At 36.8% G+C, this 144,179-nt stretch overlaps 5 protein-coding genes across 8 annotated transcripts in view; 2 read left to right on the forward strand and 3 right to left on the reverse strand.

Annotated features, from left to right (window-relative positions):
- Positions 1-478: 478 nt before the first annotated feature.
- On the reverse strand, positions 479-35,819 carry LOC136038101 (BLOC-1-related complex subunit 8 homolog). 2 transcript variants are annotated; one of them, XM_065721114.1, is made up of 5 exons: positions 35,732-35,819; positions 27,069-27,177; positions 22,664-22,841; positions 14,598-14,705; positions 479-699 (listed from the first exon to the last, which is right to left on the reverse strand). In XM_065721114.1, the coding sequence occupies exons 2-5, from the start codon at positions 27,127-27,129 to the stop codon at positions 570-572; spliced, it is 477 nt and encodes a 158-aa protein (XP_065577186.1). In that variant the 5' UTR covers positions 27,130-27,177; positions 35,732-35,819; the 3' UTR covers positions 479-569. The 2 variants fall into 2 exon arrangements, with proteins under 2 accessions (XP_065577186.1, XP_065577187.1); XM_065721115.1 differs by having other exon boundaries at positions 27,069-27,174; positions 35,732-35,784.
- Positions 30,149-31,492, reverse strand: LOC136037526 (piggyBac transposable element-derived protein 3-like). The gene has a single exon (XM_065720248.1). The coding sequence runs from the start codon at positions 31,490-31,492 to the stop codon at positions 30,149-30,151; it is 1,344 nt and encodes a 447-aa protein (XP_065576320.1).
- A 5,560-nt stretch (positions 35,820-41,379) lies between the features above and the next one.
- On the reverse strand, positions 41,380-70,120 carry LOC136038102 (caveolin-1-like). 2 transcript variants are annotated; one of them, XM_065721116.1, is made up of 5 exons: positions 69,964-70,120; positions 65,219-65,380; positions 60,935-61,093; positions 45,185-45,427; positions 41,380-41,654 (listed from the first exon to the last, which is right to left on the reverse strand). In XM_065721116.1, the coding sequence occupies exons 2-5, from the start codon at positions 65,378-65,380 to the stop codon at positions 41,544-41,546; spliced, it is 675 nt and encodes a 224-aa protein (XP_065577188.1). In that variant the 5' UTR covers positions 69,964-70,120; the 3' UTR covers positions 41,380-41,543. The 2 variants fall into 2 exon arrangements, with proteins under 2 accessions (XP_065577188.1, XP_065577189.1); XM_065721117.1 differs by lacking the exon at positions 69,964-70,120 and adding an exon at positions 65,757-65,775.
- Positions 70,121-70,261: 141 nt separating this feature from the next.
- Positions 70,262-81,599, forward strand: LOC136038103 (uncharacterized). 2 transcript variants are annotated; one of them, XM_065721119.1, is made up of 2 exons: positions 70,262-70,509; positions 80,880-81,599. In XM_065721119.1, the coding sequence occupies exons 1-2, from the start codon at positions 70,497-70,499 to the stop codon at positions 81,368-81,370; spliced, it is 504 nt and encodes a 167-aa protein (XP_065577191.1). In that variant the 5' UTR covers positions 70,262-70,496; the 3' UTR covers positions 81,371-81,599. The 2 variants fall into 2 exon arrangements, with proteins under 2 accessions (XP_065577191.1, XP_065577190.1); XM_065721118.1 differs by lacking the exon at positions 70,262-70,509 and adding an exon at positions 73,812-74,039 and having other exon boundaries at positions 80,880-81,596.
- Positions 81,600-92,002: 10,403 nt separating this feature from the next.
- LOC136038105 (acid ceramidase-like) overlaps positions 92,003-144,179 on the forward strand; it is a 54,553-nt gene continuing 2,376 nt past the window's right edge. The window contains exons 1-6 of the mRNA XM_065721120.1: positions 92,003-92,200; positions 99,039-99,123; positions 100,651-100,934; positions 118,730-118,874; positions 125,964-126,185; positions 133,973-134,209. Coding sequence (XP_065577192.1) covers positions 92,079-92,200; positions 99,039-99,123; positions 100,651-100,934; positions 118,730-118,874; positions 125,964-126,185; positions 133,973-134,209 — 1,095 coding nt within the window. The 5' untranslated portion in view covers positions 92,003-92,078. The remainder of the gene's footprint in view (positions 92,201-99,038; positions 99,124-100,650; positions 100,935-118,729; positions 118,875-125,963; positions 126,186-133,972; positions 134,210-144,179) is intronic.

The raw sequence follows: 144,179 nt of genomic DNA on the forward strand, positions 1-144,179 counted from the left end.
TTTATTAGGAAAAATTCATATAATTCGCAGAATCAGTGTAGTATAAGGTAATATAAGTTAATAAGGTAATAAGATATATAAGGTAATAATAAGTTATGAAGCTTGAAAATAACCAACGCTAGATGGCGTTGATATTTTTGTCAATACTAGCGCCAGTTTTCCCTCTTGTAAGTTGGTCATATTCTTTTATCTGAGCATCAAAGCAATCGATTGAATCTTATTTCGCTCGTAAAATTACTCCAAAACTTCACAGTGTTTTTACTAAAAAAAAACGAAACGTTGAGCGTGGATTTTGTTTCCTTTTCTTATTCAATAAAGTTACTTTCACTATCTTCGAACTTGTTGTCAAAACCCCTCAAAAATATTTCTGGACTCGTAGTTTTTGGTCTACTCCCCTGAAAAAATCCTTCACCCCCCCCCCCCCGAACAGAATGGCCCTGCTTCTTGTGAAGGATTGACGGATTTGTCTTCTGAATGGTTGATTGAACAAACGTGTTGGATTTAATGAAAACACCAAAAGACATAAATAAGCAGGAACTGAGTAGCGTATTGTAACTAGCGAGGAATCACTATTGTTTGAGCGTTCCTGGGGGCATACTGACAGGTCTTCCTGTTCCTTCTCTATTGACCTCGTTTCCTGAGCTTGAAATTTGCGAGGAAAACCTTTTGTAGACAGAAGTTGACTTTTTGCTCCTTAGTCTGTAAAAGAGAAACCATTAACAACTCAGTTTCCATTTATAAAAAGACATAGATGTCAATTAAGGAAAATGATATTAACTTAAGGCAAAGTGAAACAGAAAGCACGAAGCTCAGTAGATCTGAAGACGTTAGCCATGGAATGCTTAGATTAAAGCGAAGTTTTTTTCTAAGGATACTAACTTCTGACAAGCGAAAATGACCACCCGACGTTGCTATGTGAGTGCCAGCTGGTACGTCTGATTGTAAGGAAAAATTCTTAAAAAATCTTCTTAGAAAATTTCTTGAAAAGAGACTCATTTATAATAAAACAACATTTATAAATCTTACTTTACACTGATATTTTGAACTGAAGCTTTTATTGATTTTAGGTAAATCAACAGTGACTGAAAAAGAACCTTTCCAACCCTGATTCAAAACAAAAGTGAACCAACTATTTGTTAATATGAATGCATTTTTAATTTATTACCAACTCATCCCAGTCTATCGATGAGCTCTCTAGCTAGCGTCTATATCCCCCTCGATCGTCAAGATTAAAATACATTTTGTACAAATCATGGTCTACACAATAGCGTCGACGAGTAAGAAGCGAACTGTGCCTCATTATTATTATAATACTTTTAAGGGGTAAAGCCAATAGCCATGAAAATTTGGGAGAGGGTGATCTATTCAGCCAGAAAATAAAAGCTTGTTGAAAGCAGAGTCATATAAGGGTTTTCGGTCTCCGTAAATGGAGGGTCGCCCGCGTAAAACTCGGTCGCCCGCTTAAGACTCTAGGCGGACGTGCCTCTCCAAAAGCAAATGCACAAGCATTTTCAAATCAACCGAGTCCGTTGATTTTTGAATTAAAATCAACTAGGTGGAAGTGATAAAAAAAAAAAAAAAAACTCGAGAGCCATGGCTAATTAGAGTAAAGCCAAGAGATCTAGTCTCTGCGAGATGCAAAGCTGGCATAACTTCAGAACTGTATAAAAATGATTTATTTCGCTTGTTGATAGATAGTCTAGCATCCATCCTAGGGCAGAACTTAAGTAGACAAGCATAGAATAAGGGTAATTCAAACAGTCTATCAGTTCTGTGATCCATTTGAAGGCAATTGAAGACATTTAAAAATGAGCTAGCATGGAGAACCCACACTAGCTAAGTTTTGACTTGAAGCAAAAACTAGTTGTTTTTTTTTAGTTGTGTCAATCTTCAAAAACCAAGAGTTCTTACACATAGGTTTTTGATAGCTTTAAACCCCTAAGCTTCTCCATAGCTTTTTGTCCTTACTGGGGCCTACAATTTACAGCACAAAAATGGCCGAGAACGACGCCCCTGTTTTTACCTCACTTGTCACAAAACAAAAGACTTCTTAGAATGAATACACAGTTTTATTATTTTAAAAGGACATTTATATCCTCGCTATTTCTTCTTTTAATTCTATTTGGTTCAAGATTTTAGAAGGTTGATGCCTAAAATAAACATTTTCAATTTCAATCGGTAACTTTGGAAACAGTCTGTTAACTTTTTAGTAAAGTGAGAATTATAAAGGAAGAAGATAATTCATTCGAGGCTATTGTCGACGTTTCCGTTGCCGGATCCGTTTTAAAGGGACAGGTAAAAAGCCTGTCGCCAAGCCCTGCTCCTTCTTCCTGGCTTGGGATGTAACGATCACAAAATGAGGCCGTTAACACGGAAATAGAAACGAGAATGGGCCTGCCTATCATCATTGCTGTTCAAAGGAAGAAGAGGTGGACATATGTAGGACATGTACTCCGGATGAAAGAAGGCCCCCTTCCTCGGAAAGTCTTCAATTGCAAATCAGACGGCGGCAGAAGACGAGGTCGTCCAAAGAACACCTTGTGGCATACTTTCGACCGAGATATAATAATAATAATAATTTATTTCTTACCCACAACAACACTATAAAAGTATTAAAATGTGGAGTACAAACAATTAAATACACACAAAAAAGCAAAACATACAAAAAATGAAAAGTAATGACAATAGAAATGTTTTACGTTAATACGAAAAAATTAAATAATACACACAAAAAATGAAATTAAAAAAAAACACAGAGAAAAACAAATGCACACACAAAGTCAACGAAAAAAACGGATAAGACGGTGGTGAGGGGATAGGCGCGCAGAAGCTGTACTGGAGAGTTGTCTGTGAAGAATCTCCAACTTTAAAAGTTATATCAGGAACTGAAATTTTTTTAACAAGAGTCCGGTTTTTTGTCCAAGGTGGAAGAAATTTGCAAAATTTGAAATAATTTATCCGAATCGTTTTTAAATTACCATTATTAAGAAGGGGGAAAAGACCTGAAGCATAAAGGACAGAATGATCACAGAAAGTAGAATAAAGTTTAGCCAGCGCACGTCTATTATACTTCCCTCTATTTGCAACAATTTTTGCTTAACCAATCTGAATCTTTTTACTTATATCACAAACAGTACGTTGACGTAAGCTCGAAAGATTGTTAGTAATAGAGATACCAAGCCAACGAATACAATCAACAAGATGACGTAAGCTCGAAAGATTGTTAGTAATAGAGATACCAAGCCAACGAATACAATCAACAAGAGGAATAGTGAAGTTATTACAGTGAAGGGGAGTAGCAGTAGTACAGTTATAGGGAAACTCACATTTATCTATATTAATTGAAAGGCCAATATCAGAGAAAGCATCAGAAACTATAGAGACCATTTTGGAAAGACCCTTTTTGGAACGGCTAATCAGAAGCAAGTCGTCAGCATATGCAAGATAAGAAACATCCGCAAGACCAGAAAGGTATGTACCTGAAATCTTAGCCAGCACACTAGAAATACAAATCTTAAAAAGCGTAGGGGACAGAACACCACCCTGCCTAACTCCTCTTCGCATTCTTATAATAGTGTCTGGTGCAGATCTTAATTGAAGAAACGAATTTGAATACCAAAACCTAAGAAGCATTATAACAGAGAGATTGACCCCAGAATTATACAGGGAAAAAATGAGCTGACTATGGACCACACTATCAAACGCTTTCGAAAGATCCAAAGCACAAATATAAAGACCATTTCCCTTGGAAGAATTATCAGCCAATAGAGAAGACAGAATCTTATGTGCATGCTGACAACCCACCCCGCTTCGAAAACCAAATTGGTGCTCATCCTCAATAATAGTACTAGTCAAAAATGGTAGAGGGATATACTCAAAAACCTTACTAATATTACAAGATACAGTAATAGGTCGATAGCAAGAACAATCAGTCGGTGACTTTCCCCTTTTTAAAATTGACGAAACAGTGCCACACAGAAAACTCTCAGGTACCTATGAAGTACATAGACACATTTGAAAAAGAAGCTGAAAGTGAGATATAAGGGGGGTGCATTCAATCGGCATATGCATCTTAGAAATACCATCCTTATCTATTGAATTAGATTTTAAACTTTTAACAGCATTAATTACGGAAGAAAAAGATATGGGCACTATATGGCGTTGCGAAAACGTTGTACTAAAGAGGGGGGTAAGAAGGCGAGTATATACAGAATGCACTGAATAATTAATCACTGAAAAAATCGAAGAATAATGTTTATACCAAGCTGAAGGTGGAAGGCAATTACTTGTCATAGTTTCATCATTTATCTTGTCAGAATTGACTACTTACAGGGAAATCCATACCGCGGTAACGTGCCGACCTCAGATAACGCTTATAATTGGTTTTAGTTTTACGTTTGATATCAGCGACACACCCAGAACTTGGCCGACCACATTCATTCCATATCTGGAGCCATAATTTTGCTTTATTTTTTATCGACTTTAAACAAGGGTCCATTGGCGAGATAGGTTTTTGTGTTCTTTTACGAATACACTGTCGAGGTACGGCAGCTTCTTCTGCCCTTTTCATACACATCACAAGTTGGTTATAACAACAGTCAATATCGGCTTTACCATTCGTAGGTACCTGGCTCTGAAGAAGACGATATGGAACAGGCATGGTAGAAAGAAGGGTTGTCAAGGTAGAGATGTAGTGCGGTATATTGGCTTTGCTCCAATTACTTTTTTCAAACCACTTCGATTTTTCTCGCGAGCAATTGGTTTCCGATAGATCAATATCCATTGTAAATGTTGCTGAAATTGGCATGTAGTCAGTGTCTTGCTCGTTAACATGAACAGAAGCAGAAGAAGAGATAATACCAGGCGAGCAAATAATATGGTCAATATCACTTGTGCTTCCAGAATGATGAACATATGAAAAATTGTGGGATTTGGGCACAACGTGGTACGAAGGAAGACACTCAAAAAGCAATTCACTTCTCACAGAAGATAGATTAATGTCAGTATTTAGGTACCCAATTATTATATACTGTAGAGAGTTTAACAGTACCTGATTCACAAGATTCTTAAGCAGACCACACGCCTTTCCGAATTTAGTTAAGGATCTGAGCGAGTATCCTTCATATGGGAGATAAGAGTTTATAAATACAATACTGCCGACACGCACAGCCAAAAAAAATTCGTCGGAGTAGAAGAGTACTGGGGAGGGTAGATGAATGTCCCGTTTAAAGACACAGGCTAGTCCGCCGGAAGGGCGACCACCAGTAGCTTTTTCTGGACTCAGGAACGCAGTATGATGCTGACTTCGACGCAAAAAATTCAAACTTGAAGCAGTGAGATGATGCTCCTGGAGACATACCAAATCGTAGGAACCGTACAACTCATCAATAACAAAATCCTTATGAGGACGGCTCTGACCTTGTTAGCACCTGAATGGGAAGACGTTATTGCTGCAGCACTGCTTCAGAACGAGTGGAGAGCAGCACCAAGCCACTTGAGGCCAACACAGCTACGGACGCTCCATCTCCATCGTAATCGATTTAAAGCCTCCCTCTTTACATCCTCCCAGGAAGTTCCTATTTGTCCTAAATCTTTCTTCATGACATTCTTCAACCCTAACCGCGGACAACCTGCTTTCCATTTAGCCCTAGACGGTTGACCGAAAAGGACAATCTTCGGCAATCTATCATCCTTTGACCGCAGAACGTGCCCTAACCATCTCGACGTTTTTCTCATTGTAGCCCTAGAAAGCTGGATTGAAACAATCCGTAGGCAATTTCTCTGGAAAACATCCATCTAGCAAATTATCGTCCGTTTTAGGAGGGCCAATGTTTAAGAACCATATCTGACCACTGTTATCACTTTAGCTTCCAATATTCTAATCTTGGTTCGCAGACTTATCTTCCTATTATTCTAAACTTTCTTCTATTGTGAAAAAACACCCCGAGCCTTTACTATTCTACTTTTAACATCTTCACTGCTCCCACCGTCTTTACTAATAATGCTGCCAAGGTAAGTGAAGCATTCCAATTGATCAATCTTTTCGTTCCCCAACGTCACCTTTTCATCTTCACTTATTCCTATCTTTAGCGACTTAGTCTTCTTAACATTAATCTTCAAACCTAATCTAGCAGCCTGAACTCGCAAAACCTCTAATAGTTCCTTGATATTGGTCACACTTTCATCTAGGATGCTTAAATGATCAGCATAATCTGAGTCCAGGGATTTTTTTCTTTTCCATTTGATTCTGTGTTTTCCCATTGGCTTTCCTGTGCTCTTTAAGTCAAAAGTCCACCAAAATGATCCATATAAAGGGGGATAGAATATACAACCCTGCTTAATTTTTTATTACATTTTTATCTTTATTTTTGCTGGATACGAAATTAAGGTAATAATAGATGGCCTTCTTTTCAAGTTCAGCTCCCTTTTGACTTTATTCAATTATTTGTGTTTGTTTATATTGTGTGAAATAAAAATCTTGAATACGAAACCAGCTGCTAACCTCATTCCCTAGCTTAACCGCAGCAGTGTTATTCTCATACATAGCACTAATCAATGTATATGTCTGGTATACCATACAAGGATAAGACCTTTGCTAAAGCTCTTGTATCAACAGAATCTGACGCTTGCTCATAATCTATAAAACTAAGGACTAAATGTATTTGATAACTCAGGCACTTCTCAATTATTAATCCAAGGGTGAAATTTTGGTTGACATATCCTCTACCCTTCCTAAAACCGCACTATTCTTCTCCTAAAACTTTTACATCTCCCAGTCTAAAAAGTATCCTATTACTAAGTAATTTGCTGCCTATAGAGACAAGGCTAACGCCTCAATAATTACCACACTCACTCTTATCACCTTTCTTGTATAGTCGTTTGATTAGGTTTTTCCTAAAATCGCTAGATACTTCTTCCTTTTCAAAAATCTTATTGACAATCTTCAGTAACTTATCTCTAACCTCAAAACCACCATATTTAAGAAACTCATTTACCACATTATCAGAACTTAAGGCCTTATTATTTTTTAATACTGTCGCTACTTCTTCCTCACAAAACAAATCTTCCTTCACATAAGAGCATTAAATACTTCTTCATTTTCTTCGCAATCTTTTCCTACAACTCTATCTCGGTTTCGCACAGGTTCCTATTATTAACTGGGGCAAGTCCGGTTTGACTGCTCCCTCTCAATTCATTAAAATGCCAGCACAATATTTTACTATTACGCCGTCTAGCTGCGTCTTCGAGATCCTCGGTAATTTTATCCACAGTCTCTACTTCACACCTCCTTAGTTCATATTTTAGTGCTTTCTCCACTTTCTTTACATTCTTCTTATTTTTATTTGTTCTATCACTCCGATAATTCTTGTACAAGCCCCTTCTCCCCTCTATTAAACATAAAGCTTTTTCATAAATATTCCTAGCTGCGTTCCTAACTTTGTTCTCTATGACACCATCAGCAACTTCACAAATAATTCTCCTATAATTGTTCCATCAACTTCTCCATTTTCAAATTTTAAACTCTCCAGTTTGGTATTTAACTGTTCCCGGAAAATTTCTCTCAAATTCTAATCCTGGAGTCTACCAACGTCAGAACTTTCAAGAAGTTATTCAGCCTTCCAAAATTTCAGCTTTAAATTAACCCTAGACCCTACTAGATGGTGATTTTTACTTTTAACATCAACAACAGCACTCGTATATACCTTAGTATCTTGTATTGATCCTGCCAGTCTTCGGTTTACAATAACATTTGCAGTCTTACCGTCACGTAAATACTATGTTATGGCTCGAAAATTTTAAATAAAATAATTAACGGTTATAATCATTTTGTAATTTTTGAAATTTCATTTTTATTAAAATAAAGTAGAGAGCACATTTACCAGTAAGTATAAGCAAATTGAATCTAAAATTTGCATTTCCGCATATCTGCATCACCGTTCCTTGAAAATAAAAAGTAAGTAGAGCAAATTTAATTAACTACAATTTTTTGTATATACATCTTATATTCAAACCTGTTCGTATTTTACAGGATGTTGAAATAATTAATAATTTTACAGAGGGTATAGCAAAAAAAGTCAAGTTAAATTAATGAAAAATTTTGTTAATAAATGATCGTTTTGTTAAAATTTGACTGGAAAATTCTTGAGAAACAGGGGGGGGGGGCTAATCAAGGTTTCACCCCAGGTGCAAGAGAGGCCAGAATTGCCACTGCAGCACCTTGAATTCTTTGTGGTCAGGTTCCCGGCTAGCTACCACTGAAGGTGCCAATATCGGGCGATCAATCTAATATTATGTCACAGCTCTTGTCTACCATCCTATATAAAATGGTTTGAACTTGATGTTTAATTTAGGACAATTAGAAAAGAGAATCACTTTTTCCTCGAAAGAAATTTTTTAAAGAAAAAAAGTGAGAAGTTTTTTAAAAAACAGTGAAAAAAATGAGGAGAAATATAGTTAAATAATTTTACAAGCGTAAAACTACCATAAATCACCATCAATAAATAAATGAAACCCAAAATGAACGAAAATTGCAATAAATAGCCAAGTCAAGCACAAAGCAACCGGAAACTAAGAGGAGTAGAGCTTAGTCCTCCTGTGCCTTCTAAAGACCAGAACATTGCACTTGTTCCTGAGAAATAGCTCATAAATCTTTTTGGTAACTTAAACGCACACAGTATGTTTTGATTTAACTCCACACCCGCTAAATATTCCCTTAAAGTTTCAGCTTAATATCCTTAACCTCAATAGAAGTAGGAGTGGTAGCAGTCGTAATAGTACGAATACTATAGTGGTAGCATACATATAGTGAATGAATGAATAGTACTTTATAAACAAGCAAACTCTCACAACATAAAACATTGCCAAACTTGTTGTTTTCTGTCAGCTAGTCTAAATTGTAGTATAAAAAAAATATAAGTACAATATAAAAACAGAGCCTACACCGATGAATATAACTGGCCTGTCAAATAAAAATAAGTACAATAAATAAAATGAATAAAAAAGAGTACATAAGTAAAATGTAAGTAACATAAGTAAAATTAATAAGAATGAGTACATAAGGACAAACTTAAGTACATTATAAAAACATACATCGATGAATCCGACTGGTCTTTCAAAAAAGAATGAAACAAACAAACTAACACATTAACAATACACATGACACATTAACATGATACATTCCAATTTTCGCTTATTTATGATTTCAACGGACGCTAGCACAAAGTTTTTTCTGTAACGCTTAGTTCTTGCATTAATAGGATTTAGAATCGGGATTTATTGTACTTTTGATAGGGGTAAAAGGGGCTTTGGTGGCCAATGAGGGGCTGGGAGTATACAGTGAAAGCGTGGGTTACGATGCAGATTATTTCCAAAATTATTACAAAGAGTAACACGTCGGGCTGCCGAGGTAGGGAGGCGGAATTCCTTGAAGAGGAGAATGTAGAGTACTTGGCCCTGACCGTAAATAATTCTCAGGGCTTTTGATTGATTCAATATCCCCTCAACATGCTCTTGGTCAATTGATCGCCCCCTCATCATTCTCCAAAAGTTCCAACTTAATACCCTCAGTCATTCCTGAGTTTTCCCCTTTTGACAACATGTATGCACATAACATGTTTTGATTTAGTTCAACGCTCCCCTCAGCATTCTCTGAAAGCTTCACTTGAAGCCCCGTGGCTTTTTTGAACACTAACAATCAAACACGCCCTCTTTCCCAGTAACAAATACTATATATGAACAATGGACAGAGTGCACTGAGGGCTGTGGGGAGTTGATATCCCCAATATCCCAAGGGACAAAGTTACTATACCTTCAAACTATGCTGAAAAAATGGCTATCTCGTAATTTTGACTGGATGTGGTAGGAAACTTAATGGGCTTGGGAGGGGGTTGCTTGCCCTCAAACAGCTTCTGAATCTTAAAAGGGGCAATAGAACTTTCAGTCAAATGAGATTCTTCAGAGGTTTCTACGATAATTCCTTCTATACGAAGTGCCGTTGTGAAAAATAAGGAAAAAATAATGAATTGTGTCCACATGGCTCTTTAGTCAGACAGCGCAATCTAAACATTCCCTAAAGCTTCACCTTAATGCCATTAGCACCACTAGCTATAGCAATCGTAGTAGTAGCATTAGTAGCATACACAAAGTACCTTTTGTTAGTTCAGAATCTGCCACAACATACCCTGAAAGTTCCAACTTAATAATATAAGCCGTTTATAAGATATTGCTGTTACACCCTTTTGATAATCTACATGTTCATAGTTAGGTTTGATTCAACATCCACCTTAACATTCTTGAAAGCTTCACATTAATACCCTTAGCTTCATTAGTAGGAATAATTTTGGTAGTCATAGCATTAGTCGCAGTAAGCCCATAACCCCGTTTGTTTTTTTTCAACATCCAACTCAACATACCCTGAATGTTTCAATAACCTAAACCGATCCCGGGGCATTGATGATACGTCCTTTTAACACCTTGTATGCCAACAGCGTGTTTTAATTTAGTTCAACACCGTTTCAACATTCTCAAACATTTCTGGCTTAATACCCTTAGCTTTAGTAGCAGCAGTAGAAGTAGCAGTAGTGGAAGAAATAGTAGTTGAAAATATTCCCCTTTTGTCAGTTCAACACCCCCCCTAACAAGCGCAGAAAGTTTCATCTTCACTCGCCAAAATATTGCTGATATACCCATTTGAAAACCTGCATGCAGACACCATGTTGTTGTCTTAGTTCAACTTTCCCCCTAAATATTTCCTGAAAATGCCGCAAACATACCATTAGAATTAGTTGTAGTAGTAGTCACGGTAGTAGTAGCAGGAGGACTAGTGGTACTAGTTGTAGGACTAGTAGTAGTACTAACAGTAGTACCATTAATAATGGGCATATATTGTATTTTGGTCATTTGAATATCCCCTCATCAAGCCCTGGAAGTTTCAACTTAATACAATAAGCCGTCGCCATGATAATGCCAATATGCCTTTCCAATAAGCTATATGTTCATAATCTGTTTTAATATAGTTCAACAACCCATCAACAGGTCTAGTAGTAGTTGTAATACAAGTAGTAGTTGCAGCAGCAGTAGTAGCAATATTAGTAGCAGCGTGCACATATTACGTTTTGGTCAATTGATGAGTTTAAATCATTTTATATTAGACCGATTTACAAGATAGTGAGACTTCCTTTTACCTTCGTCTTCATTGACTGATCGCACTCTGAAGTGTAAGTGGCGTGATTTTGGGTGACAAGGACACCTGAATAGGGATGAAAAAGCATGCACCGATAAGTTACGCAATATAATTCTCGTAGATGACAAACCTTGTAGACGGTTGAGAGCACCTTATATATATTAATAATTTCAATTCCTCATATCAGTCCTCTAAAGCCCCGTCGTCTTATTTGTGTAGTGGATTATTTGGCACATAATGGTAGAAAGGATACTTTGCTTTTGGGTAACAATACGAACAAGTAATTTAATAGCGGCAATAACGATAATACACTAGTTTTGTTTTGTTATTCGTCTCAGTATTGAAGCAATACCTGGTTATAGGTTCAGAGAGGCAATTGGTCTGAGGAGATGATGGCGTGATGTTTTGCAATCTTCTTATATCTACTAGTCAAACAGTTCGTGGTAACGAACTGTAGTAAGGAGCGACCCGGCTCAATAGTAACCAAAACTCTAAAAAATTGAATTTTGATATCAATAGCTACATCAAAAGAATCGCATTTTAATGCTGATTTTAAATATATAAGTTTCATCAAGTTTAGTCTTGCCCATCAAAAGTTACGAGCCTGAGAAAATTTGCCTTATTTAAGAAAATAAAGGGGAAATTAGGGGAAACACCCCCTAAAAGTCGTAGAATCTTAACGAAAATGACACCATCAGATTCAGCGTATCAGAGAACCCTACTGTAGAAGTTTCAAGCTCCTATCTACAAAAATGTGAAATTTTGTATTTTTTGCCAGAAGACAAATCACGGGTGCGTGTTTATTTGTTTGTTTTTTTGTTGTTTTTTTTTTTTCTTTTTCCCAGGGGTCATCTTATCGACCAAATGGTCCTAGAATGTCGCAAGAGGGCTCATTCTAACGGAAATGAAAAGTCCTAGTGCCCTTTTTAAGTGACCAAAAAAATTAGAGGGCATCTAGGCCCCCTCCCACGCTCATTTTTTCCCAAAGTCAACGAATCAAAATTTTGAGATAGCCATTTTGTTCAGCATAGTCGAAAACCATAATAACTATGTCTTTGGGGATGACTTACTCCCCACAATCCCTGGGGAAGGGGCTGCAAGTTACAAACTTTGACCAGTGTTTACATATAGTAATGGTTATTGGGAAGTGTACAGACGTTTTCAGGGGTATTTTATTTTGTTTGGGGGTGGGGCTGAGGCGAGGGGGCTATGTTGGAGGATCTTTCCTTGGAGGAATCTGTCATGGGGCAAGAAAAATTCAATGAAAAGGGCGCAGGATTTTCTAGCATTACAATAAGAAAACAATGAAAAATAAACATGAAAACGTCTTTTTCAAATGAAAGGAAGGAGTAGCATGGAAACTTAAAACGAACAGAGATTATTACGCATATGAGGGGTTCTAAAAATACTTTAGCATAAAGAGCGAGGTATTTAGGAGGAGATAAATACCTCGCTCTTTATGCTAAAGTATTTTTAGTAATTTCAACTATTTATTCTACGGCCTTTCTGATTCAGGGGTCATTCTTAAAGAATTGGGACAAAACTTACGATTTAGTGTAAAGAGCGAGGTATTAACGAGGGTACAAACCCCCTCGTATACATAATAAAAATATAAGATTATGAAAGTTTGTTACGTAAGTTAATTCTTAAGTTACGTATATTTTTTACTAATAAAAACATTCGTTAAAAATTAAAAGTTCTAGTTGCATTTTTAAGTAACCGAAAAATTGGAGGGCAACTAGACCTCCTTCTCCACCCCTTATTTCTCAAAATCGTCTGATCAAAACTAAGAGAAAGCCATTTAGCCAAAAAAAAGAATTAATATACAAATTTCATTTTAATAATTTATGTGCGGAGAGCCAAAACCAAACATGCATTAATTCAAAAAAGTTCAGAAATTAAATAAAAAAAAACTAATTTTTTTAGCTGAAAGTAAGGAGCGACATTAAAACTTAAAACGAACAGAAATTACTCCGTATATGAAATGGATTGTCCCCTCCGCAATCCCTCGCTCTTTACGCTAAAATTTGACTCTTTGCCACAATTCTATTTTTTAAAACAATTAAAAGCTTTAGCGTAAAGAGCGAGGGATTGCGGAGGGGACAACCCATTTCATATACGGAGTAATTTCTGTTCGTTTTAAGTTTTAAGGTCGCTCCTTACTTTCAGCTAAAAAAATTAGTTTTTTTTTATTTAATAAAAACAAGGAACGCGCGGTCCCTTCACAATTTACGTATAAGCCTCTTAAGGTCTAGAAACCTTATGACTGTAATTACACCGATTAAATCGTGTCTTAAAAAGGTCACAAATGACGGGGAAAGGTCTTGCCATTAAGGGGTTCCTTCGTCTGTGGAGAGGATCAAACACAATTAAGAGAGTTTTTAAGAACGCCTTCCCAACAAAATTACTTGTAAGGGTATAAAACAGGAATTTATGACGTTATGTATACTTAGATACTTGTATCTTCGTCTTCTTCCAGCTCATGAACAAGGATTAGTCTGATAGAGAAGATTTGAACCCTTCGAAGCTGAATGGCCCTAGATATTGCTCCTCCTTGATTTCCTACCTTAAATTGACTCCTATCATAAGTCAAATGAACGAAGTTCTACCAAGGTTAGTAGAATACCCTCATAACGAAAAGAACATTCTATCAGTAATTAAGATTACATCAATTTCAGTGTTCGGTATAAGCAATAGTGAATTTTGTAGCGCAACGACGCATCCAAACTTTAATTTTTTGAAGCCTCAATTATTCTTTTCTAGTTCTGGAGTAAGGAAGATGAAAGGGTCTCGTAAACCTAATTACCTACGATTGAATTTTTTTTTATGCCCGCTTCACAAGCTTTAGCTTTACCGCGATTGCGCTCTTAGTCAATATATTAATAGCTAACAAAGAAGTGAGTTTATACTGGTCAAACGTTAGTTTCCATAAAAGAGCAGCAAATTTGCCAACCACAACGGATGTCTGAGCTCCAAGCTAAACCACTATTGTGATCACACAAGTTAGGGATTACAATTGACCATATTCCAGTTCAGTGTCATAATATAGATAAGCTACAAATATTCCCTTTTTGCATCATGATCAATCTTGGCTACATCACTTTCATTGCTAATTTTAATCAGTTTTATTACAAGCAGAGATGAATGTAATGAATAAAACGTAAAAAGTGGTCATGCTTCAACCAAAAATGAGGTTTCTAACGATGATTTACTGCAAACTGTAAAATATTATTCTGAACATTTTGCAATTATTTGTAATACTATGGAGATAGAGGAGAGACTTCCAAATTAACCCGTAAGTGGCACTTTTTCTATGTTTTATGTTTAGCCCCTAATATTTTTGCCACCTATGTATGTTTCGCTACTGAAACTTTGATGCTTTCAAATAGTAGACAAAAGAGTAAATTCCACTTACCTTTTCTTTTCTTCAAACAGGAGTTGCTGACGGAAAAAAATGGCATTCTTCAGATGTTCTTTTATGTTGGAAACCGTTTCTTCAGATTTTAATATTCCTTGAATTGCCCTGCAATTTTAAATAAACAATATCTGAATGAATTCAATTGTTAAAGAAATGGCAGTTCTAAAAACTCAGGTGGAGAACAGGGTGCCTGAGTCTCAGTCCATAACTTATCAAACAGTCCGTGGTAACGAACTGTAGTAAGGAGCGACCCGGCTCAATAGTAACCAAAACTCTAAAAAATGGAATTTTGATACCAATAGCTACATCAAAAGAATTGCATTTTAATTCTGATTTTAAATATATAAGTTTCATCAAATTTAATCTTACCCATCAAAAGTTACGAGCCTGAGAAAATTTGCCTTATTTTAGAAAATAGGGAGAAACAATCCCTAAAAGTCATAGAATCTTAACGAAAATCACACCATCTGATTCAGCGTATCAGAGAACCCTATTGTAGAAGTTTCAAGCTCCTGTCTACAAAAATGTGGAATTTTGTATTTTTTGCCAGAAGGCAGATCACGGATGCGTGTTTATTTGTTTTTTTTTGTTGTTTTTTTCCCCAGGGGTGATCGTATCGACCCAGTGGTCCGAGAATCTTGCGAGAGGGCTCATTCTAACGGAAATTAAAAGTTCTAGTGCCCTTTTTAAGTGACCAAAAAAATGGGAGGGCACCTAGGCCCCCTCCCACGCTAATTATTTTCCCAAAGTCACTGGATCAAAATTCTGAGATGGTCATTTTATTCAGCGTAGTCAAAAAACCTTATAACTATGTCTTTGGGGACGACTTACTCCCCCACAGTCCCCGTGGGAGGGGTCACAAGTTACAAACTTTGACCAGTGCTTACATATAGTAATGGTTATTTGGAAGAGTACAGACATTTTCTGGGGGGTTTTTAGGTTGAGGGGGGGGGGTGAGAAGAGGGGGACGTGTTGGGGGAACTTTCCTTGAAGGAATTTTTCATGAGGGAAGAAAAGTTTCATGAAGGGAGAGCAGGATTTTCTAGCATTATTTAAAAAAAAAAACAATGAAAAAATAAATATGAAAAAGTTTTTCAACTGAAAGTAAAGAGAAGCATTAAAACTTAAAACGAACAGGAATTATTACGTCTATGATGGGCTTACCTCCCCCTAATACCTCGCTCTTTATGCTAAAGCATTTTTAGTAATTTCAACTATTTATTCTACGGCTTTTGTGATTCAGGGGTCATTCTTAAGAAATTGGGACAAGATTTAAGCTTTAGTGTAAAGAGCGAGGGTACAGACGATGGGGTGAATCCCTTCATATACGTAATAAAACCATGAGAATACAGAAGTTCGTTACGTAAGCTAATTTGTAAGTTACGTATATCTTTTACTAATAAACATTCGTAAAAAATTTAAAGTTTCAGTTGCCTTTTTAAGTAACCAAAAAATCGGAGGGCAACTAGGCCTCCTTTCCCGCTCCTTTTTTTCTCAAAATCACTCGATCAAAACTACGAGAAAGCCAATTATTCAAAAAAACAAATATGCAAATTTCGTTTTAATTATTCATCTGCGGAGAGCCAAAATCAAAACGTGCATTGATTCAAAAACGTTCAGAAATTAAATAAAAAAAAAGTTTTTTTAACGGGAAGTAAGGAGCGACATTAAAACTTAAAACGAACAGAAATTATTTCGTACATGAAAGGGCTGCTTCTTCATCAACGCCCCGCTCTTTACGCTAAAGTTTTTTACTGTTTTAAAAAGTAGAATTAAGAGAATGAGTCAAACTCTAGCGCAAAGAGCGGGGTGTTGATGAGGAAGCAGCCCTTTCATATACAAAGTAATTTCTGTTCGTCTTAAGTTTTAATGTCGCTCCTTACTTCCCGTTAAAAAAAAACTGTTTTTTTTTTTATTTAATCTAAGTAATGTATACGTTGCAATTCCTGGGATTTACTAGAATTTATGCAGTGTATGATTTTAATGGCATATTTGTGAAAAACAAAATGCTATATTCATTTTCTTTTGTTTTGTTTCAGCCTTTTTTCTCTCCTTTTGGTGGTGAAAGAATCTTACTTCTACTATTGGCAATCGTGTTGTATGTAAGTAATGTTTAAAGTGAAATGAATAATTCGTTTATTTCTTATTTTTAATGACCCTCGCATAATTTGAAAACCATATCGACAAAAAAGAAAATTTGATCTAAACTGATGTCAAGAGTAAAGCGTCCGAATCGCCTCTATCAACCGTATGTCGATGTCAAGCAACTTATATTACTAGGGTAACTTACAAATAGAAAGCCAAGACTATTTAAATTTCCAGTGGACAGAACGCACATGCTTGGCTATATTGATATTTTACAGTCCTTGTCTCTTCCAAACTCTAGATATAATGTTGGTTCTGCCCAAAAAGAGAAAATACTTAGAGATGGCTTAAATTAACATTTTTGGTGTCTATGGCATACTTAGGTCTTTGATCTACATTTATAATTTCGAAGCTTTTTTTTGTGCTAGACTTTGAAAATCAGTGTATTATAAATATTTGTAAAATACGTGTTCACACAGGATTTTTATGTCATCTATGTCAACATTTGTTTCTCTGTGGTTGTTGCTGTTGTTTGGAAAAATTTGCAAGCTGCCCAATAAAAGTCGAATTGTTTCAACCACTATAAAAAGCGATCAAGTTGTTTTAATTGCCATACTAAACCATCCCAGAAGATTCGGTTTTGTGAACAACCTAATAAGAAAATTATCACCACCACTACTGTAGAAAATTATTTTAGAAGTTCCAAATTCTTGTAAGATCTCCAAATGGAATTTTTAGCCATCCTCCCCCAAAAAAATTTGAAGTATCCATGCTCCCTCCTCCCAACACAAAATTTGAAATCCCCTTGCCCTCTCTCCTCTGACAACAATACCTGAAAGTTTCAGCTGCATTTTCCAAACTGTTCATGAGATACTACAGATATGTTACAGATATGACAGCTGGTATACGCATAGTGACTTTAAAATTTACCTCTTCCCCCACCTAAGTTAAAATCAATTTAGGCGCACTTTACCTTCCAAAACCCCTGAAAGTTTCAACTCGATCTACCAAGCTGTTCTTGAAATGTCGCAAATAACTCATTGGTTTTTCACTTGGATAAGTATTGTATCTTCCAATTTACAATGCTGCTTCATCTTGAATATATATTCTAGTCCCACAGGGGCTTAAAGTGTAAAAACTTCTAGGTAAATCTGATACGAAATATTATGATTATCCTTTCTCTGCCCCCTCCAGGTTGAGATTTAAGGCCACATGGCTTCAAACCTAAACGATTAAACCTAGATGTTTCAACTTGGTTTTCCGAGTTGTTCCAAAGAAATTGCAGATGAGCTATATGGATAACATAGAAAACGCATATAGTCGTTTGATTTACCTCATTACTTAACTCTGAATAGACTCTATGCCCCATTTGACTTATACTGTAAAAATCATAAGGCTGGTCAGAGACAAAACCTATTTAGCCCCTACTCCTAACATAAAATTCGAAGTATCCTTACCCCTCCTTTCCCTCTTTCTTCTCTTACACTACATGAAAGTTCCATCTCTTAAGCCGTTCCCAAGATAGCAGACATTGTATTTTGATAATCTGGATGGACACAGTTTCTTTTGATTGGCTCAAATCACTTTCCCCAAGCCATGGTTAAACCAGGAGTGGCTCAAAGTACCCAGGCAAAGGGGGGAGGAGGTAATATTTCTTCATTTAAACGACTCCTAGGTCATATTATACGACTTATTAAAATTTATTATGCATTAATTCTTTATCGTTTATGATTCCAAACCAAACAAACTACTAACCTCACTTCCTACCTTGCCCGCAGAAATATTTTTCTTGTACATAACGCTAATCACTTTAGTGCACTCGTGAGGAATACCATACAAGAAAAGAGCATATACTAGCCTGCTAGAGTCTGCTAATCTACATGCTGAAAAACCATTCTGGTCTGCAATGAATAAATGAATGGATTCATTACCCATCAATGAAAAACCAGATAGAGCCCAAAAGAGACAAACAGAACCGCAAAAAGCTAACTTTCCTTAAAACAACAAAATACTGAACACAGTAACCAACAGCATATATCAGCTACTAGTGAAGAATCAAAGCTCAGAGGTGGGACAAAACGAACAAGTTATAACAAGCAGTCTGCGCTACAATTGTTTCTTCCAGATTCAAAATGCCGTATTGACGTGAGACATATTTGTTTGCTGTTCGTATTTTTTTTCCATGATGATAAGCACAACAGGACCTTTAAACATTTATTGTAGACCGGCCGTAATTTCAGCCCGTTTATAGCCGAAAATATACGCCAAAATCGCCTAAAGAACAGATAATTGGGCACAACCATGGCATTAAATGCCATCGAGGACAAAATGGCACCTTGCCTTACCCTCTTTTTCACCGGGAGAAGGATACTCCCACGTGGAGAAATGGTGAATCATACAACGAATTATGAACTCATTACCTGGCTAAGTTTCAATTCGCACTATTAGGATGCAGGGGTTGGCACTCGCAAACCCATGTCCAGTATAATCTCATCATGGAGAACTGAATCAAATATGCAACTTACATAATGAGTGGCTGATGTGATACTTTCATGGTCTTCTACGGAATCCATAAGAGTTGATATTGAGTCAGAAAGTGCATTACCGCACCCAAGCCGAGACCAAAAAACGATCTGTGCACTAGTTCGAAGCTCTACAAGCTTCCAATTCTCAAATATATTTTACAGAAGACAATTGCAACTGTATTGGGGCTAAAAGAAGAACACCCAAAAGGAGGTTTGTTTTAACTAGGAAGAGGAGTCAAACATCCAATGATGAAGAATAAGGCACTATTCCCAAATTGAATATAATTTTGTTAAAGGCCGACCAAACAGTCAGTAAACAATCACCCACACAACGACGGATGAGGTATAGAAATCCCATATAACCTTCAAACTTTTTTTCTTCGATTTTTTTATTGCAGACATAATCAGACTCTTTGCAATAATGAATCAGTTTTGGAATAGATGCATGCAGAGATTGTCATAGTTTTGTTTTATAGCTATCTTGAAGATATGATTTCAATTTTGGACTTTATTTGCCTGATGGGCACTGCCGACTTTTCTACAAGATATAGGGCAGGAATAAGCTCAATACAATAATCGTTCAGCCGGGTTGAGATTCTCGCAGAGTCTTAATTGAACTCCGCATTAATTAACCAAAGTGTATTACAGTTTATTCTGTGAAGAACTTTTTTGTTGGAACACCATTCAAAACATTCTTGGTCCATAAATTATCGGTGCATTAGTTTGAGAAGAAGGCAAGTTTTGTAACAGAGCCCTTTTCAGAGCTTGGTAATGATGATACCTGTAAACTTTGCCTTCTTCACAGTTCTTTACATCTCTAAGGAGGTTTACCAGAGCCTCTGAACCTCCCCTCTCAACCTAGGTATTTTTAAAGGTAAAAAAAAAAATCAGAAAAAAAATGGAATTGAAGGAAAATGCCAATTTTTGACGCCTAATTCAAACAATTTTGCTGCCTTATTACATACTCTTACTTTTTCTCACTAGAACAGACTTTCTTTTTCGCAAATATATACAAATCTGTATCTGAGTCTCTATGTCTATCTGAAGTTGACCCGTCATGCTTTAATTGATTCAGCTAAGATTCTGCTTTTAAGTGGAAAGCTAAATTCAAACTGATAAGCCAGTAGGCACAATTTTAAATAAAATAGGTTAAAACCTAGACGTGCTTAGGATTTGCAACAGTCCCTTGGCCCAATCGACAAAATAAATAATGCTGAAAGGGTGATTATCAAGCACTGTAAACCAACGGTAGTTATTAAAAACCCCCCACCCTCCTGAAATTTTTCTGAATCAACGCCAGTTCTTCTCAGCACAGTTGAGGGTTGATTTTGACTATGATACTGTTAACTTTCTGTAACCATATCTACCATTTACATACTACATATTAACCCAATTCTACATTATAACCGTCTTTTTTTCTTTTCTTTTTTAGTGGAATTTTGTGATAGAAGTCTCTTATTTTGTCTTGGTTTGAATCGACAACTGAATCAAAACATGCTTTTGTAGTTTAGGAACATATATGAGAACATATTATGTTTTTTCTGCAAGTAGTAACGCTACTTATACTCTGTCCTCACCTAGGTTATTAAAACAGTTTTTTTTCTTTCTCCAGTCCACACACAGATTTTTGTACTGTGAGCCTCAATGGGTTCTATAATCTCTTCGCCGTTAGGTAGCAATGTAAATCCTATGACACCACGGGTGGTCCTGCGACTAAAAATACACATGTACAGCATCGTGAGAATGGCTTTGGGGCTCGAGTTGAAATTTTCTGGAATTATTGGAGGAGAGATGGGCAAGTGATCTTCAAATCTTGCCTCGGGGAGGCATAGGGAAAGGATTTAAAGATTGGATCTTCATTCTGTTGAAAATTTTTGGTACTATCAGCCCTGCTGGACAATAATCTATTCCTAGTGAAGTAACAGTGCACTCCGAAGATACCACGCGTATCAATGGTTTCAAAACCGCGCCACCATTACCTCAGGAACAGTTTGGTGGATTAAGTTGAAACTTTGAGGGAGCAATGGAGGGCCAAGTGGATCTCAAATTTTGACTTGGGGAAAGGATTATGGTAAATTGGAAGAAACTATTCATCCAGGTTAGTCGGATTAAAACTCTCAGGGAGTATTTGGGAAGGGTAGGTGAAAAGACAAAGGGTAAGTTTTTTCCTGACAAAAAGACTAAGCACACAAATCTGGTTGCATTAATTCATGACACCCTCCCTTTTTTCCGACAAAAAAAAGCAAGAAAAAAAGAATTTTTTTTTAATATAGCACAAGGCGATTCTTTCAATAAAATGCTAGATCAAGATAATACGTGAATATTAAAGGATGTCTCCAGGATAGCATCAACTCTACAGAAAACCAAAAATTTCCACACTTTCAGTTCATATGAATAAAAATCCCCTACCCACTCTCCCCCCACTCAAATTCCTATAGTGAACTATCATTAAAAAAAATTGCACATAGTTACCGTTGATCGAAAATTTTGAGAGAATTTTCATATTTTTGTTCCAAATCTAAATTACAATCTATCATCTTAATTCTTAAGCAGGAAAAAAACTTTGCATATATTAATATGACTAACCTACAATAAAACTATGTGAATTAAAAAACGAACAGAAGCTAAGTAAAAAAAAATATATCCCAAAAAAGATGCATTTCAAAGAAAAGTAAACAAATGAAACCCAAGACGAACAGATATTAAAACGAGCAATCAAACAAAAGTGAAGACATCAGATGCTGCTTTACATAAATAAATGAATCCTCAAACAAAAAGAATTAAACTAATAATCAAGCCAAACTTAAAATGGACATAAATTACTAAAAATAAGGATAACCCCCCAAACATTCTAAAGATCAGAGCGTCATTTGCGCTATATAAAAAACAAAACACATTTTAAGTACTTCCTGTTTAATAATTACAGCTTTGAAAAATCAAAAATCGCTTAGACTTAGAGGAACTAGAACAATTATGTGAACAATCAGTCTAATTTTTCCAACAAAACACAAGTGAACCAAAAGGTGTTTAGAAGATTTGACGGGGAGGGGGAGAGATGTAGCACCAATTTTATTTTTAAGCCTTGATTAGCCTTGCGATATTATCTTGTTGTTATGTTTAGTAATATTATGACAAGTAAAAAAACACACTGTTCAAAATGCAAATCGTTTTAGTAAAGAACGAATGACACTTTGGCCCTTAGGCCAGGAAGGTTTGGTTGGGGATGATAGCCCTACTCTTATTTGCTGTCTTTTCTGTTCCTTTTAGGTTTGATTAAATCATATATTTGAATCTCAGCTCACTTTGAGCTTCATACCTTCATAGATAAAAATTTCTGACCGTTTCAAGTTTAAATTATACGACTTCAGTTCTGCTCATTTTAATATGGCTCTTTACTTTTCTATGAAGAAGTAATTTTTTTTTTATTTAATACCATAATACAGTAAAACTTGCCCATGAGCTAAATCAGTGTCATAGCAGCCACCTTGAAGCACTGAATTCAACTGTATGCAATCTTGTCTGGTTTCAATCATAACTGGCAAAGATCTTCTAACATGTTCTTGAAGACGGTACATTGCCAATGATGGCTCATTGGCCAACAAATGTGTGTTCTCAGATAGCTTCTCAGCAGCTAGAATAGCAAAGGGTTTATTAGTGTCTATAGTCTTTACCTTTAAATGCGCCACTGCTTCCTTCAACCGTCATCAATTAACACACTAGTGTACAACTTTGCGGATTTACACAATTTAGTTTTCTGTTTGACGGCCAGTGAAAGCAGAAAGCCTCGTGAAAATTTTACAAAAAAAACAGAAAAATCTTGTGTACTGATGATCTTTCATTATCATTTCTAGATCATGGTCCAATACGGAATAAATCACATGGGTTGAAGCCGCGTATGTTACGTGACCGGAACTTTTTCTTCGAAATTTCCTTATGAGGGCAGAAATATTGCAAGTTATGTATGGATTAACCGCAGGCTAAATTTGCATATGTTAAGATACTTCCTCGTATTCTATGATTCTTCTGATTTTTCCTCCTAAAATATAGTTTTCAAACACGATGGCTTTCAAGAAATTGACTCCAAAAAATGACTTCATCGACACCAAATTGTACATACTTACATACTTGCATACTTACTTGCTTGTTTCATGGAAGTTTGTCTGAGATTTAGATTTCCCCTTCAGCTGGCATCTGAAATTTAGATGCTTCGTGGGAGTTTGTTAAATCGCTCCTCTGACTCATTTAACACAGATATCAATTAGAAAGAACTGAGAATGTGCACTGACCTTTTCATTTTCTTCCTATGCTTGCACATATTTTTAAGTAAAAAAAAAATAATAAGTTCTATAGCATAAACAGGAATATAGCGATCTTTCTTTACTGAGAAAAAAAGTCTAATTTAACCAAAGCTATGTCCATGATATTTAAATCCAAGTTTTGATGTCAATAGCCACAGTAGACTGCCAAAGAACCTTAAATATATCTTATTAGATTTATATTTTGATTACTTAATTAAAATCCTTTCTTTCTGTCACATCTCCTGTCCTCCTTCCAATTAGAAAGGATTGGTGCACACGCTCTATAGCTTAATGGGGATCCAACGATTTTGCCAAGATATGTTAATCCCTTCGAGAAGAAACATGTTTTAGGTCCAAATGTGTTGTAGATCCTTTTTATGGAAGAATATTCTTTTTTTATGCATCGCTTTCTTTGTTTTAAATCTCCAGAGGAGTGGAGGCACTTGGGATATTTTAGGATGCAAGTCCCATTTGGCTTCAACCACTCCTTGTGTAGTTTAGGTACTTAAATATGAAGACAGACAAGCATATTAATTGATAGTTTTTGCATACTACACATAAATAGCACTTGGCCCTTTTAAAACAATATTTTGAAACATTATTATTTTTTTAAAGCTAGACTGTTCAGTACCTAGATTGGACGGCTCATGATATAGTTGTTTTAGTTATTAGATTCCCATATTATACTCTTCTTAAAAAGCTTTTGACTAAAAAAGGTTTTGATCTAGAAAGAACTTGAAAGTCCTTGAGTAGATATGATCCCAGTGCCTTTAAGCCCATTGGTATCAATTGGGGATGGAGGATCAGGGAAGCCACAACCCTCTAGATCTTGAACGACACCTGGCTATTTCTATTCCATAGCTATTGGCTATACCAAACCCTAGACTGAGTGAGTGGTCCTTTGCACTAGTTACCCATGCACTTCGTATTTTTACAACTATTTAATATCCTATGTCAAAGTTAACCCATGTTTTTAGGTGTATTAGTTCAATGTTGTTCAATTTTTTAAGGACCTACATTTTTAAAAATTAATTTTAAAAAAATTCTACAAAATTAGTTTTTCAAAAGAAAGTAAATAACTCCGTTAAACCAAAAGTGAGCAAAAATACATTCAAACAATCTACCAAACGTAAAATTACCACAAATCTGCATCGATAAATAAATGAAACCAAAATGAACAGAAATTACAATAAATAACCAAGCCAAACTCAAAACGAGCAGAAATTAATATGAGTAGGGCTCAAAACCCCTATGCCTTCTCAAGGCCAGAACATAATTTGCACTTTACTGATGAAAAAAAATTCAAATGGATATGAACAGAAGTAGTAGTTTTAGCGATAGTAGTAATAGCACTTGAGGTAGCAGTAGAAGCAGCAGTAGTTGCAGTAGTACTAGCGTGCAAATATTGCATTTTTGGTCAATTCATCATCTCCCTTATCATTTCCTGAAAATTCCAAATTAATATACTCAGTCACAACCTTTTGGCAGCCCATATACACATAACATATTATGATTTAATTCAACACTCCCTCAAGATTCCCTGAAACACTCATCTTAATGCCCTTCGTATTTTAGGAAAGAAGTGAAACATGTATAATTTCTATCAATAACAGATACTAAATGTAAACAGTGAACAAATTGCATAACTTGCATCCCTTGTTCTGAGGCCTCGGGGGGAGGGGGGTTGAAATCTCCAAACGCATAATTACTGAACCTTTCAACAATGCTGAAAAAAAATTGATGTCTTTGTTTTAGGAAATGATGGGCGTGGTGGAGGGGGGGGGATGGTTTCTCTCAGATCAATTTAACTCTTAAAAAGGGCACTATAACTTCTAATTTAAAACCAAACGAGATCCATATGAATTATATAATTCCATAAAAACCTTATATGCCCCCAGGGCATAACTTAAAGCCCTTGCCCCAGGGCTCTGGGGGGCTATGCCAGCCCTGCAGGCATTGTTATATTTTCTTTGGACTATTTTAAATAAAATGGCCTTCGCACAATTTCAATCAGATGCGTTTGGTGAAGAGGGGCAGTTGGGGGGGGGGGGGCTAGTTGACCTTCAACACTATTGACTCTTAGAAGGGAACTAGAAACTCCTATTTCAACCAAATGAGCCACCTCTAGAATTTATAGTAATCAAAATTCTGAAAAATGAAGCTTTTTTAACAACATATACATCAAACGAATGGGTTTTTATAGCGATCCTGATAAGGCTATGTCAAAGTCATTAAAGTTAATGATCCAATACCAAAATTTACGATCCTGGGCAAATTTGTCTTACTTTCGAAAAGAAAAAGATAAAAAAAAGTTGACTGAGATAAACTACAATCAGTTATACCACCAGATTCAGCATATGAGAGAGCCGTCAAATCCAGCATATCAGTCAAAGTCCCCAGCCTTTTTACATTTGCATGAATACGTTTATATTAAGCCTGTCAGGGTGACAGCTCCCTTCTTGTTGAAAACAAAAAAATCTACAACATAAGAAGCAGGAGAACAGCATCTTCAGCACCACCAGGAAATCTTTGAGGAAAGGGGGGATGGTAAGCACCACTAGGAGCGTTTTATATTGAAATTTAAATGGAAATATCTCTCGTTTTCTTAAATGTTCATTTTTAATGTCTTCTTGTTGTCAGAAGGGCATTGACCCCCTAGGTTTCCCTGCCAGCACCCTTGGGAGACATCCCTACGAAAAAAAAATGTATTTATTAATAGAACTCACCTTGAAAAACATGTAAATGATGACTATATAATTCATTTCTGATTTTCAGACACCCCCCCCCAACCACCCTCCAAAATAATTATATGAAGGGGCATATCTTTTTCAGGTATTATTATCACTTTTAAAGCATTATTATATGAATATCAAACACAAACAGGGAAATGGTATTTGAAAGAAAGTGTAGTAGCCTTTACCACATTTAAGAGAGCCTTGGATCAAATAGTTTATAGTAATAAACAACAAGTAAAAAAAAGGCTATTAAATTGTATAATAAATGGACTCGTTTCTTGAAGCATTTCCTGTTAAAGTATAACTTTGATCAAAAGAGTCAGGTTTGAGGGAACAGTAGCTCTCCTGACATTTACATAAACCCTGGGTAGGGTATTAAAAATGAACAGAAATTAAATACATATAAAAATATACTTTTTTAAATTAAAGTAAAGCAATATTAAAACTGAAAACGAACAGAAATTATTCCATTATTAAGGAGAGGGGGACTACTTCCTCCTCAAACGTACACTCTCTACACTAAAGCCTGACTTCTTGGCCCCAATGTTTTAAGAAAGACTCCCCAAGTACAGGGTCACTAATAAATGATTTGGGCATAGCACTATAGAACTTTAGCATAAAAAGTGGGGGAGGGGGGAAGTAGCCTCCTTTATATAAGAAAATAGTTTCTACTTATTTTGAGTCTTATTGTTACTCTTTACTTTCATTTGAAAAAATACTACCATCTGAAGAAGCTGTTACTTATGTTAACATCATGTCACAGCTTTCAGATTTGCCATTGGCATTTATCAACACTATCAATTATATACAGTAGATTAAACTTACTTTTTCTTGCTCTATATTCAGTTTCTGGGTTCCTCAAGTGTTCAAACTCCAAGCTCGCCATTGCTTCAGTCCTTTGAAGCTATCTTGGACTGATGTTACTGTTTTGCTGCTGAAAAAGGAGGTGTGTATATTACTACCTCTTTGATTTACTTCGTATGTACACAGAGTATGGGGGGGGGTAATTTTCAAAGAGGACAACTGAAAGCACCAATAATATGTTTACACAAATCCCATATTCAAACTTCCCGTATTTCCAGAGTGCAGGGATCCTTTTGATAATATCATGGCAAACGTGTAGTGCATGACCACTCCTAATGGAAACATGTTATTTTATGCTCTTTTCAAATATCATGGCCACTTTCATAACAATGTGACCCACCTTTCTTAATGGTCCCAGATATGGCCCTAAATAATTCATCTTCTTGTTGTTTTCATTCCATGAAGCATCATGTCTTCTTTGTTATGTTTCTTGCATTCTTGATCTGTGAAAAACGTTTGGCCTATGTGATTGGAACAGAATTGTTAGATAAAAAAAAACATTTTAAAATGTAAAAGACAATGGAAGGAAGCATGATAATAAGATTAATAGAAACATGCTACTTAGCCTATTATAAAGTAAGTATTTAATTTTGTCCTCATTTTCTTTTAGTTTTGCATATATCCTATGGCTACATCTGGGACAATAAGGGTGGGGGGTTGGTTGTTTGTGGGTATTGTTCAAAAAAGTATCCATAATATTTGGAAAAAACACAACACAAGGAATTTAATGGTACCACTTTTATTTCATTAACATGTTTCTATTAAAAGTAGTTATACACTACTACTTTATAAATAACATAGCTAGAGATTTCCCTATTCCTCCCACATGCAATGGTCAGCTCTACTCACACCTTATTATGAACAACCTTAGTTCATACTAATCCAACCTCAATCCAACATCAAACATCTGATCAAGAAAAAATATTTTGATAAATAAAAGTACAATAAAGTTCCAGTTGAGGGACTTCTTGCTATCTCGGAATGTAGCTGAGTTAGGTGAATGAAACTTTCAGGAATTAATCAAGGACCTAAAATGCACTCAGCAAACTATTGTTGAGCCACTATCTCTATCCTTTCCCTATTTTTAGGGGTTAGAGGATTGCATAGATGACAAGTCTCTCCCTATCTAGACTTTGACAACAAAATGTAACCTTAACTTTGAAATTTTCAGTCTCTTTTTCATTAGCTCTACTGTTTAAAAATTAAACTCTCTGTTATATCAGTAGGCATTTAAGTCATGTAAGAGCTTTTATCCTAAACTTAGGAAACAGACGTTTAAACCTCTAAAAGCTTATAAAGCAAGATTGAGCAAAAGTATGAGCCTCAAAGCACTTTCCTTGCATCACATTGGAACTCTAAATCTATGTCTCAGGGTTTCACTTTTATAACACAAACATTGTAAAAGGTCAGTACCCTTTGGTGTGGGGGGAGGGGGGGGAAGTTGGTATTTCAAAATACTTCCCCAAGGAATTATAAAGGCTCTAAATTCATTCCTGAGTATAAATCACCTTCCTCCATTACTTTCCAAGATAGACAAAAGTCCCTCATCTAGAATTTATCCATTCCAAGATAGGATACTCCATAGAAGTGTTTAGAGGTGCTATAAGACAAGTCTGACAAAACTGGAAACCATTCACAACATTGCAATAAAGTTGGCTCTGGGTTTCCAAGTCATACCCCAACTTATAAAGTCAGAGTTATTTTGGGAAGGCTCAAAGAACAATACAAGAGGAACAAGTTGATTATGAAATATTTCACAAAGATCCAACCAATTGGCTCAGATCACCTAGCTTTTCAACTAGCTTTTGCATCTAGTCTTTTGGAAAAATAAGAAGCCCAAATTAAGTCTTGGGCATTTTTAATGATTTAAATCTAATACAGAAAGATGAGGTCATATGGTTCCACTAGTTTCAAGAGCCTCCCAAATGGGAATTTGAATGAATAGAAACCTCCTTGGAGCTTATGTCAGGCAAAAAGTCTAGTTACCTCCCTTGACTATCTTCAAGGGCCTTCAGGAAAAAGAATATTCTTAAATATTCTTGAAATTCTTCAAGGAAAAATAAATATTTATGGTTGGCTCCCTGAAAGGAGGTAAGACACTTGTAGCTTTAGTTATTCCCAGCTATTCTCCACATTTATCCACTAGGCTCCCAAATGGCATATCTCTCCTTGCAGTTCAGCTGAAAGCAATAACTGAAAGCTTAAGAGGGCATCATGCTCATAGACTCTTAGTCTGTCTTACAGCTAAAGGGTTTTTGTCTATATTGTGAAGTAGTTGAGTTAGGTGAATAAAACTCCCAGAAACAAATCCAAAGCATCAGTGATCCCCTGAAAGGACACTAACTTGGTACAATCTTTGTGTTATAAAAATGTGTCCTTGAAAAAATAAATATATGAGGCACAAGGAAAGTGCTATGGGCTTTATAGTTCTGCTCAATGCTGATTTACAAGGTTTTAACGATTTGAAATCTTGCTTTGCAATTTAGCCCTTTGATGCCTGAATTATGAAAAAAGAATGGGAAAAATATTTCGGCCGTTTCCAGGCTTCATTATGACCTATTCCACGACAGAAATGGCAAGAAAAAAAATGTATTGATAAAGATGATGAAATAAAAAAATGGTTCCCACAGGAACCATCCGGCAATCATGGCACAAAAAACACTCTGATCGGCTACATAGTGTGGTAAGTCAGAAAACAATTCCTGTTGGGTGTGAAACACAAGGACACTTCACATTTTACGCATTTCGCTTTGGAATGAGCTTGTACACATACTCTGCATCTCTATTTGCTCTCTATCCAAGCCGGGAAGTGCCCCTGTCCATCGAGTCTTGTCGAATCTGGGGGGCGACAAGTATAATTTCTTTTTTTCTGAGAGTTGGTATCTGCGTCACTGAGAGGTCTACCTCTCTTTGGTGTTGCCAAAGATGCACCCGATAGAAGTGCACGTGCCACATCTGTCTTGAACTGTAGCAGGTTCATTGGTTTCCGCCCAGCAGCAAGACACCTGCGGTATAAGAGCCAGCCATTCACAACAGAGAGGTCAAACAAGAAGAAGAAGATCCTCATGTACCATTTGCTCCGTGACTTGAAGTCGATCCTGTAAAGCTCCAGCAACATGTCGGCAAGATCTACACCACCCATAAAGCGGTTGTACTCCTTCACACAATATGTTTGTGAAGTGGACTGGCTTATTGTCATACCACTTCACCACAATGGCATTCGGCTGCGTTTCCACTCGCCAGTCGTAAGAGCCTCTTCCTCGGGCTTTCAATTTGCTGTCGGATTCCAAAGCACAGCCTTTCAACCTGTTTGCCCTCACTGTGGCCAGTGTAAGTATGCCCTGATCACTTAGTGTTTGTGCCAAGTCTAATGAGGAGGACCAATTGTCAAAGAATAGCTTGTAATTTTTGTGCTTGGGTATTCCTCTTGCAAGCCGCAGGACAAAATCAGCTCCAACTCCCAGGTCACTGACATCAACCAACCCCTTACCCGTATACATTTCAAAGTCGTAAGCGAAACCACTCTCCCCAGCCCTTGAGATGAACTTATAACCCCACTTATGCGGTTTCTTGGGATTGTACTGCTTCAACGAAATCCTCTGTTTTGTCGGCACAATTTGCTCGTCTACTGCCTGGTGTTCTTCTGGGGGTATCTTCATAAAGTTATCTCTGATCATCTCTATCAGAGGACGAACTTTGTGGATCTTGTCGTGCCCAGGGTCTCCTCGTGGTTTCTGGGTAAGATTGTCGTTGAAATGAAGATACTTTTTGATCTGCTCGAATCTGTCACGCGACATGGCATCAGCTATTACAGGGTAGCGCGTTTCGTTTGACCAGTAACTACGGTATGACGGCATTTTCACTATTCCTGTGAATGCAAGGATCCCTAAGAAGCATTCCACCTTGGCAGATGAAACTCCAAATTCTTTGGCATCTTTTTGAAGAGCGTAAATTTTCGTTTGGTCACGTATATGGTTGACCACGCCTTGGTCAAAAAACAGCCTGACAAATTCCAGGGGTGTCTTGCCACTCATTTCTTGGTCGACGACAAGATGATCCTTCCACGCAGCATCTGGCTGGACGAAATCCACTTTTCTCCAAGCAAGGTCCCATCGTTTGCTTGGTTTCGAAGCAACAGTGCCTGAGCTCGTGGCATTTTGTCTGGCGATCTCGACGTCCTCATGGTCATCCTCACTGTTGTGGTCGTCAGCTTCAATTCGACTGCTTTCTATTTCTTCTTCAATCTCTTCTTCCTGCGGGTTATTATCAGGATCAGGAAGGAGAAAACTAGGAACAGATGGGTCCTCATCTTCATCAGACAGATCTTTGAGGTCGGAGTTGTCTTCCGGGCAAAGAACAAAATTCAGAGCCTGTGCAAATGACATGGGGCGTGTTCAAAGTCTTTGCTGGACAGCCGAATACTCATCTTCCACAGTTTTTGATGTACTCGGAGAAGGCTGGTCCATTTCTGCACTGTAAAAAATATATTTGGTAACAGTCTAGTAGGGGAGACCAGGGTTGACCCGGACACGGGGTTGATCTGGACAGTCAAGTATGGACACCTAGCGGTTTAGTAAAAATTCTCAAAAAATCACGAAAGGTGCACCATCTACTGCCCTATTATCAAGCCAGTTTGGATCTATATGCACACAGCCATTTGTTTGTATTTTGTAAAAAGTGTTTTTTAAGGTAAGAATTTTTTCAAGGGTCTCTGTTTGGAGTTTAATAGAGTGGACCAGGCTGCTGGATTTGCAATGACATTTTTTCAGGAGAAAAGTAGCTCACATAGAAAGATTCTAGAGCAGTTTATTGAGCGCCATCTATTTGATTTTTTTTCAAATCACTTTGACGTCGCACGAGGACACATGGGGTTGGGCCGGACACGGCGATTGGGGGTTGGTTTGGACATTTTTTTTATCTGTCCGAACCAACCCCAAACGGATACGCATTTTATGGTGAAGTCAGAACTGGAGAAAAGTCAATGGCTTAGAAGATATGCCGTTTCAAAAAATCGCGTCTGGGTCAACCCTGGTCTCCCCTACATTGTTATTGACGACGGCAACTCCACCAGTTCTTGTCTAGATGGCTCTTCCAAGCGATAAAATTCGGAGCTATGCATGCCGGATGGTTCCTTGAAGCCACAGAACATGGTCGAGACATGGTCGAGCTCTCAAAATTTGATTCCAATGGTGTAAAGCAACTGTTTTCATGATATCTAGGCATTTCACACTGTATACGGCTTACCATCTCATCTGGTCTTGCTACCGCCGGATGGTTCCCAGAGGAACCACGACGTTGGGGGTCGTTTCTATCCTCTTGTTTTCCAGCTATAGGAGTGTATGATAGCTCATCTGAACAAACAAAACGTCCTCTTTCTAAAACTTTTGGAATGAAAACTCTAGCACAATAAATAATAAAGTTATTCACAAAAAAGTATTCTCACCTTTCAGGAAAAACAAGCAAGGCTAGAGGGCACAGGTTCAAACTTCATTACCTCACACAAGGGTGACAGATTACGGACTAAGAAAAATACAAACCTGTCTAGGTAGATCAGATTGAGACAATGGCAAACGGATTGACGTTAATAGGTCAAACGGTCAGGATTAAAATAAATTAAAAAGTTCATGGTTCCTGAGGGAACCTTCAGGCATCAAAGGGTTAGAAACAAACTCTAGATATAGGCTAGCTTAAAATCCTGCTGAAATAACAAGAACTTTGTCTTTCAAAACTAGAGCCAATAAAAAGAGACTGAGAATCCTTGTCATGTAGGCCATCCAGGGCCCATTATAATGTTCCTCAATGACTATAAAACAAACTTGAAGAATCCTTTCATGTTATATGCAGATGATTACAAAGTCCTATGACTATACCAGTCAAGGCCAGTGTAAACCAGCTTCAAGTGTAAACTAGTCAAATATGAAAGCAGATTTGAGCCAGCAATCCAAATGGTCACTGGATTGGTGTCTAGGATTAAATGCCTCAAAATATAAAGTCTATATCTTGGATGTAATAACCCAAAACACCCATATCATCAAGGAGATTCCCAGCTTGAGACAGTCAGTGATGAGAAGGGCCTGGGGGTCATTGTTGACCATGAATTTAAGTTTTTTTGTTGTAGTTACAGCAATAGCTGCAATCTAGTAATAGACAAACATCACAAACAAGGTCAAGTTCCCAAAGCAAACCAAGCCCTTGGCCTCATAAATGAACATTCACCACCAGTCCACCAAGTGTGATAATGAAAGTTTACAAATCTATGGTCAGCCTTCACCTGTTTTTTTTTTGGCATGACTTTGGCCTCTCCCAACTATAAGATCAATGTGAAGGTACAGGAGAGTGTTCAAAAAGCAGCAAAGAATATCCCAATACTGCAAGACAAAACCTATGAAAAATGTCTTACCTCACTCAAACTTCCTACTTTAGTATACTGTAGGAATAGAGAAGACATGCAAAAGACTTGTAAATTCCTGGAAAGTGATCTATTAAGTCATGTCTTCATTCCATCCCATTGAACTACCACCAGAAGACAAACCAGGAAGCTGCAAGTCCCCCATTGAACCAGGCAAGAGCACCAACACGTTTTCTCAGTCTTTTTGGTCCTACTCTAGAACAGCCTGTCTCAAGTCTGAGACAAATTGATCAAGACCGAGTCAATGAAAAATGGAGGCTAAACCTAGATGCCAGATCATAACCTTAAAACACAACCAACAAAATTTTCTACAAGAAGTTCAACACCACCTTTTCTTGCTGGACATGTGATTTAAGATAAAACGTGACATTAAAATGAATCTGCTGGCAACATTCTAGCTTGGTGACTCTACAGAAGGAAACATCTTAATAAAATAGGAGCATTAACATTAGATTCCTTATTTCATGTTCTTTTCAAATATCATATTTGCATTTCTGACAATGTGCCTTCCTACATGATGGTCCCATATATAATCTTATGGCCCATTTCTTCATTGTTTTTATCTGATGATATGTTGTATAATGGATTGCTCTAGTCCTAACTTGGTGAGACCAGGTTTCATTAAAAGGATTATATTGGCAAGAGCTTTATTGTCTTTGGGTTTTATTTTAGTTTTGTCTATATCCAATGGCTACATATGAAACTGTCAGTGGGAGGGGGGTGCATTTTCAGAAATGTAAATATGACAGCCTGTTTAGAATGAGCATCAAATAAGGAGTCTAATAGAACTACTTTTATTTTACTAAGACATTTCTTTCTACAGATCTGTTAAACTAGAAGGTTATCCACCTGCCATTAATGCAATCTTTTAAGCCTAATAAATAACAAAAGGGTAGGGATGATAGCTTGGTAACACCTTTCCAGAGTGTATTTTAGGTCCTGAATTCATTCCTGAAAGTTTTATTCACCCAGCTTAGCTACTTTCCAAGGTATCAAGAAGCAAATAAAAATATAAGGCCTCATAATAGGCTATGCAGGGGGAGGGGTAAAATATGCAACAGGAGTGTAAAAATACATAATAGAGGAATTTAATATTAGAAAAACTTCTAATATTATTAGAAGTTTAATAGGGGTAAATATTTTGCTGTTCATATTATTGAGTTACAAGTAAAACAAATATACCAGTTGATGCCTTTTTTTTATGTTCTTTACAAATATAATAGCCTAACTGCTTCTCTTGGAAATTCAAATTTAAGCCCTTTTTCAACCCCCTGAAAATAACCACAAAATCTCTAGTTTTAGGGTATAAAAAAAGGCTTAAACCATGGATTTCAAACTTACTTTTTGATTATTAATCCATTTCTTAGAGTTATATAATCCACAAACATTGTTCAATCATGATAAAGTTGGATAAAATATTGAAAAAAATTCCGTCATGTTTCTTCTGTTGGCTTTGATATTTTTTAACATACAGGTGAAATAGCACTTTTTAAGCATCCTAATAGAACAAGAAACAAACATGGTGAATTTCTTTTAAATTTTCTTAATCTATTTAATCTTGAGAAAGTAATGTTTGTGAATTAGCTTACAGCTTTTACAAAATAGATTTATAATGAAAAGTTTGAAACAAATGTTATAACCCATTTTTATGTCCGAAATAATAGAATGAAATTATTTTTTCAAGGGTCCTAGAAGGGCTTAAAATCGAAATTCCAATGAAAAAATTTATTATATTCAGAAAGAGCATAAAAATGATATACAATGGTACATTCAAATTATTTGTAGGTCAATAATATGAGCAACAAAATATTTACCAGGATGTGTGCCAGCCTTGACCAGGCCTAGAACCACCATTACAAGAAGTCTCTAGGAAGAAATGGATGTCTCTTGTACAAATCCAGCACTGCAGTGGGGGATCTGCCCATTTTGTGCCTGCAATCTACTTCATGGTTAAAAATCTTTTTACGCAGATATTTTAACAGTATCTATTTGAATCTTTTTGGTTTTTGAGTCTATAATAACCCCCATAAGCTTTTTGGAGGCAACATGCATTATTTATTTGCCATCCAGCCTGATAGTCAGTGGTTGAAGGACCTATTTCTTGTGCAAAACCATATCTTTGGCTTGAATTAAGCAACACATTTAAAGTATTATATAACCAGTGTGATAAATCATTGCACTGAAATATTTTAAAAGCACAGTTTCTATTGCTTACCACAATCGCACGTTTTGCGGATTTGAAACTTGACGCCAGTTTTATCGAATTTTGCCGAGCATTAACATTACCCCTGTGTCACCACAAGAGCCGAAATCGTGATTTCGGCCTTCGGCAAGCGAGAAGCCTAAAATTTTGGTATTCATGCTAAACTGGCTGGCGAGTTTAAAAACTGTATGCTATGGTCTTTTCTAGACTAGGAATCAGGGTTGCTACGGGTAGTACCAAAGTAATATTTTAATATCATTCGATTTAAGTAGTACTTTTGGAATACTGTCTGTGAAAGTTGTATTTTTTCAATATTTTTAATTAAAAATAGTGCTTTAAAAAAATAACGTTCAAGAAATCTACTTACTTATTGAGAATCTGCTTCTTCGTAAGAAATAACTTTTTAGCACATAACATATTAACGTTTTCATTCATTGATTCTATTCTTGTGATGCTAAGAAAACAAATAGACGCTACATTGCTACAAAATGGTGGAAACCGTCAAAATGAGCTAATTTTCGCTTATAGGAAAGTTTATATTCAAGTATTAATGACGCAGAGGGTGTGAAAAATCCTTTTTTTACATTCAGAAAAAAATTAGAACAGCAAATTTGTCCCCCCCCCCATAGAACTTGAAAGGTATATTTTATGCTCTCCCTCCCCTTCCTCTTTATTTTTGCGATTAATTCAAACTTAAAAACATTGTTTTTTTTTTGGGATGAATGTATTCAAATCAATAGTGACCTTGAAAACCAATAGATAGCAGTTTGTAAAATAGCTTTTAAATAAAAAAAGATAAAAAAGCTCATTGGTGTGGTTTCAATAGAAAAAAAAGTAAACTGTCTAAGTAATGAATGCTTAAGAATTATTTTTTTGCAGGATTTGGTCTAGAGGAAAACAGCTTTGAAAAAGCTAAAGCTGAATAATTCTGGTAAGCAAGGAAAATCCCACCTGTGAGGATGTTTGCCTTTCAGGGCTTTGGTTAGCAGCCGGTCCCGAGCCAGAAAAAGAGCAGGGATGGGGGATAGGTTAATCCCCTATCCTCGTAAAACACTACTGATTCATGAAATGGCAACAATAAGCCTTACGCCCAATTTAATCTCATTTAAAACGACTTCCGATTGTCCCCAGAATCGATTTTTGACAACGAGACAACCTTTCCGTCTTGTGTTTTGAAATGTCCGCACTGTGAACTCTTGAGACACAACCTGGCTGCACAAAAGGTTTTATAAGAATCCTTCAGACACTGGTTTTGGACAAGTTGACAGGCTTTGGATCTATTTAGTTAATGAATATGAAGTTTTTCTTTTCTGGCTCAGGGAAGAACTGTAGAGCTGGCATTGTCCTCACAGTCAGCAGGAATGCAAAAAATTCAATGTTTGAGTTCGTCCCCAAAAACGAAAAATGATGAAAATCCGTCTCGTGAGCTCACAGTCAAGGCTGATAGTTATTGTTGCCCATACTCCAACAAATGAAGCCAACAATTCCAAGAAAGACTGTCTATTATAAACTGAATGATCTAGTCAATTCAGAACTTGAACATAATATTTTAGCTATACTATATTTTATCAATATTTTACTAACTAGCTATAGACTTGACTTACTTGACTTAAGTCTCCTGCTGGGCACTGCTCGGCGTAGAGTGACGTCTGCCTCCTCCACCCACTTCGGTCCATGGCAAGTATTTGCTCTTCGCCCTGTCTGATGTTTGCCATCGCCAAGAACTCGGCCAGGCTGTCGGACCAACGTTTCTTCGGTCGGCCTCGAGGTTGCTTCCAACCAATTTTGATAGGGTCGAAGTCATAGATCATTTTTTCGGGTTGATGAGGTGGCATTCGAAGCAGATGCCCGAACCAACGTAAGGTTCGCTCGGCTGCTTGAGACGAAAACCAAGACTGCTTTGTCAGCTGCAGGAGCTTTTCATTGCTGACGAAGTCAGACCATCGTAGGCCCTCAATCCTCCTAAGGCTCTTTGCATGAAACACGTCTATTTTCTTGAGGGTTGCAGCTGATGCTTGCCATGTCTCAGTTCCATAAAGCATCACAGAACCGACTAGAGCGTTGAACATCCGCAGTTTCGTTGTGCGACTGATATTTGATTTTCGCCAGAGGTGACGGTTCAGTCTACCCATGACAGAAGACGCTTTAGATAATCTTGCCTGCAGCTCGCGAAGAAGTGAGCAATTTGAAGAAATTACGGAGACCAGGTAGGTGAAGTCCTTGACAACCTCGATGCTAGTAGTGCTGTCTAGGCTAAATGGAGAGTTAACAGCAGGAGAAGACGGGTCGATGGCCATAATTTTAGTTTTGTTCCAGTTTATATGCAGTCCTACTTTGGCAGCCTCTTCTCGCAGAATTCGGAGTGCTTCCAGCAGCTGCTCCATGGAGTCTGCCAGAATGGCCAAGTCGTCGGCAAAATCGACATCTGTGATGGTATGATCTCCGAATTTGAGCCCAAAGCTGAGACGTGAAGTGGTTTTTGTCATAACGTAATCTATGATGACATTGAAGAGCTCTGGGGCCACTGCACATCCTTGACGCACCCCTGTCGTGATTTGAAAGAACGGGCTGCGCCGACCATTTACTTGTACACAGCTCTCCGTCCCATGGTGCAGCGCCTTGAGAAGTCTGCAATATTTCTCGGGTAGGCCAGTCAACTCTAGGATCCGCCAGAGAGCTTTTCGATCGACTGAGTCGAATGCAGCACGGAAGACAACGAAGGCAATAAATGCTTTCTGTCGGAACTCTGTGGTCTTCTCTGTTATTTGTCGAATCGTGAAAATCTGCTCGGTGGTTGAACGATCCGACATAAAACCAGCTTGCTCCGGTCGCCGGATTTTTCGAATGATGCTCCGACATCGATCCAGCAGGACCATTGAAAACAGTTTGCCAGGGACTGACAGTAGGGTTATTCTCCGGTAGTTGGAGCAGTCGCTTCTCAAGCCTTTTCTCTTCCATAAAGGGATGATGACACCCTTCCGCCAATCCTCAGGAATTATCTCTGTTTGCCAAATTGTAGAGAACAGGGTGTGTAAAAACAGGAGCATTGCAGGACCTCCATATTTTAGCAGCTCTGAGTTTAAGCCACAGATATTCGCAGCTTTATTATTCTTGAGTCTTTTTACTGCATGTCCAATTTCTGAGGGGCTGAAAGGCTCATCTGGAGGAACATCAGTTCCAGGTCTTTGACTGCAAGGTTGGCTGGGACTATCATTAGGAGGCGCAGACGGACCAGTATTGTTGAGGAGCGAACAGAATTGGTCCTTCCACTGCTCAAGACAAGAACCTTCGTCAGAGAGAAGTGCACCATCCCTGGACAGGACGGGACCCAAGGTGGGAGTTTTATCTTCAGTGAGGTCTCGGAGATGCTTGAATAGGCTGCCCATGTCTTTCTTTTTTGCAGCTAGCTCAATTTCATCGGCTTTCCTTGCAACAAACTGGGTTCTATCCTGGTGAATGAGTCTGTTCCACACTCCATTGAGCCTCCGATATGTGGTCATATCCCCAAGAAGTCTTGCCTTCCGTCTTTGCTCTATGACTTGCAGTGTTTCATTAGTTAGCCACGATTTCTTTGGATAACTCCTCTTGCCAAGCACTAGTTGTGCTGCTTCACTGGTCTGCAATTTAAAATGCTTCCAGAGATCTTCGCTGCTATTAAGTGAGCCAAGGGCCTCGAAGCGATTCCATATCTCGATACTGTACTTCTGGCGAGTATCTGGTTCCTTTAGTTTCCCAATATCTGCAGCGACGGGTTTTCTTTTCGATCGTTGTGCATGGAGGCGAAGCCGAAGATCGGCGCACACAAGCCTATGGTCTGCGTTTCCAAGCTCTGCTGATCTGTAAGTTCTGCAGTTCTTCACCACTGATCTCCAGCGTTTGGAAACAATGACGTAGTCAATCATCTTCTTTGTACGACCGTCATTACTATACCACGTGTACTGATTAATAGTTTTGCGTTAGAAGTAGGTGTTTGCAATGTAGAGGTCGTGAGATCGGCACAGTTCAAGTAAGCGAAGCCCATTGTCGTTAAGTGGGTCGGGGGATACAGGACCAACTGTGCCATGCCATAAACCCATATCATCGCACACTGTCGCATTAAAGTCGCCAAGGAGAACAGTTATATCATGGGGGGAACTGTTGCAAGGCATCTGGACAAAGCAGAGTAGAAATCCTCCTTAGTTGCATCATCAGAATCGTTGGTCGGGGCATAGCATATGATGACAGTCATCTTGCCATGCTTGTGTCCAAAGCGGGCCTTCATTAATCTGTCCGATACAGCTTCGTGTAAAAGTAAGGCCTTTCTTGTAAGGCTATTTAGTGCAAGGCCAACACCATTCCTTCTCGAGCTTCCTCCAGACCAGAGCAATGAGTCACTGTTACCTATTCGCTCTTCTCCGCTTCCGGTAAGACGTGTTTCTGTAAGACCTGCAATTCACACTTTATTCTTGCGAAGTTCTTTATAGAGTAGGTTCTTTGCCGCAGGTTCATTCAAAGTCAAGACATTCCAGGTGGCTATTCGTAGCCCCCTTCGGTCCATAAGGTTTAGTCTGTCATTCTTTCTGACGTCGTCAGCATGTCCATTGACGCGCGATGGTCGAGATCTTAAAAGGGAATCCGGGTCCGAGGCTATGTTGTCACTTTTCGTAGCACTTAATTTTCGGGTGGAGGGTCGCTAGCCCAACCGACCCTAGGCCTGGAATCTGATTAGAGCTAGGTTAAACCTAGGTACTGAGATTCCCGGGAAGGGCTCCACCCGCCACGTGAGGTTGCGGCCGTCCTGATCGGAGTGCTTAGATAGGGGAGAAACCCCATATCCAGAGGCACGTGGTCAGCAGACAGAATCTGCCTCATTCCGGACGAACTCCATTCACCTCCATGGCAAATGGAGGCTATAGAGAAATACAAATAAGCCAAAGAGAAACTATGGTGCTCAAATAAGATGTGTTCAACCTTTCGTGCGAAGCACAAAACGCTACAAATTTTTTGGATGGTAGTACTATTTATGCTGTGGTAGTACTTTTTAGATACCCCGGATAGTACCATTAACTTTGTTGGAGTTAGGATCCTGCTAGGAATGTACTTTTGTGACATTGACTCAGTCCCTGAAAGACCGGCTTCGGTAAGGAAAAAATACACTTTTCCATAGCAACTAGTCACTGGGCCAGTGACTCAGTTGTACGAAATTAAACAACTCAGTTTGAACACGAACGCTCCACATCCTCATTTTCTTTTCTGATCAACCTTCATGCAACTCGCATGATCAACTTGCAAATTTGATGAATATCTTGTATATTTGAAATCAGCATAATAGCTGATTCTTTTGATGTGTCTATTGATATCAAAGTTCGTTTTTTTTTTTCGGTTACAATTGATCGCGGCCAACCCCAAGAGATTTCTGGCACTCTCATTTTTTCCCTCCTTTTTTACACTTTTTCAAAAATAAAATTGTTAATTTGGTCTATTACTGGCGACCTCGCCCCCCCCCCCGAGATTTTGCTCTAAATCCGCCTTTTATTAAAGCGAGAATAAGGGTAACAAAGTTCCTATTGCCTGTTATTAATTGAGCAGAACCTTTTGTTGCAAGGGCTACTTGGCTCGATTTAAAATCAAATTCCTAGTTGGTAGGTCCCCTTCACAGAAGAGTAAAGTAAAATAAGCACAACCTTTAAAAGTTTTATTATATATAACTGAAAAGAAGAATAACAAAATTTATTTTAAAACCTAAAGATAAAAAATAGTTGCCACTTAGAAAAACACAAGCAATCTTAGAAGAGCCACTCACTGCTATTCATAAGTATTTACATTACACGCATTACTTGCAAGGTTAAACCTCTGAATCTGGTTTGGATTGGTGCTTTATACGGATGCCTGAAAACACAGAGGCAAAGGCTAGTGCGAATGGTTCGCAAACAGTCATAACCAGGCCGGTCCAAACCTAAAAAAAAAGAACCAGTATTAAATTTTCAGAAGTTCAAACGATATTACGTGGAAATAAATAATTAAAGAGGTTCCCAAAATAAAATGTTTGCTAATCCAAAAACGCTACTTTTATTTATGCAAAATACCATGAAAAATCTAGCTCTGACCTTAGAGCGGCGTTCAAGTACCGGTCCAGTAACATTTCCATACCTAAAAGTGCTTATCTCGCAATTCAACTGCTTAAAGTCAAGCTGTAAATAGGTTCAGATCTTTCAGAACAAAGCAATATGTCTTGTTGGAGGATACACAGAAGGTGTAAGCACTATTTGAAGTTGCTACAACAGAAGAAGCTTTAATATAAGAAGATTACATGATTAGCAGTTGGAAATACGTGATTTACCACTGTGATTACTTTATTGATGATATATATCGTCAGGACCAGGGCCATTTTTCCTGCCAGATTTTCAGGGTCAGTTTTCCTTTCAGATTTTCAGGGCTTACTTATGGAAGAAGAAAACTCAAGTTTTACTGCTGATAATGAACACTGTATGTGCTCGAAATATGCAGTTAAAAATTTTTATATCTGTTCAATGTCGATTAAAAGGTTTCATCCCTATTTTGAACTGTTACACTAAAAAAGCGCAAATACAGTGACAGAGAACTTTCTGATTGGTAGTATTTTAAACATTAGACAGAGTTCTAGATATAAGAAAAGAGACATGTTATCACAAATTTTGATTTGCAATCCACGATTTTTTTTTAAAATAAAAAGTAATATTTCATATTTTTTAATATTTCCCCCATTACCCGGGTCCAGCCAGTGGCGTCAATTCACAAAAATTTATGTTCATCATTAAATTTCCCTTAGTATTTGAAAAAGCGCTACCTATTTTAACTTCAGAAGATCTTTTCTATGATAGATAGCATTAAAAGCCTTCCCAGTGAGTGTTGCACTTTCAATAGTAATTATGCAAGAGAAATTTCTCATGCTAAATTCCCATTTTTAGTATGGGCATATTGAAGCAATCAGGCCAGAAGTACATAGTCATGCTTCAGGGAGGAGCCAACTATCGAAAATGTGTCCATACAGTCGGTAGTATGGGAAACAAGGCACGGTACACTTGTCTAGGCACCGTAAGTAGTAGGACAGCATTTAAATATTTTTGATGAAAGACGGAACCCCTTATCTGGTTAAGGAGGGTGCAAAACTGATACCTACCTACGCATGCTTCCAAAAAATTTAATAATACAACATGTGAATGCTGATTCACTAACGCTGAGCATACGTAACTTCTAGGGACGGATACAGAATTAATACTTGGGCGTAGGGACACCAATAAAAATTTGGCTCCCCAATCGGTATTTTCACCCTTCCAACCCAGTAATTAGTACAACTTTTGACTTTCTCGGAGGGGGGGCATGTGCCCCTAAAACCATGATCTGGATCCACCACTGTAGTCTATCACCATTTTATTCAAAAGAATGAGTTATTTTTCTAAGCATACCGTATATATCTGTTGCCGTACTCACTTAATAGCAATTTTGGTGTTATAGCGACCACACTTTGTTCTTGATCAGGTTTTCTCTGTCTGCTCAGAAATAATCAGGTTAGCCTAAGCGAGACAAACGGTATCTATGTAGCTATATTTTTATTAAATATTTAATATATAGAAATGGTTGATTAGGTATTTAATATAATGTGCATGCTTTCCATAACTCTCTGTTGTAGTTTCCATAGTTTTGTTACTAAAGTACTATATTTTTATTGTATTTCATTAGTATTAACCAGACTTGACTTCTTTGGTGTGGTCACTATAACACGTAAGTACCCAATTTTGGATTTTCGGTTAAACACTTGAACGTAGTTACATTTTGTTGGTGAATTTGAGATAGAGCTTCAAGTCAGACAAATCAGTTAATCAGCAATGTAGCTAGACGATGATTTGGGGGGAGGAGTCAGATGGAGTCTCCTCCTCCTGAAAAGAGCAGAAAATCGAACATATATGTACATTATTTTAACCATACTGGAATATTTAAAAAAATCATTACGTCGAAAAAATGCTTCAAAAGTTTTACCCTCTCTCCTGAAAAAATTGCAGCGTATCTCCCTTATAAAAATTCTCGGAGCGCGATAGAATCGTCGCAAGGCCTCTTTCCAAAATCTAACTTAAATAGGAACATTTTTCATTTATATATGTTAATAATAAATACACTTCCAATCTCATCAATAACTTACAGCATTTCAGTTGTATATTTACAGAGCATTAAGTCGTTTGTCTAGCCGGAAACACGAACGCCAATTTGACATAGTGATGAAAGTTCTTTTACATATGGGTAATCATATCTAGGAATCCTGTCACTGACGGTTGATGTTACGTTTCCTGTTTCCTACGACGAGTCCTTAACGGTCGTGGAGATGAAAGATTTGTACAAGTGTTAGAAATTACTAAAGCTGAGAATGTTTACCGGTATAGCATTGTTATCTTGTGAAGCTAGAAAACTGCATTATTTCTCTTGCACACGAACAGTTTCTTTCTCTGCGTTGTTATATTTTGAAAATTCCGGCAGACAATATTTTTTGGCTAGAATTAAGATCAGAAAAAAACTGTTTCTGTCTCAATCTTCCAAGCAACTGGCTTCAATATTTTCGGGAATTCTAATAGATTCACAGTCATATTCGAATAATTTTAGATTAGAACTTTTTTACCTGGCGTTTTTTTTCTAGAATTAGAATCAGACGAGCCATGAGTTTTCTCGGTTTTCTTAACCAGCTTAGAAATTTTTCTGAATTCCGGCAGGCAATGTTTTTTGCTAGAATTAAAATCAGAAAAAACTGTTTCTTCCTCAGTGTTCCATGTAGCTGGTATGGATATTTTTGGGAATTCTAACAGAATCACGGTCATACACGAACAATTTTAGATTACATCTTTTTTACCAGGCGGTTTTCTTTCTAGAATTAGAATCAGACGAGCCATTACTTTTCTTAGTTTTATTAACCAGTTATGACATTTTTCTAAATTCCGACAGGCGATTTTTTTTTGGCTTAAATTAGAATCAGACAAGCCATTTCTTTCTCACTGTTTCGCTTAACTACCTTTGATATTTGTCTGATGTCAATTCTGGTAGAGCCACTTTTATATTCGGACAATAATACAGATGGTTTATGGTGTAAATCAAAAACTAAGACCATGTAAACACAATTCAGGGGGGGGGGGGGGTCAACCAAATATACTTCGATAGTGATTACATGGTGAAGTTATTAGTAATAATACAAATATAAATCATGATGGTCGCAATGTGATGGGGTCAGACTAACTATAGAACGGGAACAGTATAAAATCAAGTTCGTGAAGATTAAAGTAAATTGCACACAAATCGATAAATTAGTTTCTGAAATCCAATTTGCTGTTTTGTATGTTTTGCCTCTCGTTTTTGATTTTATCCAGCTTTACCTACACTTAATTCTGCCCCCATGCCCGCGTACTTTTTTTTACGCTATGTTTAGTCTTCCAAAAATACAAGTTACCAAGAAAATATTGTACTTACTCTTCTTATGATATTCAGTAGAATGTCAAACACTTTTAAAAAGGGTGTAGCGACCCAAATGTACACGAACGTGATAAGTGTGAACACAATTGCCCATACAAAGGCAATAGGGATTGCTAAGAACAGGGCTAAAAGCCTGTAAGCCCAAAATCTGACACCGGTAAAAATTAGAAATACACCTCTCCATATTGCTTCGATTCCCTGTGCAGCATCAGGCTCGGCAATGACATCTTCAAAGTTAATCTAAAAAAGAAACATATATAATATATAAAGCATCGATAAAATTAAACAAAATAAATACTGGAATCATTTGAGTTTTTTATTGCAGACAGGCACATACACTGGAATTTATTTCGACGAGACTCAGACCTGTTGAGAAAGAAGACAAGGGATTCAGGTATATTCGGACAGTCTGCACGGCCCAAATCTCAAAACTTTGACAATACTTACTCTGCTTTGCTATGTTTTTCGTAAACCAGTTTGTTTATATGTTTTCTGTTGTTATTTTTCTTTTCTTTTTCGGGGGGGGGGGGGGGGCGGGATCAATTACGAATAGTTCAATGTTTAAAATCAGGGCAGTATCTGAATTTTGTCCAATTGCTAATAATTTTATAATTGAGATTCAGTTTTGAGATTTGCTTTGCCTTTTTAAGATTGAAAAACAAATTGAAAACACACCGAGATCAATGAATCCCCTAACATAAGTATTTTATCTATTGGTGCAGGATACAGGAGTGAGCCCGTCGCAAAAACGTAATTAAAAAAAAAATTATGTCATTCGCTAGGGTATGGATTTAGTGATCTACTCAGAATGTCGTTATAAATCATGAACTGGATGACCTCTATTCCCTATTGAATCAAAATACTTGACCAAAATACCTTCCTGGGATATGCTTTAAAAAATGAGTGCATCACATTTACAAAACAGTGAAATTATCTGAAAATGATCGTATAGAAAAGAGAAAACCAAGATTGAAAAAAACACACATGCAGGAATCGCAAGACACTAATTCGAAATCGAATGCTGAACTAACAAAACCACGTCTCTAATAACCTAATTTGATATATTAGTGTTTGTACATTAATTGCGTAGCTCACTAAGGGAGCTTGGAAGAGGAGCATACAAGAGGTGTTCTTGCAAATCGCCAGTTAAGAGTATTGGACCATCAGTAATGATATCGTTTTATACTTCCAAGCTTCTGCACTTAAGAAGTGACATCAAAATTGTTGTTTTTAGTGCTATATCACACTTCCGAAAGGTAGAATTGAGTAACATAATTAACAACCCATGCAAAAAAGTGATATTCCTTGTTGTTCAGGGAGGGGAACTGTAATATTCCTTTTAAAGGTTTTCGACCATGCTGACTCCAATGGTACAACTTTCATTTTGACCTGACGCCATTTTCGAGGGGTCTCAGGCTTTTTTTCGTGAAATCGCCATAAATTTCTTTTCGCAATTATAAGGCCATTATAAGATCAATACGCGGTATCTATGCAGGCAGGATGATTTTTGAGTATCTCTACTCCTGAGTATCTCTGTGCCCTTGATTCGGAAGTATGCATACATTTTTCGGGTGAAGGGGGTGAATTTTCTACAGGGCTGATTTTTCACGAGGACAATTTGTCGTGGGGAGGGAAGTTTTTAGGGGAAACAATACGTTGGCGAAATTTACCAGAATTTATATACGAGATTCTTTTTATGTCTCACTTTCTCTTTGTCGATCCAATTTTACGTGTGGAGATGTTAAGGGTAAGCTTTAACCAGGAACGAATTGTCTCGAGCAGTAGTTGTCAAACTTATTTAGACACTGTACCCCTTTTTACCCAGAAAACATTTTAGGTACCCCTTCTCAGTTACTGGTACTAAGTAAACTATAGCAAAAATATAAATAAAATTGCCATTCCTAGAGTTAAAGTTTAGCTTTATTTTTTTCTTGGCTGGTGTGTACCCCCAAGGGGTACGCGTCCCGAAATTTGAGAACCCCTGGTCTAGAGCATAGATCGGTCAGAAGGAGATTTTTCCGTTGAGGTGTAGCCAGATTTCCTGGCGTTATTAAAAAACGATCAGAAATTCAATAAAAAAACAACAATTTTTTTTAAAATGAAAGTAAGGAGCAAAATTAAAACTGAACAGAAATTATTACGTATATGAGGGGGGTTGCTCCTCTGCAACACCTCGCTCTTTACATTAAGTTTAAATTCTGTCCCAATTCTTTAAGAATGACTCCTGAAACACTATATTCTTTTAGTAAGAACAATAAGAAGTACTAAAAAACTGTAGCGCAAAGAGCGAGATGTCGAGGAAGGTGCAACCCCCTCATATGCGTAGGAATTTCTGTACGCTTTAAGCTTTAATGTTGCTTCTTACTTTCAGTTGAAAAAACTTTTTTTTTATTTAATTCTGATAAGGGTTCTATATTTCACTGTGCAAACAGGATTTAATATGTTCAAACCAAGTTTTACTAGTTCCGATGCCCTGTAGTGATAGTCAATATTTTATCTCGATGTTTATTTCCACAGTTCAAGGTTAAACTAGGCTGACTTAACTACTACCCAAATAAATAAAAAAGAATAGATGAAGGCCATCTCTTACAGACATGTAAATGAGTTTTAGTTCAGATAAGGATAGAATAAATTAAGATAAGGAACTTTGAACACCCTTTAACAAATGTTCACCGCTTCCATTCTAGTTCAGACTATTTTTCATGTTAATCACATGTCAAACTAGGGTTTTATCCGTATCTCATCCATCAATCTAAAATCAAACAGCCTTATCTATGTAGCCCCTAGTGTGAATACTAATGACGTGTTTACGAAGGGGTTTCCACGAAAAATGCGAATCAAATTCATATGTAAATTCGTTGGGAGATGTGCAACTAAGACATATTTTAATGTAGAGAAATGTTTATTTTTTAGTTAAAACTTGACATTAAAATTGACAGTTAAGTACATTGGATTCAGGTGCGTAGAAACTGTCTAGCACTGACGAAAAACTGGAGTGACTAACTTTTCAAATTGACTACAAACTTACCCAATGTACACTCTCAATTTTAAGGAGAAATTTATTTACTAGTGGTAAGGATGAACCGCAACTGGGGGAGGAGGTTAGGCTAATTCCCTCCGCGGAAAATCCCCACGATAACCCCCTAGAAATTATCCCCACAACTAAAACTGAGCAGCCAAAGGGAAACTCCGTCCTAGCAGATTCATTAGGGCCACAAGCTTGAAATCCTGAGGTCAGTGGTTCGAGTCCTGGAGTCGCTGGTTATTTGGTTTGAAACGGGGGTCAATGGTGTGACTCGGTCATGGGTGCCCATAAGCTGAATTGAAGGGGACGCTTACCTGGTCTAATTGGCGCTTCCAATGCAGTATAATAAAAATCTCAAAGCAAATATAAGGTAGTGTCATTCAGCCAGAGGGGGGCTGGAGCTCGCCTTGCCCCCCATAATGGGTCCCATGGACTCGATAAGCTTGTCCAGAGTCGACTCTGCTTTAAATGGGTGCCTGCAGAAATCGCGGAAAAAACAAGATAATTATCGGATGATTTGCCCCCCAACCACGCATTTCTTTCTCGGCCGAAAGCAGTGAATCAGGAGATCGGTACCTGCACAACACAGACCATATTCAGCATGCGAAAGTTTTTTTTTCAGTCAAAGGGAAATTTAGACAAATAAAAAGAATGAGGAAAAGCGTACACCAGCAATGATAAGACGAAAATTTACATCATATTTCCCTTCATTTAGACTGAGTCTGAATAAAGGTGCTGCGGGTGATGCCTAATTTCTTGTCGTAGAAAAAAAAAACATTTATTTTAAAGCTTCATTTAACTAAACTAATTTGATTTATATTTCATTAAATTATATACAATGATATGTTCGCAAATCAGCTATTGTGAAGGGGAGGATGTGGATCATTCTGCAGGTTGGAGGGGGACAGAATTCTCAAAGAGTACATTATAATGTCAAAACATCTTAACTCTCACTGAGCCTTCAGATAAATATTGAATGAGTTCTATGAAAGTGAGGTAGAAATTGATATCTGATCCCTCTTGATTTCAGAGGACATGTGTCCTCTGACATCTTGTCAATATCTTTATAATTGGTCATGGAAGGAGTGTAATAATGCTTACTCTATTATGACAATTTTTTTTTATGTAGCAGAAAAATATTACTTTTGCAGGTCTAACGGCCCAGAGATGGAAAAGGCAAGAGCCCGCCAGGATGTCTCTTGGGGGGGGGGTAAATTCTACCAGTGTTTTTGTATTTTGTAAATACATTGGAATTTAAGGTAAATATACAACGAGTTTTGGGGAAGGTAGAAATTGATATCTAATCCCTTTGTTTCCGAGAATATTTCTGGTCTACGGCTTTATTATAGACGATGCAAGGGGAGGGGGTAAGAGTACTCCTTCTTTTACGACAAATTTTTCTATGTAGCATAAAATATTACATTCAGAGCTCTACCGGCAGAAAAGGCAAGACGGGGCATCATGAGCCTCGGCAGGAAATTTCTTGGGGAGGATTGGCAAAAAATTTTTCAGGCGATTTTAAATGGTAATATTTCTCTTTTCCTATTCATATACAACCCTTTAATATGTTCAAACATGTGTGTATGTTTGACCGCCAGGGCCCCTGAGATAGGGCAGTAAATTATGCAGCTGTCAATTCTTTACAGATAGATTTTATAGTGGAAAAAGGGGGTATGTTTGATCTTGGGAGTCCAGTGGCGTAAAACTTTGAGGGATTATTTTTTTTGGTTAGAAAGACTATCAACATTTTGCTATGTCAAGGGAGAGGGGTTAGGGACCCGGAAACTAGATACAAAAACTTTTCTCTTGATCAACTCGAAACTTAGAGCTGTAAGTCCTTGGACCAAGGGGACTGATGTACAAAAAAAAATTCAACGGATTGGTCCTTTTAAAATTGGTCCCTCCCTTAAAAAAGGAGGGGCACAAAAAAGGACCGAAATTTTTCAATTAGCCTGAAACTCAGATGAAATCTTGGGCTAAGAGGACTCTAGTGCAGAAGGAAAATAAAACAAATTGTTTCTCCTCAAAATACAGTCTAAAAAAGGGCCAGAAAAGTGTTGACACTTTTCCCACCCGGTTCAGAATTTTCCAGGGGCAAATATCCCACGGGACATTACACGGGGGGAATACGCATATAACTGCTACTAGGAATCCTTAGATCAACCTCTTCTAGATATCTTATTGCAAAAGGTGATTTTATTCTAAAAGGTTTAGACACATGAAGGTAGGAATTTTCCTTTAAATACACCCCTCTCTTTTGTTTGTTTTGTAAATGGCTTTATAAGATAAGAAACGCACACTTAACTGTGAATTTTGTTCCTTTTCAATGATTGAACTATATTATTTATTGCATGACAAACCATAAGCTCCAGCTGGGAGCCTGGGGGAAGAAGTTAGTAAAAATTACATCAAAACAGAAATAAGACTTCCCTTTAAACCTTGGTAAAAACAAATAACGGCACTACTCCCCCCCCCACCGAATGTTTCCTGATGGCACTCTTGCAAAAAACTATAACTATTGTGGCATTTTAGGGGCAAGAAATAAGTCAAAAACCCTTATAGGCGATACTTCTACCGTAAACACGTATTACTTACCTTACCCCTCTCTGAATGGATCCATAAATGATTAAGATACGCAATAAAAAGGATAAAGAAAAGAGACTAAAAAATACAGTTTCCTTCAGAATTACCCCTTTCCCAAATTTTTTCTTCTTGGGTGCACTTAGAATGACGTTTTTGCTAGTACCTTCCAAAAAAATCGTAGTACCTGACAACCGATTTTTGGTACATAATGTATTTTGAAGTTACATGCTACCTAAAAAATAGTCTGACTTTGCCCAGAGATGTTCACGTCCTAAATCTTGAGGCCAGGAAGAATAAGCATTTCAAGAGAGGGCCAAAATATCAAATTTTTCATGGTTTGAACGTGCTCTACGTTCAAATCATATACACATTCTCAAGATTCTTGGCAGATTGGATAATAGTAAATATTCAAAGATTTGCGACGAGAATGCCCCACCATCTCGGCGTAAGTATCTGATTATCAAAAATGTTTTGGGGGAAGTCCCACTTGTGTGAGATTTCCACATTACTATATCCGAAGCCAAAAATTACAAGCAAAACATTCATTCCCTAAGATGCTGATAAGAGACATGAGTGACAGGCAATAAAAGCTGAAGCTTCTTATTCCCAAAAAAGCATCTTTATTGCCATAACAAACGTGTTTTGTGTGGTCTTTTTCTGCTGATGATGAACTCTGGCATTAAATGGTCTTGAAGAATTCCAACAAGGGTTCCTTTTACATAGGTTTTAGATATCAACCACCACGTAATTCAATATGCCGTGACAGATGTCTAGAAAATATGTTCATCTTGGGGACATAGCACTTGTTTTAAATGAAGGGAGATAATTTAATGTCTGAACGCTCATCAAGTAATGTGAAAGCTTTAAATGGAAACCTTTTATCATGTTATTAAGTAGGCTATTCTATTTGCTTCCCGTCTTTGCTAAATTGAACGCAATGTTTGTGAATAATCCAGTGTGTTCATAATTTTTCATTAGATAAGGTTGTCACGAAATTTTCATTCTGATCTTCTTTTATCAGAATACAAGTTTCCATCAAAAAAGGTATATTTGGATTTTGTTCTATCTTTTCCTAAGTATAGAGAATAAAGATAGTAAAATTTTTTAACTGAAGATAGAAGTAATAAGCCCAAATCTCGCCTCATAAAAGAAAAGAGGAAACGCAACATTTACGCAACTTTGCATTGAGGAGCCCGATGGCTTAGATATCCCCTGGGATGAATGAGCCTAACTACCTCTGACCAGGGCAGTCACCGAGAATTTGACAATATCCAAATGTTCATCTTCAAAATATTCCATTGTTTGAAAAAAGGATCTACATAGTGGCACACGCTCCTCCTATAGCCCAATATAATCAGAGTTTTACTTTTTACCCCTCCCATCAGGTTCCGATTTCCTTTGAATCCTTTCTTATATCCTCTCTTATCTCATTCGAGGATATCTTACTTTTCGTTTGTATAGACGAGTGGACGAAAAGCATTGTCTGGCAATCTTCATTCGTAAAACATAAAGGATAAGTTTGAGGATAATAAATACCGTTTTCCCAAACAGAGGACTAAAATACCAACATACTGAGAAGAATACAAATAAATGGCAGCCCTGACTTTGACTAGTTATTCTGGCACAGGTGTCGACTAAAAGATTTATTAACATATAAGCTAATCGGCTATATAGACTGTTCGGCCCTTGCAGGAAATTCACATGGATATCGCTTAAAACACCGTTATTTGTCTACAGTATTCTGATCCTTTGATGAGAGAATAAAACAAAGGGTTGTCCACTCTCCGCCACCTGGTGAATGTCATAGAGCACAACTTGTTACACCATTCTAAGTGAATGGTGTAACATTCGTGCCCCGTCGCACTTCCTCTCAAAACACCAAGCGTGGCGCGAACCAATTAGTGTACACAATTTTTAAAGGGCACAGCCCCTCGCAACAATATAAAACCAATCCCTATTTTCTTCTCTTTGTTAAAGTTATTTGACCGTAATGCAACAATAGGAGGGATGTATCCTCTTCCTGTCCATTTGATTAAAAGCCATAAACTAACTACAATATCATCTTTCTCATTCGCATACCCTTGGGAAAAAAACAACAAGTTCTATAAAAGGAAAGTGACGATAAAAATAAGTATTAAGGCAGCCATCAGCGACGAAAATTAAAAAATGTCTTGACCGTACTTTGAACGAATCAGACAATTTTGACAATCTTAAAACATTTAATTATTTTCAAACTGGGTTTAAATTTCAAATTAAAAACTGAAAATAAAAACAGAATGAGAACAAACTGCCAAAATGATATTTAATCCTCACTATAACCTTCCGCAGATGATGGGCTACTAATTGATCTTTACATCATTTACAATAAAGGTTTATTATGTCCAAACAGCATGATGCTAGAAATTATCTAGTTATTTATTTATTTTACATTTTTAGCCCCAATGTTTTTGGAGGGTCAGGAGTGAAATCTTGATTATATCGCTTGTAAAACTTACCCCAACACAAATGAGGCCAATTCAAATCGACTGAAAATAAATAAGTTTGCAGGAGTTGTAACTTCTTTACGAACTCTTGTGTTCATTTAGTTTTTAATTCAATTAGTTTTAATAACAGTTTACGGCCCAATACAGGATCTCTAGCTCAACGTAAATAAATTCGAAGACCACAGTGGATATAACTGACGTGTGATAAAAAAAAATCAAATTAAATAGCCGGGAAAGGTTTTTCTTCTTTTTTAGTGCTGCAGACGGCTTGGCAGAGGTCCTTGCCGAAATATCTACTTATGTAATTTTTCGCTTCTTTTCTGTCCACTGGCTGACAATAGCCTTGTTTATCTCGGCTATTTGATTGTATTATTCATTTATTTTTTTCTTGTTTGTCACACGTTAGCATGAAGGATACGAGTTATACCCCTTTCGTTGCTACTTGACTTTCTAGCTCCAATCTAGTCATAAATTCTGTATACCCTCAAAGGGTACGAACGGATGATATCAAAATTATTTTATTATCAAAAATTATTTAAAATTAGCTTCAATATTGCAGCAATAATAAAATTCCATAACATATTATTGCTCTTCGAAATTATGACATTATTCTACATTACGTCTATACAATAGTCTGTATTCCTTTATGAGCATGCCCAACGGGTCTATATATTCTTATAATGAAAAGACAGTCAATCTCTAAATGGATAAAGTTATTGACCTGTTTTATATCGTTGTAATTGACAGGTTGTGAGACCTAATCAAGACCTTATCCCACAATTTTTTGAGGGGGGGGGGGTCATAAAAAACTTTAAAAAGCAAATAATTTTTTTTTTATTCTATGCATGTTTCTTACGTTTCTGCGAGCCGGGCGAAAAACTTGGGGGGATCGAACCCTCTAGCCCTACTCCTCCTGGATACGGGCTTGCCTATAATTTAGAAATTAAAATGTTAAAGAGTAGTGGATTTCTGCTCAAGGTTCAACAAATAACAGAGCTGAGTTTAGTTCCTAGATTGAGATTACTTATAGTTGGAATGGAGCAATTTTTGGGAAGTCACAAAAGTTTTGTAAAATTTTGCAAAAATCAGCGAACTTATGAAAAATGTTCCGATTATGTAAAGTTTATATAATTTTATTGATATTTTACTGACTCAGACGCCAAATTGCCCCAGGCTGTAGCTAACAATAGAGAACACTAAAAAAGCAGCATTTTTGCATTGTGGTGTATATGAAAAATATGTCGAGTTTTTTGTTTTTATGTGTGTTCGAGTAGGAAGAAATTTAAGTCAATCAAGATCTTCGACCATAAAATGCAAAAAAAAACACACTTATAAGGTTGATCATGTGAATTCAGCTTTTAAGTGGTCCATAAAAAGATCATCTACCTTTATGGTATTAAATCCGTATTCGTAGCTCTAGTTACCACAAAAAGTGGTAGCTATTCATGTTGCTGTCTTACTGTATAGTGCTTCCATAGATAATTAGTTCAAATTTATTCTGTACTTTTAGGGTATTCGAAGGTCTATAGTTAGGCTAATTGATATTCTGTACGAGGTATTTTATTTGCATGAACAACTACTAAATAATTAGTTCTATTTATGGTGATTTCTTAATTAAGCAGGAGACTGGGATGATCGACATTAACTTCCCAGTCTGAAATATTTTCGTCGTTGCAGTTATCTGTCTTTGGGCTTGTTTTAATATTGTATGTTAATATCCTTTGAGGGCAGCACTTCCACTTTGAAATTTCCAAATCATATTACCCGAGGGGTCCACCGCCTTTCTCCACCTAACGTACATGTCGGAGCACCACGAGTCATGCAAAGCGCCGTCACTTGTCGCAGTCTTTGAAATGCTTGGTGCAGATCCATCATGCTTGGAACGCACCAGCTGGTAGACGTGATTTCTGAGTGTCGGCAACCCCTCGATATTACTTGAGTCCCAAAACATGAGACTACAATACTTGAAAAAATTACATTTCTTAACGGTTATTTTTCCTTTGAAGTAATGTTATTATCGCCACCAGGGTCTTTGTCTCCATTTTTTTTTTCTACCGCCAACCTGTTCTCTTTTTTCTCCGGTGAAGTTAATTTTAGAATAAGTGGTGTCCGACATATTCCCCCCTCCTGGAGGAAATAAAATGCTCCCATACTCTGATTGAAAAATGAAGAAAAAATTGGAATTTTTTTTAGATTTAATTGTACTGACTTTTTTTATTCTTTCTTTTTGCCTTGTGAATTGGTGGCCCTGAACTATACAAAGCAGAAAAAACTAAGGTTACTAAAAACCAGTATAAATAGCAATATCTTCTGTTGACCTTTCAATTTGTGTGACCACGCATGAATTTCAATTCAAATCAACCAGCAAGCCGGCTAATTAATTTAATAATCGATGCATACATGTTGATTCAAATAAAGAATATTTAACCCAGGTCAGAACGTTTACAAATATTAATGACATGATTGATATTCACTTGCCCTTGTCAAACTGTCAATCTTTCTTTTGACAGTTTTTTCCGGTTGTTAGGTCTCTACTTTCATTTAGCTGGCGATTTAGGAAAAACATTAAGGATGTTGGGAGGAGGCAAGAAATTTTCCCAACCTATTTGGACCGCTTTTTCACACCAGACAATGTTAGTATGCCAATTCTCATTACTTCATGACTAAAAAACGAACAATTACAACAAGGTAGAATATCCAAAGATTCTAGCTTGTATTTTTTTCCCATGATATTGTCTCATATTTGTAGAATGCTGAAAACCGAGTGCGGGAATTGAGTTGCACGAGGGTTCAATTAAATCAGGCTCAATTGTAAACGGGTTCAGTTACACGGGTGTTCAATTGAATGGGATGAGTTGCGCGGTCTTAGTTTCGCGAGGCTTTAGTAGCAATGGAACCATAGAAATTAAATAAATAAATGAATAGTTTCACAAATTCGGAAATTAAATTTCCCTGGCTAAAATCTTAACACCATGAACCTTCCCTGAACATGGAAGGTCTGGTCTTTGAAGCTAAATTATTAGCACTATTAAAAGTACAATGATGCATCGTTATTGTGTCTTCCATTTTAATTTTGGGAGACAGGCGATTTATTAAGCACTTCCTTTCCAGATATCAGGCCAAATTCAAGCTCTAAATAGACGAAGCGTTTATTATCACAGCCTTTTCTAAAACAGCATGCCAGACCTAAGATTCAATAGCATGTTCATTCTCTATGCTGATCCCAGGCCTACGTCGAGAAAAGATGTACTGACAGGTGTGGGAGATTGCTTGCTTAACCATATTCCAAGAATTGTTCACGAGGAAGGAAATGATTAGTTAGAAAAGATAAATGTGCAAGACCAAGTTCCCAGGCATTCTGGCGACTGCGTCTGACCCTAGGCAATTATATTAAGCAAACACAGATAAAATGGAATGGAACTGTATCCATGTCAGTCGTACCATGTGAGTATACATGGGGGGTGTGCTCCTTTACCCAGTATTCCCAAGGATTGTTGTGATTATTCCTATTCAGTCACTTTTATTTGTGTTTTAAGTGCCCCCCCCCCCCAAAAAAAAAAACTGGGTATAAGCATGGGCTCAGCATATGGAGCCTCTGTAACCATACCTGTATGTACAAATCGATGATGATAAAAGAGTGAATTCCCTACAATAGCCATGCAATCACTCACCCTGTTCCTTCCGAAAAATAAGCAAAAATACATTAAAATGCGGAACATTTTTAGATAGATACTTTATTTGGACATATATATTATTTATTTGGGTATAAAAAATACTGTATATGGACACAAAATGTTTTTCAGACACTTATCTACAAAATCCCTGGCACCCACGCCCTCTCAAGGTTTTGAATGTGTCTTATACTAAGAGAGATTTCTCTTCGTTGACAAAGTCCAAATTTCCAACTTAACTTCTTTTATTTTTAGGATAAATTCTAACATTGAGCATTGGATTATTTTGCACATGATGCTAAGTTACGAAGGCACACTAAAAAGCAATATAGATAAGAAATAACATGAAATTCTACAATGATCCACGCGAAAATCAGCGCATATTTTCTCCTATTATTTCCATTATATCTGTTGTCATAGTTTTTATTGTTTCCCTTGAAATTTTGCCTAGGCTGGTTAGTTCGACTAGACGATGTCCCACTCTCCCAACTTGTGTACATCTTGGAGAACAACTTAACCCGCCGTGCTTGGCCGACTCCAATTACGCCTGGGCGTTTTGTTCCACCGTAAAACTAGTCTCCCACAGCACGTGACAAACTTGAGCCATGCTTGACTTGCACCATCTGGTGTGCGATTGTTTGAAGTGGACGACTCCTCGGTTCGTGTTTAAATATTTTTATTTTTTGTCTATGGAAATTCAAGGCAAAGTTCAAGAATTCATTAACGGATCGGGCTTCGTAAATTTGAATTCCTTTTAATTTCGTCATTTCTGTAATTTCCTTTGAAATTTCACCGTTCCTTGGTCAGTTCAGCTTAAGGGCGATCCAGTCTACACCCCCTGATGTGCATTTAGAGCACAAATTTAACCATGTGCTTGGCACACTCCCATCATCCCCAGCCTCTTCATACTGCCATATAGCAAGTTTTCCACTCTTGCGCCGCAATTAGCTTGCACCATCAGGTGTGTGATAGCCTGAGGGTAGCGCAACGGACTTCGTATTTTGCATGCATATTTTGTCGTTAACATAAAAGGTAAATACGTAATTTTTTCACCTGGGGGTGGGGATTAAGAAAACAGAATGTGTGTATTACATGAAAAACATAGGAATTAAGAGGAAATAGTAAAAAAATATTTAGATATTTATGGGGGAGACATAGACTAGAATCTTCATCTCTGTGTACGTGCCTGATCGTAGAGCAACAATTTTACAGCAAGCGACATGTTCAGAAAACTAGATAGCAATTTTGTCAAAAACCTTTTTTAGAATTTTATGGGCGAGCGGCGCCAGTACCTTTTAAGTTTTTCTTCCAAAAGAAAAGATAATATCAGCTTAAGATTTTGGATCGGGCTTTTAAGACGTTTACGACACTAATTTTTGTTTCATGGAACTTGAACATTAGTATTTATTGTCCACCGTTTGTCTAGTGTTCTAATCTATTAATCTTGCTTATTATTTAACATAGTCACGATGTTAATCAGTGAAGATGTGTCGGTACTCTAACTCCACAAAAACGGGCAAATTAAAAAGATTCTTTGGAAAATTAAAAACCTTTAATTTTGGCTTGGGGGAGGGGTCCATGCCCCTAGGTTACCCTCTTGGACACATGCCTCCCTACTGAGCGTCTTGTTGCTCAAATTGACTGGTTCTCCTGTCATCCAAAATAAAGGGGACATAAAAGCCCCATTAAGAGATTTCTAGATTCTTTTCCCACGAACTCTTGGATGGACCTTCTGCGGCCACACTTGTTTTGCTGGCTTGTTTATGTTTAGGAGTACTGACATCGGAATTTGTCAAAATAACCTGAAGAGCCCCCATACAAGTGCTTGCCAAAGCGATATATGTGAAACAAAATTTGAGACATACAAGTGCTTGTCAAATACACGAGACAAAATCTCTGGGAAAATATAACTTGAACTGGAAATTCTCGTTCATAAACACAAAAAAGTAAACCTGTCATCAATTAAATGAAAAAGCACGTTATCCTTATATGAAATTAAAGAGCGACATTAGAATTTAATATATAAATTATTCTGTAAATTAGGGGGCTGCTCCTTCCTCAGCCCCCCACTTTTTAAACAAAAGTTCTTGGAAATACTTCCTACTTCAATTTAATGAACCTTGTGTTTCAACAACCATCCTTAAAGAAACAGGACAAGTTAAAGCTTTTCAAAAGAGATTTTTCCAAGTGAAACTTCTAAGACTCGTAGCCTTTTTTGATTAGCTTGATGAATAAGTTGGAATTAAATTAAAAAGCAAATTCCCTGAAGGTACTCACATGACACCCCCTACTTTTCTATGTTTTGTTCCGGCAAGCATATGTAATCTTTTATGTTACAAAGAAAAAAAAAATCTGCAATAACAGGGGAGCTATCACTCCACAGCATCCTTATTCAGGTTGTGTCAAAATGAAAAAAGATGATGCAATTTTCATATCCCCAGAACCTATTCGATATTCATCTAATGGAATTAGAAAACTTGGGCATAAACATATACTTTTTGAGGCCACTATGCGGTAATACGTCACTGAAGCTGGGGAACTCAACATATCGTTTTTCAATAATTTTAAATCAGCTGGATATCTCAGAAATTTCAATCGATAGCAACTTACCCACTTTGGGTTTAAATTGTAGTTTTGCACCTCAAAATGGCAGAAAAGGTCAATTTGCCGAAGCACAATCTTTTTGGCTGCTAAAAAACACGCATCTGTGGTCTTCATTCTCTATAAAAATGCAAGATTCTACATTTTTGTGGATTGGAGGTTCAATCCTCTCAGGGTTTTATCAGGGCCATATCCAGGATTTTTGTTCAGAGGGTTTTACTTCATTGATCAAATTCACAATACTATAAGACCGTCTTATGGTATGGTAAATTTTGTTGTGGAAATTTCATTACAACGTGCAATTTTAGAAGGTATTCTACCCCTTTTTATTAATCCAGCAAATTCACCGAGAATCGTAGCTTTTGATGGGTAGCTTTGAATTTGATGGATTTTATATATTTGGACTCACCATAAATACCAATTAGAGGTTACTATTAAGCCGAGTATCTTCTTAATTTGTATCTTGATACAAAAACCTGACTTGATAATGGAAAGATAACAATTTTTAAACCTTTTAAACTTGCGGCCAAGGGTTTACACAGATTATTTAAAATCAATTTTCGGAACCCATAAATATCCTATTTAGGAATAAGTGAGTATTCCACACTACAGCCTACCACTCATCATTCCAAAATCTAAACTAAACTTATTTGGGCAAATTTGAAGGTTCTGCGGAATGTGCAATTTACTGATGTCTCCCCCATTGTGCCAATTAGTAAAGCCCCGGTTAAACCCCACCTTCTCAGTGTGAAAACTACATAAAAATACGTGCCATTTTCTATTTAAGACAACCGCTAACTTTCCAATTGGCTTAGGTGACTCGATAATACATTGGAAAAATCCTATTTCTTACATTTTTCAAAATTATTCGTTTTTTAAACGTAATTCGAGCCCTCCCAACCAACCAAAGGAAAATTTTGTGTACCTGGCTGGAGTATGTTAATATTTGCAAGCAACAATTTTTCGAGATTATGGAATTTATTTGGAGGGAAGATGGTTTCTTAAAGCTTAAAACTATTAAAACGTAGGCCAAAACAGAAAAAATAATCATTTAATGGATGAAGGTGTATCCATCCATTCTCTACTCAAAGGAAAACTGAAATGACGTTTCTGCTCGACATAATGAAGTCGACGTGGATACTTTATATACATATGACTACAGATCAGTGGTATACATACAAATCTTACACGGACTATGAGAAATCCGTGTTAACAGACGTCTAGTGTGTAAGATAACGCAGGCGTAGAATCAAATATGCGCCAAAGGTGCAATTTTGAGCAACGTGCGGATTTTCTTGTGCAGCCACATTACGAAAATGGGGAATGGAAAAGTACGTCTCATCTGGCAACAACGCGGGGAGTAATTATTAGAAAAGGGACTTACGTTTACAGTCTCATTGATATGTTTATCATCTCGGTCGATTACATTCAGACCAACTGTAAGGTTTTCAACAACACTCCTTTCTCTTTGAGCTCTTTCTCTCCTTGGTTTCTTCGATTTCTTCTCTGCTTTTGTTTCTTCATCTTTTTTCGCCTCGCCTTCCTAAAAAATAGATTTTAAATGAGTTCGTATATTGTACAGAGCTTGGCACTACGAATCAGATGAGAATTCAATCCACAGCTTAGATTTCAATACAGTTACGAAAACCCGATATATTTTTGGGCCACAGTGCGCAATAGCGATGCTAGCGGCTGGAGACAGGAAACTGGCAGATATCGAAGTATATAATGGTTAGTATATATGCAACAAAACAAAATTGCGTTCCCGCCTATGGTGTTGTAGTAAGATGTACGCGTCGGAGCGCAAGCTTGGAGGAGGCGCCAAGTTCAGAGCTCTGTACCAAAAGCTCCTCATGGGCAAGATAAGGAGTTTTCATAACTGTATTGGTATCTAAGCTGTGATTCAATTCAATACCATATTTTTGCCAATCAGCGTTTTTATAGAATGTCTTAGCGTTCTTTGAGGAAAGTGTTAAATTCAGCAAACACGCTCTCATTGCAACTTGGCAAATAACAAACAATTCTGCAGGATATAGCTATTTTTCCGGAGGTACCAAATTAAGCATAACTATCAGCCATTTTTGGCAAAAATTGGTAGCTTCGCCAAAAAATGTATACCAAAATAAAAATAATAGCGGAACATATAAATTTTGAGGTACAACAGGAGCTTAAACATCCAAGAATTTTACAATTCTGTTCCATTGCTTAATTCAGTCTTATGTTTCTTACTGCCCTATAATATGGATGTCAACCTTTTCTTCTTTTTTGAAACCACTGTCGAAGTTATATGATAAAGCAAGGAGACTTGCACAGGAAGCGAATTGTTCTACAACTAATCCAATTAGCCCATTACTTGATTTAATGTAACTACATTATTTCGTGCGCACTTTCACTTGTCGTTAACTCCATGGTGATGTTCCCGAAGCCCTACAGACTACTCATCTCTGCGATTGTCCTCTGTCTAATTTTGGCTTTGGTGTTTCCTGAGGGCGTTTATTATTTTTTTTTTTTTTTGAGCCTCTCAAAATTGTTTAAAGTTTGAGTCTTGCAATCATTGTATTTTTTTTGCTTGTTTTAAGCCTCTTAAAGGTGTGAATGTATTATGCTGAAAATGTTTTCTTTAATATATTCGTTTCATTTTTGTTTCTTCCCTGGCCATAGAGCCTTACGGGGGAGTCTACGTTTAAGTTTTTTGTTGTTGTGAATTTATTGGTTGAACAAATTGATTAAATAATTGATTGCTTTGTCCCCCTCCCCCTACCTTCCAACTTTTGACGTAACTGCGGATCATATCTTTAACAACTTCTTTTGCTATATTATAAAAATTTCATTTGTAGTATGTTTATTATTGTTTGTCTAATTGCTTACAAAAAGATTTCGTGATGGTTCCAGTTTTCTTGTTTTGAAGTACAACACATGCTTTGCAATAGAGATTGCTCCCTTCTTCCAGATGTTCACGAATTTACGACATGACAAGACTTTTCTACGAGCTCTTTCTATTGTTTTCTAAGTGGTGGAACGGAGGCTAGCTCTGTTCAACCATGGATATTGGAGCAAATTAGATGTGGGAAATATTAGAAAAAATGTACCGCACAAAAATAAGGAATTCGTAAAAAAAGGCGTCTAGAAGATATTGTATGAAAAACCGCACACCCCCTCCCTAACCAACCCCCGTGTACTTTGCTCTCTCCCACTACTAAGAAAGTTGCAGTCTTACATCTGAAAAGATTAAGGACTAGAGTTTATTGAAGGACTCTTGTTTTGTCCGCTTACCACACCACGACGGCGCTTGAGCTGCCATGTCCGTAAAACTGACACGTGTTATGTTTAACACGTTTTTCATATATTTAAACTTGAGAACGACGCATGGTGGGCAAAAGCTGAGCAAAAATTAAAAAAAAAACGAACAAGCTTAAATGATAATAAAAAAAAAACCCTTTTCGAAAATAAATCAAAGAATGGTATTAGAGCTTGAAAACAACAGGAATCACCTAAAAACGGAAGGTAAATTATCCTTCTAAGAGCTCTTTCTATTGTTTTCTAAGTGGTGGAACTGAGGCTAGCTCTGTTCAATCACGGATATTGGAGCACATTAGAGGTGTGAAATATCAGAAAAAAATGTACCGCACAAGAATAAGGAAATCGTAAAAAGAAGGCGTCTAGAAGATATTGTATGAAAAACCACACCACCCTCCCTAACCAACCTCATTGTACTTGCTTCCCCCTACTGCTAAGAAAGTTGCAGTCTTACATCTGAAAAGATTAAGGACTAGAGTTTATTGAAGGACTCTTGTTTTTTCCGCTTACCATACAACGATGGCGCTTGGGCTGCCATGTCCGTAAAACTTATGATAATAAAAAGAAAAACCTTTTCGAAAATAAATTAAGGAGCGGTATAATCACCTCAGGTAAACTATCCTTAATGAAGAACATCCTCGATTTTAATTAATAAAAAAAAAATACGTCTCGAACCCTTCTCATTTTTTTTTACATTGTTGTGATATTACTGACCAATTTGAGAATGAAATTATCGTTAGCGAAGAGGCAACGATTCGAGCAATCAAAAACAAGTGATAAATAGATTATTTAGGCCACTATTTGAGACCATTATTAGGGCGGATGGGGCGCAATTGTCGCGGTAGAGACAGGGTCTAGGTGTTTATCCCCCTAAGAAATACCCCCCCCCGTGGCTGGTTGGTCTCCAATCACTCTTGACTTGCAGAGAATTTTTTTTTCGTATAGGAGAAGGGCCACCCCTTCTTCATCTGCACCTCCACTTCATGGTGAAAGAAGCTTCAGAGGGTGCTCATTACGTCAGAAATTGAGAGTTCTAGTATTTTTTTTTGCGTCGTAAGTGATTGGAGACCAGCCAGTCTCAGGGGGTATTTTCCAGGGGGGAGGGGCATTTTACGAGGTGGGCGAGGGTGTAAACACCGGCTCCCATAGAAACAATTATATTCGAAAATAATGTTGATTGTGGAATTGAATTGTAGCCCTCCTTTGTCAGCGTAGTGTTTCCTTCAGAAGATTCCATAGAACTGTATTAAGAAGGCAAAAGCATGTTTTGTAAATCTTTTGGGGAGTTTTTGCCACCACGAAAAAAATTGCGAATACCCTCGCTTTTTGTAATATTATGTTGCGCTATGAAGTGTATACTAATTCAGCTTCAGGTCAGAATAATATCTACCTACGATTATTCGTGGAAATAGGACGGGTGTTCTTTTGTTTCAAATAATTGCCTCAATACGGTTCTCGACGCGCCATGACATACTCCCTTCTGTTGTTGTACGCGAATGTCGGTGGAGATTTACTTGCAAAAATGGCCCAAAAAGCCATGGTTGCTAAAAATTCCCACGAGACTGAGCTTGGACTCCTTGGTTCGACAGAATATTCTTTCAATGATATTCTCCACTTTAACAGCTTATTAAGTTATTTAGCACCTGAGTATAGCAATAATGATTATTTACACATATAGACAGCTATTGACATATTTCAAATCCTTCTAAAGAATCATGTAGAATCTGTCCTGAAATAAATTCCTATGATACATCAAATAACATTGACTTCTATAATTGTTTTTCTCTAAGTAAATATGAAATTCTAATTGGAGCCACTATTCTGTAGCTTCCAGAACTGACGTAATTACGGAACACGACTTTTTGACGCTTTGATGTGAGACAGTCGTTCGTAAGATGTAAGATTCGGAAGATGTTCGTAAGTCATTCGCTTTGATGTAAGGCAGTGGTAAGATGTTCGTTTCTCTTGATAGCAGAAACCTCACAAAGACTCAGATTGCCCAGAAACTTCCATCGACGTTTTTGCTCTAAAAAATGACGCATATTTTGGTCGTTGTTCGAGGACAGAGACTCTAATATTTATGTCGATAACATTTAAAGGGAAAGACCGTGCGAGGGCTTCGGACAATAAATCAGTCATCCTGAGCAGGGTCGTCAAGAGTCAACCCTGAAACCCGGGAATCAATATTTTCGTCCCAACTCTGTTTAGAGTAGAAAACTTTTAGTGTAAATTTTAGGATTAAAAATGAAGATTCTCAATTTAGCCCAATTGAGACTCGGGTAAGGGACCCCCCGCAGGACGATTCTTATCCTGCGCACCATGAAGAACCGTCAAGTTGTATAATGAAATTAAAATCAAATATAAGTTGTACCTTTTCTGGGCTAGAATCATCCTTTTCAGGCTCTGATCCACCAAGAGAAGCCTTCTCCTTCATCTCCATTATGTCTTTTTCTACAGATTCGAGCAACGGTAATTCAGACTCGTTCAAATTTGCTTTTGATCCAGCGCGAGAGGCCGATTTCAATTCAGACATCTAAAATAATCGAATTAACTTAACTGAATAATGACCTAGCAATAATCAAAGCATTTCCCGAAAAGCAGTTTGCAATTTTGACAGTTTTTTTTTTTCCACTGAGAAAGGAAAAGTTTCTCTTTCTCTGCTACAATATTAAACAAGGAAATACAATTATTAGGGCTTTGAGTCAGAATTTCAAATTTTTCACATAATTTTTCAAGTTTTCACTAAGATTTACTCACTGCCCTCCAAAAACAAATTCTTATGTGTTTTTCTGCTCAGGATCTTTCTCAAAAATATAGGAAGCAAAATATTAATCTACGCTATATAATACAACTTGCATTTACTAATGCAAAACAGATTCCGAATTTAAAACAAAAAGTATTAAACACACTCTGTGATTTGAGGATTTCTCACACGTTTACACAAACCAATATTATTATCCGCACTGCTGAATAATGAAAATGAGGTTGTCAAACTGAAACCCGATAAGTATAAGTTACTAGGGAATCTCAGAGCCTTTCGATAGTTAATTATGCTTATCCTTATCAAGGAAAATAAGAAACCTTGTAACATAAGAACATATTTTGCAAATTTGATTCGTCCAGTAATAACATTTCCGGTTCAGTCTTTTTTAGCCTCATGAAAAAGCGTTAGATTTTTCTCAGAAATGTCTACATAATGACGACCCCATAAAGAAAAAAAATTCTAAGGATAGAAATCAAACTGTCAAGATACTTTACAAGCTTATAATTGATCAATTTGGCTATATGTAAAGCCCAAGGCCGTACCCAGTGGGGTTCTCGGTTTGAACTTCTCCTCCGAAATTTTGTTCGAAGCGTAAAAACAGAAGAAAAATACATATAAACAATGTTTTGATGCGTTTTCTAGAAATTTTTGTACCCCCCAAACAAAAATCCTGAATATGCTCTTGGTAATACCCAGCCAATATATTATTAATTAGGGGCTACAAAGAGCCATGCCAGTCCCCGGGGGAAATATTTTCAAAATAAGAACGCATTTGTTAACTGTAATCGATTCTCGCGACGAATATTTTTTCTTGTTTAATATACTTATCCCTCCTCCACCGATTTTTTTAGCTCTCTAATAACTATATTTCAAAGACCTATGTTAGTGCTGCAAGACATTCGTTTATATCTCTGTATCAAAGAAAGAACTCGGTTCCAACAGAAATGTACAAGAACATAAGGACTTGTACCTCAGAAATTTCAAAGGATTTTCAAGTTAGATGAATATTCCTTTCTAATTTGGATCAACATATAGGCCTGGCTTTACCAATAGACCCACTAGGCCCGGACCTATGGCCGCAAAGTGCCACAGGGTGCATTAAATTATCACTGAGTGTGCTTTTTTTCTTAACAAATCTGGACCGATGTTATTTATCGTCAGGGTCCCAGGTGCACCCCGCTGCCATGCAGTCTATTCACAGAAAAATGATTTTAAAACAACACAGGAATTCCGTGGCCACTAATAAACTGTCAGCTTTCTCCCAACAAGGGCAGCTATCTCTCTTTCATTACTTTTGGTTCATCGGTTGCATTCTGTTCAGTGCTTCCACTATACCCGAATTTTTAGAGACTTCCCCGAAAACTCGAAAAAAGGTTTAGCAAAAACTCTTGTGCCTTTGAGTTTCAAAGTTATAAATCTGGCCCTGTCTCCATGACTAATAATATTATGATCCTTAGGGGGTTTAGTTACACAGAGAGCCCCTGCATCATCGCAGTCCAAGAGCTTTGGATGTGCACCATGCACCTCCCTTGTTCCTCATGCACCTCATCAAAATCTGAATTGAGCTTGTCGGTGATGGCGGAAGTACTGATCAGCAGTAAATAAGATTAATTAGTAGTTTCTCGTACTAGGCAGAACTGGAGTTGATGGGAAAGGTTTTACTATCGTGACTGCTTTCTAGGAAGTGGGAAAAAAGAAAATAGGTTCAATTGCTCTTCTAAAAGAACAGTGGCGTGGCACAGACCGAGGGGACTTCTGCGGAAATGAGGGTGCATTGTTTCCCGTTACATGAGGAAAACTAACAAGTCAATCGCGTATTTATTACTGTAAGTAATCCAAAATAAAAGAGAATAATCAAATGAAATACGCTTATTCACTTAGTTACACCACTTATTCACCATTTGGATATAAAATTAAAGTGCATGGTATTCCGAAAAGAGCGCATGATCAAACTTCCGATGGCAATGCTATGGATCTGTATAGCCTATGGAAAAAACATTATTTTCGGAGTTATTACATTATTGGGTACTTATGCGTAATTACGTTGTTATGTTAATTTTAATGAAATGCACCAAAATATGGTGAAAATATAAGATACTTCCATACAATTCAGAGCACTCGAGAAGTTTGGTCAGTAGAATCAACCAAAAAGCGCTTTACGATTCTGTATTCGGAGACAATTAGGTTAGGTTTACTGAAATAAACTACATTGTAACTATATTTTAATTAAATATTTAAGATGGAGTTTGTATTTTTGTTAGGTTATTTAATATAATGCGTTCTAGTTGGCCTGCTTCACATAATTCTTTGTTGTAGTTTCCATAATTTTGTAACTAAAGTATTATATTTTCCTCATATTTTTGTATATTTTATTAGGGTTAACCTAGCTTAACTTCTTGTGTGTGTTCTGGATTGTAGAGTAGTACAAAATATATTACTTTAGTAACAAAATTATGTTCAATAAAATAGAGAATTATGGAAAGTAGGTCGCCCAGAATGCATTATATTAAGTATCTAACCACATCTATATATTAAATATTTAATTAAAATATACCTGGATAGCCAAGTTACCGTTAGTCTCCCTTAGGCTAAGCAGATTATCTCCTAGTAGATACAGAAAACCGGTTTCATTACAGGTCAAGAACATAATGTGGTCGCTATAGCAAGTAATTACCCATAATTGTTAGCTTTAAAAGTCAATTCAAATACTGACCAAGGGGGTTGGTATTCCTTCACAAATGGCTACACGATTTCGAATGACAACCCCTATAAAATATCACGCACAGAGAAACCTTTTAAATGGTTTCAACCTCTGACTGGAGCATTTTTCGTCAACTTTTTGAACAAAAGGCTTGATTTGTCATATGCTTCCAATTTGTTAGCATTTTAGAGGGGGAGGGGGGGGGGGTAGCAATTCCAAATTTTGAATTACAACATCCAGTAGTGTGTAGGATACATTCTAGATTAGGGGACCAATTTGGTAAAATTCTAGTTAATTGACTTCTTGCTATCTCAGAAAGGGTTTAGGTTAGGAAAATGAAATTTTCAGAGATGAAACTACAGACTAAACTATGTCCTGGGAAGGTATTTTGAAGCAACTACCTGCACTCCTTCTCCCTCTAGAGGGCCCTGACCTTTGATGACCTTTAAAAATATGTGTGCTATAAAAGTGAAACCTTGCAAAATAGATCTTCTGCTTAATTGAAGTACAATAATATTGTTTTCAGCTTCATAACTTTGCTCACTTCCATTTTATAAGGTTTTAAAGATATGCAAATACATTTCCTAAATTTGAAAAACAAACATTGATATGCCTCAAAATTCTGCTCATATAACAGGAATTGCATGTTCAGAACTAAAGGCAGAGAAAAAGCAACTAGTAACCGAAAATGAAGGTAAAATGTTGTTTTGTCAAAATTTCAATAGGTAATAGACTTGTCATGTAGGTAAATTTCAGGGCGCTCTAGAGGCAGAAGGAGTGGAGGACTTTAAAATACCTTCCCAGGACATACTTTAGCCTGTAGACCTATCCCTGAAAGTTTCATTTCCCTAACCTAAACCCTTTCCGAGACAGCAAGAAGTCAATTAACTAGAATTTTACCAAATTCCTGCGTACGTACCTGTACGTAAGTTAATTCTTAAGTTACGTATATTTTTTACTAATAAAAACGTTCGTTAAAAATTGAAATTTCTAGTTGGATTTTTAAGTAACCGAGAAATTGGAGGGCAACTAGGCCTCCTTCCTCACCCCTTATTTCTCAAAATCGTCTGATCAAAACTAAGAGAAAGCCATTTAGTCAAAAAAAGAATTAGTATACAAATTTCATTTTAATAATTTATGTGCGGAGAGCCAAAATCAAACATGAATTAATTCAAAAACGTTCAGAAATTAAATAAAAAAACTAGTTTTTTAACTGAAAGTAAGGAGCGACATTAAAACTTAAAACGAACAGAAATTACTCCGTATATGAAATGGGTTGTCCCCTCCGCAATCCCTCGCTCTGTACGCTAAAGTTTGACTCTTTGCCACAATTCTACTTTTAAAACAATTAAAAGCTTTAGCGTAAAGAGCGAGGGATTGAGGAGGGGACAACCCATTTCATATACGGAGTAATTTCTGTTCGTTTTAATGTCGCTCCTTACTTTCAGTCTAAAAAACTAGTTTTTTTATTTAATCTTTGTAAAGAGCCAACAAAACTGGATTAAGCTACAAGCCGGAGTAAAAATCCATTAAATAGGCCTAGAGCTATGCTGAACGCAATAAAGTAGCCTATTTTGTTATTATCCAACTTCAGGATAAACTCTCTCTATAATGCAAACTTTATACAAAAAAAACCTTATACAACACTCACATTTTCAGATATTCACGAATGTAAATCACACTAGCTACCTCAGCGAACTTGCACTAAATGCACTGTAATTTCCTCGGTCGGCTGAAGCAGCAAAATCCGTTTGCAAGATCAGTGCCTTCGACCAATAGCGTTCTTTTTTCATTTTCGTTGCTTTGTTTGAAAAGTTGCCGTTGTAGCCGGAGGAGAGGGGGAGTCTATTTTAAATTTAAAGGGCTGCATTTTTAATCGAAAATACAAAAGACACCCACAGGTTTTGCCTTTTTGCCTCTCTTAGTGATAGCTATTCAGCATGAATTAAAAGGTTTAACCATACAAGCCATCGGGTTGTGAAGAAAACAATTTATATATTTTGTTTTTTCATTTGGCTAGGAGGATTATCAACAGCGACAGATTGTGAGAAAATATTCACACCATTTGGAAGGTTGAATTAAAAGAAGAAACGAAATTAAAAACTAAAGAGTGAAATAAAAGGATCAGAAATCACTATAAATGTCAAACATTGAATGGACATTAATTAAAAAATTAAACCATTCATGGTAATGAACAGTAAGTAGAGATCGAGTGTTGTCATTAGAAAGTGAATAGAATGGAATTGCTTATAACATTATAATATTAAAAGAAAAATATTGACAAATAAAAAATATTTTTTATAAATTTTTCAAATATCTAAAATTTAAGGTAAATTTTATGGTTAACTCACTAATGAGATCAAAGCCGTATTCTGAGGGGAGGGAGACTTGAACCCCTCACCCGTAATTTTGTCCAGCCTGTAAAAACGCTAGAAAAGTGAATATAAACGAATTGTTGATGCTTTTTTAAAAGTTTTTTTTTAATCCCTCTCCGAAAAAATACTTTCGTACCAACCTTGAACGAGATAGCTAAGAAATTGACATATCTCTAGTAACAGAGTTTCATCCTGAATCCAAGTATAGCACTCATTTCTGTTGGGAATGAACTATACCCCCTCTCCTAATTTGCAAATATAAATCCTAAATTATAGCCTACTATGCAATGAATTTTCATTGTTTTGAAAAGCTGTTAAATTAATTTGAGGAAAGAGTGACTTACAGAAATGTCAGTGTATATCCACAACTCAGGGTATATATTTGCAGATTCGTGAGGGGGATGGGTAAAGCTTATTTTGGACTCAAATGAATGTTATATTTGGATTTAAGATGAAATTATATTTCTAAATGTAGTTTAAGTCTCTTTCTTAGCTATCTCATTAGTAAGTTAATCGGAAAATTTACCAAATTTAAATCCATCGAAGGCTAATAGCATAAACAAATTGGCATCATTTTAGAAAATGGGAGTCAATAACCTACCAAAGGGGGATAATCACCCAATTCAGCATGTTTGCGCGTTAAGAGATACACATATCTACAAAAGTACAGTATTTTGCACATCATTTGAGACGGGTGGTCACGGGTGTGTGTCCGTTTTATCTTCTTTTTTTCATCATGCTAAACCATTAGTCGTAAAATATCAGAAAAAGGCTCACTTGAACCGAAATTGAACATTTATTGCTCTTTTTAAATAATAAAAAACAAATATGCCGCATGAAGACATCTATTCAGCTACTTATGCTAGAGGTGTCAGTTGGTTTGGGGGTATCTGATCTCAATATTTAGAAGATATTTTGTGATATTTTCATTGGATTTTTTTTATATGTTGTTCAAATTAAAAAAAAAATGCCCCTACCAAGATTTCTAAATGTTTGCTTCCCCCTGACACTTTTGAAAATTGACGCCACTGATTTGCGTCCAGTGGCATCAGTTCACAAAAATCCAGAGGGGATGTATTTTTAAAAATTTAGAGGGTACATTTTTTTTCGATTTTCCCAAATAAAAACACCGGAAAAGGCATTTTGCAAATGAAAAAATTAATCATTCTAGGGGAAGGAAAAATCTCCCTGATAGCCTCCCCCCCCCCGCTTGAACCCCTACTTGTTCCCAAAAACAACAATTTTGCCCGAATAGGCTGATCAGTAGTTCTAAGAATTTTTTTAAAGTTTTTCTAACAGAAGTAAAGGGCAAAGTTGAAACTTAAACCGAAGAAAAAACATTGCTTGCGGATTACGCAAGATCTATCTATAAACTACTTCAAACAAGCTGACTTGTAATATGATGAAAGGATGAAAAACATTGTCAAATTTAACTAATTAGTTTCATCTATCTATTTTCACAATTCAACGTGGCACCACTTATGATAATAAGGCACCGCCCTAAAAGCTTCGCATGTTTTGAAACAACCAAATGTGAAATCTTACAAAATAGGGGTTTTCTAGTATGAATAGACCTAAAACAGGATCCAAAGGATATTTTTCCCTATTTTGATGTCCTTGGTACTTCAGTAATTTTGTTTTCACAAGCAACCAAAAATCAGTTTGTACCATTTGTTATTAGCAATGATTGGGACTGCGAAACAAGCAGGCTACCTGGACTCAGGGTTGCCAGCTGACGATGTCTAAAAAGAGTGCGTAACAAGGCAAATATTGCTCAAAAGGAGTGCAAATCAAAAAATTTCCGCGCGAGACAGCTGCCGCAAGCGCAGCTCCTCTCACTGTTCTGACCACTCTTACGTCATTTATAAGTAATTATAAATTACCCTGCGATCATTAAACATACTACCTGTTAGTTTTTCAAATGTATCTAAATAAGGTCAGGAGGAATCACTAATAAATGAACCCCGTTCTGTTTAAAGCTAAGAGGTATGACTCTGCTTGAAATGTAAATGCGTTAATTTTGATCTTCTGAACCTTTAACTGAACTACAACTGACTTCATTTAAATATTTAGATAAAGTTTTGTCTCCAATTTGTCCAAATGTTTTGAAAGGAATAGCCTATTAGAGATCCAAGTAACTAGTCATGATCTATAGCTCACCTCACTGTAGTCAAGCACTGTACCGCAGTACTAAAAAAAAAGAAAATGATTGGTGAACACATTTTTACTCGCACAAAATTCTTCTTCTTCTTCCTCTATTGGGTTTCCTCCTTTACTTTTAAATTTATTTCCAATTTTTATATGTAATGAGTAGTTTTCTGGCACATTCCCAGAAAGCGGATAGCTTATCGTTCCGCAGACGTACTGCTTTGCTTTGAGTATATTAAGTTTGAGCATATTGATGAACATGAATAAATGCGAATGACACAAGGGTTCTACGAAAGAGGTATTTTAGATTAGGTGAATCAAAAAAAAAGTCTTTCTGGGTAGTTTATCCCAACACCACAGAAGTGTAAATTTAGACTTGCTAGTGAGCTAAAATAACATCAATAGCCTGCAAATATACTAAATGATAAATATGACGTAACATTTCGTTTATGTGCATTTGCAATGTCGATTGAGGAGAACTCAAAACCCGTTAATAAATACACAAAACTTTACAACTAACAGTAAAGTTGATAAACCGGATTATTTATTATATTTCCAAAGAAAGGTTGCGCCAAACAGCTTTTGACTTCTTTTTTTTATTGATCTTCTTTTTCTGAATTGGTTGGAAATACTGGAAAGATCAATGGGGTGGGGCACAGGCAGATATCGTACTAGCTAACTGCTATATCAAATAATTTAATCTGAAGTTTTCTGTATCGCCAATACTTTTTTATTATTAATTTTTAAAAGAGTGAAAAGAGCTGATTATTGGCAAAAAGGGTACGATTCCGGTTCGTGGAGGGAAAGAGTGAGCGCATTGCACACGACGATTGGGCAAGTTGGCAATCCTGTTTTGACTTACAGTCGTTTGTTTTATAAACGGAGCGGTAGAAATCGCTTTACGACCCGGTCAGCGTGAAAATTGCCTTTAGCTCTTGGCTCACCGGGCCTCTTTCCGGCAGAAAATTCGAAGTCAATAACGTCATTCAACTAAAGTTTTAAAAGTTAGACGGTTTTAATATAATAGCAATGAACATCAATTCTGAAATGTTAATAAGTGCAATTAAAGAAAGACCTGCGGTATGGGACAAGTCGATGGAGTCCTATAAAGATAAACGAAGGAAGTTTGAAGCATGGACCGAAATCTGCAAACTTTTAAATGAAGATTATGAATCTCTAACAGAAAGCAAAAGAAACGAATTTAGTAAGTGATTTTATTTTATGGTTAACCCTTCTCCTCCTCTGGGGAGCAATAAGTCGTAAAAATATGCATGAAAATAGGAAAATGAGGAATAAAATCAAATGAAACTTAATAAACTGGGTAATTGTTTAGTTTCATCACAAGCTGTCCAAACTGGAAACTGCTGCTTTGCAGCTTACTGTGGCACTTAACTTAGAAGTGCTAATAAGCGCATCCATTTCTGGTTGACCTTCCTCCTCCTCCATGGGGCAAACTAAAAATGCGTAAAGTGGGCAGGGTTTTGAAGCCTAGGGAAATATTGGGGTTTTACAATATAAATAAAATTATATTTTTAAATGCTGTTTCCAGTCATCACTGGTAATTTCTGTATAGTAGGAAGTCGAAAGATAATTACGAAACTTACGCATCCACCAATGCTAATTATCCACTTTCACTTTCGAGTTGAAACTAGCCAGTGAACCGGTGAATCAGAGCGATTAGTTAAATATTACGTATATACTCCGCTGATTTGAAGAAATGCCTTCCGACGCAATGGAAATTATACAATTTTTCAGTTCGAAATTAAATTTGTTTAAAATATTGTTTGTCTATGGGAAGGCCTTGGTGAAACAAATTTGGTTGAAAAGTGATTTACGCGAGGGAATATTACCTATAGAGTGAAGCGAATTAGTCCATGAGCCCCGCGGGTTGCCGGGCGAGGCCCGTATTGTATATTTTTTGAACAATTATTCGACCTGGAGCCTGAAAGAGCAAGCAAAAAGTAGGTCATAAATAAGAACTAACAATTGAACCAATTAGAATACAGACGTCTCCCCGCTGCCCTCGGCACTCATGGACCAATTCGCTTCGCTCTATAGGTAATATTCACTCGCGAGAATCGCTATTCAACCAACTTTGTTTCAACAAGGCCAACCCACAACAGTTTCTAGTTTGGACAGCTTGTGACGAAACTAAACATTTTCCATAAATTGTAGTTAAAATTTCTTTTCCCACTATAGTTAACTTAAACACACAAAAAAGTATTTGAAACTAGTCTATGTACCTCCTTTGAAGACTGATAACTTTTAATCCTGCCTAATATAGCAAAACCTACAGGACACAGGCTTGGGAAACAGGCAGGATTTGCAAGACTTTTTTTTTAATGGTGACATGCCAATACTATTCCTGAGAGCTGGTACATAATTTCCTAGGACGTGGGCAATTGCTACCAGAAGGTTTGCTTTGACCAAGATTTAAATGAGAATATTTAAATGAGAATATTTCTCATACTTTTGCTTTTGAACTTTCTTTTGATGCATTCATATTTCACAGGGAGAGGGGCAGTTCCCCCCTCCATGCTATTACTGGTAGCCTATATCAGGCGCGTATGTATTATTTCTCTTGGGGGGAGGGGGCAACAATGAAAATATAACTAGGGGATATTAAAAATAGGGTACTTGTTAAACATCCCGAAAACCCTCAAGAAGTTCGATATTTGTGATCTGAGAAAAATCGGTTCGCGTTCGGTTATAATTAACTTAGTCTCAGCGCGAAAAACTACGACGCAGGTATTTTTAATTAAATATTTAGTGTATAAAGGTTGTCGTGTATTTAACATGGTAATAAATGTTTACCTACCCCCGGAAAATACCCCCCGGTAAAATACCCCCTGTAAAACAATCTTCAGAAAATACCTACACCCCCTCTCTGGGAAATACATCCCCATTGAAAGACAATTATTTCCAAACATTTTCACCACCCTGAAAATTCCCCCAGAATATCCCCCCCTCCAGCAGAACACTCGCCCGCGTAAAATGTCCGTATGTTCTCCAATAACAAATACTATCTGTAAGCAATTGACAAAATACAAAACTTAAAAAGACACTTAAACAATTGGGTACTCTGATTGTTTTGTAGTTAGGGAGGGACAGATATACCTCAATGGGTGAACGTTAATGCCAAAACATCCCAGCTCTCATTGAACCTTCAGATAAGAGCAGAATTAGTTTTAAGATAGAGACGAGGGGGGATGGAGGTAGAAATTAATGTTTAATCCCCAGGGCCATAACCAGGAATTTTGCTGGGGGGTCATTCTTTCGGGGAGGGGTGTACAAAAGAAACTTTAAAAAACGTATCAAAAAAGTAAAATTGACATATTGTCCCTTATGATATCTGGAAATATTTCTGGTATACGCTATCATGAAAGTAAAAAGTAACATTAAACCCCAAAATGAGTAAAATTTATTCTGTTTAGAAAAGGGGCTTCCCCTTCCTCATCCGCAATTCCATTTCATAGTTGAAAAAACTTTGGAGGGTACTCATTAGAACAGAAATTAAGAGTCTTAATCCTTTTTTTTTTAAGTTGAAAGTGATGGGAGACCAACCAGCTATGGGGGGGGGGCGATATTTTTGGAAGGGGAATATTTTCTGAGGGGCTTGTCTATTCTGGAGGGCATTTTCTGTGGCAGGAGGGGGGTATTTTTCCTGCGGTGTAAACGCCGACCGCCATTTAAAATAATGCGTTCTGGGCGGCCTGCTTTCCATAATTTTCCTCTGTAGTTTCTATAATTTTATTGGTAAGGCATTATATTTTATCATGTTTTGGTATATTTCATTATGATTAACCTAACTAATCATCATGATTAACCTAATTTGACCTCTTGAATGTTTTCGGGATGTTCAGTAAGTACCAAAAAAACGAGTTCGATTTTATAATTGGAATAAGAAATGTCTGGAAATTCAAGAAAATTTCGGATTTGGGTTAGGGAGTGGGCCCCAAGCCCTCCCCCTTTTTGAGGGTGTATCCAGGGTGAATAAAGGGTCATTTGCCCCCTCTCCAGAAGTTCTAATGTTGGACCAATTACCGTGGGTGTATTTTTAGAAGGGGAATCTTCTAAGGGGAGTATTTTCTGTGGGGGGGTCCATTCCAGAGGGCATTTTCTGCGGCGGGGGGGGGGGGTGTTTTTCCTGCAGGGTAAACGCTGGCCACCATTTAAAATGATACCGTTTTGGGCGGCCTGCTTTCCATAGTTTTCCTCTTTAGTTACCATAGATTTATTGATAAAGCATTATATTTTATCATATTTTGATATATTTCATTATGATTGACCTAACTAATCATTATGATTTACCTAATTTGACCTCTTGAATGTTTTCGGGATATTTTATAAGTATCAAAAATGAATTCGATTTTATAATTAGAATAAGAAATGTCTAGACATTCAAGAAAATTTTGAATTTGGGCGAGGGGGAGGACCCTAAGCCCCCCTCTGCCTAGGGTATATCCAGGGAGATTGAAGGGTCATTTGCACCCTGTCCAGAAGTTCTAATGTTATACTAATTACCGGGGATGTATTTTTGGAAGGGGAATCTAAGAGGAGTATTTTTTGTAGAGGAAGGTCTATCCCAAAGAGTATTTTCTGCAGGGGGGGGGGTATTTTTCCTGCGGGGTAAACACCGGCTACCATTTAATATGATGTGTTCTGGGCGGTCTGCTTTCCATAATTTTCCTCTGTAGTTACCATAATTTTGTTGATGAAGTATTTCATATTTTGATGCATTTCATTATGATTGTTCAGACTAATTATTATGATTAACATAATTTGACCTCTTGAATGTTTTTGGGATATTTAACAAGTATCAAAAACGAATTCGGTTTCATATTTAGAATAAGAAGTGTCCAGAGATTCTAGAAAATTTTGGATTTGGGTCAGGGGGTGGACCCCGACCCCCCCCCCCCCCTCTGTAGTGAATATCCAGGGTGATTGAAGGGTCATTTGCTCCCTACCCAGAAGTTCTAATGTTGCATTAATTAGCAAGGGTGGAGGGAAGAAAAATACCAATGGCAGAGCTTCTATTGTGCCCCCCAAAGTTAATTTTGTATCTGCTCCAGCGCACGTTCCTACCTTAGATTTTTTTAACGGTGTGGAACGGCGAACTCATTTCATCGAAGTTCACAATTCCCTCTATAACATTTTTCTTGAAATCATTGCTACATGCAATTTTCTAAACCTAGGAATAGGGTAGGAGCAGATAAAAGTTCCTGAAAAACTCTTTCTGCGGCAAAATGCATCCTCGGAATTATATCGGTAATCATTGCCAGTTAGCGGATATGGCCGTGTTGCAATACCATTCTAAAAGTTGTTGGCAAGCGTAATGAACTGATGATTCTAGAAAGTGTAGTGTAAGTTTGTTCGGTGTTTAATTTTAATTAAATTAAAACTAGTTTTTTTTTACTGAAAGTAAAGAGTAACAGCAAATATTAAAACGAACAGTAATTATTCTGTATGGGGGGTGCTATAACTTCCTCAATCCTCTCTATTTACGCTAAATTCTTAAAGAATTTAAAATTACTTCTCATTCGAACTCAGCGGCCCTTGTGTTTGAGCAGTCTTTCTCAAACAATTGTGATAAAAATTCAAACTTTAGCGTAAGCAGTGATAAATGAGGAAGGGGGAGCCCAGATCATATATGGGATAATTTATGTTCGTTTTATGCTTTAATGTTACTTCTTACTTTCAGGTGAAAAAAAACGGTTCTATTGAATTTCTGGCCGTTTTTCTAATCATGCCAGGAAATTTTCGTTCCCCCGTGTAAAATCTTTGTTTTTGTCGGTTATTCGAAACACATTCAAGAATTACGCTTATCATATATACATATCAGAAAACCAATGTCATAGCTACAGAAACAAGTGACGAATGACACAATGCAGTGGATTTGTTTAATTTGGGCTATATATTCGCATATTAGGGGAGGGGGGTTAGGTTATGTTAGGTTTAGGCTTACATAATTTTTGTTCTAAAGCGTTATTTTATCATAATGTTTGTTATATTTTATTAGGAATAACCTAACTTCACTTCTTGGGTGTGTTTCGAATAAACGACAAGTACCAAATTTTCTCAGTAAAATTCACCCCTGAAACTTTCCTCTCCAAGGAAAATTTCTCCGTAGAAACTCCTCCCCCCCCCCAAGACAAAAGTGAGTATATTTTCAATAATGTGAGTATATGTATGTACGCAAATTTCCTAACATACAGCTCCAGGGACTATGGGGGGTCATGTCATCCCCGAAGGCACGGCTTTGGATCTTTTTATGCTGAATCAAAGGAATATCCCAAAATTATGGTTGGATGTCTTTTCGGTAAAAAGTAGCGCAGGAGGAGAGGTAGTTGCCCTTCAATCTTTTTTTGGTCACGCTCTTATCCAGAGGCATCGTTATGACACACCTGCCATGTTTCCTTCATACCGATCGTCTTTTGTGGCATGCATGACACGCTTTGTACTATTGGTGCTAGTGATACGCTTCTACCACGAATTATGTATGTCATCTAGTGTATGTGAATTTTGAAAATGGGCGCCCTCTTGGTTTCAAAGCAAGATGAGGAAATGATTGTTACTCATGCTGCCATCAGTTCCTTTTTCTCTAAAGAGCAAGTTTATTGAGGCATAAAGCTGGGACTGGATGGTTGAGCAGGACAATACCTCTTATAAAGGGATTATTACTTGTCTTTCTCAATTTTAATATCGCTTTGACAATTGAGATACTCTTTTACACGCTTCGACATGAACCTTAGAAAACATTGGATGTAATCAGCTCCGTGACCGTTTTTAAGCATGGAACTAAGTTTTGGAGAAAACCTATTGTGTTTAGAAGTGTTTAGAAGTGAATCTTCGAAAACGCTTAGAGTGGAGAGATCGGGATGAAACTTAATGGGAAGAATAAACACAAGTTCTAGATACGTGATTGACATAATAGGAACGGATCCGTTCTCTTTGGAGGAGCAGGGCGGTGTTAATTTGGAGAAATCAGAAAAATTGAGGTATTTTTAACTCAGGAACGGGTGACCGGATCTTAATAAAATTTGATATTTAGAAGGAATTCATGTCTCAGAGCTCTTATTTCAAATCCCGACCAGATCTGTTGACATTGGGGGGAGTTGGAGGTGGAAATCGTCATTTTGTGTAGGTCCCTGACACGCCTACCAATTTTTATCGTCCTAGTACGTCCAGAAGCAACGAACTCGCCAAAGCACTGGACCCCTCTAACTCATCCAAAAAGAGTGGATCCAGTCCAGTTACGTCAATAACGTATCAAAAAATAAGAGCTCTGAAATATGAGTTCCTTCTAACTATAAAATTTAAAAATACCTCATGAACGGTCACCCGTTCTTAAGTTAAAAATATCTCAATTTTTCTAATTTTTCCAAATTAAATCCCCCTCCGATCCCCCCAAAGAGATCGGATCTGTTCCGGTTATGTCAATCACGTATCTAGGACTTGTGCTTATTTTCACCACCAAGTATAATCCCGGTCCCTCCACTCTAAGCGTTTTCCAATATTTTAGGTTTCCCCCTCCAACTTCCCCCAATGTCACCGGATGCGGTCGGGATTAAAAGTAATAGCTCTGAAACATGATATCCTTCTAAATATCAAATTTCATTAATATGATCACCCGTTCTTAAGTTAAAAATACCTAATTTTTCCGAATTCACCGTCGCCCCTCCCCTCAGATGGTCAAATTGGGGATCCAACTATTTCTAATCTATTTTGGTCTGGTCCTGATACGCATGCCAAATGTCGTCTTCCTAGCTTATCTGGAAGTGCGTAAACTAGCAAAACCGGGACCGACAGAATTTGCGATCGCTATGTGTCACTTGGTAAATACCAAGTGCCATAAAAAACCCGAGGTATAAGGTAGGAGCAAACTCGCTTTTCATAAGCAGCCTGTGATGGAAGGAACAAAAAAAAGAAGAAAAAATCAAATTTAAGGACAAATCATTTTAAATTGGGTGGTATGCACTAGTTTTAACCCTTAATATGTTTTCGGTATATGAATCCAGATAACGTAGAAATATTTATTTTTTAGGCAAATCTGTGGTGAAGAAATGGGCAAATATGCGTGACAACTGGGTGAAATGCCACAAAAAACTGAAAGACCAGGGTGCAGACTGGACTACTAAACTTTCTCGTAAATACATCTACTATGAAGAAATGAGCTTCTTGAAAAAAATAGTCGGACATCGTGAATTCAATATACCCACTAGCGAAGGTGACGACGATGGAGATGAAAATACAATTTCACCCATGCATGACAACAGCACTCAGCAAAAAAGAAAAATGAAAGAGTTAGACGATAGAAGGGTTGAATTCAACCCGAAAATGGCAAAATTTTTAGACTCGGCGGAAAAGGAGGAGGAAAGCAGAATGCTGTCTTTTTTTAAAGGTATACTGCCTACTGTTGAAAAGTTTAGTGAAGAAGAAGTAGTGGAATTTCAGTTTGACGTAATGAAAATAATAAGAGATATAACACAAAGGACTCATGCCCCATTTAGTCTCAAATTAGAATTGCAGGAATAGTCGTAATAACAGTATGCTTCCATGAACTTTCTAAAGAACATTCTTTCCTAAGCATGATAAATCCTTCAGTTGGATGAATTGACATTGGCATATGTGTATATCTGTGTCACAAAGGTAGTTTTATTTTGGATTTATATGAGACAAAAGCGCTACTTGGCTTAATTTGACATGAACCTAAATAGATTTAAAATAAAGTGTGAATATTTATTGCCTTTTTTGAGCAATTTTTACTGTATAGTTATCAGAGCTGTTCCTAGGGTTGGTGGTGCCCGGGTAAAAATTAATTACTGTACCTACCTCCCTACTCAAATACAGGAAAAAACAAAACAAATCAAAGTGGGCAACTCTCGAAACACTGCGCCCTCCCAGCTGAGGTACCCGAGGCAGCTGCCCTGTTTCCCCCCGGCTTGAACGGCCCATATAGGTATTTAGGTACTTTTATGATATGCCCCCGACATAATATTCTTCATTCTAAGCAGAACTTGTTCTAAGTTCTAACGCCTAAGCATGATAAAATATAGTACTTTAGAAACAAATTTGGGCTATATATTAGCACATTAGGATGGGCGGGGATAAAGTATAGCGGATCTGCGTGCCTTTTGTGTTAGGTACAGTTATTCTGCATATTATGTAGTAAGAACTGTTTTCTAACTTCACATTCTCCAAATACTTTAATCACCCCCCGTAATGTGCAAATATATAGCCCAAATTATATATTTTCCATCTATTCTGTCACTTCTCTTTGTCCTGTCTCATGCTAAGCTGAAACCAAACTAACGAAAAAACGGGTTTTACAATGCGTCAATGAATGAACCACTTACGTGGTCTGGGGTTTATCATGCAAGTAATGATATTTATATTAAAATTAATCAAACGATCACGAGGTATACAAATCCACAAGCACCGAAACAGAGAGAGCTAGCGGTCCGTTCTCCTCCCCTTAAATGTCAATATTTTTGAGGTTTCTTTTGAGTTTTTGCTTTGACTAAAGGATAAACTCGTTCAAGCATTTCAGCTTTAACAAAGCGGATGAACATCACCAATGACCATTCACAATGAGATTTTACTGATACCAAGATTAACCTAGCGTTAATTTAAGCCAATCAGAATTCTTCGCAGAATGATGCAGCCAGTTAGAAACTTCTAAGGAAAATCTAATTGGCTCGAATTAACATTAACTAAATTTCTGTATTAGTAAAGCTCATTGTGAACGAATCTTAATATGAAAATGTCAAATCTGCAAAAGACACATTCAAACTATTGACAATTTAAAGGACTAAATAGAATATTACCAAATGGTACCTGTTAATTATTTTGGAACACGCTCAAGTTCTTGATTTGAGTATAAGATATGGTAAAACCAGTTTCATAGCCACAAAGACAAGTGACAATGCTTTGGACCTTGATAATTTGAGCTATATATTTGCACATTAGATGGGAGGGCTAGGGGTAAAGTATTTGGACAAAGTGATGTTAGAGAACAATTCTTACTTCATAATATGCTGAATAACTGTACCTAACACATTTTACATCCCGCTAAAGTTTACCCTCGTCTCCCCCTAATGTGCAAATATATAGCCCAAAGTATACAAGTCCAACGCATTCTGTCACCCATCATTTGTCTTTGTGGATATGAAACTGCTTTTCTCCGATCTTATTTTCTGATCAATGAATGTGTTCTGAATAATTAACAAGTACCTACCAAATTAATAAATAAAGTTAAATAGCTGTTTAAAGTTCTTAATATGCTTCTACTCCTCAACAATTCGGTCCTGAAATTCTAGTCTGTATGTGTACCTACATATAGTGCATAACACATAAAACCATAGAAATGGTTAATAAGCCGCTAGTGACCCCGTAGAAAATGTTCTTGTTGGAATTTCTAAGGAATCACTGTGAAAAAACTTCAACTATGAGTCAGAAAACAACTTTCACTGAATATGGCTTCCTATTATATAAAAAGTAAATACCTTCAGTGAACCTTAAAGTAGTGGCGTAGCTAGAGTGGATGCAAGGGGGACCGCTGTCTCTGGGAGCACACCCTGAGGGGATGCCAACCTGAGATTTTTGGTTTACTTTTATTATGATTGTAATAGTGGAGGGGGAGCAGGGAAGCTATGTCCCCTGGGAATTTGGATCTATTAAGTAATTATAAGAAAACCAAAGGAAAGAGAGCATAATAGGGAAAACCATAGAAAGAATCAGCTTTTTGTGGTGATTCTAATTATATATTTATTTATTAGCAATTATTGCAGTTATTAGTACACAAGAAAGTTTGTATAATTATATAAAACACAAGAAAAACAAATTAATAAGGGACAATTTCGGTAAAAATATGCCGTCAACTTTTGCTTGTATCGCAAGAGTACCCATAAGCTGATATATGAGTAGTGACGGCCCTCTGATCTTAGACCCATCCCTATCCCTGCTTTTAAAGTCATCCCTATCCCTGGATTCCCTGAGAGCCCTACCCCGTCATTCCCTAACAGCCAGCAGGTGTTTGTTACGTCATAGGGAATGTATTCTAAGAGATGCAGGTGCTTGTTATGTATTAGAGAGTGTTTAAAAAACCTACGAGGGCCAGGGAAAAAACCTTCATGCTCCGCTAGTCAAGATGAAAACGTTACCTAACAAGGATGCTGGCAGAAAATTTCCCAGGGGGGGGGAGACGCCAGAATGGCATCGGTGGTCGGGTGACCGGGAATATATTCAGGATATATTTTTGTAGAAATAAGTTTATTTTAAATGCTTTTAGGAAAAAAATCTCAAATAAAAAGAGCAGTTAAATTACATGCAAAATCAAACAAAATACAGTAAATTTTAAACGACAGGGATTCCTGGCAAAGGGATAAATTTATTTAGTCAAGATTATATTTAATTATTACGTATTTAATCTTAATAGAAAATCAAACCTAAACCATAAACCATAATTACAGAAAGATATATAACTTCCGTAGATTATAAAAGATGTAGACTTGTCCTTATATAAATTTTCTACGCCTTATAATAGTTTATAGAAGGAATGGAGATACTCAAAAATCATCCTGACTGCATAGATACCGCGTTCTGATTTTATAACGGCCATATAAAATATACCTCTTTCATTACAGGAAAGACTTACTCCCCCTCAAACTTAAATCCCTTATATATTAAGACATTAAATAAAAATAGAATAGCAAAAGGAAAACAAAATTTAGCTGTCAAATTGACCCTCTTTCTTTTTGTTGTCCTGTTCAACTAAGTAAAATGAACAGGTAAAAAAAATCGTCACAAGAGAATCTTATTAAATAGTTTGTGATAAAAAACTGGAAATAACAAGTGACTTGGGCAACATTCACTAAAGCTTAAAATGGAATTCTCATGACAATTGCTATACTGGCAATATTGGCTTTTTAACCTGACTCTAAATATATAAAATTCTTTTAGTTTATTATTACCCCCTCCCCCCAAAAAAAAAAAAAAATCTGAGAAAATTTGCTTGATTTCTGAAAAAAGGGGAAATACCTCGAAAAAATGCAATCGGTCTTATTGGAAATCCCCTTATTAAATACATCATATCAGAGAATCCTACCGTAGAGATTTCAAGCTCCCATCTTCAAAATGTGGAAAACTACTTCTTTTTTTTTCCGAAGAAACATCGTCGATGCAGGTTTATTGTTTGTCTTTTCCCATGTGTAGATTGTATCAAACCAAAGGTTGAAGATAATTGGGAGGGAGCTCATTCAAACGTAAATTTAAAGTTCTTTTTTAATGACCAACCTGACCATATAGATTGGACCAGGGAAAAGTCTTGTTTTCTGCCATTTTAGTGCACCAAACTAAGACTTTACCCCAAAGAGGACGAATTTGCAATCAATTTAAAATTCTAAGAATCTAATTGATTTAAAAGTATCAATAGCTATAGTTTAGGCTTCCCAGTTTCAAAAGAAGCAATGCCACAATGTGGCAGTACTGGATTCAACCAAGTTGATTCGTTTTATTTGTAACGAAATTAGGCTATGTTTGGTGATCTCTAATTGCGTATCAGCTATAATGAGGGAGAATTGAATCATTGTTTAGATGGCGGGTAGGGTAGATTCCTGAAAAAGTACATTTTATTGGAAAATCTGCTTACTCTTCATGAGGTTTCAGATAAATATTGAAATAAATAGGGTGGGGGAGTAGGAATTAATTAAAATGTTTCTATATACAGTTATAATGTCACATTCCCATATCTACTAACACAGAGATGGAAAAGGCAAGGCAGGTCATTATCAGCCCTGCGAGGAAATTACTTTGGGATGGCAGACACTGCGAGGAACTTAGTGTTTAGCAATTTTAAATGGTATTATTTTTCTTTTTTTATCAAACAGTTCGTGGTAACGAACTGTAGTAAGGAGCGACCCGGCTCAATAGAAACCAAAACTCTAAAAAATGGAATTTTGATACCAATAACTACATCAAAAGAATCGCATTTTAATGCTGATTTTAAATATATAAGTTTCATCAAGTTTAGTCTTACGCACCAAAAGTTACGAGCCTGAGAAAATTTGTGTCATTTTAGAAAATAGGGGGAAACACCCCCTAAAAGTCATAGAATCTTAACGAAAATTACACCATCAGATTCAGCGTATCAGAGAACCTTACTGTACAAGTTTCAAGCTCCTATCTACAAAAATGTGGAATTTTGTATTTTTTGCCAGAAGGCAGATCACGGATGCGTGTTTATTTGTTTTTTTTTTTTTTTTTTTTTTTTTTTTTCTTTTTCCCAGGGGTGATCGTATCGACCCAGTTGTCCTAGAATGTTGCAAGAGGGCTCATTCTAACGGAAATGAAAAGTTTTAGTGCCCTTTTTAAGTGACCAAAAAAATTGGAGGGCACCTAGGCCCCCTCCCACGCTAATTATTTTCCCAAAGTCAACGGATCAAAATTCTGAGATAGCCATTTTATTCAACGTAGTCGAAAAACCTTATAACTATGTCTTTGGGGACGACTTACTCCTCCACAGTCCCCGTGGGAGGGGCTACAAGTTACAAACTTTGACCAGTGCTTACATATAGTAATGGTTATAGGGAAGTATACAGGTGTTTTCAGGAGGATTTTTTGGTTGGGGGGAGGGGTTGAAAAGAGGGGGGTATACTGGGGGAACTTTCCATCGAGGAATTTGTAATGGGGGAAGAAAATTTCCATGAAGGGAGCGCAGGATTTACTAGCATTATTAAAAAAAAAAACAATGAAAAAATAAATATGAAAAAGTTTTTTTTCAGCTGGAAGTAAGGAGCAGCATTAAAACTTAAAACGAACAGAAATTATTACCCATATGAGGGGCTCACCTCCTCCTAATATCTCGCTCTTTACGCTAAAGTATTTTTAGTAATGTCAACTATTTATTCTACGGCTTTTGTGATTCAGGGGTCATTCTTAATGAATTGGGCCAAAATTTAAGATTTAGTGTAAAGAGAGAGGTACTGACGAGGGGGCGAACCCTCTCATATGTGTAATAAAAACATGAGAATAAAAAATTCTTTACGTAAGCTAGTTTATAAGTTACGTATATCTTTTACTAATAAAAATATTCGTGAAAAATTAAAAGTTCTAGTTGCCTTTTTTATTAACCAAAAATTGGAGGGCAACTAGGCTTCCTCCCCCGCTCTTTTTTTCTCAAAATCATTCGATCAAAATTATGAGAAAGCCATTTAGCCAAAAAAAAAAAAAAAAAAAAAAAAAAAAATGCAAATTTCGTTTTAATTATTTCTCTGCGGAGAGCCAAAATCAAAACATGCATTGATTCAAAAACGTTCGGAAATTAAATAAAAAAAACAAGTTTTTTCAACTGAAAGTAAGGAGCGACATTAAAACTTAAAACGAACAGAAATTACTTCGTATATGAAAGGGGCTGCTTCCTCATCAACGCCCCGCTCTTTACGCTAAAGTTTTTTACTGTTTTAAAAAGAACAGTTGAGAGAAAGAGTCAAACTTTAGCGTAAAGAGCGGGGCGTTGATGAGGAAGCAGCCCCTTTCATATACGAAGTAATTTCTGTTCGTTTTAAGTTTTAATGTCGCTCCTTGCTTTCAGTTGAAAAAACTTGTTTTTTTGTTTAATTTACATTAGGTATTGAATGTATTTAAACAAACGTATGTAATGTATCTATCGACAAGAAAATCCTGTTGTAGAGGTTGTGATGGCTTCAGTTGTGTAGCAGATCAGAAGTCTCACAGAATTTAGATCCATACTAACAATAATACTCCTTTTCATCCAACCAAATTTCTTCAGTAGTAATAATAACAAGGACTTTCTACGAAAATCACTATTCACCGCCAATTTTTAAAGTATGTTCAAATTTTATCCGTAACTTAAATCAAAAGTTTAAACGTACGACGGTACTAACCCCCATACAGTTATTGATTTACACATTTTAAAAGCAATTAACCAGGGATTTAAGGGACTGGTAGCTCAAATTATATCCTGGTTTGGCTTGGGTATGATTTTGAAAACAGTCAGAAATTAAATAAAAAAAAGCTTTACAACTGAAAGCAAGGACCAGATTTGAAATTTTGGAATTTGATTCCTGTGATGATTTTGCTCGAAAGCGTCTCCACACTAATCCAACTAGAAGAAGATCATATTTCCTGCCTCTGGAAGATGAGTGTTTGAAACTTCTAGAAAGTCAAGTTCGAAACGGCTGAATTTGTCAGTCAATTATATAAGACTATATATATATATATATATATATATATATATATATATATATATATATATATATATATATATATATATATATATATATATGAAGTTATAACGCTTCAAATCACAATTTTTCTATTATTTCAGAAATTTAAATTATTATGGCCTCGGAAAAAGCAACGGGTCCACCATTGCAGGTTTGGGACTAATTCATCTTCTCAATTTGACACAAATCACTTAACCCGGCCTAGAACCGAAAGCGAGAAGCTCCTGGGCCCATGAATCTCCCTTTGAATGGAGGCTTTGTGCAACCCTGGGCTCATCTTCATCACTACATGGTTTTCAAAAACATCTGGAAAGGTACTTCGATGTCCGTTTTTACTTAGTGCCTTATTTTCATAAAAATTGGTATTATATATAGGCCTAAATAAAAGTTACATGAAAGTTATTACTGACAGGTTTTTTGGAAATTCCGAGTCCTGTTTCAATATAGGAGGCATCTCAGTGAAAGTATAATCTGCAAACCAGGTAAAGGAACGAGTTTGTGGAAAAATTGGGAGAGGATGCCAGTATAACAGAGTAGGAGAGATTTTATGAAGCTAAAATTGCTTAGGACACATTAGGAATCCTAAATTTAATCATAATGATATCATATTTTAATGAGTTTTCAGATAATTGACTTTTTTATTATCATCAATACTCCTACAAAAGTGCAGGGCCCGACAGGATCAGGGTGGGTAAGTACCGAGGGCCAAGGTGTAAATCGGGTCCAATGTAAAATTTTCACTTTGATGTTCAGTTTACATTATATATTCATTCACAATTAATTTAGAAAAGATTGTCTGGGGCAAATTAATATATTTGTCCCCAGGATCAGTCTTTTATCCCGACATTCCTTTGAGAAGCGTGGAAAAGTTCTATCAGTGGCAAAGCAATTCTCCTGTGTAGAAGGTAAGAAATGGCAATTTGATTCTGAATTACTGTCATAGAAACTATTGTTTTGCCACAAAGAGCTGAAAGGTTCTTTCAGCTTTATTTTGTTTATTGTAGTTAAACTATACATAGTTTATATTTTCTATACTGTATGGTTCTATTAGTAGTAGTTTGGTCTATACTACAGTAGTATAGACTAAACTACTACTAGTAGAACTATACAGTATAGTGGTGTAAAAACTAAAACGTGTTTTGACTATTCTTCCTTCATTTAAATGAATTGACTCATTTCATCTCACTTTATTTATCAGTCCTTGTTTAACTTCGCTGAAGTAAGGATGCTTAGACTTAAAAAAAATAAATCATTTTGTTTTTATTGGTCGTGTGATGTTGTAAGTTTTTCTTTTTCTATATATTTATTTTTTGCTGAGGACGGTCCTTGGACATAGGGCCGAAATATTCATTCAAATTAGATTTCCATTGTCTTAAGAAAATAATTCCATATTGTTCTTCTTGTTTTTGATGTTTCTTGTATAATGTCTAGCATATCGAACTTTTACTGTGATTTGAAATTAAGTTAGTTAATCAGGCTTAAAACGTACTTTGAGCTTTTGCCTCAGATTGCTCAAACTGATACACATTGACTAACATAAAAATTTTGGCCACGATTTACATCAAAATCCAATTCAGATTTATAATTAACCTGGGTAGTTTAGTTCAAACTATCGAATCTTCTGTCACATACTGTTCTTTCTGTCCGTTTTTCCTTTATGTATGACCATATATATTCTTACATACTTCCTACTCGCGAATGTGGCTCAGATTTGGAATCAGCTTGGTCGATCAATATAATAGTACACTAAACCTTCTACCTCGGACTTTTTATTGAATTTACACCCACACGTGATTTTTTCACGCCATGCTTCGGATCCTATTCACTGTCAGGATCGAGATTAATCATGAAGCCATAATCAAAACTACTGCCTTGGAATGCCCACCTATTGCCACATTTCCCTAACGGAGATTCATCAGGTTTTATCTCGATTTCCTGTGGATTTCCTTTAGCATTCTTAATTGTTTTTAACAATGTTTTACTAAATTTTGACAACACTTTTAAATTTGTGGATGATTTGACATTACTTGACCTTTGTCAAACCTCAAACAATTTGGGCGTTAAACTTGACTCACTCATTAACAACATAAATAATGATCTTGGTAATGTTAAACTCAATCTGAGCATACCGAAAAGCAGTTTAATGCTATTCTCCTTCTTAAAAAAATATACCCCCAATCAATAATTATCTTTGCATTTCAAATTTAAACATGGTTAAGCTACTTGGCGTGCACTTGGACAATGACCTTAAATGGAAATCTCACTCTTTTCACTTATTTAAAACAGGTGGTTTTCTCCTTAGATCTTTCTCCCTTCTTAAACGGTTCTCCATATCAATCCAGAACCTTAAAATAATTTATTGTTCTTATATAAGACCTTGTCTTGAATATGCTTGCCCTGTCTGGCACCCTGGGTTGACCAAATCCCAATATTCTAAAATTGAAAGCATTCAAAAAAGGGCTATAAAAATTATACTGGGGACGTCTTATACTACTTATGATGAAGGTTTGGCTAGACTTGAACTCACTATATTGGAATCACGACGTCACTTCCTTACCATGAACTTTGGGCACAAGTGCCTTAGTTCTGATTATCCGACGTCTTCTTCGCCTCTTCAAAGAAAACCCCCCAATCCTTCCCAATTCAAGATTTAATGCTCGTAGAGCTCCAAATACTCAACTTGACTTGTGTCCCCAAATGTTGACAATGAGGTACAAAAACTCTTTCGTTCCCTATTTTGTTTCGAATTTTAATAATTGATTTAACTTTGTAACTATGTTTATCCCTTAACATTTATTTTATCATTGTAACTGTAATTGTTCTGACGTGCTTATGCTAGCTTGTGTGCTATTTTAGCCAATAAATCATATACTATTCTATTCTATTTCTAGGCTCTGGTTTCAAAATAATGTTTTCCCTCAATGTTACTGTACGAGTTTCTACATGACCATGCATATTATAACGATGATTCATCTAAATTCAAGTTATGCTGTTATTTCGTTTAAACCACATAACTGACCAAATTTTCGCACCTTGCAACTTTCTCAACTTGAACATTTTCCACTTCAGCTTTGTCTCAAAATGGATATCATAATGGATATTCAAAATGGATATCAAGAGTTTTCACTTTTTGAAAACTCTTCACTCATTAGTAATGATTTGGGAATAAAACAGGTGGTTCGAGAATCAATCGAAATTAATCTCAAAATAAATAATAATATTTCTTTGAACAGGGACTTGGGGGAATACTCACTAAATTATTTATACTCAAATTTAATTAAAAATGATCTAACAAAATATTTTACTAAACCGATTTATAATAGTACTGAACCAACTACGAAAAGGCCTTTGAGACAGGCTGCTAAACAAGCAAGATTAGCTTTAAGAAATTGCATCTAATCATTTTATTCTCTTCAGTTTGAATGAGCTTATATTCTCGTTTCATTATTTTCGCCAGTCCTGGTTGAACTTCGTTGAAGTAAGGATGCTAGGGCTATTTTTAAAAAAAGTTTTAAAAAGTGTTTTTAATTATTCAGTTTTAATCCTCACAATTTGATGTAAGTTCTTTTATATATATATATAGTTTCTCTTTTATTCTTGTATTGTGCTGAAGACGGCCCTTGGACATAGGGCCGAAATATCTACAGAAATAATTTCCACTGTCTTGAAAAATTTTCCCTATTGTCTCTACGTTGTATTTGTTTGTTATTTTTAAGATGCCTGAAGAGGTTGTTATGAAAATCAGAAAGGTTTTAAAGCCTTTCATTATAAGAAAACAACCGTATGAGATTTTATGAAAATCTTTTAAGTTGAAAATAGTGTCAAATTCTTGAAGGATTTTGTCAGCCTGTGGGTTTGAACTTATGAGGAAAAGATTGATTCTCAAAGCGCACGAGAAGGGGTTTGCTTTTGAACGATTTAATATTTTTGCTGGATATCAGAAAAGACGCCTCTAAATATTTTTGAATCTTAAAGCGAAAAATTCAAACTAAGAAGTCATGACTAGTTTTACGTTATTAACTGGATTGTTTCTTTGCCTGAGTCCCTTTTCTCTTGGATTGAATGAACATTATAGCCAAAGATTTAAACATTGTGAACCAACAACCTATCCACCATCTCAGTAATTATAATAGGCTTTTTCATAAGCTAGTAATCAAAGAGGGTTATAGGCCTATCTAAATATAACTAGTTCAAGATTTACACAAACACAGCTTTAAAACTTAGAAAAGGTATAGTACAGGACAAAAATCATATAGGTGAAAAATGACAAACCTTTGCATGAAATACTAGGTAAAATTCTAGTTGATTGACTTTTGGCTATCTTGCAAAGGGGTTAGGTTAGGAAAATGAAACTTTCAGGGATGAGTCTAAAAGCTAAATTATGTCCCAGGAAGGTATTTTGAAGTAACCACCTGTACTCCTTCTCCCTCTAGAGGGACCTGACCTTTGATGACCTTCAGGAATATGTATGTTATAAAAGTGAAACCTTGCAAAATAGATCTTCTGCTTGAATAAAGTACAACAAAATTGTTTTCAGCTTCACAACTTTGCTCAATCCCAATTTATAAGGTTTTAAAGATATGCAAATATGTTTCCCTGATTTTGAAAAAAAAACATTGATATGGCTCAGAATTCTACTCAAATAACAGGACTTGCATTTTCAGAACTAAAGGCAGAGAAAATGCAACTGGTAACTGAAAATTAAGGTAAAATGTTGTTTGGTCAAAATTTCAATAGGTATAGACCTGTCATGTAGGTGAATTTCAGGGTCCTCTAGGGGGAGAAGGAGTGGAGGTGGGTACTTCAAAATACCTTCCCAGGACATACTTTGGTAAATTTATAGCAAACAGTATTACTGGCTTTCATATAAAGTGATTATACCACTCAATACCTTTTTTTTTGCTCTTTACAAATATAATAATTGCTTCTACCAGAAATTCAGATTTAAGCACTTTTTGACCTCTTAAAAATGACCTAAATATGGGGTATAAAAAAGGCTAAGAAAATTGGTCTCAAACCTTAAATACTTTATAACATTGATCTCATACTTATTGTTTCATTATAAATCCATTTTTTTAATGTTATATAGTCCACAAGCACTGATTTTCCAATATTAATTTGGATAAATTAATTTTTCCAATGTTATGGTGTTCTCTTCTTCCTTGACATCAAGTTTTAAATAAAAGCATGCGTTTTTGGTCAAAAACATGAAATGTGGCTATTATGAATGCCAGTTATACTGTTTGCTATAGATTTACCTATATTAAATACAGCAATGGTTAGTTTACATATTTATTATATGCTATGCTTCACCCCCACCCCCCTGATGTGCAAAAATATAGCCCAAATTTGTTTCTAAACTATTAAAGATTTGCAATTTCAAATATCCTATTATTTTGTAAAAAACAACCAAAAACACATGCTTTAATTGAAATTTTGGCAACAAGGAAGAAGGAAACACCATAACATTGATAAAATTTATTTATCCAATTTAATCATGGAAAATCAGTGCTTGTGGATAATATAACATTAAAAAAATGGATTTATTGAAATGGTAAGTTTGAGTCCAATGTTTTAAAGTCTGAGACCAATGTTTTAAGCCTTTTTTATACCCCATAATTAGGTCATTTTTAAGAGGTCAAAAAGTGCTTAAATCTGAATTTCCAGTAGAAGCAATTATTATATTTGTAAAGAGCATAAAAAAGGCATCAAGTGGTATATTCACTTTATACAAAAGCCAGTAATACTCTTTACTATAAATTTACCCATACTTTAGCCTTTAGACCCATCCCTGAAAGTTTCATTTTCATAACCTAACCCCTTTCTGAGATAGCCAAAAGTCAATCAACTAGAATTTTACCAAAGACTATTCTATCTTGGACACAATTGGAAGGGGGGGGGGGGTAACTTGTCCTTTAGATCTTTTTACAACTCCTACATTTTGAGAACTAACTGTTTTTGGGTGTTTTTAGGTATCAGTATACACTTGGAGCTGTTGTGAAGGAAAAACTATACAATTCTGAAAACAACTTTAAAAATCTTAAAATGCTTAGGCTACTTAGACTATATTTTCCCTAAAAGTACTTCTCTTTAACCCTCCCCCACCCCCAATGGGAAATGCATTGTCCAGATTATATATTTTCCATGCATTTTTCCATTTCTTGATTTTGTCAATGTTGCCTCTTTGCCATTAAATTTATTTGAACAAAAGATTCATCTAATCAAGAAACAGGCATGGCAAAAATATATAATCTAGGCTATATATTTCCACTATAAGAGGGGGGAGGGGTTAGGTATAGCAAATTGAAGTGGATTTAGGGATAATAACTAAGTATTCTAGGTTTTTTCAGTTGTTTAAAATTTACAAATTTGTCCCCTACCCCCACAATTTTGTGGATTGATGCTTCTGCTTGGATAGTACAGGAGTTTGTACCATTTTAGTGGTTCTAATCATGTTTCACATAAGGAAACATGAGGATGAAATATAAGTTTTACCTTTAGATTGCTTATTTCATGGTCTGTCAAAATATTATGGTTGCTTTTCTGACAATGCACCCCCCCCCCCCTTTCCTTGAAAGTTTCAGGTATAGCCTTATGAATATATTAAAAACTAAAGAAAAACACAAAAACAAGGACATTCTTATTTCAGACTATTCAGGATGTTTCTATTAATCAGATTATCATGTTTCAATCTATTACCTTGATTAATTACCTTAATCTACACTTTGGGAGTAAATTATTTCCAAAGAACTGTGATGCTTCATAGTTGATGATGGCAATAGATTTTGTTGCGGTGTTAAGGTCATGCAACAAGTCATTGGGAGTAGAGAGTGCTGGAGAGATGCAATTTAATCCCACTCAGTAACAGTGATCACATGGTAGGTATGGTTCAAAAACCATTCTCCAGCAGTTTAGAGTTGGCACCACAGCACAACAGCAACTTCGGATTGAGTGTGCTAGATGGTCAGGTATGACAATCTGCACCATCCTCCAAAATTCTTCATCCTTTAAGCTGACTCTATTGTCTTCCAAGAATGTTATGATAGTGAGGACTGTGAGGGTTTTCCCACTGGATTCTCCATGATTTGGCCTCCTATTCCTTGTTGAGCCTCTTTTTGAATTCCTCAGGCAAGGTTGCAGAGACTGTCTCTTGGCTTAGTTGGTTCCAATCATTCACCACTTGCTGGCTGAAAAAACCTAGTCAGACCGTGGTGTTAATCATTGATTTGAACAGCTTTTTGGATATAGGATCCAGTGACATTGGGGGGAGTTAGAGGGGGAAAAGAAATCTTGGAAAATGCTTAGAGTGGGAAGATTGGGATCAAGCTTGGTGGGAAGAATAAGCTCAAGTTCTAAATATGTGATTGACAGAACCAGATCAGATCTGCTCTCTTTGGGGGAGTTGGGGGGGGGGGCATAATTCAGAAAAAAATAGAAAAAATGAGATATATTTAACTTACAAACGAGTGGTTGGATCTTAATGAAAATTGATATTTAGAAGGACCTTGTGTCTCAGAGCTCTTATTTTAAATCCTGACCAGATCTGATGACATTGGGGGGAAATCTTGGAAAATGCTTAGAGTGGAGAGATCAGGATGAAACTTGGTGGGAAGAATAAGCCTAAATCCTAGATACATGATTGACATAATCGGACCAAATCTGCTCTCTATGGGGGAGCTGGAAGGGGGGGGGTTAATTTGGAAAAAATAGAAAAAATGAGGTATTTTTAACTTACAAACAGGTAATTGGATCTTAATGAAATTTAATAATAAGAAGGGCCTTGTGTCTCAGAGCTCTTATCTTAAATCATGGCCGGATCTGGTGACATCAGGGGAAGTTGGAGGGGGAGACTGACAATCTTGGAAAATGCTTAGAGTGGAGAGATCAGGATGAAACTTGGTGGGAAGAATAAGCATAAGTCCTAGATACATGATTAACATAATCGGACCAAATCTGCTCTCTATGGGGGAGCTGGAAGGGGGGTGGTTAATTTGGAAAGATTAGAAAAAATGAGGTATTTTTAACTTACAAGCGAGTGATTGGATTTTAATGAAATTTGATATTTAGAAGGACCTTGCGTCTCAGAGCTCTTATTTTAAATCCCTACTGGATCTGGTGATATTAGAGGGAGTTGAAGGGTGGAACCCAAAATCTTGGAAAACATAAAAATTGAAGCATCTTTATCTTCAATTTCTGACCGTATTCTGGACAAAATTTACCCAAGGCAGTTTAGAAATATGTCAAACACATCTACCTCTCATTACTTAGTAAGTATAATTGACAGTATTTTGCAAAAACTTGATGAACCAGATTCTTGGATTAATCTTTTTTTTTTTTTTTTTTTTTTATTTATTTTATTTTTTATTTTTGTTGTTTTGGTCCTTAACAAGTTCGCTTCTAGGATCTTTATTATTGTTGTTGTTGTGTGTTTTCTTTTCTTTTTGAATAATAATAATAATAATAATAATAATCTTATTGCAATAGATCTAAGTCAGTTTTTAATCCACCTATTCCTAGTGCCAGTCACGTGACCGAAATTAAATTGCTCGGCGTTCATATCACTTCAGATCTGAAGTGGAATAAACATGTTGATGGCATGATAAAAAAAGCTAATTTGACCATCAGGTCTCTGAAGTTGTTGGCTCGCCATGGAATCCCTGCGCCACATCTCCTACACATATATTTCTCTTTTATTTGTTTCACACTTGAATACTGTTGCCCTGTATGGCATTTCGGACTGACTAGGGAACAGTCAGACGAGGTTGAGAGGGTGCAATACTGTGCCCTCCTAGTAATCTCAAAAGCCCCAAAAGTACCATACATATCCCTCCTTAATCAGTTTCAACTTCAAACCCTTCAATCTCGTTGTTTAAAACGTGCCCTATCCTTTGACAATAAAATCCTGTCCAGCCCTATACACCGAAATATCCTCCTGCCCCAACATCAACCAGCACGGGTAAGGTCACTCAGGGCCATTGAAGAGCCTGTATTGAAACTTCAACCTGTGACTGTGTCACAAGCTTGTTATGAGCTTAATTTTGTGCCCTCGTTTGTTAAGTTGTTTAACAACAACTTAGTTGTTGCTGGGTCGACTTTTTAATCCAGATTATTGTTGTTAATTGTATATATTATAATTTTGTGTATACTTGTCGACTTATTTTCGTGTGTATGTGAAAATTATTGCTGTTAATTTTATATATTATAATTTTGTGAATGTTGATTTTGACTTGTTGACAGATTTTTGTGTGTGCATGACAATAAAAATTAATAATCGGCTCTGTCCGTCGCATGTTTTTAAATAAAGTGAATTTGAATATGAATTTGAAATTTGAATCTTACAAATGGATGATCAGATCTTAATGAAACTTGATATATAGAAAGAGATCAGGATGAAACTTGGTGGGAAGAATAAGCCTAAGTCCTAGATATGTAATTGACATAACTGGACCGGATCCGCTCTCTTTGGGGGTGTTGGGGAGGGGATTTCCAGTACTTTGGTGAGTTTGGTGCTTCTGGACGTGCTAGGATGATGAAAATTGGTAGACATGTCAGGGACCTGCACAAATTCACTTGATAACAGTTGTTTTCCCAATTCGACAATCTGGGGGGGGACTGGAGAGAGGGGAAATTGTGAAAATGGAGGTAGGTTTATCTTAAGAATGGGTGATTGGATCTAAATGAAACTTGGTATATAGAACGATCTCATGTCTCAGATATGTCAGATTTTCAATTTAGATCGGATCTGGGAACATAGGGGGCGGAGGAAGGAAATTTAAATCTTGGAACTCTTGGAAATCTCTTAGAGTAGAGAGATCAGGATTAAACTTGATGGGAATATTATTAGCACAAGCTCTAGATACATGATTGACATAACCAGACCGAATTCGCTTGCTTTGGGGGAGTTCGGGGGATTTCTAGTACTTTGGCAAGTTCGAGAATGAGCAGAAGTTATAGATACATGATTGACATAAGTGTACCGGTTCTGAAATTGACTTGATAACAGTTGTTTTCCCAATTCGACAATCTGGGGGGGACTGGAGGTAGGGAAAATTGTGAAAATGGAGGTAGGTTTATCTTATGACGCTTGCTTTGGGGGAGTTCGGGGATTTCCAGTACTTTGGCAAGTTTGAGAATAAGCACAGGTTATAGATACATGATTAACATAAATGTACCGGTTCTGATCTCTTTGGGGGAGTTGGAGGGATTTCTAGTGCTTTAGCGAGTTTGGTGTTTCTTGACGTGCTAGGGCAATGAAATCGTTAACTCTAGTACCGAGTCTAATTTTAGGCTCCAACCTCGTCACAGGTGCCGTATGAGCTCTTGTTATATTCTATTGAGTAGGCTGGGGAAAAATACTTTTAACTTTTTTGGAAAGCTATTGGATGTTCTGCAAAGAAGTTTTTAATCGATTGTATTTCCCAAGTTACATACTACTAATGGCAGAAAAAAGTAAAGAAGAGAGAACTTTGAAAGTAATTAGTCTTGTTCCACATAATAATGTCACAAAATTGAAGAAATATAGGCTATTCTTTGCATCTGCGTAAAAACAGGTATACAAATTGATGGAATTCTCAATTAACAAAATTTTATGTGCTATTAACTTGACTTACAAAAATTATTGATTTTGTTCTGGCTTGTCCAGGACAGTCAACCAAGGTTCTTTATGTGGAATATTTGAGTCGTTTTTGAAATTAAATATTGCAGGAAGCTTAAGGGGATTGAAATTTATTTTTTATTTTTTGAAGAATCTGTGCTAGTTACTTCCATTTGTACTTTCAAACATTTAAACCACTACAACTCCTTAGTGTCTATGGTGGAAACTTTGAGGTAACCAAAAAGTGTTAAAAAAGACACATCCTTTTAATAATATAGTTATTCTGAATTAAAAACAGGAGTTTTTCAGAATTTTTTTTCGTCTTACTATTCTTTATCCAGTTAATTCAGCTTATTTTTTCTAGCCTTGTTGCTGAGAAATATGTGTTGAACTTAGATCTACCTCCAGCAGAAAGATGGACTGGCCTAATTGAAAGGAAAAAAGAGCATGTAAGGTCATTTATTTAGTAGTCTGCATAAATCTAGTAATTAATAATGCTCTTTTATTGTATTATGATGCATTATAAAGCATAGACTATAATATAAGCTATGAAGTATTCATGCTTACATTTACCAATTTATGGTATCTATTTAACTTGCCCCTCCCTCAGTAAGTTTCTACCTAAGTACCCTGTTTTAGTCATTCTTAACCCTCAATCTATTGTTCGCCTTTCAAGAAGTATAAATATGATTGCTGTTATATAAACTAAACTTGGACAGAGAGGCCTTAATCAGTGACTTCCACCAAAGGAGGAATTCAGCCATAACTGGTTTCAAGGTTGAAATAGTTAAGGACCAAATACAACCATATTAGCCAATAGCTGCGGATTAGAGGAATGCTAATAGCAAATTGTATCCCTTAATTCTCATTTGGAACAATAACCCAAATATTATATTGCATTATTGCTATTGACATTACTTGTAAAGGAACGTATAACTGAGAGCAATAGAAGAGTGGAGCAATGAGCTTGAAAGTTTAATATAGGATTCCAATCTTGGCTGCAAATTATTTACTGAAATGGAGTTGGGACCAAGAGAGAGGTGTGGCACTGGAGACGAAATTGCCTGTAAAAGTCCTACCAAGTGCTGTTGGAAAGTTTCCACAGCAATTTATTTACTAATATATAGGCATGTACAACAACCCTTTATAAAACCATGTGCTGGATAACTTGAAAGTCTTGGGTTCGCAGCTGAAAAAAACCGACAAAAGACTCCATCAAGAGTTGAGTCTTAGTATAAAAACCTTGAAAGAGCTATAGATGACTCTTAAGTATGTTTATGCTAAATATGATGAGTTGCAGCCTCCTCTGAAAAATACTTTGGGCTTGAGATTCTCTTATCCAGGAGTTTTGCAAATATATCTTATTTTATCTCGAGTCTTCCCACCTCCATACTGAAACTAAGTAAGTGAAATCTCAGGTAGCAAACATTTTATGAATCGGGTCTTCACGAGTTGGTCAACCCTTTTGAAAAGTATCTCAATTTTAAGTGTGTGCAAAAACACTTCCTTTATTCTATTTTTTGTTTATTTCATAACATAAGTTGCTCCCTGAAGAGCCCTTGCGCAAGCTGTGGAATTTCAATATAATTAAATAAGGAAAACATAGCTAAACCCTGCTGTAGTCATTTGAGTTTTCATTTGTGGTTACTTTGTAGTTATGGTAAAGGTTATTTGTGTAATGTTTTATATAAAGTTTTTTTTCTCAATAAATAGCCTAACCAAAATATCAAGATAGACATGAATTATGCAGTATAGATGCAGTTTTCGGACGAGTATAAATGGATTAAAGGTAAATTACGAAAATATATACTACTTCCAAATCGACTTCAAATTATCTCAAATCCCTACTAGTTCCCACCTCTGGTTATAGAAGATATGAAAACAGAAAGTTTTATGCTTGTACTTTTTTTTTCTTATTCTTCCTCTGTCCTCCTAAGTATCATTTTGTGTTGATAAAATAAATTTCTTTATTTCAGGTCGTCAACCTAATTCAGATTCTGAAAGACAATCTTGACGTATTTTTTAATGGCCGACTGTTTAAGTTTATTGACAAGTATTTTCCATATCTCGCCAAGACTTTACCAGAACCCTATCGAGATGAATTAGCAGGCATAGCAAAAGTTGCTAATACCTCAGTTGGTGAGATTACCTTGTACAATCTTTTTTATGAAATCTTCACCTTTTGCACGTCTATTATTGTGGAAGGTGAAAATGGTCACATATATCATGGTAGAAACTTGGACTTCGGAATCCTGATGGGGTGAGTTTGTGAAACTAGTTTTAAGCTGTGTTGCCAGATGGCTCATATCTGGGTAATTTGGCCTTTTTTGGTTTTGCAGTGAAATCTTTAAATCAGTACATTTGTCAAAGCGATTTTACTGAAAAATTGTACCTTCAGCTCATTTTTGTTTAAAAGATAGTGTTTCAGTGCCTTTTGCTTTTTTGACTATGCTATTGTATGCAAAGTATCTGGTAACACCTGTTGTAAAAAGGATTATGGCTACTAATTACGATCTGTTGTGCCATGAAGTAGCCTTTTCTACTAATTTTTCTTTATTTCAGATCAACAGAGAAAAATAGTTAATATAAACGTACTCTGTAATGTAACTTTAATTTAACAAAAAAAAAGTTTTTCTTCTGGAAGCAAAGAGCAGAGTTGAAACTTAGAGTGAACAAAAATTGTTGATTGGCAGCTTATGCACAATAAATCTACAACTAGCTCAGATAAACCGACTCGTGATATTCTCCAACTTTTCTGAAAACTAGCATTTTACTTAAAACACAAAATTGACCCCCGAAACACAGGATGTTCTCTTACGAGGAGGAAGTTCCATAAGTTGCCTGCAAAAAAATAAAGATTGCTTTATAAGGCTCTGAAAAAGAATATGGGTAACTTATAAGAGTAGACACTGGCGCTAGTGTCGACGAAAAAGTATCAACGTCATCTAGCGTTTGCAACACGTGGCATTTTTTCAGTTTAATAATAAGAATAGCTAATTTAGTTAGTGGAATTGGTAAAATTAGGGTAGTAATAAGTATCTGATCTCAGTTCCTGACAGAAAAACGATTACATAGCTTGATAAAATGCCAAGTGTCACCAGATGCAAGATGGCGTTGATAGTTTTTTGTAATGTCAACACTACCGCCAGTCTCCACTATTATAAGTTGCCCATATTCTTTGAGGCTTTAATAACTTTTAGCTAACAGTTATATTTTATTAATATAGGACATTGAATACAGATTTTATTTCCTACCTCCTGTCAGCTTTCCCATGAGATACTCGTGTATACCATTTTCACATTGATAGAAAACCTTAGGGGTACTTTCACTGTGCCCTTGAGAATTTGGACATAAAAAATTCAATTATTTTCATGAAAATGGAAATAAATAACTAAAGTTTTTTCTCATTTGACAGTTGTTTTTTTTTTAAGACGTGCTTTTTATTTTTCACTCACTAAGGGGACTGGGAGGGGGAGTATACAGCAGGGGGTATAAGAATATGTAGTTAAGGGTTCGTGGCTAGAGAAATCACCTTATTATGCTTTCCAGTGTTTCCACTCCAGACATGAAATGAAAAAAGTGCCATTTCTTGCGTCATATGATCTTTTAAAACGGAATCCTTGAGGGGAATTTATAATAGATATGTAGATATGAGTTGGAGGTTTTGAACGCTACCACTTCTTTCTGCGATCTTTTGGTAGCCTGCTAGCCATGGCAGAAAAGAAATAGAAATAAATAAAAAGACTTGTGATAATCATGCCAAAAAAACCGATTTTCCTTGTGTTTTAATATGGGGAGGGGAATTACAACCTACAATCAAGGTAATTACACATAAATTAGATATTGATATTGCTCTGAATGTTATGATTCGCGTAAAATGAGCCCTATCCCAATATCTAATAATATCTAATTTATTACACATAAATTAGATATTGATATTGCTCTGAATGTTAAGATTTCGCGTAAAATGAGCCCTATCCCAATATAATGTGACCACTTGTTCGATACTTGTGTATCAAACAAGTGGGTTTCATATTAAATCAGGAGTTAAGCAGGGTTGTGTTCTATCCCCCTTTATATGGATCATTTTGATGGACTTTGTCTTAAGGAACACAGGAAGGGCAATGTGACAACACGGAATCAAATGGAGAGGAAACAAATTTCTTGGACTTAGATCATGCTTGTGATTTAAGCATACTATATGAAAGTGTGAGCAAAATGAATGAACTTTTAGAGGCTTTGCGAGTTCATCTTTTCCATAGCAAAAGGTCCAAGAATTTCTTTTGATTCTTTCTAAAACTCCAACTCATTGACGATATGAATAGGCTCATTTGATGCTAGAGCATTAACAGTCTTAGCAACATTGGCTTGTATGGGAGTGCTCTGGTTTGGATCTTCTTCGTAGATGAAGGTCCAACATTTTATTTTGATTCTCTATGCAACTCCAACTAATTAACAATATGAATAGGATCCTTGGATGCTGGATAATTAACAGTCTTAGCCTCATTGGCTGGCTTGGGAGTACTCTGGTTAGATCTTCTCCATAGCAGAAGGTCCAACAGTTTCTTGTGATCCAACTGCAACTTCATAGATCTTCTCTATTACTATTCCTGAATCAGCTAGAAATGGCATTTTTCTCACTTGCAATTTTGGGAAACGCGAGTTTTAATTTTTGATTACTATTGCCTGTAGTTAATTCCTTAATGACAAAATTTTAAATTCAAAATTTTAGAAGACAATAGGTAACTAAAATGCTATTACTTATCAACTTGTTTGCAGTAAGGCTCAATATAAGCTTTGGCTTGAAAAACAGTGTTTTGGGGATCAGGGTAGCCCTCTTCACTAGCCTTTTATTTGAAGGGGGAAACATTTTTTAAATCAAAATAACGATCGTTTACCCGTTGTTTACCCGTGTCATTTAACTAGACACTTGGAAAGCTATAGGTTCTATCACTATATTAGCTCTGTGACTATCTACCTTAGTTTTTCTGCCCTAGGAATGACGCATGGACGGACAATAGATAGACATATCTATTAACAAATAAAAAAAAGACAAATAAAAAAAATCGTATAGGAATTCTAGAAAATTCCCCCAGTGTAAAATTTCCCCTGAAAATTTCACCCCCCCCCCAGAAATCTTCTGGGCGAACAAAAGGCGAAGCGTTACGTGATCCTGAATTGATTTTTCAGGAAGAAAGGGTTTCTGTTAAACGCTATTGCGTCCACCTGGGTCTCAAAGGGAGCTTTTTAACGCCAAAACATCCCAGCTCTCATTGACCCATCAGAGAAATATAGAATTAGTTCTAAGGGAGAGACGAGGGGAGGGTATAGGTAGAAATTTATGTATAATTCCTAGGACAGTATCCAAGATATTTGTTGGGGAGAGGGGTTACGAAAGTAACCTTAAAAGGCGCATTAAAAATGTGAAATTGATATTTATTCCCTTACGATTTCTCGGAATATTCCTGGTCTACACTGTTATTATGAAAGTAAAGAATAAAAATAAACCCCAAAATCAGCAGAATTAATTCCGTAGAGGAGGGGGACTGCCCCTTCTTCATCCACAACTCCGTCTCATGATCGCAGAAACTTCGAAAGATGCTCATTAGATCAGAAATGCCCCCATTCTCATTTATATATTCTCATTATATATTTTCATCTATATTTCTCTGATGGGTCAATGAGAGCTGGGATGTTTTGGCGTTAAAAAGCTCCCTCTGAGAACCGAGGTGGACGCGATAGCGTTTAACAGAAACCCTTTCTTCCTGAAAAATCAATTCAGGATCACGTAACGCTTCGCCCTTTGTTCACCCAGAAGATTTCTGGGGGGTGGGAGGTGAAGTTTTCAGGGGAAATTTTACACTGGGGGAATTTCTAGGATTCCATTTTAAAAGGTCATATGACGCAAGAAATGACACTTTTCATTTCATGTCTGGAGTGGAAACACTGGAAAGCATAATAAGGTGATGCTAGAATAGGTTTGAAAATTAGTGTTAAGAAGACTTAGTCGCTAAGGCTAGGAATAAGTGGAGATGAAAAGGTGACGTTGGGGAACGAAAAGATTTATCAGGTGAACAGCTTTACCTACCTTGGTAGTATTATTAGTAAAGACGGTGGGATCAGTGGAGATGTTAAAAATAGAATAGCCAAGGCTCTGGGTGTTTTTTTTTTTTTTTTTTTTTTTTTTTTTTTTTTTTTTTTTTTTTTTTTTTTTTTTTTTACAGTTAAAAAAAAAAGTTCGAAAGAATAGGAAGATAAGTCTGCATACAAAGATTAGAATTTTGGAAGCTACGGCGATGGCAGTGGTCAAATATGGTCCGGAAGCATGGGTGCTCAGAAAAGCGGATGAATATTTGTTTGATATTTTCCAGAGAAATTGCTTAGGGATTGTTCTGGATACCCGGCTGACCGACCGAATTTCAAACAGTAGGCTGAACCCCGCTTTCTAGAGCTATAATGACAGAAAAACTGGGATGGCTAGGGAACGTTCTGCAGATGAAGGATGACAGATTGTCGAAGATTGTCCTTTTTTGCCAACCGTTTAGGGCTAAACGGAAAGCAGTTCGTCTTCGGATGGGGTGGATGAATCTCATAAAAAAAATTAAGGGAAATGAGAACTTTCTGGGAGGGTGTAAAGAGGGAGGCTTTGAATAGGTTGGGACGGAAGGGGAGCGTGCGTAGCCGCGTTGACCTCTGGTGGCTTGGTGCTACAGTGAGTTGTTATTAATAGTAGTTGTTGTTCGATACGACAATCCCTGGAGAAAAAGGGAGACACATCAGTTCAACCCATCCAAAAAAGGGATCTTCCTTGGGTGGGGAGCCGTAATTATCTATTGTCAGGCTTTCAGTAGTGGTGATTCCAATTGTGTACTTTTAATTCTGATCCTCCTCTAATTTTGAGGTGTTTCAAACTCTTTTCAGTGTCTCCGAAATTTGTTTTTCGCTATAACTTTTACTGCTAAGTCAAGCCTATGTAGTAGCTATGTATCAACGCGAACAAGACCTTCCTCATGACTTTCTGCATAGTAGGAACACCTTTTGTTGCTACTGGTCTTGTTATGCTATCTAGAAAGCCCCACCCCCTGTTCCCCATCAAGTGAATTGCCTGTGATGCTCAGGGTTTTTCACAATTCTAATCTGCCGTAGAGGCATCATAGCGATGTTATTTTTTCCAAAGTTGTCAGAGGAGTTGGAATGATGCGAAGACTGGAGCATTTTTTTGCCATAGCGAATTCTACTCGCTCCGTCATTCAATCATTCACCCATATAATATCTCTTATGGCTGTCTGGTCTGGAGTAGCAATTTGTATGGTAATTTCAAAAGGGTACAAATCCTGGTAAACAAAGCATTTAGGATACTAGGTAAGTATGATAAAGAAAGGAATAGTAGGAGAGAGATACGAAAAAAATGGCCGAATCAGGATAAAATTGATACAGAAATTATTTTTGTACTACTTTGTTCAGAAAAGAGAGTTCTACAACATATCAAAAATCTAAATCTCCATCACTTTGCAAAATTACCTTTTTTCATGTTTTTCTCTGCTATTTTTTTTATTTTTCCGGAATTCGAGAATAAGGAACCATGAAAAGAAAAGCAGCCTGTTGATGGTTTCCTTTTCAAGAAATGATTGTATTATTGTGAATATAACACAAAAATGACTGTTTATTATCAGATTATTTTTATATCTGATTTTTAAAGTTAAAAATACATAAAAAAAACGCACAAGTTACCTATGTTCATAGGGTATTTTTCGAAGATGAGCTTAGATTTTCGTTTCATTTTCACTATTCTCAACAAATAACGATTTCCGAATAGGTGTCTATTCCTAGAGACCTCTATAAAGCCCCTTCTGATATTCAGTTTCTGCTACAACCATGCATTGATCTTGTATGCTCTTTTCAAAGTTGTTTTTTGTTCTCAGCCTTGCAGAGCCACCTATCCGCAAAAAAATTGCGCAGATGGAAAATGTTTTGGAGTCTGAGCAGATATTCAAAGACAGGTGCGTTTTTATGGCACTTGATATTAACCAAGTGACATATAGCGATCGCAAATTCTGTCGGTCTATTGGTCTGTCTGTCTGTCGGTCTGTAGGTCTGTGCTGGTTTTGCTACTTTAGGCACTTCCAGGTAAGCCAGGACGATGAAATTTGGCAGCCATATCAGAGACCGGACCAGATTAAATTAGAAATAGTAGTTTTTCCCGATTTGACGATGTGGGGTGGGGGGAATGGGGGGGGGGCAGTTAATTTGAAAAAAATAGAAAAATGAAGTATTTTTAACTTACGAATGGGTGATGGGATCTTAATGAAATTTGATGTTTGGAAGGATATTCTGTCTCAGAGCTCTTAAATCCTGATCAGATCCGGTGACACTGGGGGAATCGGAGGGGGGAACCTAAAATCTTGAAAAACGCTTAGAGTGGAGGGGTCGGGATGAAACCTGGTGGAAAAAATAATCAGAAGTCCTAGATACGTTATTGACATAACCGGAATGGATCTGAACTGTTTGGGGGAGTTGTGGGGGGGGGGGTTTAATTCTGAAGAATTAGAAAAAATGAGGTATTTTTAACTTACGAAAGAATGATCATATCTTAGTGAAATTCTAAGTTTGAAAGGATATCGTATCTCAGAGCTCTTATTTTAAATCCCGACTGGATCCGGTGACATTGGGGGGAATTGAGGGGGGAACCTAAAATCTTGGAAAACGCTTAGAGTGGAGGGATCGAAATGAAACTTGGCGGGGAAAAATAACCACAAGTCCTAGATACGGGATTGACATAACCGAAACGGATCTGCTCTCTTTGGGGGAGTTGAGGGGGGGGGGGTTTAATTCTAAAAAATTAGAAAAACTATTTATTTTTAACTTACGAAAAAGTGATCGTATCTTAATGAAATTTCATATTTAAAAGGACCTCGAAACTCAGATCTCTTATTTTAAATCCCGACCGGATCCAATGTCATCAGGGGGGAATCTTGGAGGACGCTTAAATTGGAGAGATCAGGATGAAACTTGGTAGAAGGAATAAGCACAAGTCCAAGATGGGTCACTAACATAACCGGACCGGATCCACTCTCTTTGGTGGAGCTTGAGTAATTTGGGAAAATATGAAAAAAGGAGGTATTTGTAACTTACGAACGGGTGATCTTAATGAAATTTGATATCTAGAAGGATCTTGTGCTTTAAAACTTTCATTTTAAATCCCGACCAGATCCGGTGACATTGAAGGGAATTGGAGGGGGAAACCGGAATTCTTAGAAAACGTGAAAATCGAGGCATCTTACGATTGGGTGATCGGATGTTAATGAAACTTGGTATATAGGAGAATCTTATGTCGCAGATGCTCCATTTTCAATTCGAGTTGGATGCGGGACATAGAGGGTTGGAGGGGGAAACAGAAATCTTGGAAACTGGAAATCTTGGAAAACGCTTAGAGTGGAGAGATCGGGATGAAACTTGATGGGAAGGATAAGCACAAGTTATAGATACGAGATTGACATAATTGATACGGATCCGTTCTCTTTGGGGGAGCTGGGGGTTGTTAATTTGGAAAAATTAAAAAAATTGGGGTATATTTAACTTCAGACCGGCTGACCAGTTCTTAATGAAATTTGATATTTAGAAGGAACTCATGTCTCAGAGCTCTTATTTCAAATCCCGACCAGATCTGTTGACATTGGGGGGAGCTGGAGGGGAAACCGGAAATCTTGGAAAACGCTTATAAATGTCGTAGATACGTGATTGACGTAACCGAACTGAATCCGCTCTCTTTGGGGGAGTTAGGTGGTGGGGCTCAGCGCTTTGGTGAGTTTGGTGCTTCTGGACGTGCTAGGACGATGAATATTGGTAGGCATGTCAGGGAGCTTTACAAATTGACTTGATAAAGTCGTTTTCCGCGATTCGACCATCTGGGGGGCTGAAGGGAGAGGAAAAATTAGAAAAATTGAGGTTATTTTAACTTACGAGTGATTGAATTTATGAATTTTGATATTTGGAAGGACCTCGTGACTCAGAGCTCTTATTTTGAATCCCGACCGGCATTAAGCCTCTGATTTTCCTTTTAAAGCAATCTATTGATTCTTAGAATTTTGCTAGAGCTCATACCATATGAGCTCTTGACTCTTCCGACTTCGTCACAAGTGCCATATGAGCTCTCAGCTCTTGTTTTCTTTTTTAATCTTGCCATTGTTTTGTTACGTAACTACTACGGAATAGAAAGGAATTTAAAGAAGGAAATGCGTAAAGGAAATCTACTATACGCTCTTCCTACCTCTTTTTTTGACACATATTTTGTCAGCGCCTTCTACTTGACGAAGCTTGAGTAGAGCCAACATGCTGAATGCAGCACGGTAGACGCAGCTGGACTGAACAAAATTCTTTAGTGGAAGTGACAGTACTACTGCCCGCCAAAAAGCCGTACGTCACTTTTGCAGAAGTGATTGTACCCTTTTATTATTTAGTGGAAGTGAGAGTACTACCGCCCACAAAAAAAGTTGCTGGTCACGTTTGATTTTTGCTGAAGGGAGCTAGTGAGGGCTATCTGTGGAGGGTTTTGTGCTCGAATTTATTGGGACTTGGCTGAAGATTGTCCGATCCAGATCACGGTTTTTCTTGTAATGTATTCACTGACAGTCTACTAATTCCAAAATTTCTCTTCTAGATGGCAGACCCTACCGATGCCTTATGTCTCTTATTTGAGTGACCGATAGACGCCTCAGAATCATCGGTCTTGGCAGAGAATGGAGCCACAGCGATTAACGAAGCTAGCGAAACGCGAGGTACTAGCATCTCTGTCAAGGCAGCGAACCAAGTTCATGTTGCTTGCAGAAAGACTTTCACAAACAAAATGTACCTGTCAAAAATTAAGAATGATAAAAGATGAGCCTTGGCAGAAAATACGGACGCAGAAAAAAAGGTACTGAGACCATCGACTCCCACTTTCAATTTCCAAGAGTGTTGCTTTTTCTGCGCTAAAAGGATAAATGTCGCACTAACTGCAAAAAAAATGTCACCAGTGGTACAAGGTTTGGACCAAAGACTTTGAAGAGAGTGTAAAGGCAGTGTTTAAAAGCCGAAGAAATGACTGGGCAAATAATGTTTCCAGCCGAATATGTATAGTGTCGGACCTGCACGCAGTTGACACCATTCACCATGCAGCCTGTTCTTCTATGTTTCGGTCAAAGAAGAGCATTCCAACCAGATTTATGACGCAAGAACTTCTGGAATGCTCGAAGATGCCGAGCCAGATAAAAAAAACGTCCAAAAAGGGGGAGGCTAGGACACGATGAAAGATATCAGGCGTTTTTGAGGCTGGTCAGTTTTTTCGAAGAAAATGACGAAGTATTATTTACTCTCAGAGAGCTTGTTGCGAAAATGGGCAGTTTTTGAACGGAACAGGCCTTTAACCGTAGTGTAAAAGTACTTGAAGAGCAAGCTCCTGGAATATTTCAAAGACCAGATGGTATTTGCAACTATTGACGGGAAGGCTGACGTGGTGGAATTCAAAGAAAAAGTATCCGAGATACTCCAGAATTTGTATTACTTGGAAGGAACTGATGACGAAGAGAGTGAGAAAATCAAGTTTATTAGAGCAGTAACAAAAATTCTCCAGAATGACATCAAAGGACTGCCAGCATAAAAGGAATCATATATGACAGCAAAGCAGTTATCGTCTGGAACAGCTGGAAGATTCTCTACCTGTTAGCCTTATGGTGTCCTTAGATGAACTTTTTGTTGGAACCAATATTTCCTTCAAAGTACTAGTTATTGGCTATTCCATCTTCCAAGCAGCTCGCCCGCATGCCCTAATTTGTCTGCTGCAACTAGGCTTAGCAGTGCAACTGTATCACCATTTCAAGTCCAGATTTCTTATTGACACTTTACACAGCCATGAATTTTGCTCCTCTCATGCTGAAGTCGAGTAATTTAAACGTTGTGCATCAGCCCATGATGAATCTAGCCCTGTGAGAATTACTTCCAAACATGCTGTGCAGCATGTACCTGACAATGCAGATCACGATGTGTGCATGATAGACGGAAGAAACACTTCCTTGGGATGGCTATACTAGCAGCAGTCACACCGCCTCTCAGTAACAGCCGATCGCCCTTTCCGAAATCTCAAGTTTCATTCAAGGAAGTATCTTAAAAAGGAAAAATTCCCATCTACACTTACCGCATTAGTGAAACTGTGCTTTCAAAGATGCAATATGAGAACATTCTTGACAGAACTTTTAACGATCCGTATGCCTCACTTGATCAGCTGTGGTTAACAACCGGGTTCCTGAATGTCCCAAGGCTGAACTGGAATGGTTTATGCAGTCAGTTTTTCTAACGACATTCACAATGAAACGGGAAACCTTCGCCCTAACGCAAACATCCTGTTTTTGCCCATGATTGATTTCTGGTCTAGTAAGGAATCCTGCCTTTGCTCAATCTTGCGCTTTGTTGCTTGGCAAAGGAGAACATACGGATTCGCACCTGTTCTCAAATATGATCAGCCGCTCTGGTGGAAGTCAATGAAGATCCCGAAGTCCGACACAACGAATGAGCTGAGTAGCATTGTTCTCAAGCAGGGCGGTTTCCATACGATGATCAGTTCCGTCAAACACATAGGACATGTCATGCAAGATTCTGGTCTGAAAGAGGTCCTGGAACTGGTATACCCGCCTGGTGCAGTACCGCACATTCTCTGGAAAAACAATTCCCACAGCTGTTTGTGCTCACATTCTCGTGAGCTCGGTCATATATGCCCGTTTCCTCGAAGACGAGCAAGCGACCTTGACTTCTCTAGACATGTCTACTGTCTTCAGTGACTTCCTAGACTGATACCTCGCAGCCGAAGGTCTCAGTTAGAATCTTCAGCTCAGGCAGCTAGATAACCTTTTCAAGTAGTGACGCCAAGATCTGCAGTCTCAGAGAACGGCTCTTGTTTCAGTATTTTGACATGGTTAGGATACTACTCAAATTCATACGGGCCAAGAGAATGGGCCAGTGGGATCTGCACTTACAACCTGCAATAGAGATGCTTCCGTTTCTAGCTGCATCTGCACATAGCCCCTATGTCAAGTCTGTCTGAATATAGCAGTAAGAGATGGCTAAGCTCCAATCTAGTCACCGAAAAATCTTCGAAGCATTTGAACACGGAGGTCCCACCATTAAAAGATCAGAACGACGCTGTGCCGGGCTCTTGGAAGATCTTTTCATCGAACAAGAGTATATGCAAAGCCTAAAGACGTCGGGCAGTTTTACGACTGGAGGTGGGATGACAGAACAACAGAGAGCCATTTGGGTACTTTAAAGACTAGCATGCCTTGAGATCAACCTCTTCATGCAGAATATGATGAAAATTGGTTGTTCGACAAGTGAACAGCATCGCGACATGAGTTCCAGTAGAAAGAGCTTTACTTCAACGACGTCCAGAAGTTCGTTGGATACTTTTGAGAAGCTTCCCTGTTCAGTGGAGACGATCAGCTTAGAAACGTTGCCAATGGCATAACTTCTTCCCCAGATGTTTATGTTGATGAGGCTGGTGCGGCTGGAAAGGTGATCCTAAGTAAGATGACGGGAAAAACCTTGAAGGAGCAGGTCTTCAAGGAAAAAGACCAAGTAACCCTAATGAATGCCAAAACGGCGGGAGGTCATCCGTGGTAGCGCACATAGGTCCGGTGCTCCTTTTCCAGTGATTTATAATAGTGGCCCAGCGAACTGAACTTCGAGAAGGATACTTCAAGTGCGAACTTAGCACGATTCCTCCTTCTCTTTTTGAAAGTGATGGCTTAATAAGAAAATAAAATAAACCAGAACTTGCGAAAGCGATCTTCGAAGCCTGTTGGAGAGTCTCAGTCACCTTTAAAATCTGCATCTGTGTTTAGCATCGTCTTGGAAGGTGGTTCTCTTCTACATTGAGTTCTATGGAGGGTAGGGCTTCCCTTTAAGGCCATCTTTGCTTCATACGTCCACTATGTACAAGCAATATATACTAGTGCTATTCTTGTGTTTGATGGCTATGAAGGTGACCCAGCAATCAAAGATGCTACCCAATTACGTCGAGCAAGAATGTTTGGTAGCCAAGTCTTTTTCACCGAAGACATGACCTTCTGCCTGAAAGATGAAGAGTTTCTTTTGTGCAAAGCGAACAAAGCACGTTTTCTTAAGCTGATCGGCAACCATTTGAGAGCCATCGGTTTGCCAGTTTTCCACTCGGACGCCTACGTTCTGATTGCAGAAAAAGCAGTAGAAGCTGCTCATATTACAGACACCATCGTGGTTGCTGATGATACTGATGTTTTGGTTCTTTTGATCAAAAGATCAGACGCGTGTTCCAGGCGTTTAAATTTCTCACCCAAAGCTAAGTTTGGTGGTAGCAGCTCAGCTTGGGATATTATTGAGATAAAGCAAAAGCTTGGAACAGATGTCAGCCATCTGATGCTGTTCTGTCACGTCGTGCTAGGCTGTGACACAACCTCTCACATTTATGGAATGGGAAAGGGCAGAGCCGTTCAACTGCTACTTACCAACAAGACTTTCAGGGACAGTGCTTATATATTTGGTGACAAGTTTGCATCACTTGACGATATTGTGGCTGCAGGAGGGCGGGTCTTGCTGCTACCGTACGGTTACCCTAATATTTCAAACCTTGACACTGCCAGAAAACTAATTTTTCACAAAAAAATGAGCACTGCCACCACTTCGTGCACCTACAAGAGTTGTCACCGACTCGGGCAGCAGCGAAGTATCGCTTGCTATGAGTCTACTGTCAAGTTTAGTGTCTTGCTCGGAAACCCAGTAGACCCTTTGGGCTTAGGATGGAAACTGCAGGACAGCGAAATTTTTGCGCAAATAATAATAACAGACCTCCATGCCGCTCCGTCTTAGATGTTGAAAATTATCAAATTCTCTTGTCGTATTGAGGGATGTGATAGTGAAAAGTGTACCTGTACGAAAAACGTACTTGAGTGTACCGTAGCCTGCCGTACCTGTAAGGTAAGTTCGTGGAACAATTCTAAGTTTCAAGGCGAACTTAGTGAAGAAGAAAGTGTGATGACGACAAATTTGTTTCCTACATATAGACGAAGTGCAATTTTTGTACATTTGGTTAATAAGATAAAAGCTTGTTCTCTAAGTTACAACGTACCTTGCTCTAAAAGGTCTAGAGCACTTAGCTGTTTTGTCACTCCTGTTTATTTGTTTTGTTCTTTTAATCTATTTATGTAAATTACCAAATAGACCCTGACAGACAGTAGTAGCAGTTTTTTCAAAATACACAGTTTATTTTCTTTTAAAAAATATGTTTTTTGCTAATGAATAGTTTCTTTTTTTTTGCCAGGCGACGAAATGAACACCAGAAATTAAATCCGCGTCAAAAGTTGACCATAAAAGATGTGTGAAACGCTTAGTTTACATTTTAGAAATTTTTCTCAGTTTTTTAGCAAATAAGTAAAAAAAAGTTCAAAAACAACTTCGCATCGAGCTACAGGTTTAGATTTTTGGTATGTTGTTAAGCGTCTCTTTCTTGTTCGGAAAGTGAAGAAACCATTTTTGTGTCATTTTTTTTCCCGATCAAAACTTATTTTTCTCCTACTAGAAGGACACACGTGCTTGTTTTTGGTCTTTGGATTTGCTTAACGTTAGTGAACTACGGGATTATCAAGCTGTGATTTTGTTTTCTAGTGTACAAATAATCTTGTCCCAAGTTTTTTTTTTTGTATTTTTACCATGCTAATACTAATATTCATGATTACGAGACTAGGTTCTTATAGTTTTTTGGAACTTCTGTGGGGAATTTGTTACCGGGGAGCATCAGGGCAGCAGAATATCTTTTGCTTTTGAAGAGAAAAGTAAAATAGTATTTATTAAATAACGGCTAATTGGATTTTTTTGTTAGGGTGCTGGGAGAGGGCTATTTTGAATGTTGCTTTGGAAGGTTCGTTATGATTGAGGGTAGTAGGGAGGAAGAGTGTTAGGGAGGTGGGGTGGCTGTGAAGAAAGGCCTGGTAGCAATGAGAATGAGGTGTGGTGGTAGGGGGTTGTGGTATGGTGTGTTACGTCAATGATACTGTTCAAAAAATCTGGTTTGTAGTTTGGCTTTTTTGTTCTTTTTTTCTATTGTATTCTTTATGTATTAATTTAAGAGTTTATGAAAGTTGCTAGTACCTTGTACTGCACGCTTGCAAAAATGTTAGTTTTTTCTTAAGTTCAGCCTTCGTATTTTCTCACTATAGAGCGTTTTGCAAAGTTCGTAATTGAACTTTTACGTACTATGGGCTGTGTTTTCTCAGCTTTTGCTGCAACCATGATTAATACTAATTTATCCTTCAGTCAAAAATTTTAAATATTAAATTTTACCTGTAAGACTTAAAACCCAAATTTGTGAAACTGCTTACTACAGTTGTTCATTTTTGAAACTGCAGTTAATATCCTGGTCAGCTGAAATGGACATAGTAAGGTGTTCTACTAAGACTCCATCCGTGTCAGCAATCACACACTGGCTGTTGAAGAAAAATGTAGTAAATTCTTTGGGTGGAATAAAAAGCACTGATATTGGGGAGAAATCAATTACCGTTTTTGATGAGGAAACGCCTGATCTAGCATTTTGTTTTGTAGTTATGGAAATATTTCATAAAAAAAGAAGGTAATTTTGATAAGTGAGTCTCATACAGACATGTTTGATTTAACATTTTTTTAACATTTATAGTCGTTTTGTCAAAAACGTAAACCTTAAATCTAAATTTCTGCAAACTGATAGGTTATTTCTTAGGACATAGGTGAAAATTAGATACATGTATCTGTTATTTTGGTAAAGCTTTTGTATCTGCGTTGCTAAGGGGCATGCAGTGGAGTAAATTCTTGAAAATTTATGGGGGAAGGTAGAATCTATTCTTGAAAATCAAGGGGGGTGGTTTCTCAATCTAGAGGGGATTTTTTTTTTCAATAAAATGCAAAAGGAGCTTCTATGAATGAAATACCCCAAAGATCTTATTTATCAAAATCTGGGGGATGGGCACGTGAGCCCTGTCCATCCCCTACCCCCAATTGACGCCACTTGGTGCTTAAAATTCAAAGATAAGAAAACAAATTTTAAGCCATCAAGTAAAAGTAAGTAGTTTTACCTTTGGAGTTCGAGAACATTTGTGAATATTACTTACACAATCATTAGAATGTAAATTCTAAAATGCATCATTGTAAGTCACGAAGGAAAAAGATGTGTCTTTTGAGTTAAAAGGGAATAGAGGAATGCGAATTTTGAGTGTGGTAACTTTAAAGGCGTTATGTAACACAAAATCAATTTATAGGTGGGCAGAAAGCTGTTAATAAGGATTAGTTGTTTTTGCAAAGAGGAGTATCTAATCGTCTAAGGTATAACAAGGACCTTGTTGATAAAAAAGAATTTTTATGTATAAACAGGAAAAAACAGAAACATCTAAATATGTCGAGAAGCATAAAAGACAAGAAAAAACAATTTGAACCAACCAATAGTCTTTGCTTGATTTAAGAGAATAAGGCGTAAATTAAGTTTGAAGCAAAATGTTCTACGCCTTTTCAATTTCTACGGCTGAATTGAAAAAAAGAATTGAAAAAATTGAAAAAAAAAGAATTGAACAAATTGAAAAAAGAAGGGTTACATGAAAATCGGAACAATTAAAAAGAATTGTTGAGTTACTCCATATATGAAATTTTTGGGATTTTCGCATCAAAGCGCTTAATTGCCCTACTTGCCGTTGTACAACTATATAACCGTATACGGTTGTTGGAGATTTCCATGAAAAAAAAGGATTAATATCCCAAATGAAGGACATTTGTGGATCAATGAGCGATACAAAAATTTTCTTTTAAGAAAAAATTATGCTAAAATGCACTTCACTAATAATTGTAGGCTCAAACAATTAGGCACTCCCTCCCTCACAAATTTCGTTAGTGTAATAATTTTAGTGCTTCATCAGGCATTTGCACTGCTTTCATAATTAGTGTTTACGTTTATCGCAAAAAAATATTTAAGGCTACTCTACAGTTTAACCCTTTATAGTCAAAATACAGCTATCTTCAATACGGATTCATCGTTAGGAATGCGTTTTGATTTTGTGGGGTCAGGTTATTTTAAACACACTTTTTAGATTTTCTCCTCTTAAGGCTATTGTCGGGATTCTCCTTCCAGATTTTGCATTTGGATTAATGACCCCGTTTTTGTTTATTGTTAACTTTTGCCAGAACACTTGCATGTTGTTCATCATGACAATTCATTGTTTCCCTTAGAACTTTACAGGCCATTTATGTTTATTTGTTATTTACATTCCTGTTTTTCATCGTTGCTCAATGTCTTTCAAATTCGATGATGCTTTTGCTAATGTGTCAGGCATGAGAAACATCAATTCATTTGTTATTAGATTCACTAACATGAAAACAAATTTCAGTTTGATTTATCGGATATTCTTTTTTAAACCTTTCAATAAATATTACTATATGTTAATACTCCGTATTATGGAAAAGGATAAACCACTAAAATCTGCTCCCTAAACTTCATCTTATTGTTTATAGGATGTAAAATTTGAAATTTGTAATATTTCGAAATTATTGTTTAATTGCCAGTAAAAAATAAAAATTTATAATTGACAATGCTGGTAAAGAATGTTTATAAAAGCAAAAAAGCTCTTTCTGAAATGTAAAAATTGTCTCACCTTTTAACTAAAAGCAAAGTTTAATTGTTTTGAAATATTTGCTGGGAACATTTTAAGTTAAATTAAAAAAAAGAGAAGAAATGTTAGTCAGATTTCGATCTGGTAGCCATAGCTTTTTCGTTTTCTTTGATCTCAAAAAGCAGAATTTAAAAACAAAAAACATCAAAAATCATTAAACAAAGCTATGAATGATGTAAAAACAGTGTTCATAGACTGGAAACAATTGGTTCAGTTTTAGAAATAGAGCAGCCTTATGAGATGGCTCAAGTGATTATATTAAATCACTAACTTTAAGAATAATGTCGTCCGGATAATTTTTTTCTTTCGACTGATGAATCCTGTTTATTGGAGCTATGTGCCACAAAACGTATTTTAACGACAAAAACTTGTCATTCCGGAATATTTAATGGAAAGCAAAACTGGCCTATAAGACCGACTAGTGAAAATTATTGAGACTATTCCCAAAAAAGCAAGTTATTATGAAAATTGGTCACATTTCCTTTGTCCTAATCAAATTATGTCAATTAATTGGTCTCAGTTACGATTTCGAACGATTTATAAAAACACAATTTATTTCGCAAAATTATTGGCTTAGAAAATAAAGAAAACAGTAACATTCAAAAATATATGCGAAAGTTAGAAAAAAACGAATATCCCCATTGAATTCTTGGCAAAGCAAAGCTCCTGGTGGCTAGCGCTTTGCTTCACATCACTCCATGGTCGAAGAAAAAAAAAACATATTCAAAAGCTAAAAGCAAGCCAGATTTGCTAGCCACCATGCAAATAACGCCCTTGTGGAACTTGAATGACACTCTCTTTATTTGAAAAATACTAATTTTTTATATAATTGATAGTGTCGGTAAATATCAGCCAGCCAATTGTCTCGTGACTCGTTGGAACTTAAGGAAACGTTTTTCTTTGTTTTTAGGAGGTTTTGCTAAGAAGGAGAAGGGGTAAATTGCTTGCCTTTTCTTTAGTTATCATGAAATGGTATACGCTACGTTTTTTCTTTTTTATGCCTATCGTCCGAAAGGCTCTTTGGTTAATTATCTAATAAACTTAGTTTTAATTTAATTTTCTAAAATTTTTAATTTCATTTCGTTTCTTTAAATAGCGGTTCAAACAGGGATAAGTCCTTTTATTAGACTGTGAAAAAAAAAAAAAAAATACTGGATATTTCGGTCACATATACAGTGATTGTGATCAAGTGGAAATATCCAGTATATTTTATTGTTTTTTATTGTCTAATAAAAGGATTTATTCCTATTTGAACTGTTATTTATCGTCATGGAAAGGCAGTGTGGTCTTTGAAAATACCTATTTCGTTTCTTTTATTATAATGTCAATTTCGTTTTTTTATTTTCTCAATAATTTCATTTTAATGTAGATGGGATATCCAGAACCATACGTGGCTTGTAACTGAAGCTTTACATCCTTTAGTTGTTGAAGTAGACTTTCAGAGAGGCGGTAACACGGTTTTCAAGTCTGTTAATTTTGCTGGTTACATTGGTGTGCTGACTGGAATGAAGCCTGTAAGTTAAGATTTTTTTCGTCGTCACAGGCTACTATTTTATTATTCATTATTTTTTTTCTTTTTATAGATTGTAGAACTAAATTGTAATTGTAGAACATGTAGAACTTGTGCATATTCTCTAGTGCTCAATAGGAAAAAGGTATTTTAATTACTTGTAACAAGTTTGAACAAGCTATGCCTTGATATGAATTGCTCGAGAATGGAGACTAATTTCACTGTAACAACAGAAAACTGCTAAACTTTGAGTGTGAAGGATATTCTAAAGTGTTTATTTTACAATAAGCTTGTTCAAATTGTTTTCTAAAAATGTTGTTTGTCATTAATGACATGATAGAAATATCCTAGTGAAAATAAAAAGTAAATTGCCAGTCAACTGATTTTATGTTAAGACTCCCGTAAATTTAAACTGCCGGCTTTGTTAGGTTTGTTTTGAAAGAATCGTATCTTAAAGACTTTATAACCATCTCTTTAATTTTTAAAATATCAGCTGCTAAATAAAAAATCTCTCCTTTTATCCGAATGCACAAGAAATGTATGCAGCGCGAACACGTTATGTGACATTTATTGCTAAAAATAATAGAACAAAACAGTAGCAACAATTAATGAATTAAACCTATACCATGATAACGTAATTTGGATAGAACCTAGTCTGTAATACCCAGAAATCAAAGAGTATGGCAACTTATAATAGCCGTCCATGGCGCTAGTGCCTAAAAGAATCGCCGACTATCTAGCCTTTGGCGTTTCTTGGCGTTTTTCAGAAAATGAGATCAAATACGTATTATTAAACTAAATTTGCCAACTATACTAACTTTGCCCTTTTATTACACTGAAAAAATGCTAAGAAGTATTAAATTATAGATGGTGTGGATGATTTTGTTGACACTACTACCAGTTTCTAGCCTTATAAATCACCAATACTTTTTGCTTAGCAATGATCAATGTGCTCCATACTTAACCTAGGGAATCTCTCCGACTATCAATTAGTATAATAACATGCCCCTGGTCGCAGCCGGTTATCAGCCATTGTTGAGAGATATCAGTCACACTTATCATCTCAAATTGTTCGTCTATCCAAATATAATATCTCGTTGACCCTTCAGTGTTTTATTAAATTTTTTAAAATTCTTCAGTATTTTCTTTAAGACATAAGGACACTTCGTTCAAGCATTCGTTCTGTTTCGTTCATTTGCATACGGCATGTATAGTAGCCATATTTCTCTAACACTCCCTATGTATTGTCTTTTTTCTTGCAATATTTATCTTCGTAATTTTGCTTTATATAATTTATAAGTGTTCATTACACCCCTCCAATCCCTCTAAGCTGTCTTCCCTTTTCATCCCTCCCATGAAGTTCCAATCTCATTTAAATCCTTTATCTTTTCTAATGACCTCTTCACTTGAGTGACCCCTTATGATGGCAACCTGTCATCCTTCAGCCGTGAAGCACACCTCTCATTTCAGCCTGTACTTTCTTTAGCTCTTCTTTTTCACTTGAGTACTTAGTGATTTCCTGAAAAAAAAACATACCAATGATTAACGATTAAAAACTGACTTTAAAATGTAAAAAAGACTGAATTAAAATAACAGGATGCCCCTTGGAAAGTAGACGACTAATAAATAACGATATATTGAAGTGGATGCGCACCCTAGTGGCCACAGGTTTACCAATATTGAAGCTACAAAGATTTATTTCAAAATAAAGGGGGAGGGCACTTTTTTTGTCAAGGAAAATACCCCAAAAGATGTCTTTGAAAATCTCAAAATATGGAGTCTCCCTCCAGTTGGCGCTTCTGTACATAACAACGTGTTTTGAGGGCACCAAGTTTGCCCAATTTTACCCTGAGCCATCTAGATTTTGCAGACGACATCGGTTTTTTGTCTGTGACCGTGGCAGAAGCCCAAGAAATGCTTACCAAGGAATGGAAAAAGTATAAAAACTGCTAAAAAACTATAAAGAAAAAAGTATAAAAGCTGCTAAAAAGTATAAAAACTGCTAAAAAAAAAGTATAGCTCGAACTCATGACACTACGATTATGAAACCTACGCTCTACCGACTGAGCCACCGAGGCTTTTACGTTATGGAAGATTATTCATTTTGAGACAATATAGAAAAAGAGAAATACAGCAAACTCAGCCACTTGTTAATTTCTTTGTCTTTTAATTGAGGTCGAACCCCTTCTTATACGTAATAATTTATGTTCGTTTTAAGTTTTAATGTTGCTACTTGCTTTCAGTTGAAAAAAAACTTTTTTTTTATTTAGTTATTATACAAAATGAATCACTTATTATTTCTTTGCATTGGAAATAATCACTTTATTTCTCTGCATTGGTCCAATTTACCTTTCATAATTCTCTTAAAGATTCAACTTAACACTCATAGCTATTCTTCAGTCCATCATCTGAAAAAAGCCATTATTTGCCGATTGCTGCTGCTACTTTGACTGCAAATGTCCTGGGCAGCCATTTCCCCCTGGAAATTTGGGACTATGAGAAGACAGCAGAGTAGGCAAAAAATCCGGAAAAAATGCGTGTCGCCCTATTCTTGGCTGCCTGCTAATAGATTTTCACCCTCAGTGAATTTTGAAATAAAGTGATTCTTGAAGAATGATGAGATTAGTTATAAAAATCTGAAGACTCGAAGTCTTCGGAAGGACAAAAAATGTATAATTTGTTAAGAGCCTCAAATTGAGAAGAGTTCTGTTGATGTTTAAAAATTTAACACTGCGTCCAGTAACCTATCAGAATCAAGTCATCGCGAGATCAATGTCAATTATTAACAGGAGCATCATTTTAAAGCAGTGTTTATGCAGAATTTGAATTTCGCTTTGGCAGCCAGATTTTACGTCTCCCAATGAAAGAAAAAAAAAAAAAAAAAAAAAAAAAAATCACGCATCCGTGGTCTCTCTTCTGGGAAAAAGAAGAAGCAAAATTCCATATTTTAGAACATAGTTGTTCAAGAACTCCACAGTAGAGTTCTAAGGTATACCGAATCTAATGATGTCACTAATCACAAAATAACCATGTGGTGCTATGTAACGGGCAACAATTTCTTCAGGGTACATGTGCAATCAGAGGTAGGTGGTTTTCAGATGCTCAGCAGGAAGTAAACTTTTTTTTTTTATAACTGAGGCCTAATGGCAAGTGATTACATTCCATTATAGAGATTGCATGCAGTCAATCGGTTTCATCAAAAGGGAGACGAGTTTCATCCCTAATTTGATACATATACCCTGTTTTGTCTCACCGCGGGGGGGTTGAGTTGAAATTTTCATGAATTTTTGGGGAGAGGGGGGCAAAGGGAATTTTGTATTGTTGAGAAGGGGGCAAACTAATTTTTCTCTGATTCTCATTAAAGAACGCTACGATTTTCAGATTTTTTTTCCTTGCCTGTTGCCCGACAAGCTCTTTGGCTTAATATGTAATATATAAGTCCATGGCCGAAGTGATAAAGGTATTTGGAGATCTTAGACAAATATTGGAACATTGGAACCATTTTATGACTGAGGCCTAAAGGCAGGTGATTACATTCCATTATAGAGATTGCATACAGTCAGTCGGTTTCATCAAAAGGGAGACGAGTTTCATCCCTAATTTGTTGCATATGTCCTGTTTTGTCTCAAGGCTGGGGGGTTGAGTTGAACTTTTATGGATTTTTTTTTTTGGGGGGGGGGGTAAAGGGAACTTTGTGTTGTTGAGAAGGGGGCAAACTATTTTTTTTCTGGTTCTCATAAAAGAACGCTGCGGTTTTCAGATTTTTTTTTATACCTGTTGTCCGACAAGCTCTTTGGCTAAATATATAGTATATAAATCCATTGTCGAAGTGATAAAGGTATTTGGAGATCTTAGACAAACATTGGAACTATGAATCGGCCAATTATGTAGACGCTTTTAGAATTCCTGATGGTTACGATATCAACACCTCCACTAAAGATGCGACTCATCTTAAACAATACCTTGCCACTGGAAGAGACCCTCTCAATGCCTTCTTGGGTACTGAGTGTCTCATTCATTCCCGAGTTTAAAGCAATGTTTAAAGCTTAAACTTGAGTATGAATGACTCGGTATGAAAAGCTTAAAACTTGGGTATGAGTTGAGGCTGAATGCTTCAAGTTTAAAGCAGCGATAGAGACTGCATCTCCTTTGTTTTATGACAGGAAATGTATTGATAACCCTGACAGGCACCGATGTCGGTGTGATTCAAAATAGCATTGCACTTGAGAATTACGGGGGAGGGAGAGGCGCTTTGGAACTGCAGGCTGTACCATATTATCGTAGATCGTGCAGTTGTATAAAATAAAGATCTTACCATCGTGACGCATGTCTGCAAGGGTCCTTTGTAATGTTGTAAATAATCTTAAAAATAAATGTTGTAATGTTGTTAAGCTTAGTTATAAGAAGTTGCTTCTTGGATATTAATAATTTCGGGTGGTCACTTGCAGGGCTGAATCCAGGATTTTTACTAAGGGGGAGAGGGGGTACAAAAGATTTTTTTTTGGGGGGGGGTGCATAAATACTCTAAAAAACGCATAAAAAATTTGTTCATATTTATTTTTGTTACGTTTTTTACGAGTCGGAAAGACATTTCGGGGGAGGGGGGTTCAAACCTCCTAACCCCTGGATATGGCCTTGGTCCCTTGTAGCAAATTTTTGGGCAAGGGATGAACGAGTACATAGATTGTCATTGGTTTGCTTTCAAGAATTTTTGTGTTTAAAATTGAAACAAGATAGGATGCATGTTTGTGAAAAACATGCCAGATGTACATAGCGTTTTTTCTATAAGTAAGAATTTGGGCATAAATGAGGTATAAAATTTTGATTGTTTTCCAAAAATTGTCATTTTAGAAGTTAAAGTATGAAACAATTGACTTTTTATGGCACTTGGTATCTACCAAGTGACATATAGCGATCGCAAATGTCTGTCTGTCTGTCCCGGTTTTGCTACTTTAGACACTTCCAGGTAAGCTAGGACGATGAAATTTGGCAGGCGTATCAGGAACCAGACCAGATTAAATTAGAAATTGTTGTTTTCCCGATTCAACCATCTGGAGGGGAGTGGGGGGACGGTTAAATCGGAAAAATTAGAAAAAATGAGGTATTTTTAACTTACGAACGGGTGATTGGATCTTAATGAAATTTGATTTTTGGAAGGATATCGTGTCTCAGAGCTCTTATTTTAAATTCCGACCGGATCCGGTGACATTGGGGGGGGGGGGGGGGCTAAAATCTTGGAAAACGCTTAGACTGGAGGGATTGAGATGAAACTTGGTGGGAAAAATGATCACAAGTCCTAGATACGTGATTGGCACAACCGGAAAGGATCCACTCTCTTTGGGGGAGTTGGGGGGGGGGTCAATTCCAAAAAAAGCGATATTTTTAACTTACGAAGAAGTGATCGGATCTTAATGAAGTTTCATATTTAGAAGGACCTCGTAATTCAGATCTTTTATTTTAAATTCCGACCGGATCCAGTGTCATTGGGGGGGGGGGGACTGGAAATCTTGGAAAACGCTTCAAGTGGAGAGATCAGGATGAAACTTGGTGGGAAGAATAAGCGGACCGAATCCGCTCTTTTTGCTGGAGCTGGGGGGGGGGAATGGTTCGGAAAAATTAGAAAAAACTAGGTATTTGTAACTTACGAACGGGTGATCAGATCTTAATGAAATTTGATATTTAGAAGGGTCTTGTGCTTTAGAACTCTCATTTTAAATCCCGACCACATCCAGTGACAATGGGGGGAGTTGGAAGGGGAAACCGGAAATCTTGGAAAACGCTTAGAGTGGAGAGATCGGGGTGAAACTCGATGGAAAGAATAAGCACAAATTATAGATACGTGATTGACATAATTGGAACGGATCCGTTCTCTTTGGGGGAGCTGGGGGTTGTTAATTTGGAAAAATTAGACAAATTGAGGTATTTTTATCTTAAGAACGGGTGACCGGATCTTAATGAAGTTTGATATTTAGAAGGAATTCATGTCTCAGAGCTCTTATTTCAAATCCTGACCAGATCTGTTGACTTTGGGGGGAGTTGGAGGGGGAACCGGAAATCTTGGAAAACGCTAATAAATGTCGTAGATTCGTGATTGACGTAACCGGACTGAATCCGCTCTCTTTGGGGGAGTTAGGGGGTGGGGTTCAGTGCTTTGGCGAGTTTGGTGCTTCTGGACGTGCTAGGACGATGAAAATTGGTAGGCGTGTCAGGCAGCTGCACAAATTGACTTGATAAAGTCGTTTTCCCCGATTCGACAATCTGGGGGGGGGGGGGGCTGAAGGGAGAGGAAAAATTAGAAAAATTGAGATATTTTTAACTTACGAGTGGGCTATCGGATCTTAATGAATTTTGATATTTAGAAGCACCTCGTGACTCAGAGCTCTTATTTGAAATCGCAACCGGCATTAAGCCTCTGATTTTCCTTTTAAAGCAACCTGTTGTTTCTTAGAATTTCGCTAGAGCTCATACCATATGAGCTCTTGGCTCTTGGCTCTTCCGACCTCGTCACAAGTGCCATATGAGCCTTTTGCTCTTGTTTATCCTCAAAGTTATGAGTATGGTAGATATTTTTTTTTAGAATTAAAATGGAACTTGACAATTTCTGAGGTAGCATTTTTGACCTATACTAAGGCTGTATGCCTTTATTTACCACCAACGGTATTTTGATGAAAGCTGACAAAGAACTATTACAACTTAACTTCTGCTCTGAATAGTAAACTTAAGCTTAAAATGTATTTAAGAAACAAATTTAGAGTTTTTAGAGATTGTTTATCAGTAAAAAGCTAATTATATAAAACTAGCAGCACAAGCTGCTGGTTTACAGGCCTAAAAATAAAAACAAACCTGTAAAATATACTATGTTGTGAGGACCATAATCCTACTGACTGTGTCAATTGGCTAGCATTTACCAGCCAAGCTAAATTTATCTATTAAGATATTTTACTTTACAAATAAATTGAATATGCCTTTTTTCAATTATTTTAAAGAGAGTGGTCACAGATTGCTCTGATCCGTTTTCTTCGGTAAACGTATTGCGTTTATACCAACCGCCGTATTTTACCTCTCAATTAATTATGGCTCTATTATATTTAAGGACGCGTTTTCAATTTCTCTCGATGAAAGATTTCAACTGAATGGTGGCTATATCGGTATTCTGGAATGGATTTTTGGGAAGAGAGACCAGAAGTGGGCCGGTTTCCTTCTTCGTGAAATCATGGAAAAAGTACCAAATTTCGAAACTGCTGTGGAAAAAGCCTCTAATGCTCCATTGCTAGCACCAGTTTATTTAATTATCAGCGGTACAAAGCCTGGAGAGGTAAGTTACTATATGTGAATCTCAGTTATCAAACAACTAAGTGTCCGATATTTCTGTAGCCTTAAGCCCTGTCTTAAGCGAGTGTACAGGCTTTTATTCGTGAATAATATTAATAAGTATCGTTTTTTTTCTGTGGGTAATAGCGCAGATAAGGTGAATAGCGCTACTAACGTTGAGATAGACTACTACCTTTATATTTTCCTTATTCGACTTAGTGTTGAAGTAATACCCTGTTTAAACCTCAGAATGGCTATTGGTTTGAAAAGAGAGGAAGTACTCATCCGGTTGAATTCGAAGTACCTCAAGGATCGGTTTTGGGTTCGACGCTGTTTTTAATTTATGTTTAAAACCTTTTCTTTGCAGTTAAAATTTGTGTATCGAAAATATATTGCGTCTTTGTCAACAGGCCAATCAGGATTTCTCGACGCATGAATCTGGATCTGTTGATGGTCTTGTGGCTTTCGCAGGTGATACCACCCTAACCACTTTGGCTAAAAATGAGTCTAGTCTGAAGCTGAATCTGATATTTCTTTTCGAGCGTGTTGTGTTGCGGCTTGAGGTGGACCATCTTGTATTAAAATTTTTCAAACCAAAGCTTCTTATTTTTCTAGAGTCTCTCAATCTTGCCCTGGTATAAAAGAAATCTGGACCTCCTGAGGATTCATCTCTAGACCTCATAATGCGTTTGCATGTTTCTTGGGAATTCTGGTAGATAAAAATGTATCATTTAAAAACCATATTGATATTATCACGCTGAAGGTGGCAAGAAATCTCGGTGTTCTTCCGAATTTTAAGCACTCTAGTCGTATCTTTCTAGTCGTATTCTTCAACTTCTTTTTTCTTCATTGATTCAAACGTATGTTTCTTACTGTCCGCTAATATGGATGTCTACACATCCGTTTTCTAAACGTTTGCTTTTTTCTTTCCACGAGAAGGTGAAAAAAATTATTAAAGAGACGAATGTTTCTTTAATCAAGCCTCTTCTAAATCTTCGGTCTTTGTATCTTGCATCCTGTGCATATTTTGCTTTTTCTTTGGTCCACAAGCAACTGCCAGCTGTTTTCAAGAGTCCACCTTTTTTTTCGGATTTTTCTTCATATGCCCTTCTAAACGCCACTGATGTAAGAATTACTTCTATATAGTGCAATCGGTCCAAGTAATATCCCGCAACCATAAGTTGAAAGGCATGAAACTCGCTACCAGATGCAGCACGAGGTTGTCACGCCTTTGGGACTCTTAGAAAATTGGTGCGGGGTTTTCTTTCAGAAGAGTTTAATTTGTATGGTGAAAATGAAAATTTAAGTTTAATAGTAAATTGAAAATTTTGGATTTATTATTGTTGATTTATTGTTTATATAATTGTGGTGTGTTTTGATTATTATAATTATGTTTAGTATTACGAAGATGGAGTTGTCGGCTGGGGGTTGGCCTGTGCAGATCAGATTCGTATTACTTTAAAATGTGATTGTTGTGATTTGGCTTCTCGCGTCGCATAGTCCCAAAGCTATTAGTGAAACACAGGCTGCTGATTATTTTATGATTTATTGTAAATTTATTTTTTCTCCTTTCTTCCCTGTTTCCTTGGCCGTGGAACTTTTCGGGGGGGGGGGTGGATGTCCTTTTTTGTGTATTTTGTGATTTTTCGTTGTTGAATAAATAAATTCTGTGCGCTCTTATGTATGAATTAAGCATGACAAAATCTTTTTTCCGAAATTTGTGAATAAGCTTCTTAAGGTGTAAGCATCCTTATGAACTCTATTGTACCAATTACAATGGGATTTTTAACAGAAAAAAGTTATGTTTTCAAATTTTATGATAGCATTGAAAAAAAAGAAATTGCAGCGAGACAACTTAGCCGTCGGGGTTTGAGTAAATAAAGCAATCTGACCGGTGATTTAGCGACTAAGGTTGCTTTAGCTATTTAAGAATTATTTAAAATGGATTTTTCTAGTTCGAATCGATTTTTTGGTCGAATTGAATTTTGTTTGGGTCGAATTGAAATTTCGAATCGACTTAAAAATTTATTGTTGAATGAGGAAAGAAAAATGTTACGATCCATCCGCTCAAAACTTCACGTGAGAGTGAGAATGTGTCTAAAATTCCAATTCCGCTAAATATGTGATTTAGAACTTGTTTTTGCGTAGTGAATTTCTACTGAACTAGGATTGTTTTTATTTGCCATTCCTCAGCAATTTTCCAAAACAATAAAAAGAGGTGACTTATAAGAATCTTAATCTGAAAATACACATAAGTTTTGGCACTTTGGAGGTGAGGGGGCTGTCCCAGAGACGCCTTTCCGTTACCCTTGCCTCATGACATCTTTCATCCATCATGCATTTAGAAAAAGCTTAATATAGATTCTGTGCTTTTCTGACTGAGGTAAGGATCTACTTACTTTGTATTAGTAGTTGTTGTGAAACCAGACTCGAATGCCCTCCAGAAGACTCCGTATGGTTAACTCCCATCTGTTGCAATCTTGTGCCCGCTCTTTGGCAAACCGGGCCCAGCAGCTCTCCCCTCTTCTTCCAAAATTTCAAAATCCGTCAATACGTTCGAGATAATTTCTGACGGTTGTCCAAAAATTTTAATTGAACACCTGGTTGCCTACGCCAATCTGGCAAAAAAACAGCTAGAAATACTTATTTGATGATTCGGTCATTGGGTCCAGCAGCAGCGGCACACATGAATATTTTAAATTCAGTCGGAGTGTAGTATTCTAATGGTTTTTCGTAGACAGTCATAGTCAAAGACTTCCAAATCATGGACATGAAGCGCCTTCAATGGTCAAGACTCAACTGTATAGAAGAGGACTGGGTCTAACAGCAACATAATAGACACAAATGTTATTTTCATGGTGATTTCTCCCCAATACTACAAATGGGGGTAGAGCTGTGTGAAGATGCCTTCGGCTTGTGTTGAAACTGTTATGTAGGTCAGTGTCCCAGTGTGACAGCCTCCCCGAGAGGCTATTAGTGAAGCAAGGTCCATAAAGCTACCGACTTTCTCCAAGTCTCGTGTGTAAAGTAGAAGCTGATGCTCCGACTTTATATTTAGGTCCGTGACTTTAGTTTGGGCCGTTTTGATCTTAATTCCCAATAGTTGAGGAAAACAAGCTGTTTCGTTTTACATTGCTCGGGCCGTTGCTAGATCAGCAAGAAGAGCGTTAATGTCGTCGGTGTAGTCTAGGTCAGACATATTAATATCCAATTCTGTAACAGCACCGTCAAAACTCAAGAATGCTCTTTCTAGAATCTAGTCTATGAATTCGAGAGTGCCAATCCATACTAATCAAGGAACACAGCTGTTGCTACTTCGTGTGCTAATATATAATAGTAATGCTGCATCTCACCATTAACTTTTTAATGTTGCCCACCTTGTTGTAGATCGTGAGTTTTGTTAGTAGATGTAAGCTTCTGGTTCAGCACAGTCTACTAGCCCAAAAAATATGGCTTATTCATGATTTTGCACTGTTTCTAGGAAACTCCATTTATATCTTCTTATATATTCAAAAAAAGACATGTTTGTGAAAAAGCTACATGACCAAAATTTACTCATTAATAATCGGCCCTTTGATGTGAAGTCAGATAGTTCAAAGCTAATTTTTTTATTGCTTTCCGTTGTTGGCCCTTTTTTCCATGCATATTGTAGACTTGTAATTAAATTCACATTTACTTTAAATTTACTATGCTTTTAGAAAACGCCATCTATTTAAGGGTTTCTTCTAAATTTCGTAGGAAACTTAAGGCGTGTATGCAGCATAATGGGTGTTTCCACTTACTACATCTTGCTCTCTATGTTGACGGTGAACGTGAAGAAGATTTTGAAACAGATAAAAGCTCATGTGAATGTTAAAACTTAACCAACATTTTTGCAAAATAATCAATCTTACGATAAAATATAACATCTACAGGTTTAAGTGTTTGTTAGTTTTAGCTAAAATATCGATTAATATTTTAGTCTATTTTATAAATAATTTATGTTGAATGTTCGGTTTTGCGTGGACCATTATGCCTTCTTCTTTGAATCGCTGGATAAAATTAGAATTTGTGGAGCGGACTATTCAACCCAGATTTCAAATAGTCTGCAGAATCCATCTTGGACTATAAATAAGCAGTCATTTTATTATGTCGGATCCAGTAACATTTAAAATTTCATACTGGGAATCCTCGATTGCATTCGTCAAAAATTGTACTTTAAAAGAAAATATCGAACTATTTGTTAATAAAAAATTATAATTAAAACTATTAGTGTGGACAAATCATTGTGACAATCTATGGTCACAATTATTGTCATAAGCTATGAATATGGAAATTGGAAAAAAATGAATAAATAAGAAAAAAATAGGGAAAAAACAATGAAAATAAAACAAATTGTAGGATTCTATAACTAAAGAGGTTCAAAGCCGATAAAATTCTTACAAAAGAATAAATAACATACTAGAGATTCTAGAATGAAAGTTTATGGCATTTAAAAAAATAGGCGATAAAATATGCTTGGCTGGTTTTATTTAATGATAGAGATAACCCAAATGGAACTCAATCTTACCTGATTATTTTTTTGGGCTCCACTCGAGTTCCTTTGACTCGAACTTTGATTTTTGTTTGTTATCAACCTGTTGAGGAAATTTGTCTTTAAAGTATTTTGTAAAAGTAAGATCTTTTGTTCAAATAAATGTAAAATATAGGCTATGCGTGACACGTGAAAATGAATTGACAAAAACCGATGAAACTGAAAAGAATTAAATCCTTGGTACTTGTTCATGACTTTCATAGGAGTTAAAAGTACCAGCGCTACATGTAGGTTTAGAGGTAGGCAGAAGCACTAGAAGGTTACCAGGGAAGGTAACTCTGAAAACAGGAAAAAATGTACAGGTCCAAAAAATACTGAAAAAGTTAAAGGATGTGTAATGTACAAAAAATTGTAGAGACAATTGTAAAAATATGAGATTTCAAGGGGGGCTAAGCCAGAGACCTTTTACCTGCTTGTGTACCTTTATAGCAGTTACCTGTCAATTTCAAATGCTATTTGGACAGATTGAGAGCCACTAGATGGGATTTAGGATTTTTGTCGCTATCTATGGGTCAGCTGATGTATGGCTGAGCTTCTCAAATGTATATTCAATTATTTTCGTCATTTGTGTGTTTTTAAGATATGAATGTTGAAACACTTGAGTGGCCTTTAACTTTGTCTGTTCAGAGGGAAATTTCATAAAACTCCGGTATTGGTATTTCAAGATGGAGAAATAAGTTTTTATGTTGATATTAAATAATTTTTTATGCTCGGTTTGATTAAGCGTATACTAGAATTAGCATAAGAGTGCTATAAGAGTGCTATTCATCGTCAAATACGTACATAAAAAAACACACACAAAAGAACTAAAAATTTAGACATTCTATCCAGCAGATGACTTATGCATGAAATATAATAAGCATTGTATTTATTTTTTTGTCAGTTTATTTATTGACTTCATCAATTTGATCTCTGAAAGGTTTATTTCTGTGCACGCACGATTACAGAGGGGGGGTGGCTTATCTTATTTGTTTCCAGTATTTCTTTCTTTTTTAGTTCGCTCAACCTGGTTTACTATAATTTTTTTTATGTTTACCATGTGGCAACACTGGGTGCAGTAAAATAGTGGCAAAGATGCCTTTGATAAAGAAATTAGGGTGATAGTCCACGCTAACGAGAAAGGGACTATAGGTAAAATCATTTGAAAGGAAATTTGATGCAATGTGTTATCAAACAGTTCGTGGTAACGAATTATAGTAAGGAGCGACCCGGCTCAATAGTAACCGAAACTCTAAAAAATGGAATTTTTATAACAATAGTTACATCAAAAGGATCGCATTTAATTTTGATTTTGAATATATAAGTTTCATCAAGTTTCGAATTACCCATCAAAATTACGAGCCTGAGAAAATTTGCCTTAATCTAGAAAATAGGGGACAGAACTTGCCTTAATCTAGAAAATAGGGGACAGAACCCCTTTAAAAGTAATAGAATCTTAATGAAAATCAACCCATCAGATTCAGCATATCAGGGAAACCTACAGTAGAAGTTTCAAGCTCCTATGTACAAAAATGTGGAATTTTGTATTTTTTGACACAAGACGGATCACGGATGCCTGCTTATTTATTTATTTTTTCCAGGGGGTTATCGTATCGACCCAGTGGTCTTAGAATGTTGTGTGAGGGCTCATTCTAACGGAAATCAAAGTTCTATTGCCCTTCTTAAGTTACCAAAAAATTGGAGGGTACCTAGGCCCCCTCCCACGCTCATTTTTTCCAAAGTCACCGGATCAAAATTCTGAGATAGCCATTTTATTCAGCATAGCCAAAAAACCTAATAACTATGTCTTTGGGGACGTTAGTCCACGCTAACGAGAAAGGAACTATAGGTACATATCATTTGAAAGGATATTTAATGCAATGTATTATCTGAGGGAAAGCATTAATCGATGTGCCTGTTCATGCAATCCATAGTATTGGTTTTGATTCCTCGGGTTATTAAATGCAATGAAGATTTGTCACAAGAGTTTATTGCTTCATTTTGAATAATTATTGGATGATTTCACCGCTAATGTATAAAAGCATTGTCGAATGCTAAATGCAGTGAAAGTACCAGTTTACTTGTTTGGTAAAAATTGGAACATTAAAAAAAAGAAGAAAACAGGATAGACGTTACGGTGAAAGAACGAGATCTGATGAATGGTGACATTCACCAGTGAAAGTCCAAAATACGAATATTAACAAATATTTCGGACATACACCAAGTGACTATGTGTTTGTTGACATTCATCATGCACTGATAGTGAATGTTGAGCATTTATGAGATTCTGACCTAATTTCTAACCCATTCCTGAGATTTATAACCTAACCTGTCATTATCAAACCTTGCATAAAACTAACAAAGCTGACTGGTCAACAAACCCTTAGTTACTTGGTATATGTCCGAAATGTTTATTAGATATTCTTATTTTGGACTTTCACTGGTGAGTGTTGACATTCACCAGTTTTCGGTCTTTCACGGTAACAAGCATTAAAATGCTGTTAGAAAGTTAAACAAAATGCTGTTAAAGTTACAAGTATGTGATATATTGTCCCCTCACGAGCTAAAACAATTATGTTAATAAGCTTTTGTGCTATTTTTCTTTGTATTTATTGAAATTTATGTATCTTCATCGCTTTTTATTTGGTAGTCCCTACTTCGTTTCGATTACAGGGAGTAGCGGATATTAAGGATAAGTTGAAACTAGGGTTTGTTAAAGATGTCCCAAACTGATCATTTTACAATAGAGAAGCAGAGGCTAAACTATGCTCTAGCTTTTATGATCACGCCGTTCTATTTGCTGCTGATGTGATACATTTTTTCACTTGTTATATATTTCTATCTTTAACATTCTAGTTTGGTCAGTACGATATTAGAGATATTAATAGTGTGTATTTCAGTTACTACAAGTTTTTTGTTGTACCTGCTTTGGAATATAACAATAGAAAAATCAAGGGGGGAGGTGGTGCACTTGATATCTGAAGTTGTTTCACCAGGCAAAGTCTTAAGCTGAAATGAATTTTTTACGTTATTTTGCGTGTTCGTCAACCGCTTATGTGCGTAATTATCGCAACATGTCAGTTTTTATTTTATTTTTTTTTTTTTTTAGCTCAGTTTGTTTTTGTTGTGAATTTGTTTTACTTTTCGTTTTTGTTGGTACTCCCCTTCTTAATTTGTATAGTGGACAAGAAATAAATTACTATTATTGCTACTATACTTCGCTTTCTATTTAATCCTAGGGTATGGTGATAACAAGAGACAGGAAGAAATACGACCTTTGGCGCTTAGGTCAACCTAGTTTTCAACAAATATCTACTTGGTTCCTCGTCGAAACAAACTATGATCATTGGAAAAGTCCCCCATTTTTTGACAACCGTCGTACACCGGCTATTCTTTGTCTTAACGAGCAAGGTCAAAAACGAGCAGGTTGGGAAGGAATCTATCGAGCGTTGTCAACAAAACCTGTGTTGAATAAGGTGAATGTTTTTAATTGGTAAAACTCGTTTGGTCATTTTAAAAGCTCTTTATGTGCCTTAAAACATGTACACTATTGTGCACTGTAGGTGAAATGTATGGTTATATTCAAGCCCAGGTTTACCAATTAAACAGTTCGTGGCAACGAACTAGTACCCAAAACTCTAAATGCGGAAATTTGATACCAATAGTTACATCAAAAGGATCGCATTTTAATGCTGATTTTAGATATATAAGTTTCACAAGTTTATTCTTACCTATCGAAAGTTACGAGCCTGATAAAATTTACCTTATTTTAGAAAATAGGCGGAACCCCCCCCCCAAAAAAAAAGCATCAGATTCAGCGTTTTAGTAAACTCTACTGTAGAAGTTTCAAGCTCCTATCTACAAAAATGTGGAATTTGGTATTTTTTGCCAGAAGACGGATCACGGATGCGTGTTTATTTATGTTTACTTATTTATTTATTGTTTTTTTTTTTTATTTATTTCTTTTTTTAAAGGGGTGATCGTATCGATGCAGTGGTCCTGGAATGTCGTGAGAGGGTCCATCCTAACGGAAATTAAAAGTTTTAGTGTCCTTTTTAAGTGATCAGAAAAAATGTAGGGCACCTAGGCCCCCTCCCCCGCACATTTTCCCCCAAAGTCACCAGATCAAAATTTTGAGATGTTCATTCTGTTCAGATTAGTCAAAAACCTAATAACTATGTCTTTGAGACGACTTAATCCCCCACAGTCCCCAGAAGAGGGGCTACAAGTTACAAACTCTGACCAGTGTTTACATACAGTAATGGTTATTGGGAAGTGCATAGACGTTTTCAGGGGGATTTTTTGGTTGGGGGGTTGAGGGGAGGGAGCTACGTGGAAGGATATTTCCTTGGAGGAATTAGTCATGGGAGAAGAGAAATCCCAGGAAGGGGGTGCAGGATTTTCTAGCATTATTAAAAAAAAAAAAAATGAAAAAATAAACACGCAAAAGTTTTTCAGTCGAAAGTAAGGAGCAGCATTAAAACTTAAAACGAACAGCAATTATTACACATATGAAGGGTTTATCTCCTCCTAAATACCTCGCTCTTTACGCTAAAACACTTTTTGTAATTTCAACTATTTATTCTACTGCCTGTGTGATTCAGGGGTCATTCTTAAAGATTTGGGACAAAATTCAAGCTTTTGTGTAAAGAGCGAGGTATTGAAGAGGGGGCGAACCCCCGCACATACGTAATTAAATACACAAATATAGAAGTTCGTTACGTAAGTTAATTCGTAAGGTACATATGTTTGTTACTAACAAAAACGTTTGTAAAAAAAAATAAATAATTCTAGTTGATTTCTAAGTAACCAAAAATTGGAGGGCAACTAGGCCTCCTCCCCCTCCCCTTTTTTTTATCAAAATTGTCCGATCAAAACTATGAGAAAGCCATTTAGCAAAATTAAAATGCAAATTTCGCTTTATTTATTCATGTGGGGTGAGCCAAAATCAAACTATGTATTAATTCAAAAATGTTCAGAAATTAAATAAAAAAAAACAAGTTTTTTTTTTAACTGCAAGTGAGGAGAGACATTAAAACTTAAAACGAACAGAAATTATTCCGTATGTGAAAGGGGTTGTCCCTTCCTCAGCTTCTCGCTCTTTACGCTAATTTTTTTTTACTTGTTTTAAAAAGTAGAGTTGTGACAAAGAGTCAAACTTTTTATTTTTTTATTTTTTTTTTATTTAATTGGCACAATAAGACCGGTTCTAGGGGCGCACAATGTCAGAGACGGTAACAAATTGTCACTGAGGGATTTTTTCCTAACAAAAACTGGACTGATATGACTTATCGTCAAGATTCAAGATTTGTATCTAGACTTCTGTACAACACACATAATATATATATATATATATATATATATATATATATATATATATATATATATATAAAGGGTCAAGCCGGAGACACAAGGTCGATTGCAAAGACCCGGTCAAACTGCCCGATGCACTCCGCTGTCGCGCCTATTCACAGAAAAGTGATTTTAAAACAACACAGGAATGTTGTGGCCATTTATAAACTGTCTGGTGTCTCCCAAGAATGGCAGATTAGAGTTTGGTATCACCTCTCTCTTAGATTACTTTTGGCTCATCAGTTATGTTCTGTTCCCTGCTTCCACTATCCAGAAATTTTCTTGAATTTCCCTCTAATCTCGCAAAAACGGAGCGACAAAAACGCTTTGACCTAGAACCCTAAGAAGGAATATCCAAGATCCTAGACAAATTGAAAAAAACATTTTGAAATAAAGCTAAGCAACTATTTGACGTACCAAGAACAGTAAAAATAAATCCGGTTGTTTAATTTGGTTGAGTTGGAACTCACACAGTCATATATATCTTGGCTAGATAAGAAAAAACTCGAAAAGAAGAAAAAAAATGATATTTACAGCCAGTTAAGTGAAATTAGAAGATATAGAATTTATTTACTCAGGCAGGAAGGATCGGGGACATGGACAGGTAGTGGGCTCATGATGAATAAGGAAGCTGTTATGTCCTGTTTAGGTTTGGACTGCTATATGAACTACTAATCGCTCATTTTATGCCAAAAATGTGCGGAGTATCACTTATAGTAGTATATGCCCCTGTAAAACCGACTTACGGAGATAGTAGTGACTTAGATGAATTTTGCTTAAATTAACAGGTACAAATAGACAGTGTCCCAGATAGAAATTGGAGATTTTATTAGGAGGGTTAAAGCCCTTGTCGGTAGAAATAGGGACAGATGGTATCCTAGCCTGACGTTAATATACTTCAGGATAAGAATTTTAGAGAAAGTTTCCAGGAACAGTTGAATGCTAAACCAAAGAGTTTAAAATTTGACAATGGAGAAGTTTCATGGAATAATTTTAGGAAAATAATTTGTGAAGTTGCTGTTGGTGTCTTAGGGAAGAAAGTTAGGAACACACTTACGTATATTAGTGAAAATGCTATATGTTTAGAAGAGAGGAGAAGGGTTTGGTACAAGAACTATCCGAGTGATAGATCATATGAAAATAAGAGGAATGTAAAGAAAGTGGAGACAGAACTAAAATATGAACTAATGAGGTGTGAAGTGGAGACTGTGGATAAAATTACCGAAGATCTGGAAGATGCAGCTAGACGACGGAATAGCAAAATATTGTGCTGGCATGTTAATAAATTGAGAGGGAGCAATCAATCAGGACTTGACCCAATTAAAGATAGGAACGGGGCCGTAATTAATGATAAAGAAGGAGCTAAAGAAATATGGCCAGAACATTTTGAGAATGTGCTAAACCGGGATAGGGCTACAGGATAAAATATAGAGGAAAATGAAACAGTGTTTGACACCTTGGATGTGAAGAAAGATTTGTTAAAAAAACAACTTATTAACGATTTTTTACTTCAAAAGTCATGGAAGCTGACCCCCTGGACTTCCCTCCATGGCCTGACCCCCCTCCAAAAAGACACTTATTAATGGTATTCTAAAATCACGAGAGCTGACCCCTGGCCCTCCCTCCATAGTCTGACCTTCCTCCCCCAAAAAACAAAATACTTATTAACAATATTTTGTTCCAAAATATTGGGAACTGACCCCTGGCCCTCCCTTCATGGCTTGATCCCAACCTCCCCCTCGAAGAGAACAATTTATCAACGAAGTTTTCTTCCAAAAATCATGGGAATCACAGGTGGATCCAGGGGGAGGGGAGATCCTCCTCTACGATTTTTTCTGGTGCCCTCTTATCCTGTTTGATGTCTTTGTTTTACTCTTTTTTAGATTAAATTTTTCAGTTTGGTCAATTATTGGCACCTTTGTCACATTGGGTCCCCCCAAGATTTTGCTCATTGACGGCCTTGTCACAGTGGGCCTCCCCAAGACTTTGCTCTAGATCTGCCCTGATGGGATCTGATCCTGGCCCTTTCTCCATGGTCTGACCCCCCTCCCGAAAAATTGACGAAATTATATTCCCAAAATTATAGGAACTCACCCCTGGCCCTCCATGTACTGACCCAACCCCTTCCCCACTCAAAAAAAAACAATTTATTAACGATATATTATTCTAAAACCTATGGGAGCTGACCCTCCCCCTCGAAAAGACTTATCATTGATGTATCATGGGAGCTAACCTTCTGGTCCTCCCTCCATGGCCCGATCCTCCCACCCAAAAAAGCAACTTATGAACAAAATTTTATTCCAAAAATATGAGAGCTGATCCCTGGCCCAATCTCCCCTCAAAATAGCTTATTAACGATTTTTTTTTTGCAAAAATCATGGGAATTGACCCTTGGTTTTCCCTCAATGACCTGCCCCTTTTCCCCTAAAAAACAACTTAATAACTGTATTTATTCCAAAAATAATGGGAGCTGACCCCTGGCCCTCCGTCCATGGCCCGATCTCCCCCAAAATAGCTTATTAACAATTTTTTATTCCAAACATCATGTGAACTGACCCTTGGTCTTCCCTCAATGACCTGCCCCCTTCCCTTCCAAAATAAAACTTAATAACTGTATTTTATTCAAAAAATCATGAGAACAGGCCCCTGGCCCTCCTTTCACAGCTCGAACTCGCCCCCCCCCAACACACAAACAAAGAAAAACGTATTAACGATATTTTGTTCTAAAAATCATGGCAATTCAGTTTAATTTTATTAGATCTTTCTGAGATCTTTCAAAACACGTATAGTTTTCACTACAAACAAGAGTTTGGTTCCTGTCCGTTTCCCTAACGGTAAAAGCATAAAGTCTGCTGCGTATTTAGCGCTGTATTAAAACGAATTATATTACAATTTTTCTTCTGTACTTGTTATAACATTGAAAATAAAGTGAAAATTGCAGTGAAATAAAATGTTGAGCTGAGGAGCTTTCAGCAATTAATATCATTATATATCAAACATTTAGTTTGATTTTATTAGTTCTTGCAAAGACTGTTTTCAGACACATATAGTTTTGTTTTGAAATTAAGACGCTCAACATGTCTTTTACTAAAAGAAATTTAATAGCTGATTTTTAAACTACTTCCCAGTTTACAAGTAATTACAAACTTTGCACAGAAGCAGAGGTCCTGTGACAATACACGAAGATATATTTGCAGCAAAATAAAAGAATTAAAAAATGATTTAAAATTCAACCCACATTCTAGGCAGAGTTTCAAACTAATTTGCAACCATTAAATGCCCAAAGTTCGGGATTTTATTGCTTGACATATGGTTATAATCACTAAATTAAAAGGATATTGACTACAAGTCTACAAGTATACAAATACAGTTGTAGTAAAATGCAAGTTTCTGAATATGTGTTTTACAAAAATAATCCTCTTTTTTTTAAATTCAACGAGCAAGTGAGGAGCCCATGTTCATAAAGCTGGTAATAAACATATTTATTTGTCACTTAAATCTAAAAGGAAAAAAATATAATTGGCTTTTTAACAGTTTATAGAATTCTATTACAAAGTTAAAAGGAATATTTGCGCACGTACTTTATAGAAACGAGACTTGCACACTTTCGAATGAAAACAATTGAATACTAATAGTAAAAACTTTATAAAAGAATATAATGGGAAATGTAAATAATTATCGGATAGCTCATTATATATCAAGGCATCAGATAGCTTATTAACATTAACAAGAGCTAAGAGCTCATATGGCACTTGTGACGAGGTCGGAAGAGCCGAGAGCTCATATGGTACGAGGTCGGAAGAGCCAAGAGCTCATTTGGACGAGGTCGGAAGAGCCAAGAGCCAAGAGCTCATTTGGCACTTGTGAGAAGGTCAGAACCTAAAGTTAAACTTTATAGCACAAGATCCTTCTAAATATCAAATTTCATTAAGATCTGGTCACCCTTTCGTAAGTTACAAATACCTCAATTTTCAAAATTACCTCCCCCCTCCCAATTCCACCAAAGAGAGCAGAGCCGGTCCAGTTATGTCAGTCACGTATCTTAGACAGGTTTCTATTCTTCCCATCCAGTTTCATCCTGATCTCACCGCTTTAAGTATTTTCTAAGATTTCCGGTCCCCCCAACTGCCCCCCCCCCCCAATTACGTTTGATCCGGTTGAGATTTAAAATAAGATATCAGAGTTACGAGGTCCTTCTAAATATGAAGTTTCATGAAGATCCGATCACTCCTTCGTAAGTTAAAAATACGTTATTTTTCTTATTTTTCAGAATTACCCCCCCCCCCCGCAATTGAGCGGATCCGTTCCAATTATGTAAATTACGTATGCAAGACTTTTGCTTATTTTTCCAACCAAGTTTCATCCCAATCCTTCCAATCTAAGGGTTTCCCATCATTATAGGTCTCCCCACCCCAAACTTCCCCCAATGTCACCAGATCCGGTCAGGATTTAAAATAAGAGCTTTGAGCCACGATATCCTTCTAAAAATCAAATTTCATGGAGATCCAATCACCCATTCGTAAGTTAAAAATACCTCATTTTTTCTAATTTTTCAGAATTAACCCCCCCCCCCCCCAACTACCCAAAAGAGAGCGGATCCGTTCCGTTTATGTCAATCATCTATCTAGGACTTGTGTTTATTTTTCCCACCATGTTTCATCCCGATCCCTCCACTCTAAGTGTTTTCCAAGTTTTAGGTTTCCCCCTCCCAACTCCCCGCCCCCATCACCAGATCCGGTCGGGATTTAAAATAAGAGCTCTAAGACACGATATCCTTCTAAACATCAAATTTCATTGAGATCCGATCACCCGTTCGTAAGTTGAAAATACCTCATTTTTCTAATTTTTAAGACTTACTCCCCCCCTCCCAACTACCCCAAAGAGAGCAAATAAGTTCCGATTATGTCAATCATGTATCTGGGACTTGCGCTTATTTTTCCCATCAAGTTTCATCCCGATCCCTCTACTCTAAGTGTTTTCCAAGATTTTAGGTTTCCCCCCTCCAACTCCCCCCAATGTCATCAGACCCAGTCGGGATTTAAAATAAGAGCTCTGAGACACAATATCATTCCAAACATCAAATTTCATTAAGATCCAATCACCCGCTCATAAGTTAAAAATACTTCATTTTTTCTATTTTTCCGAATTAACCGGCCCCTTCCCCCCCCCCCAGATGGTCAAATCGGGAAAACGACTATTTCTAATTTAATCTGGTCCGGTCCCTGATACGCTTGCCAAATTTCATCGTCCTAGCTTACCTGGAAGTGCCTAAAGTAGCAAAACCGGGACTTTAGGTTTTCCCCCTCCAACTCCCCCCAATGTCATCAGATCCGGTCGGGATTAAAAATAAGAGCTCTAAGACACAATATCATTCCAAACATCAAATTTCATTAAGATCCAAATACCCGCTGATAAGTTAAAAATACTTCATTTTTTCTATTTTTTGCGAATTAACCGGGCCCCCACTCCCCCCCCCCAGATGGTCAAATCGGGAAAACGACTATTTCTAATTTAATCTGGTCCGGTCCCTGATACGCTTGCCAAATTTCATCGTCCTAGCTTACCTGGAAGTGCCTAAAGTAGCAAAACTGGGACCGACAGACCGACAGACAGACCGACAGACCGACAGACAGACCGACAGACCGACAGACCGACAGACAGACCGACAGAATTGGCGACTGCTATATGTCACTTGGTTAATACCAAGTGCCATAAAAATTCCTTTTACTTAAGGTTTATGTTCCCTGTTTCTCTTCCCTGTTCCCGGTTTTTTCTTACCATTTACTTAAGGGTTATGTTCCCTGTTTCTATGAATGTAAAAGAACTTTTTCTGCCTGGCGTTGCCTTTGTACAAGAATCTTCAGTGGGTTGACTGCGACATGGCTGCCGCATGGTGGCAGCCCATGGCTCACGAAATTTGAGCCTTGAGTATTTTGTGTATAACTAGGCCTATTGCTCATTCATATAAGGGTAATTTGCTCCAGTGCCTCTTGGCATGAAGTCCATATATTTTGTTGTATGCATACCTTGCTCAGATATCTAGGCTCAATAAAACTGGCACCTTAAATAGTTTTGAATCAAGGATTTTTTTGCATGCCACCTGCCTTTAAGCGTTAAAATAGAGATGGCTGGACTGCTTCACCCTATATTATGAGCGCAAGAGGCCAACAACAGGCACTTAAATAATTGTCTAAAGGAAAATTTAAAATCTAAGAGAAAAAACGAAAACCTACAACAGTAAACACTGTTCATCCGAGAACAAATGCAATGTGACAAGATGCTACCGCTACCTTCGCTCCGAATTTCGACAAAGCTCAGTCTTTCGCAACTACTTTAGAGTTTGAAAAGATTTAAGAGGTGGAAGGAATTCTAATCTTGACGATCCTGATCTGCTCGCTCACTAAAGGACCTCTCTGTTTATTCCTTTTTTAGACCGCTTCATATCGGAGCTGAAACAGCGCTTTGAACTCTACCAGAATCTGTTGTCTCATCTGAGCATCCTTGTCCCTTCGAAGATTCCATCTTTTAATCCCAAACCATGAAGTTGGAGTCTTTGCTTGAGTCATATGGCGATGTTTTCCCCAAGCCAGGCTGCTTAAAGCAAGAAGCTGACCTATGGCGCAGCAAATGGTTAAAAGCTCTAATCACAGAAAGACCTTCTTGTGCTGTATCTTCTCTTCACGAATGCGAGAACAGCTTTTTTCCAAATATTTCTCTTCTCTTGGCTGTCCGTTGCCTGTCAGTACTGCTACTCCGGGAAGAAGCTTCTCTACACTTAGAGGGTTGAAAAACTGGCTGGAAGGTTCATCGGGACAAAAGGGGCTGAGTGGTTTAGCCCTGCTCGCCGTTTCTAGAGAAATTGATGTCTGTCACGAAAAGGTCGTAGATGTTTTTGCAGGGAAGAAAAATCGTCATTTAGATTTCATTTTTTAGGCACTTGGTTTAATTGACAAAAACTCTTATTCGGCTCTGTAAATATATTATGTATACAAATACTTAAATACTTGGTTTGTTTGTTCAATACTGTAAAAAAAGCCCCTTATAGATACAACAGTATGCCTAATGGACGCGTCTTCGTTTGCAAGGAGGACACTGATGGTCTCCATGATCGAACGTGAGTCTTAGTCCACGTGAAGATTTTTTTGTATCCCCCCTCCAAAACAAAAATCATGGATACGGCCCTAGCTGCCGTCCGTTAACAGACTTTCCTCCCCCGGACGGTTATGTTTAAATATAGTTTGTCACGTAATTAGTAGTAAATAAAGGAACTGAAGTCGATGTTAGGATGCAGTTTTCACAATTAATTTAGCGATAATATAAGCTCTTCTTGTTTGAACTCACGAAAAAAACAGTCATAAAAGAATGTAGTAAAAAGCTATGAATGTAGAAGTCAGCCCTCTCCCCCAAATAAAAATAGTGCCTGTATTCTTTTTCAGAAGCTTTTTCAAAATCCCTAGGGTGTCGCAACATTAATTCATTTCAATTAATAACTTAATTATTTCCAAGCGTAATTAATATTTAAATTAACAATTGAATAACAATAATTTCGTTGATTATTGTTAACTGTTTTTTACTGTTTACTGTTTTTCTTTATTCAACTTAAAAAATACAAAAACAATATTATGCCCCAACTGAGAGCAGAGCTCGGAAGGCTGGGACAGTACAAAGACATAGAATAAACATCAACATCTCATCATATTAATAATTCCAAAAATTAACATGGCAAAAAACAAACAAAATAGAAAAAGAAAAAAACACAAAAAAGAAGTAACAAGGATAAGTAAATAACTAAATATCGGGCAGGAGGGGCGTGGGAGACCTTCCCAAACACAGGGATACAAAAACAAAACGCACAAAGAAGAAGATCAATGGTGAATAATCAAACAACAGCAAACAATCTTTAATAATCGCTTTTTAAAAATCATAATATGAAAAAAACTTCGTTTTCTTAAAGAGTTAAAGAGGCTGCGTCCCAAAGTCGAACCTTAAAACGTACAGGAATTAGAAGAGGCAGTTGGGGGGCTGCCGCCCCCCCAAACCCCCAGCTTTTAAAGACTCTTTTGTACAGGTTTTTTTGTGGGGGGACTTCATTGT

Source organism: Artemia franciscana, chromosome 17 (genome assembly GCF_032884065.1).
Source record: "Artemia franciscana chromosome 17, ASM3288406v1, whole genome shotgun sequence".
Classification (NCBI taxonomy): domain Eukaryota; kingdom Metazoa; phylum Arthropoda; class Branchiopoda; order Anostraca; family Artemiidae; genus Artemia; species Artemia franciscana.

Coding starts and splice junctions, on each gene's coding strand:
- LOC136037526 (XM_065720248.1), bottom strand. CDS start 31,492: ATGTCATTTGCACAGGCTCTGAATTTTGTTCTTTGCCCGGAAGACAAC.
- LOC136038103 (XM_065721118.1), top strand. CDS start 73,865: ATGAACATCAATTCTGAAATGTTAATAAGTGCAATTAAAGAAAGACCT. Junction 74,040..80,879: donor AAGCAAAAGAAACGAATTTA/GTAAGTGATTTT, acceptor TTTATTTTTTAG/GCAAATCTGTGGTGAAGAAA.
- LOC136038101 (XM_065721114.1), bottom strand. CDS start 27,129: ATGGCGAGCTTGGAGTTTGAACACTTGAGGAACCCAGAAACTGAATAT. Junction 14,706..22,663: donor GACACTGATTTAGCTCATGG/GCAAGTTTTACT, acceptor TTAAAATTGCAG/GGCAATTCAAGGAATATTAA. Junction 700..14,597: donor CTGTTTGAAGAAAAGAAAAG/GTAAGTGGAATT, acceptor TCTCTTTTACAG/ACTAAGGAGCAAAAAGTCAA.
- LOC136038102 (XM_065721116.1), bottom strand. CDS start 65,380: ATGTCTGAATTGAAATCGGCCTCTCGCGCTGGATCAAAAGCAAATTTG. Junction 45,428..60,934: donor ATATCAATGAGACTGTAAAC/GTAAGTCCCTTT, acceptor TTTCTTTTTTAG/ATTAACTTTGAAGATGTCAT. Junction 41,655..45,184: donor TACTGAATATCATAAGAAGA/GTAAGTACAATA, acceptor CTTTTTTTTTAG/GTTTGGACCGGCCTGGTTAT.